The 111,481-nt window shown below is 34.3% G+C and overlaps 12 protein-coding genes and 2 pseudogenes across 13 annotated transcripts in view; 11 read left to right on the forward strand and 3 right to left on the reverse strand.

Annotated features, from left to right (window-relative positions):
• The window catches only part of LOC145601111 (sodium/hydrogen exchanger 8-like), a 21,558-nt gene extending 3,277 nt beyond the window's left edge, over positions 1 to 18,281 (forward strand). Inside the window, exons 5-23 of the mRNA XM_081657052.1 lie at positions 138 to 295; positions 491 to 592; positions 680 to 797; positions 2,032 to 2,084; positions 2,179 to 2,244; positions 3,897 to 3,941; positions 4,670 to 4,725; positions 6,155 to 6,339; positions 7,172 to 7,219; positions 7,347 to 7,454; positions 8,841 to 9,078; positions 10,550 to 10,852; positions 11,649 to 11,746; positions 12,557 to 12,688; positions 12,777 to 12,995; positions 13,073 to 13,279; positions 15,079 to 15,343; positions 15,438 to 15,736; positions 17,671 to 18,281. Of these exons, the coding sequence (XP_081513178.1) occupies positions 138 to 295; positions 491 to 592; positions 680 to 797; positions 2,032 to 2,084; positions 2,179 to 2,244; positions 3,897 to 3,941; positions 4,670 to 4,725; positions 6,155 to 6,339; positions 7,172 to 7,219; positions 7,347 to 7,454; positions 8,841 to 9,078; positions 10,550 to 10,852; positions 11,649 to 11,746; positions 12,557 to 12,688; positions 12,777 to 12,995; positions 13,073 to 13,279; positions 15,079 to 15,343; positions 15,438 to 15,736; positions 17,671 to 17,982 (3,012 nt within the window). The 3' untranslated portion in view covers positions 17,983 to 18,281. The remainder of the gene's footprint in view (positions 1 to 137; positions 296 to 490; positions 593 to 679; positions 798 to 2,031; positions 2,085 to 2,178; positions 2,245 to 3,896; positions 3,942 to 4,669; positions 4,726 to 6,154; positions 6,340 to 7,171; positions 7,220 to 7,346; positions 7,455 to 8,840; positions 9,079 to 10,549; positions 10,853 to 11,648; positions 11,747 to 12,556; positions 12,689 to 12,776; positions 12,996 to 13,072; positions 13,280 to 15,078; positions 15,344 to 15,437; positions 15,737 to 17,670) is intronic.
• A 4,978-nt stretch (positions 18,282 to 23,259) lies between these two features.
• On the forward strand, positions 23,260 to 28,471 carry LOC145602071 (putative potassium transporter 17). The gene is made up of 8 exons (XM_081658205.1): positions 23,260 to 23,419; positions 24,799 to 25,018; positions 25,584 to 25,823; positions 25,914 to 25,964; positions 26,091 to 26,351; positions 26,589 to 26,641; positions 26,820 to 27,189; positions 27,428 to 28,471. Exons 1-8 carry the CDS (start codon positions 23,312 to 23,314, stop codon positions 28,303 to 28,305), a joined length of 2,181 nt encoding a protein of 726 aa, XP_081514331.1. The 5' UTR covers positions 23,260 to 23,311; the 3' UTR covers positions 28,306 to 28,471.
• Positions 28,472 to 32,366: 3,895 nt separating this feature from the next.
• Positions 32,367 to 38,422, forward strand: LOC145601841 (putative potassium transporter 17). Its single transcript, XM_081657919.1, has 8 exons — positions 32,367 to 32,629; positions 33,942 to 34,161; positions 34,778 to 35,014; positions 35,137 to 35,187; positions 35,384 to 35,644; positions 35,870 to 35,922; positions 36,105 to 36,474; positions 37,245 to 38,422. Exons 1-8 carry the CDS (start codon positions 32,519 to 32,521, stop codon positions 38,096 to 38,098), a joined length of 2,157 nt encoding a protein of 718 aa, XP_081514045.1. The 5' UTR covers positions 32,367 to 32,518; the 3' UTR covers positions 38,099 to 38,422.
• Positions 38,423 to 43,211: 4,789 nt separating this feature from the next.
• Positions 43,212 to 46,418, reverse strand: LOC145602496 (uncharacterized). Its single transcript, XM_081658690.1, has 5 exons — positions 46,223 to 46,418; positions 45,877 to 46,124; positions 45,624 to 45,729; positions 45,172 to 45,387; positions 43,212 to 43,673 (listed from the first exon to the last, which is right to left on the reverse strand). The coding sequence occupies exons 1-5, from the start codon at positions 46,314 to 46,316 to the stop codon at positions 43,372 to 43,374; spliced, it is 966 nt and encodes a 321-aa protein (XP_081514816.1). The 5' UTR covers positions 46,317 to 46,418; the 3' UTR covers positions 43,212 to 43,371.
• An 8,591-nt stretch (positions 46,419 to 55,009) lies between these two features.
• Positions 55,010 to 59,740, forward strand: LOC145602017 (GCN5-related N-acetyltransferase 6, chloroplastic-like). Its single transcript, XM_081658127.1, has 9 exons — positions 55,010 to 55,436; positions 56,445 to 56,667; positions 56,762 to 56,814; positions 56,944 to 56,980; positions 57,832 to 57,903; positions 58,705 to 58,809; positions 58,897 to 59,053; positions 59,157 to 59,233; positions 59,416 to 59,740. Exons 1-9 carry the CDS (start codon positions 55,324 to 55,326, stop codon positions 59,476 to 59,478), a joined length of 900 nt encoding a protein of 299 aa, XP_081514253.1. The 5' UTR covers positions 55,010 to 55,323; the 3' UTR covers positions 59,479 to 59,740.
• A 361-nt stretch (positions 59,741 to 60,101) lies between these two features.
• On the reverse strand, positions 60,102 to 62,613 carry LOC145600105 (glutamate decarboxylase 4-like). The gene is made up of 6 exons (XM_081655990.1): positions 62,435 to 62,613; positions 62,128 to 62,332; positions 61,523 to 61,723; positions 61,192 to 61,406; positions 60,740 to 60,993; positions 60,102 to 60,634 (listed from the first exon to the last, which is right to left on the reverse strand). Exons 1-6 carry the CDS (start codon positions 62,518 to 62,520, stop codon positions 60,102 to 60,104), a joined length of 1,494 nt encoding a protein of 497 aa, XP_081512116.1. The 5' UTR covers positions 62,521 to 62,613.
• A 5,478-nt stretch (positions 62,614 to 68,091) lies between these two features.
• On the forward strand, positions 68,092 to 70,262 carry LOC145600955 (uncharacterized). Its single transcript, XM_081656836.1, has 2 exons — positions 68,092 to 68,606; positions 69,626 to 70,262. The coding sequence occupies exons 1-2, from the start codon at positions 68,137 to 68,139 to the stop codon at positions 70,107 to 70,109; spliced, it is 954 nt and encodes a 317-aa protein (XP_081512962.1). The 5' UTR covers positions 68,092 to 68,136; the 3' UTR covers positions 70,110 to 70,262.
• Positions 70,263 to 70,272: 10 nt separating this feature from the next.
• LOC145600954 (glutamate decarboxylase-like) lies at positions 70,273 to 73,220 on the reverse strand. The gene is made up of 7 exons (XM_081656835.1): positions 73,109 to 73,220; positions 72,625 to 72,829; positions 72,324 to 72,530; positions 72,028 to 72,242; positions 71,461 to 71,714; positions 71,312 to 71,364; positions 70,273 to 70,846 (listed from the first exon to the last, which is right to left on the reverse strand). The coding sequence occupies exons 1-7, from the start codon at positions 73,201 to 73,203 to the stop codon at positions 70,349 to 70,351; spliced, it is 1,527 nt and encodes a 508-aa protein (XP_081512961.1). The 5' UTR covers positions 73,204 to 73,220; the 3' UTR covers positions 70,273 to 70,348.
• A 1,790-nt stretch (positions 73,221 to 75,010) lies between these two features.
• Positions 75,011 to 79,472, forward strand: LOC145600953 (protein NRT1/ PTR FAMILY 8.3-like; annotated as a pseudogene). Its single transcript, XR_014104333.1, has 5 exons — positions 75,011 to 75,537; positions 76,528 to 76,630; positions 76,702 to 76,919; positions 77,804 to 78,360; positions 78,506 to 79,472. The product of XR_014104333.1 is annotated as a protein NRT1/ PTR FAMILY 8.3-like (transcript).
• A 922-nt stretch (positions 79,473 to 80,394) lies between these two features.
• Positions 80,395 to 83,988, forward strand: LOC145601169 (protein NRT1/ PTR FAMILY 8.3-like). The gene is made up of 5 exons (XM_081657120.1): positions 80,395 to 80,664; positions 81,646 to 81,748; positions 81,864 to 82,081; positions 82,238 to 82,794; positions 82,931 to 83,988. Exons 1-5 carry the CDS (start codon positions 80,608 to 80,610, stop codon positions 83,751 to 83,753), a joined length of 1,758 nt encoding a protein of 585 aa, XP_081513246.1. The 5' UTR covers positions 80,395 to 80,607; the 3' UTR covers positions 83,754 to 83,988.
• A 651-nt stretch (positions 83,989 to 84,639) lies between these two features.
• On the forward strand, positions 84,640 to 88,336 carry LOC145600881 (protein NRT1/ PTR FAMILY 8.3-like). Its single transcript, XM_081656738.1, has 5 exons — positions 84,640 to 84,798; positions 85,959 to 86,064; positions 86,148 to 86,365; positions 86,585 to 87,141; positions 87,244 to 88,336. The coding sequence occupies exons 1-5, from the start codon at positions 84,748 to 84,750 to the stop codon at positions 88,064 to 88,066; spliced, it is 1,755 nt and encodes a 584-aa protein (XP_081512864.1). The 5' UTR covers positions 84,640 to 84,747; the 3' UTR covers positions 88,067 to 88,336.
• Positions 88,337 to 89,029: 693 nt separating this feature from the next.
• Positions 89,030 to 93,287, forward strand: LOC145600148 (protein NRT1/ PTR FAMILY 8.3-like). The gene is made up of 5 exons (XM_081656046.1): positions 89,030 to 89,248; positions 90,788 to 90,893; positions 91,000 to 91,217; positions 91,620 to 92,176; positions 92,426 to 93,287. Exons 1-5 carry the CDS (start codon positions 89,198 to 89,200, stop codon positions 93,207 to 93,209), a joined length of 1,716 nt encoding a protein of 571 aa, XP_081512172.1. The 5' UTR covers positions 89,030 to 89,197; the 3' UTR covers positions 93,210 to 93,287.
• A 1,140-nt stretch (positions 93,288 to 94,427) lies between these two features.
• Positions 94,428 to 95,730, forward strand: LOC145603065 (fasciclin-like arabinogalactan protein 21). The gene has a single exon (XM_081659187.1). It carries the CDS (start codon positions 94,428 to 94,430, stop codon positions 95,673 to 95,675), a length of 1,248 nt encoding a protein of 415 aa, XP_081515313.1. The 3' UTR covers positions 95,676 to 95,730.
• Positions 95,731 to 97,970: 2,240 nt separating this feature from the next.
• On the forward strand, positions 97,971 to 98,264 carry LOC145602767 (NADH dehydrogenase [ubiquinone] 1 beta subcomplex subunit 7 pseudogene; annotated as a pseudogene).
• Positions 98,265 to 111,481: the final 13,217 nt, after the last annotated feature.

The raw sequence follows: 111,481 nt of genomic DNA on the forward strand, positions 1-111,481 counted from the left end.
TTGACCTTAAGTTGTATGTGTATAAGTAGGTTATAGTTGACAAAGTTGTGTGTCATCCACAATTCAATGCTGCACATTGTGCTGTATGCAAACTTTTGTACTTGAATAACATTTGAGCTGCATGTGGTTTGTTGCAGCTTTCATTTCCTTATGACTGGAGCTGGAAGACATCATTGTTGCTTGGTGGACTTCTAAGTGCAACTGATCCTGTAGCTGTTGTAGCTCTCTTGAAAGAACTTGGGGCAAGCAAAAAATTGAGTACTATAATAGAGGGGGAATCCTTGATGAATGATGGGTGTGATCTCAATTCCTTGATTTTGTATTCTATGTTTCTATTGGCAGAATATATATGCTTTGTTAGAACCATTGTGTGATATCAGTTTAAAGTCAACTATCTTATTTTATTTTATTTTTGTAAATTAGTGGTTGAATGCTTACAGTGATTACAGATATCTGTAAATTAAAAGAACTTCTTGGTATCCATTTTCAGGACTGCAATTGTGGTTTATCAACTGTTCTTAAAAATGATCCTTGGTCGAACCTTCAATTGGGCATCAATTCTTAAATATTTGGTTCAAGTTACATTTGGAGCGTAAGTTGCATTTTTTTAATTACATCTTTTCATAGCTTATGATGAAAGATCATTTTTTACTATCAATGTTTACTTTCTCCGTGACAGTGTGGGATTCGGAATCGCATTTGGAATAGCATCAGTGTTGTGGCTCGGTTTTATTTTCAATGACACTGTAATAGAGATTACTTTGACCCTTGCTGTGAGCTATGTTGCCTATTTTACTGTAAGTTGCTATTTCTGAATGGACTTTAAATCTTTTATGCTATTTGTTAAGTACCTTTCTGTAAGTTGCTGTTATTTTATCAATATTTTGGAAATTATGGGTGCACAGTGTTTAGTTTAATTTGCTGATTTTTCTAGGTGATATGGTTAGTTGGACTCAATAAGTTTTATCAGTATATATTTAGAGGGAAAAATTTATCATAACGCTCCCTATAAAGGCGAGTATTTTTTTTTAAAAATTTATTTAAATTACCCGGAGAAAATTAAGAATCTAACTTTTGATTTTGTATGGAAACTGCCTTCTAATGTAAGAGGATACCGAATCTTTGTTTCCTGTGGGTTGACCTGAACTCTGGCATTGACCAGTCATGTGCTGGTGATGAGATTTTTTTTTCTTGTTTTTTTACTCTCTTATCCCCTTCCCCTTTGATCATCTCTACTTAGTCCCTATATCACCATGAAGCCATCATGTCTACTATATGCAATTGAAAGAATACAAATTATCTGATCCTCCTCACTACCTTCCTTGACCTTTTCTCTCTTGAAAATGGGCACCGTAGATGTCAAGTCATATGTCTCCTCATCCTCCAGTTTAATTCCTTATTATTTCCAATTAGTAGATTTGTATTTGACATTTTTTAGATATTTAAACATGCTACTCTATTTAAGAAATGACGATACTTCACCAAAAGTTAAATTGGCTGGACTTGCCCTGCATAGATGTTGAGTGTTGGATGGTAATGTGATATTTGGCTGATGTGTTCAACTAGGAAGAGAAATGCCAGAGGCGGTGGAGCTGGGTCAGAGGGGACGCAAATAAGAATTAAGAAGAGAGGGATAATGAGGGATAATGAAGAAGATCAAAAAATAAGTAGGATAGTGGTCAGCGCTAAAATATTGGTCAACTTGTCACATCTGAGATTTGGTACCATTCTACAACCAAAAACATACTATGTATTGTAGAGTATAAGGTAGTTACCCTCAGAAGGTACTTATAAAATTTCCTAATCTTTGTAATTCTAGTAGAAGGGGCTCTCAAAACATTAAAGGGTGAAAAACAGTGCCATGGCTGCTATGGTAAAAATTGACCCCCCCTCCCCCTTTTTTTTCAAGTCACCAATTAAATATAATAACAAATCCTGTAATTTCCATGTAGATTTTGTTCTGACTCAGGCTAGCATACTTCCCATCATTTAACCATCTGATGTATCCGTATATGTTTTGTTATGTGATAGGCTCAAGAGGGTGCTGATGTGTCTGGTGTCTTGACCGTGATGACTTTAGGAATGTAAGTGTAGTCTTGATTGAACTGTTTATTTATTTACTTATTTAATTGTTTTGCAGTATAGAAAATATCTATATTATATCCAATTGATTGGCAGGTTTTATGCAGCAGCTGCTAGGACAGCATTTAAAGGTGAAAGTCAACAGAGTTTGCATCATTTTTGGTATGTATTTTACCATCTTATTTTGATGGGATTTTTTGGCGTTTTAGATTAGAGTTTGAAACTTTTTGCGTGGGCTTTATCTAATCTGATCTACTATATGTGCTACTCTCTGTTTAGCACACTCACGCGCCTTCATTCTATATCCATTATCTTTCTTTTTCCTTTGCTCTATTCTTGGTACTATTATTTATTTTTATTATCATTACTTTTTAATGAGTAGTCTTTGCAATTAATTTTGCCTTTGCGTCTACTTATACTCCCTCGATTCTCGAAAGTTGGACTCTTGTTTCTGGAAGAGTTGGTAAAAAGTGAATGGGTGTAAGAAAAAGGTGGATGAAGTAAGAGCAACTGAGTGAAGAGGTGTAGATAGCGGGTTAAGATAGTAAAAGGGGGTTATCAAAAATGAATTTTTATAAAGTGAGTCACACTTTCGGTAATTTAGAAGGAGTACATATCCTCGTTTTTGAACACTTTCTATATTGGGGTGTTAGAAAATATTGGACCTAGTTTTACTTTTCTTCATTTATTTGGAAATCCCTTTTACTACCTCACCCCACACTATTTACACCTTTCCTCCAACTATCTCTTACTTTATCCAGCATTTTCTCTCACCCACCCGCCTTTTACTCCATCAGTCCATCTCTCTCTTGCTTTACATATCTTTTTCTCATGTCTACTCGCTTTTCTCAAACTCTAGAATTAAGAGTCTACAGTAAGTTAATTGAACTTTAGAGAATGGTATATGTATAGTGGTTAATTATCTGTTCATCCTTGCTAAGGTCCTGTACTAGTTGCTGATCTGAAAATTTCTTTTGCTGAAATAAAAGCTTTTTTTATTCATGTTACTGCTTAATCAAGTGTATATGTTATATGCAGCATGTGCTTAATCCTTGTAATGATTATTGTATTTGATGTTTTAGAGAGGAATTGTCACTGATGTACTCCTTTTTCTATGTTGGAGTCATAGGAAAGAATTCTGATAATTTATTTCATTTTTATACTGTTTTGGTGATAAAGTGAGCATTTTCTTATAATTGACATCTATGGAATAATTGATTGCCCTTGGGTAACATAGGGGTCCCCAATCCTCAACAAAATTGGAATTATGAAATTAGGATAAAAGAACAAATTGAGGAAGTTTCAAAAGTAGATCTGATTTTCTTTCTCTCCATTTTTAGGCGAGAATTGGGTTGGGGGAGGGGGGAGGTTCACAGTTTGAATGCTTCTACAGTTGGATCTTTGTTCACTTTTGTTGATGGTGGACAAGGTTGCCAAAGTTTCTGATATTAAACTTCATGCACCATATGTGAAAGAGTTTAATATGCACATACATAAAACAAGCTTCTATATTTACTAATTCTTACTAGGAGATTTTTTGTTTTTGTTTTGAAGTAAACATGCTGGTAGATTAAAATGAGTAACAATTATTAGTTACCAAGTTAGCCATTCGTAAACATATGGAATCTGTGTGTTGACTTGCCTGGCTAAAGAGATTGCCTATAGTCATTGCCGGACTTCTGTTTTCTTTCTTTCTTTTTTTTTTTTTTTTCCTACATTAAGCCAGAAGCTTTGCTTTCTGCTTGTTTGAACTATGTGCTTATCCTGCCTTCCGCATTTATCCTAACATATAAGCGTAATGCTTGTCAATGCAGGGAGATGGTGGCATACATAGCCAATACGCTGATCTTTATCTTGAGGTAATTATTTGCATCTTTGGAAAATCTTATGTTTGGCATGCTTAGTAAAGAGGATAAGGAATGTTGGGATTGCATGCCAAACTCCATTATAATATTCAGATAAGTATGGAGTACAGGAATCAAGTTTAGATTATTAAGAGCATGGGTCATGGGGTGGTCTTTGTGTGTGATACAATAATCTGTGGCATGGTTTTATTTACTGCAGAATGTGTAAATTGGGTGGATGTTTCATTACCTTTTTTTTTTTTTTTAAGTATTTCATAGTTCACCTATTTCCCAGTTGATTGCATTTAGGAAAGTGGGAAAAGAATTTTCTAGCTTTATTTGGTTATCTAGCATTAGGTATTCAGGTAGTATGGAGTCCTATAGATAGGTTTTTTGCCATTGGCTTCTATCAGTCTGAAAGTCAGTTAAATGCGTAAACTAATTATTTGAGCCTTTTCAGGTGCCCTATTTTGAAAGTGTTCGAATAGTGTTGTGTATTACTTTACTGTTGTGGAATTCAAGGGTCTTTCCAGAAGTTCATATGTCTTCTTTATTGCTATGGAACATGTTTCATTATAGATATGGTGGCTGTAGTTTTAAAGAGTTACTCACTTGGGGAGATTCAAAGAAATTGGATTAAATATGTAACTTTTGTCTCTGATTATTTGTACTATTTGTTAATTTTATTTTTATTTTTTACTTGGCATGCTTGTCATCTATTTCGATTTCTTATGGATTTACAGCGGAGCTGTCATAGCACAAGGTGTTCTTAGCAGTGATAACATCTTTGAAAACCATGGTAATGCTTCAGTATCTAAACTTGTATCAAATTATATATCAATGAAAGATGTGAACGGACTAAGAATTTTAATCATAACAAAATGGGTGAAATGCATGTAGGTCAATACACACACATTGCTTGCCCTCTAAGAATTCATTTCCTAGAACTTGTTCCTTCAATCTATAACTTATGGTAAATATTTTTCTCTTTGTGTGTGTGTGGTCGGGGGGGGGGGGGGGGGGGTGGGGGAGGGGGAAGGAGGTGTAATATTGGCCCCCTTTGTTCCATCTATACATCCCCCAAAGGCCACTGTATTTAATTTTACCTCACTGGCTCATCCTTAACTCGTAAGGACTTGATTCCACAGCCTTGCAGATCCGGGGGGGGGGGGGAGTTACTAAACTGCCCCATCTATGCCTCTCATGACTTGTATTAGCTCGTAGACAAGATAAGCTTTGTTTCAGATTGAGTTGTGAGTTGAGAGAATTCTGTTAACATTCTGGCTGACAACCTCATTCATTGTATGTCCCAAATATAATTTTTGATTGAGGGCCACAAAACTTCTTGGTATTTTCATCATAGGAGTAATTTTAATGAGTAGGGAAGTGGGTGAAGCTATAATTTTGCAGTATATATGGAAAATTATCTCTACCATTGACCTTCTAAAAGAATTTAAGAGAGGAATCTATGTGAAAATTTTCTAGTGACCCTTTTGTCAGCAACTCCAATATGCAATACATTCTGTTGTAATAAAGCAACATCAATGATAGATATACCTATAAATTTAGTAGAGCTATATCTCCTACTGATGCAAATTGGACTAGTGGACTTATTCACAATGTTGTGGAGCATCTCCAATAGTTTTGCTGGTTAAGATTGATTGATTAATACTTGAGGCCAGAGAACAATGGTTGTATCTTTGGGACAAACAGGGAATTTGGTACTTTTCTTGTCTTAGATTGTATTACTCATCCCTGATACATTGTGGGTTATATTCATGGGCATTTGCTCATTTGTAAAAGACTGTTTTTTAAAAGTGACAGTTCATTTTCTTCTGTAGGCATATGATCCAAAAAGTTCTTGATGAGTCACTTTTATTGGCATACCTTGGGTGTCTTTTGCAATGCTGTGTGCTTGAAGCCAGGTTCCTGTCTGGTTGTATATTTGGGACCGAAGGGTATTTGGATCCTGTTTGGCCCAGATTAAATTTCTGTTACACAGTGCAGGGGAATTTCTATTTGTGGGTTATTTATTGATATAAAGGTGATATTATGTACCTTTAATCCTAATAGGAAAATGTCGTACACCGAATTCAGGTTGACATTGTAGTAGAAAGTAATAATATAGACCTAGTGGCCCTCAAATTATGAGACATGTATGGTTTTGCCTTGCAACATATTTCTTCTGTCTACCCTATTTTCATTTCTAACAGTTTATTTCTCTTCAGGTACTGCATGGGGCTATCTGATCCTTCTTTATGTATACGTCCTAGTTGCTCGGGGAGTGGTTGTTGGAGTTTTGTACCCATTTCTATGCTATTTTGGCTATGGTATGGAATGGAAAGAAGCTATGATTTTAGTATGGGCAGGGTTGCGGGGAGCTGTAGCATTGTCTCTTTCACTATCTGTAAAGGTAAATTAAGCAGTTTTTACGTTTCTGTTCAGTTTGTTATGCTTGATGTCTGCACTCTGCTTTTTTCAGATCTTTTTGTTTGTAGAAGCTGGCTTTTAGATCTGTGTTTGTTAAGTAAAATGTGTAATGGTAATTCTGCTTGATGTTTGTTTTAAGTAGCTAATATTTGGCATAGAATAGTCAAAAAAATGTGATGCATTTTGTGCGGAAATAAAAGAATACAGTGCCCACCGGAAACTACTTTACTTTATATTGCGGAACCTTGGGTGTTTTGGATCGCATAGAAAGTCTTGTTACATCATTATATTCTGTCACCATGATGCTTTTGAATTTTTTCTATATTGCGTTGATTATGGTTTTTTTTTTTTAAAATTTTTTTTTTTTTTTTTTTTTTTTTTTTTTTTTTTTTTTTTTTTGAGTTGAGGAAAGTTGACTATAGTTGTATTACTTTATATATTTGATTAATTACCTTTATTAAAAGAAATTACTTAAATAATGTAAAAGTAAATATGTGGATTGATCACCTTTATTGAGATTTTTTTTGGGTGCTTTGTGTTCTCTGTACTAGCAATGATTGTAATAAGGTTAACCATAGTGGTGGACTTTATCAATTGCATTACCGTCAGTGTTATTCTGGATGATGATAATGTGAGGTATTTGTTTAGAGTGCACTGCATCGTAATATATTATTGATGTAAAATTCCCATTTTTCCCTCTTCTTTATTTTATCTGTCCTACTCTACCCTTTTTGTGACTGTCTGTGTGTGTTATCTGTGTGCCTGTGCATGAATTTTGCTCTCCTTTACTGATTGCGAATTATTTGATGTTTCAGCGTTCTAGTGGCGACCCAGCTTATCTCAGTACGCAGACTGGAACACTGGTATGAACCTGATAAACCAAGATGATATACATATAATGCAATAGAGGATCCTGTGTATTCTATGGAACAAAGATTTATATGTGTTCTTAGTCTTCTTAGTGCTTATTGTTTTGAAATGTGGATGCAGTTTGTTTTTTTTACTGGCGGAATTGTATTCTTGACGCTAATCATAAATGGATCAACCACACAATTTGTCTTGCGGTTTTTAGGGATGGACAAGTTATCAAAAGCAAAGGTAATCTTACTTAGTTGATTCGGTGCATCAATTATTAAATGGCTTCCATGTCTGATGATCAGAGCGTCAGATAACTGTGAGAAACTCTGTGGTGTGGTAGTGTGATTCAGTCACATTCTTATTGGTCCAAAAAGTCCTTTACTATAGCCTTATAACTGTTACAATTTATGCATCCATAAGCCATGACCGGTTTCTTATTTTTTTAGGGAGTGGTCCTTTCATAAGCATGCAATTTAGTTTCTGGTGATTGTTTCCAATTTAACATACTCCTTTTTGCGCCTAGCTATGAAATTTAAGGAGTTTCTGTCTCATAAGATATAAAAAGTTTGACAAACTAATAAAATTTGTAGAAGAATATAGCAAATACTGATTGCTAAAATACTATGGAAGCACATTGATGCTGTTGAGCCCATGAGCAAACCCTCATGTAAGTGAAAGTGTTGTTCCACATCTAAAGAGTGTAAAAGTGTTGGGAAGTGTATCCCACATTGAAGAAACAAGAAAGTTGTGTCTAATTTATAAGGGTAAAGGGCTACTCCCCTCATTGCCATATGTTTTTGAAGTGGAATCTCCTTGGTCGTATAAAGTGGACACTTGTGACGGGTGTGGCCCAGGCCTGTTTATCAGATGCCAACTGCAACTGCCTCTAGATAGCTTAGTTTTGCACTTTTCCAGACGATTTCCTGTGATTTAGAGTATATAAGTTGGTTTGAATCAATCAAATGTGTATCCTATCTGATGGAAGAATTCGTCTTAATCGAATCATGTCCTCCAGCTAAGAAAGAAAACAAATTAAGCCTCTCAGAATCTGCGTAATTGCTATTGAACTATGTGCTAGCTGCTGTGAATTGGCCAATGCATTCCAGTACCTTCAGAACATAATATGAAATTGGAATAAATGGATCCCTTATTCCTCTCTGTTGTCAGTTCTTTGGTTCTTCCACTTACCTTTTCTGAATACTTTAGTGTATTTTCTTTTTCTCACTACTTTAGAAACCACTTATAAAGCAGTTGAGTTTATTCTTTAACATAATGTCATGCCCATCTTGGAATTTTAGCCTTTTTGATAATCTCTTTGCCATAGAGTTTACCGTACTGTTTTGATATATTTTTGGGCGTTTTGATTTAAGTGGGTAAATAAAAGGATTCAGGATCCCTTAGTATTGAACATTTTTATCTTCTTGAACCTTTATGTCTGTAGAAGATGTTCAGATACCAAATGTAACTTTATTATGCTACTATTTGTGGCTTCTTGTTTCTATATTTATGTATCTATTTTTTTTCCTCGTCCTATTATATTACTGTTAGTGCTATTATGGTACTTTTCACTTTAATGGTGGTATTAATTCCATCATTTATAATGTACTAGTATTATTCTTTTTCAAGAGACGCATATTGGAATTTACAAAATACGAAATGGAAAAGAAAGCATTAGAGGCATTTGGGGATCTTGGTGAAGATGAAGAACTGGGACCTGCTGATTGGCCCACTGTCAAACGATATATTAAGAGCTTAAACAGCATTAGTGGGGATCGCATCCACCCTCATGATGCTTCTGATACTTCCGACAATGGATTTTTGGATCCAATGAACTTGAAAGATATGCGTGTACGGCTCTTAAATGGTACTTAATGTTTCTAAACTCTTTATCTTTTATGATATGGTTTCTGCCAACTTGTATTATTTTACTACCTCTGTTTCACATTTTTTGCAACTTTGAAGAGTGCACGGACTCTTAGGCAAAATTTGTTTGTGAGTGTAAGATAGAGAGAGAAAATTAAGAATGCATGTGATGAGGAGAGAGAAAGAGAGAAATGACAACCTAAAAAGGAAAGAAAAATTAGTTGCAAATAATGTGTAGCATCCATTTTTGGCGAAAGTTGCAAAAAATATGAAACGGAGGTAGTAGCAATTATGCTGGCCTTCATCTCAAATTAAGTCTTACTAGTTAGAAGTTTTATCCTGAAAAAGAAAAGAAATTGTTATGGTGGATTATTAGTATTTGAAATTGATTGTAGTTACTCTACTAAAAGAATATATTATAACTTCCTTTACCATTTTTTTTAAAAATAAAGGCCACAAGTTTTGAAAATCAACATTCAAAACTTGGGATTGTTACTGCTACAAGTGCTACATTTATTCTCTGATGAAACTAAAAACAAATCAAACTAATAAACTGAAACCAACAAATGTTCAAACTATTATCTAAGTGGTCGTAATTGTAAATTTACATTCTAACCCAAATATATGGTTTGAATTTCGGGGGTGTTACATACAGACCAACTAAGGGGGATGAAAAAAATCTAATTCTGACACATTTTATTGAACTGAACCTGTACTGGTGCATCTATTGATGTTTCCCTTATCTAATCTGGTATCTAATCTGGAATGAGAATTTGTCACTGTTATTTTTAAGAGGTTCACTTCTCTGGAGATGACGTGAGTATTGTAATCAAGACTAGGTTAATTTCCTGAATGAAGCTTGACCATTAAATTGGTTAGCTCTTGACTGACAAAGCATGGCTACTTAAGATTCTCCAGTATCTGTGTTATTATGCTGTTTTCTTCATGTTGCTTTAAAATATTGCTCCAATGAGCCCTTTCCGTTATATCTTTGCTATTAGCCACTTAGCCTAAGTAAATCTGCAGGTTGTCTATGTTTATGTCATGATGTGCTACATGAACTTTCTTATATCTTCTGTAATGGTAAATTGGCAATCTTGTACATGACTGTGAAATTTCTACTTACTGATGTTAGTCATGTTGTCCAAGTTGGAAGAATTTTCTTTCTGGCAGTGAATTTATTATCAAATTTAAGAGGGTGCTCTTTGGATGATGGTTTGTTTCTTGAATATTGAGTGTCATTTTAGTCACAGAAATAATAGAAAAAGAGCTCCAGTATAAAGATCTTGATTAGTGCGTAAACCCTGCATGTTGCTAATACAGACTAACACACATTGTGTAGAACAGTAAGATCACCAGACGTGTGATGTATGTATGCATACATCATGATATCTGTTATATCTGACTTTGCTACTTGCTTCCTGTTTGGATATCACCATTTGTGACTAGACTATGACATTTTGCAAAATCAGGTGTTCAATCTGCTTACTGGGTAATGCTTGATGAAGGGAGGATAACACAAAGTACTGCAAATGTATTAATGCAGTCAGTTGATGAAGCACTTGATGCAGTGGATCATGAGCCATTATGTGATTGGAAAGGGTTAAAAAATAGTGTTCACTTTCCTAAATACTACCGGCTTCTTCAAGGAGGCATCTATCCAAAAAAACTGGTTACTTTTTTCACAGTTGAAAGATTAGAATCTGCATGTTACATATGCGCTGCATTTTTACGGGCTCATAGAACTGCTCGTGGCCAGCTGCATGATTTCATTGGTGAGTGTACCTAATAAAAGTAGATCTTTCATCTTCTAAGCCATTCATAGTTTTCTCTTGTTTTCAATAACTTGTATTATATTTTGCAAGAGCTGTATAGATACCTTTACTCTTGCCGTGATGGGTAGCTGAAGTTTATGGCTCTTGGCTGCATATGATCTTTGTAATTATTTTTATTTGATTTATTTTCTGTCCTTCCCAAAGAAAACCATACGTTTTCTATGCCCTCCACCCCCCTCCTCCTCTTCCCATCTTTCTCCGAACCTGTCATGCTAAACAAGGTAGTATATCAGGGATCTTATGGTGAAGTCTTTATGACAGGTCATTATAATGTTACCTTCAGGGAAGTTGAATTTCTGAGAGGAAAACAACTAGACCAACCTAATTAGTAGAAAAGGGCAGATATCACTATAAATAATGCTGCTAGTTTTCTTCTCTTTTAACTTTTTCCTGTTCTCCCAGTGTGATATTGATCTATGGAATGAGATTAGGGAAGGATATGAAGACTAGCAAACCAGTTGTGGTGATATCACATAATTAGTATATAAAGAATAAATCATCTAGCTATTTAGCCATTTCTGTAGATGAATATGGGTGACATGCAGCTTTTTATGTGATTCCCTAATAATTTTGACCTATGTGGGCTCTAAATAATTTATGCTCTTTTGGTGAAAGCACTTGTTGAAATCTATTCTTGAAGTCACAAATCTAGAAAAAGTGCATGTAGAAATTTGTCATTCATGTATTTACAGCCTTCATGGCTACTCTTTTGTCTAATGGTCCAATTCTGATACAGGTGACAGTGAGATATCTTCTGCTGTCATCACTGAAAGTGAGACAGAAGGAGAAGAAGCAAGAAAATTTTTGGAAGATGTCCGCACTACCTTTCCTGAGGTTATGTTGTGCCCTTTTTTTTTGTTATTCGTATATTTATTACTAGCTTCACCCTTTTTTTTTTAATTTTTTTTTTTTTATTATCGATGTCTAGATTGTCTACCTCGTTCATCTAATTGACTAAATTATTTTACTACCTCACAGCTGGTATGGTAGAGAGTACCAATTGTTATGATAATTATTTTACATTAAATATTGGTGGAAAATTCTCTTCACTGTCTGTCATACTGCAACTCTATCCCTAAAGTTCTTCATAAAAATGCATCACCAACCATTACTTCGTTAGTAGTGGTAATAAATTTTAAGAAGTAAAAGAGATATTTAGGATCTATATGTTTTGACTTTTGATGCTTGAAGGGAAAACACAATTGTAAAAATAGTTCTCCTATGTTTGTTACATTACATGAAATAACCTAGAGGAAGAGGAAAATGGGAGTGGAAGGGAGAAGAAGGATTGGAAGAGAAGAAAGGAATGTCAGGAGTAGAGAGGAATATATGGTGTTCCTCAGAGAATGCTTTCCACTCATGGGAAAACCATTTTCTACCTGAAATTTTTATTAAGCCTTTAATCACCATACCATGGAAAAAGGGAACACCGTTTTAATGGAAAAATTTTCTGTCAAAACAAACAGAGGTTTAGGGGTGGACCAGTGTTACCGTGGACATAAACATGAGACATTGTTTGCAAAATTGAAAACTCTTAAATGCATTACCATCATCACCTTTTTATTATTTCCTACCAAACTATTTGTGAAATCTTTTACTCTCTAGCTCAGATAAGGCATTGACAATTGGGTCTGGAAATTTCAGGTTTTACGAGTTGTAAAGACAAGGCAAGTAACATATGCTGTATTGCAACATTTAATTGAATATATTGAGAGTCTAGAGAAGGCAGGAATACTGGAAGAGAAAGAGATGCTTCATCTTCATGATGCTGTTCAGGTATGTTTTATACCTCATTCGGCTCATTGTGTCATTTATAAAAAGATTACAGCTTCTTTGCCATTTGACAAGAACTTCTTTCTTACAGACTGACTTGAAAAGACTTGTACGTAATCCTCCTACTGTTAAGATTCCAAAGATTGGGGAATTAATCAGCATGCATCCTTTCTTAGGAGCCCTTCCTTCAGGTGTTCGTGATCTGCTGGTTGGTTCTACTAAAGAAGAAGTTAAAGTTCGTGGTATGACGCTGTACAAGGAGGGGGGAAAGCCTAATGGGATCTGGCTTATATCAAATGGCGTGGTGAAGGTAATTGAAAAAGTATGTTTTAGATAAGTTTTGGACATTTTTAAGAATCTAAATTTGACGGAGCTTTTGTCTTGTAGTGGGCCAGCAAGGTTAGGAAGAATAAGCATGCCTTGCATCAAACTTTCACCCATGGAAGTACTTTGGGGCTGTATGAAGTGCTGATCGGAAAGCCTTATCTTTGCGATATGATTACAGATTCTGTTGCAGTTTGCTTCTATATCGAAACTGAGAAGATTCTCGCAGCTCTGGGATCAGATCCTGCAGTGGAGCATTTCTTCTGGAAGGTATCTTAATAGGACATTAGTGTGTGTGTGTGTGTGTGTGTGTTTGTTTTTTTCCTAAGTTGTTATTTCTACATCTGTGTGACTTTAGTACATTTTGGTATAATGCTATAAAGTAAGACAAAGATTGAGATTATCTGGATGAGACATTAGATAATTACATCTGAAACCTAAAAGTGTTTTACTTCGGCTCTTTCAAATCAATCTAATACAAACAGATAACCAATGTAAAACAAATCATGTGGCTGCTTCCCTAGAGTGATAAAGTGCACAAGCTCAATTTTCTGTATACAAAACAGGCGGAACAAATATATGTCTTCTTGTCTGCAAAATATTGCTTCGTAATAGGCTACACTTTTATCAATAGTTTGAGACCAAAAATAAATGAAATAAAATTAAAAGACCAAAAAAAAAAAAAAAAAAAAAAAGAGTATGCTGTGAGTTTTATTCTCTCTTAATTGATCTGCTATTCTGCTTGCTGGCATGGGTCACTGTATTGATCATAACCAAAGAAATATGTTGACTGGTTATTGCTCATTCCAATGATGAGTTTGGAGCTCTTTTGGTGGATGAGAGAAGTTGGGATGATATTTTTGCCCCGTTATGCCCCCTTGATTTTTTCTGATTGGCGCCATTTTATCTGTCCCTGGTAGTTTATGTGTATACTAATGCTAGTGTTAAGTGGCTTTTTGATCTCCCTCTGTCCCTTAATGATTTCCTCTATCTTCTCTTTAGTCCATCCCTATAAGTTTGCTCCATACTACCTTTGGTTGTAGGGGGCCTATGGCTTTTCTCTCGCATAAACTAGATTTGATTATTTAGTCTTAACACTTATCTCTCTCATCTATTTCTCCCAACTAAAGATTAAAAAAGTGACCCAACGGGCAAACAAAAAGGGACTGAGGTGGTAGCTTTCACTTTGAAGGATCATGTATACATCTTCAATCCAGTCTGAGTATAATAGTGGTTAAGTGGGTTAAATGTCACAATGTTTGACTTCTCAAATATCCTGGTTCTATAAGAAGCTTCTTTGTATATTGTAAGTCTATCTTGATATAGTTTTAAAAAGTCTATTTAAGTATGATGAAATGTTATAGATATTTGCTTATCAATCTTTCCTATTTGATTGCTATTCAAGACTTGAGAAAGCTTCATGGATATACTCCTTAAGTAATTTGTTCAACATTAGCTAAGAAACTTTCATTACAAACTCACTGACCCTGCAGTTCAACCCATTGGCTTGTGTGGATCCTGCATATGAAGAATTATGTTAGGGAATTTAGTTGTAAGCTATGTTACTCAGACTCTATTTTGCCTTAATTGCATGTGTTGGATCCTAGGCACTCCAATATGAGTAGGACACAACACTTCAATTTGTGCCAAAATTATGAATTTTTTTTACAAAATAGCGAAATTGGACATTTTTACCCAAGCTCGAGTAACATACATTGTAAGCTACATTATCTCAGCAGTAGATCGGCTGGAAAGAAAGAATAATATGCGTAGAGCACCAAAAAGCTATCTAGAAGATTTATCTTCTGAAAATTTCTCAAGTATGGCAACTGAAGTATAGGGATCACTATAGGTAGTTTCTAATTGAATGTTTTCCTTCAACAAAGTCAAGTTTCTCGCTTGTAGAAAATTCCAGAGGATCATCGGTTTCTTGTAGCAATCTACTTTTAAATGGATTTAACTGATTAAAGTTAAGGATCTCTTGTCTTGCTGTATGCTTAAGCCAATGTGGGAGATCAGGATATTCTTTGTACTACTCTTTTGATGACATTCTGGTTACTCATTTTCAGGAAAGTGTTATTGTGCTTGCCAAAGTCCTCCTTCCTCGAGTTTTTGAAAATATGTCAATGCAAGATATGAGGAAGCTCACAGCTGAGAGGTCAACATTGAACACCTACCTGAGGGGTGAAACTATTGAAGTCCCATCACATTCTATAGGGTTTTTACTAGAAGGCTTTATAAAAAGCCATTCTCATGTTGAGGAACTGATTACTTCACCAGCAACTTTATGGCCTGCACAAGGAAATTCGAGCTTCCTCAGCCAAGAGGGTTCTGGTCAGCCCTCTTTTTTTTTTTTTTTTTTTTTTTTTTCGATTTTAACTTTTTCCTCATTTTAATTACACAATGCCTAACTTTTTTCTTTGTTTAGGATACAAATCAACCAGCTTTTTACATCAGGGAGCTTCATACTATGTTGAGACTAGAGCTAGAGTCCTTTTGATTGACATGGTTCCAATACAAGCTGATAATACTCTCCTGAGGCGGAAGTCCTCCTTATTGCTCCATGATCAGTCTTCAAGATCCCTGAATCCTAGGGATCATGCTGGTCTTCTGAGTTGGCCTGAGAATCAATACAAGTCACATCAGCATCTACCAGACGGCCAAGAAATAGGTGATAGTCAAAATTTATCAGCCAAAGCTATGCGGTTGAGCATCTACGGCAGCACGGTAATTTTCTATCTGTTCTGTTAGATTCCAGCCCAACTATTTTCTTAAGCTGCCTTTAGTCAAAAAAGAAATTTGAGCTTCTTAATCCTGGCCTCTTGTTTTAGCTTTTTACTTCATATCATTAATCTACTGAATTCAAATAATCCACTTCAACTCCCTGAATAGTCCCTGAAGTCAAGCAAAATACTCAAATTGACCCTGTGCTTTGCCTTTGCCGAATACATGGTAGTTGTTAGGTTACAATGTCTTTCCAAATTTGACCATAGTGATGATGGAGGGGAAGGCACGCTCATTTTCTTCCCTCCTCTTTCTCTCTATTATTTTTCTGTACAAAGTGATGCCATATCCTCTTTTTTTTTTTTTTTCCTCCTATGTCAATGTTTACAATTAATTTTTTTCAAAATGGGAATTTTCTTTTATTTTTTCCTTTTGTCCTGTTGGATCCCTATTGAAGAATTCCCTTTTTACCCTTGTTAGTTGAGGTTTTTTAAGCATTTAAACTTGCTTTGTAAATGCTGATAAGTTTGTGGTCGTTTTCACCTAAATTCCCCCTTTCCCCACTGCTGCCACTACATTTTGTGGGGACGAAATATCACTTTCTAAATTCCTCATTTGTAAGAGGATCAAGTGTGGGTTTTAACCCAGATATCTGCCTGTCTGCATTGCTAAGTAGAGGTGGATGTTCACGTCCTAAAAATAAGCGTCATCTACTTTTCTTAATCCATCACTCAAAGAAAGTGCTTTCTTTCCACTTGTCTCCATGTTCACTGTGTCATGCCTTATTACATTCTTTTGAATTATTAATCTACCTAATCTGTTCTCTTAACTTCTTAAGTAGTGAATGTTTGTCTTGTCATCGTTTGGTCACTTGGTTTTGTTTTTCTAGTGGTGACCGGTGAGTTTACATGCGAGTTTAGATTAAGATTGTATTTAGAGTGCTTGCAAAAAGAGAAGTATTCAGATTTATATGTTTAAATTGTATGATTTTGAGTGTAGAACTTTGTATGTTGCCTATGGGTATAGTGAAGTTATATATTCCAAAAATGAGGGAGAGGAGGGTGAGTCATTTAAGTGGAGGGAATGTTTGCTTGAGTTGGTTAGGAAAATTGAGGTATCTTTTACTATCAAATTAATTACACGACAAGAAGAAGAGGAGAGGAAAAGCAAGAATGACGCTTCCATCATCAATTCATCATCATCATTGAGGTCATTTGTGAGAAAACATAACCTCATGTTACATCATGTGTCTGCTAAAACAGTTAATTTGAGTATTTTACTAGACCTCAGGGTTGTTGGAAATAAGATAGCAAAATATTGAAATTTACTGAGGAAATATCACTGCATTCATCTTAAATGAAATTAGAAGAAAGTGCTTACTAATGATTGTGGAGTACTTAGTGCTATAAACATAGGAACCATATATCCCACGAACTAAATCATGCTAGTAGTTGTTAATGCCACTAACAATGTTGGCTTACTTACTAAAACTTGAACATAGCAAATAAATCAGATATTAGTAATTAATTTGACCAAAGCATACTTTTTTTTAAAGCATATTTAACAGGGGTTACCTAGAAATTTTCTTTAGTAGCTATTATGCCTTTGTTAACTTCCTCCTGTGTAGTAGTATTGCCATTGAAAAACCTCCCTTCTTTTTCGTCATATGCCCTAAAAGGCTAAAAGTTTGCCTTAGCTTTGGTACTGTTTTAATATGCTTCTTAATATCATTCTTTTCCCCTTTTTTTTTTATTTTATTTTATTTTTTATAATATATATATATGTACGCGGTTTCTTTTGTTTTTACATAGCTCTCTTTGATGTTGCATGTTTTATGTTCTTTGAGACAAACTATTAAGCAATTACTTTTATCTTTCCCTTATGAAAGAGGATTATGTACGGATGCCTTGGTTTTTTTATCCTTCACAATTTTATAGGCAAAAGATGTTCCTGTGCGAGGGCTTAGTTTTCAAGGGTATAGCTTGGGTAATCCTTCACATGTCCGTTCATATCCTCAAGTTCCTATTGGCCAGAAACAACGTCCTCTCACTTCAGTAAAATCAGAAGGATCTAATACCGTTAGGAAGAGACTTGGAGAAGATGTTATGAGAGAAGAGCTTCTTCCTCAAACACATAGTAGGCACCCAAGTCGTGCAGTAGATGATTCAAGCTCTGAATCTGGTGGTGAAGATGAAGTTATTGTGAGAATCGATTCACCAAGCAAGCTCTCTTTCCGCCAAGCACCTTGAGAGCTCTTTTGGCATACTCTTCCACGTCTTTCCCACCTCTGTATCACACTCATTCCCTTCTTATTTATCCTGTAAAATTTATTCTGTAATTTGTGTTTCCTATGTACATGGGTAAGAGAGTGGTAGTTTTCACTCGGTTACAAACTGTTGGATGTTTGTAGTCCGGCGAATGTCTGCCACTGTATCCAAGAGAAATTTCGAGAAAGCCACCATTTTGGCTTGTAAGTTTGTATGTATCTAAACTGTATAAGCCGTGTTATATACAATAACAGTAATTAATAATTACAAATTTACAATAATGTCATAGGCAGGAAGTAATACATTTCATATATCTGCTTCCTCCCCCTTTACTGGAATTGGAGGTTTTTGAAAGATGAGTCCAATCTTGAAGCTAAGACTTTTATATTAGTACTTCACTACTTCGTAATTTATTTCTTTGGTGCGCCACATTATTGTGGTTGCTGACCTATTTCTACGAGTATACTTCGTATGTTTCTGGTTCTTCAACAATCTCTCACTCTTGAAGAGTCTTTTTTCCTTAAGAAAGCGAAATTTTGCTGGTTTACATCCCTGCATATACAAGTAGTATCGAGGATAAATTTCCTTATTCCTTGAAAAACACATGAAATATCTCATCTCTCCTAGCACTTTCATAGTGCATGTTTCATCTAGCTCACTTGTCAACTATGCTATTACTTCTACACCATCCACGCTTATCAAAAGATATTGTACATACACAAGAACTATCCATGACATTTTTTATTTTATTTTATTATTATTATTTTTATTATTATTATTTTTTTTTTGTATAATATGATGTCATATTTTTTATTAAAATTTGCACACTAATTTACGGAGCACATTAAATTTATATCGATATCATGCGGTTATTTCAATTGATTTCACAAAAAGGTCATATCAGATCGATATATCATTTATTCCATCTTCAAACGCGTTCATTCGTAATCTTCATGATTTTGAGTGGAATGCGCATTATTCAATTAAGTGCTTTAGGTATAATATTACGTCATTTTGAAGGGTATGTACGGTGCTCATTGTGCATATACCTCTGCAAATCAATTTATTTTTTTAATAAAATGTAAACTTAAATATTAATAGTATGAAATGTTTATAGGTAAATTTCAATGTATATTAAAGGTCAAATTTGCATGTTACGAGTAGTAATTCTATCAATTCAATTGTTACATTTAACCTTAAACGGAGTAGTATGTTTGATTGTACAATATGCACGAGTAGTAATTATTGTACAATATTAATGGTCAAATTTGCATGTTACGAGTAGTGTTACATTTACATGTGCACGATATTCGCATGTACCAGATTCTACTAGCATTTTTCACCCTTTCATGCGGCCGTCTCGATCGCCCTAAACCTTGTCTCATCCAACTTATTCTCCATTATCATGCATATTAATTAATCGTATAAATAGTATATTATCACTATAAAAATAGTGGAGCATAATTCTTTGTTATCAACAACGATATTATGCTATATTGTGTAATCAAGGCGGATTTCTACGTTCCAATAGCATTATTAATTCACAAAGTAAACATATTTTTTTTTTGAAAGACACAAAGTAAACATATTGTGATTTTATATTCCGTTTGTTTTAAGCTTATTGGTTAGATTCCCCTAAAAAAAAAAAGCTTATTGATTAGCTAGATGTTTTAAATGGGACTAATAGGTTAGGTTTATGACTTGTGACTGAAGATTGAAGAGCATGATTTGATAAGATAGATCAAATTGAAGTTAGTTGTGACTTGTGAGAATACTACTATATTAATTTATCACAAACTTTTAAATAAAACGGATGATCAGTAAATTACTGAACATCCGTTATAAAGTGACGATAAAATACGCAAAAGTTACACTAAAACGCATAAAAGTAACCCTGATATATATGAGTTATTTATGTTCCATTGATAAATTTGACAAAAGTGACACTAAATTTGACAAAAGTATACCCGATGTACGGTAAATTACTGAAAATCGGGTGTATACAAAAGTTTTCCTTAATTTATTTATATGGATACTTTATAATTCGATTGGTTAAATTTTAATCAACTCAAACCAGATCTCCTTGTTTCAAATGAAGATAACAAGGTCATAGCCTAAATCTTGAATGATTAATTTTATGAAGCAATCTTGCCACTAAAGTAAATTATTAACCACAAACAAATATATTAAGTTATTCTGACCCTTTACATGCGTTACATTGAATAATTTATTTTTCCGTACTTTTCTATAAACATTTAGGTAGATTCATATAATAATATTGCAGACCACCTTTTTTCTTGATCAATGATCAAATTTGCCCCATCAAATGAGGAAAGATCGATCAAGTATGCTGTTTTCGTTCATAGAGAAATACATTAATCAAAGTGGTATTCTTTATCAAATACTTTAGTTATTAGTGGTATTAGGGATTCTTTAGTGGTGATCAAATTTGCCCCATGCATGGAGGAGATCAAAATATTAGGTAAAGGTATAACAAAGTCAATGTATATGTGATATAGTACTTAATAGTTAATACAAGTATATTTTATTCATAAAATCACAATGAACTATATTTGCGTCAATGATCAATCAAAAGTAAAGTAATGACCATTAAAAAAAAGGTTATACTTCGTATATGAAAACTTTTTTTTTTTTTTTTTTTGACAATGTATATGAAAACATTATACCAATATACAAACTACATTTTTATTGTATATATATCCGGCCATCAAAATATTAAGTAATGAAATCATATACAAAATATAACAGTAATAGGAAGTGTAACATAACGCTATATATATATATATATATATATTTTTTTTTTTATATGAGTACCTGCTATGTCTTTTTTATTTATTATTTCATCATCTTACCCGGCCATTACCTCATGCGTCATTAATCCATTCATCCTTACCCCAACACATCATCATCGTTGAAACCTTAACCACGTAACAGTACAACAATTTTGTTTGACAATAATTATGACCTTTTGCAATTGCAATAATTAATCATTTTGAACTGACACATTCAAACCAAAATGTAGTAGGACATCTTTATAGAGCTGGAACCTTAATTTTAGAGGCATAATACGGGGGCAGAAACAAAAAAAAAAAAAAAAAAAAAAAAAAAAAAAAAAAAAAAAAAAAAAAATCCTACATGGAGGAGTATTATTTAAAAAATCATGTCATAAAGATTGAGTACAATTGCCCTAGTTTTCAAAAAAAAAAAAAAAAAATTACAATTTGCCCTAAATCCCAATTGCCTTCACCATATACTCACTGGTCAATAGTGACGTACTACTCACAAATGATATTGCCAAATATGGAGAAAAAGAAAAACGTTTCAAAATTGGTCCCCATAAATAGACCATATTGTCAATAAACAATTTAGAAATGAAAATTAAATGAACCCAATATGTGGTTTGTGGTTATTTGTTGGATATTCGACTATGGTGGAGAGCTTTGTGCTCGGATTGGCTTGACGGAAAAAGTTGGCGTTCATGGATATTGACTTTTCGATTTCAAAAGCCTTCTTACTTGATTTGGTTAAGACCACATTCATTTAAGTGAGAAATCATTTCTTTGATCCAAATCTAAGAAGTATGTATACATCGTAAAATGTTTGCTTTAAAGAGAGATACAAAATGTGGTGATGTAGACAACATTTAATCTTATATTTTGCATACCACCTTTGATATAATGATACGAGTAATTTGATTGTATACATACTAGCACCAAATAAGAATATTGTCACATTTAAATGTACCCTGTGTTCTTTTTAAATCAGAAACCAATAAAACTTAAGGTATGTTCATATTTACTTAATTTCAGTTCAGTTCAGTTAAGTTCAACTCTAATCAGTTCAGTTCAGCTCCAATCAGTTCAGTTCAACTTCCAATTTCTCTCTCTCATAAAATATTCATTTCAGCTCATTTCAGTTTAATTCAGCTCCAATCAGTTCAGTTAAGTTCAATTTAGCTCCAAACAGTTCAGTTCACTTCAGTTCCAATCAGTTCAGTTCAGTTCAGCTCAGTTTAGTAAATGTGAACAGCAGACCCTTAGTCAGGTTATCTGAATTTAAAACTACTCTATTTGAGATAAGTGATACTCATTCACGTGTTTGTTGTTTTCCTATGAATCCCATCAATCGCCCAATCGGTCCATCAACTGAATGATATGGATTCATGGATCCAATTCATCAGTTAACAACTCTATTAAAGAACACCCTTTTAACAACTCAAATATATATGAGGAAAAAAAATAATTAAAAATAAACCTAACAAAGATTTGATCCCTTCAAGTAACGGAAGGGGTCATATACTGTTATAAAACTATAATTATATACTTCCTCCTAAAAATGGCATAAATCACAAGTCCACTTACTTCAATCCTACTAGTATTTAAAGTGGAAGATTCAAAGAAAATATTTATAAATATATTTTACATATATTTTGATGCAAGGTCATGCAACAAAGAAGCTAAGCATTTTTTACCACCAGCTTTTTATTTCACTATCTCGTATCTCCCTACTCCCACTTCTAAGTTGTTTGCCTTCTAACCAATTAAAAAAGCACCTTTATTCTCCATTTCTCATGGAGAAAATGCAAACTTATCCTCTTAATAAACAATTAGCAAGTGACAAACTTGTAACTAAATGACATAATTTTGCATTGTTTTAGGTATATCACTAAGGTTGTGTTTAGTTTGATGTTGAATGTTTTTCAATAAAAGTGAATTTTCCATTTTTGTCCATATTTTTATTATTAATTTCTCTAAACTACGTATACAACTTTTTTTTAGGGGTACTACGCATACAACTTCATTCTACTCTTATTATTAATAATTTCTCTATATATATATAACTTTTCTTACGAAAAAACAAAACAAAAGAAATCTAATTTGTAATCATGGTTATACAAAAAATGTAGTTTTACGTCTAAATCAAACAAAGCCAAACATCATAAGTAGTTGTCTTACCTTAAAATCGCTGACACTAAAACGAGTAGCGTACAATGATAGTAATTTTAGGGCAAATAAAAATCGTTACTAGTGTAAAGGTGAGGGATAGCTCATGTGATTATTATTAGAGCTTCCCTTCTGATTCTGGGAGATCATGTGATCAATTAATATTACGAGTACAAATTTGTCATATGATAATTTATCAAGGTGATAAATGTGCGCAAGCTCATCATTCTCCTATATATATGCAGATTTTGCATTATTAGTCTCAACTCAAACTAAACACAAAACACTAGACATTTCTCTCTCCTCTATTCTCTTCTTCTCTCTAACTTTCATTGTTCTTACAAACAATGTCAACTGTTGATGGACAAATTCCATCACCAATGTCCCTTTCTACCACCATTGTTGTTGATTCTGATTCCAATGGTCACCTTCCTATGCCTAACCTCATTGTAAAGGTATGTTTTTCTACATTTTTATGCTCAATTATGCTTCCAATGACTATAATCCAATATCTTTATTTTATGTGTTAGCTAGTGTGTGACCCTTCATGTCATACTATAACTTATCGATAAGTTAATTAGTTAAGGCTATGTTTAGTTCATCTTATTACTTATTTTATATTGGGTAAAAATTAAATAAGATCTGATTGGATTAGATAAAAAAAAAGTTCAATTTATCATTTTATGGGCAATTTTTCATAGCTAAATATAGTAACTGATGATAGTATGTGTGCTTAGCAAATGTTGTTTAAAAAATTTAACCAAAAATTAACAAACGCTACTTGCTTCCTTTACGCTACTATTTTTAATAATTGAGAAAAGCTACCAACGGCTAACTTTACCATTACTAAATTGGATGTTGGTGTAGTGGTGATTGGGATTATACTTGGTAGGGATGAAATGTGTTCAATCCCTCGCAACAACGATTGGGAGGGGATTGGAACCTAAGCTAACCACCAGAACTGATCCTCGAATCCGAATTAACCTAAAGGGTGAACGGGTGGATGAGAAAAAAAAAAAAAGGCTAAGGACCTGTTCACATTTACTGAACTGAGCTGAATTGAATATTTTATGTGAGAGAGAAATTAAGAGCTGAACTGAACTGAACAGAACGGAACTGATTGAACTGAACTGAACTGAACTGAAATTAAGTAAATGTGAACAGGCCCTAACTCTACTACTAATTGCAACCTGAAGCAATGCCTTACTAAAGTACTAAACCGTGCGAGAAAATTAGGAGCTGAATTGAACTGAACTGATTGAAGCGGAGCTAAATTGAACTGAACTAAAATTAAGTAAATGTGAACAGACCCTAAACCTAGCCTAAGTTCTCCCTTAGATGAAAATTTGTCAAACTCGCTCATCTATGGTTGTAGTAGATTATCCATCAAATAGACTAGGTTGGATATAATTAAAAAGTATATTTAGGGTTTTTGTGAAATTGTGGAGGTTGTAATTTTGTAAATGGAACAAATATCATGAGGTCGAATTAATTTTTTTCTTTTCAAAACAATAATAATTAGAGATTGGGAGAAATAAGAATTTGGAAAAATGAGGGAAATAAGCTATGAAGAAATTTTGACAATTTTTCATTTGAGGTATGGAGAATTCAATTGATTAGATTGATGAATAAATTACGGCATAAAAAAATCATCAAATGTCATTAACAAAAGAGGAGGCAGATATAGTGTTTAATAAATTATACATACATACTTAAATATGTTTGCATAAGTTTTAATTTCCAATGTAAATAAAAATAATTATTGTGTTTTGATGCATAGTTTGTGAAGGAGTAGTGATATTCCGAGTTTATGTATGTTGAATTTGATTATCAGTCAAGTCGATGGAATACATTATTTCTTGCATACAAGACACTGGGAGTGGTTTTTGGAGGACTGGTGACATCCCCACTTTATGTGTATCCTTCAATGTCTTTGAAGTCTCCCACTGAAGAAGACTACTTGGGAATTTATTGTATTATGTTTTGGTCTCTTAGCCTCATTGGTGTTATCAAGTATGCTTGCATCGCACTCAAAGCTGATGATCAAGGGGAAGGTAATAACAATCGCCTTTTTTTTTTGATGTAAAAGTTATCTCCAAGTATGAATTTAGGTTGCTGTATGTAGCTCATATTCCTTCGATGTGTATAGCTCTTGGTCTTCTGTAGTTACGGCTTATGAGTAACTCCGTGCCACTTGTGCCTATATATGTCTTCTGTAATAAGAAACCTGTTAGGCCAGTGCAGTGATATGGATGATTGGGTGTATATAGCTTATTATTTTCATGTATCTAGCATCCTATGTACTTCGTATCATACCTTCTAACAATAACAGATTTGTACTCGTATAATTGTCTGTTTGGAGCAGAATAAAATACTGTCTTATCATGTATGTCGCAAAGTAAAACTCTGAAATTAATCTACTGAGAATAAGTATTCTAATTCTCGCGTTCATGATTGTATGAATAAAGCAACTCTCTTGGTTAAATTTTTGTAAGGTTCTGATGTATTGTATTCTTGAGTTGTTAACCTGCTGTTTGCTGTTTGATAATCAATTTGTTGAATTTCAATTTTACATATTATATCTCTATGTTTGTTCTGGTAATATATGATGCATTGCAGGCGGCACATTTGCTCTATATTCATTACTTAGTAGGCACATGAAAATTGGGTTTCTTTCCGCGAAAGATGGGGATTCTTCTGGAGTTACGAATTCTACTCTTTATGAGAGTCAGGAAAAGCAGAGTAAACTTGGCAAGATTTTTAAGGAAAGTGAGGTGGCTAGAAGGGTGTTACTCTTTATCTCAATTCTAGGCATGTGTATGTTGATTGGTGATGGCATCCTTACTCCTGCAATCTCAGGTTTCGTGTCTACCAATATTATATATCTTCTTCTATTATTGCTACCTTATTTTGGATTGCTTCGAATTGATTTTTATGTTTCCTTTGTAGTGCTGTCTGCAATTCAAGGCATTAGAGCTCCTTTTCCTAAAGTAACCAAAAGTAAGTTTGGGTTTTTACATAGGCTTTGTTCTTGTGATTCATTTCGGGTTTCTTTGAATTTGTTCTTATTTAGGATGGATGACATTATCTTCTGTGGTGCCGAACTTTTCTATATCACTCTTGCAGCTGCAGTTGAAGCCCTTTCAGCTGCAATTATCATACTCTTGTTCCTACTACAAAAGTTTGGTACTTCGCGTGTGAGCTTCCTTTTCTCACCTGTAATGGGTCTGTGGACCTTGACTACGCCGCTTGTTGGTATTTACAGCATCATAAGCCACTACCCAAGCATATTTAAGGCTATATCACCACATTACATAGTCATGTTCTTCTTGAAAAATGGGAGGGATGGATGGCTGTCTCTTGGAGGCACAATCCTCTGTATTACAGGTGAGCCTCAATCGGTACAATGACCCATTTGAGAGTGATTATACTGGATTTTATTATTTCAGTTTGTAGATCTACATTTATAATGAACTTGGTTATACATTTAATTGTTAACTTAATATATTAGTCACTATTGATTAGCCTTTTTGATATAATACAGTTTAGTTTTTGGCACTTTGAATAAGAGCAACACGTGTGTGCATGCGCGTTTACATAAACAAACATTACTATTCTGTGCAGGTGCTGAAGCCTTATTTGCTGATTTAGGTCATTTCAGCAGACGTTCCATCCAGGTTTGATAATCTTGCTAACGATCAGCTTTCTTTTTACTGAATGAATGTATATAGTATTGTTGAGTTCTTATAATCTATATACTCGTACCTCTATTTTTTCTAACAATTTTATTGATGTTGGCTTTCTCCTTTATATATTCTGTACTCCATAAATTAATGACTTGTTCTTTCTTTCCAGCTTGCATTTCTGTTCACAATATATCCGTCTCTTGTTTTCACATACGCGGGACAGACAGCTTATCTCATCAGACACCCCCAAGACCATGAAGATGGATTCTACAAATTCATACCAACTCAAGTCTATTGGCCTATGTTTGTCGTTTCTACGCTTGCAGCTGTGGTTGCTAGTCAATCATTGATTTCAGCCACCTTTTCAGTTATCAAACAATCTGTTGTGCTGGATTATTTTCCTCGGGTCAAAGTGGTGCACACCTCTTGTAACAAAGAAGGCGAGGTTTACTCCCCTGAAATCAACTACATACTCATGGTACTCTGTGTTGCTGTCATACTTATCTTTGGAGATGGACAAGATATGGGAAATGCCTTTGGTAAGATAACATACAGACACATTGATATGCTAAAGAACATGCCATGACCTTTCTCTGTGTTTAGGTGTGGTTGATTTGTTTTCTAATTTTGTCCGGTTGGGATTCTTGGGACAATGTGACAACTAATTCAAGACAGTCGGAGTAATTTTCATGCCATACTGACTATTAGCCTATTACCATGGCGGTTTGATTTGTTTGTGCGTGTACTGAATTACTGATCACTAAATTTTGTTGGCAGGTGTTGTTGTCAGTATGGTCATGCTTATAACTACCATACTTCTGACTCTAGTCATGATTGTAATCTGGAGAACCTCACCAATACTAGTGTTCCTTTTCTGCTTGACATTTATTCCAATGGAAAGCGTATATGTCAGTGCTGTACTGATAAAAATTCCAGAAGGCGGATGGATCCCTTTTGCCATTTCCATCATCCTTGCACTAATCATGTTTGGCTGGTACTTTGGCCGGGAAAGAAAGATAGGCTATGAGTTAACACACAAGATAGACGTCGATAGACTCCAGGAACTGTTGTCTGATCCTGGTGTCCACAGGGTACCTGGAATTTGCTTCTTTTACTCCAACATTCAGGATGGTTTAACTCCTGTCCTCGGACATTACATCAAAAACGTAAAATCTCTTCACAAGGTGACAATTTTCACTACCCTTAAATACTTATTAGTCCCAAAAGTTGCACCACATGAGAGGATTATTATCAGCAAATTCGGCCTAAAAGGGATATATGGGTGCGTAATTCAGTATGGTTATGCAGATTCTCTGCATCTTGAAGGTGAAAACCTTGTAAATCAGGTAACAACATGTTTGCAGCATTATATAACACATTGCTCAGGGCCTTTGTCAGCTGATCAAGCGAGTATCCAAGACGAGCTTTCCAACTTGGAGGAAGCCTTGAGTGTTGATGTTGTTCATGTTCTAGGGAAAACAAGGTTTCATGTAGGTCAGAATTGCAGCTGGTTTGACAGGATTATGCTTGCATTTTATGAAGTGATGCATAGTAATTGTCGGTCTTCTCTGCCTACGTTAGAATTGCCACTTCCCCAGCGTATGGAAGTTGGTATGCTTTACGAGGCTTTAAATCAGGGGACCATAGGGTTTTGATACATTTGAGACGCGACAATCTATAACTGAATCGAGTGTACAATATTTATTGTAAATCGATTATGAAGTTATGCTAATGATTTTCCATAAAATGTATATCTTTATAAATAAAAGTTACCTATGCTTTTATTGATGTACATAATATCGTTAAGGGAGTAAAAATCAAATATATAAGTGTATGAAGGTAACTATATGTTCATAAAAATTATTCTATGATCTATTTAATTATAGATTCAAAGTTACCCCTATAGAAGGTTAAAAGTTACCCATAAGTAAATTAAGCTTAAATATTTCAAATTGAGGTAATTCATTGGTGCAGATTATGTTGAATTTAAAGAAAACTCCTTTTTTTTTTTTTTTTTTTTTGAAACGTAAAGAAAACAAAAGCTCCATTCCGAAAAGTTATCAAGTGTGAAGAAGAGGGATTCACACTTGATAACTTTTCGGAATGGAGCAAATGCAACTCAAATAGACTTCCTGCTCACAAGGAGCATAGATAGACAAAGTTGCATAAACTGTAAGGTTATCCCAGGGGAGAGTGTGGTCACCCAACACCGGCTATTGGTAATGACTATTCGTCTGAAAGAGAAGGCGAAGAAAAAAGTTAGACAAGAAGAACCAAGGATAAGATGGTGGACCCTAAGGGATGCAAAAGCTAAGGTTTTTACAGAAAAGGTAATTGAAGAAGCGGATTGGGATGGAGAGGTGGATCCGGACATGACCTGGTTACGAATGAAGAACTGTTTCCTAAGAGTGGCCAAAGAGGTCTTAGGGGAAGTAAGGGGAAGAACTTCGGTACAGAGAGATACTTCGTGGTGGAATGAAGAGGTGAAAGCAGTAATTAAGCAAAAAAGGGAATGCTATCAAGCCTTAGGAAAATGTAGGAGTGATGAAACCTTTGCAGCGTATAAGGAGGCTAAGAGTAAGGCAAAGGCAGCTGTTCGCCAAGCAAAAGAAAAGGCATATCAGGAGGTTTATGAAAAGCTTGATTCCAAGGAGGGAGAAAGGATCATTTATAAGATGGCAAAGAGAAGACAAGAGGCAAGGAAGGATATTGGCATGGTGAAGTGTGTCAAAGATAAGAACCAAATGGTCCTAGTGCAAGAGGAGGGCATCAAGGACAGGTGGAAGGGGTACTTCGATGAATTATTTAATGGAAGTAATGGAGTTGTGATAGGAGATACCTCTATGAGTGATGAAGAAATCAACATGGAGTATGTGCGAAGGATTAGGAGAGTAGAGGTGGAGATTGCACTGAGGAAGATGAAACCTAAGAAGGCGGTTGGCCCTGATGGGGTACCGATAGAGGTGTGGAGGTGTTTGGGTAAGATTGGTATTGATTGGTTAACAAACCTTTTCAACAAGATATGGACGGCTACAAGGATCCCACAAGATTGGAGGAAGAGCACCTTGGTCCCGGTTTATAAAAACAAAGGAGACGCTCAAGATTGTTCTAACTATCGAGGAATTAAGCTTATGAGCCATACTATGAAGTTGTGGGAAAGGGTGATTGAACAAAGGTTGAGGGCATGCACAAGCATTTCAGATAACCAATTTGGTTTTATGCCTGGGAGATCTACTATGGAGGCAATCCATTTGATAAGACAAATGATGGAGTTTTATAGGGTAAAGAAGAAAGATCTTCATATGGTCTTTATTGATTTAGAGAAGGCATATGACAAGGTGCCAAGAGAGATACTTTGGTGGGCAATGTTGAAGAAAGGTATCCCACGAAGGTATGTAGACCTAGTTAAGGATATGTATCGGGATGTGTCAACAAATGTGAGGACATGCGGAGGGTTGACAAAAGATTTCCCTATTACAATCGGATTGCATCAAGGGTCTGCATTAAGCCCTTTTCTTTTTGCAACGGTTCTAGACGAATTAACTAGACCAATTCAAGATGAGGTTCCATGGTGTATGCTGTTCGCAGATGATATCGTTTTGGTGGATGAGACTAAGGATGGGGTTAATGTCAAGTTGGAGCAATGGAGGCAAAGGTTGGAATCTAGAGGGTTTAAGCTAAGTCGGAGTAAGACTGAATATTTGGTATGTCGTTTTGGCACTCAGAGGGGGACAAGCAATGAAGTGGTGAGTTTGGATGGAAAGGATTTGACCATGAGTGAATGTTTTAAGTACCTAGGGTCGATCATCCAGAAGAATGGTGACATTGATCAAGACGTGACCCACAGGATTAAGTCAGGGTGGCTTAAATGGAGAGCGGCCACGGGAGTGTTATGCGACCGCAGCATTCCCTTAAAGTTGAAGGGAAAATTCTACAGGACTGCCATAAGACCAGTGTTGCTCTATGGTACAGAATGTTGGGCTTCTAAGAAAGAGCATATTAAAAAGATGGAGGTTACGGAAATGCGCATGTTAAGGTGGATGTGTGGAAACACTTTAAGAGATAGAATCAGAAATGAGGTTATTCGCAAGAAAGTAGGTGTGGCGGGCATTGTAGATAAATTAAGGGAAAATCGTCTGCGTTGGTTTGGACATGTAAGACGGAGACCCGAGGGTGCACCGGTGCGAAGAGTGGAAGAGTGGGACCATGGAGGGATTAAACGAGGAAGAGGGAGACCAAAGATGACTTGGTTGGAAGGAGTGAGGAAGGATATGAAGTGCATGGATTTACGTGAGGATGAAGTTTTGGATCGTAAGGGATGGAGGAGAAAGATTTATGTTGATGACTACACGGAATAATCAAATTTGGTTCATGTTAGCCGACCCCACTTTTGGGATTAAGGCTTTGATTGATTGATTGATTGATTGATTGCATATAAATCCTAATAAATTACAACAATAACTGAGTGATAATTGTTGCAATTTCATCTAAATCTTAATAATTAATTCAATTGACGAAATCTGTAATTTTTGTTTATCAAGTCCTTTGATATGACATCCACTTGGAAGTTGGAAGTATTTTAAGCCTAGTACTTATGTTGGTTTATAAATTTACCCAAAGCAAGATGCATGCTTGCAACACTGTAATTATAGGAAAATCAATGGAAATTAAGCCAATTTCTAGAATATGACCTCTAATCAGTAATCAATATGGCTTGTCAAAATGATGTTGCTTCAAGAAATTTGTGTTTGCCTTGTATTTTTATTTTATTTTTCATTATTTTTTTTTATTTTTTGTAAGTAAGATAAATAATCCTAACAAATTGGAACCTACAAATTGAGCGAGTTTGCGGGCTAGATATTTTGAGAGTAGAAGGAAAGGGTAAGGGAAATTCTATCCTCAAAGTATCCCTAGTAGGAATTGAAATATGGTACTAAGCATGGTTTAGCAAACTTGAGGATGGTATTCGTTTGTGTGATTCCCTCATTTTAGCTTAATCATTTGTCATTTTTGTTGTTTCTTTCTTAGTAATTAGTCGTCAAATACAAGACTCGAGAAGAAGCAACACATGCACAGGAGGTGACGAAGTCAGACATATTTTTAAGTGAGTTCAAATATTATTAAATGAGTTCATTTTCTTAATTTTTAAACTATTTTCGAGTTAAATTGAATCTACTTGAGCACTGGGCATGTGGCGAATCCAACCGATAGAGCTGAAACCAATTAGTTGTCCAAATCAACATGTACAAGTATGGGCTCAATCTAATTGACTGAACTGAATTGAATTGAACTGTACTGAAATGAACTAAACTGAACTGAATTGAATATTTCATAAGAGGACGATAAAAGAAACTAAATTAAACTAAATATTTTATGAGAGGAGGATTTTGGAAACAGAACTGAACTGAACTTAAGCCGAAGAGAACATGCCCTATATCTTGTATCACATTTTATTTTCTCCGGGGTATAAGATAGACACAAAAGCACCAAAATAATATGGGAGAATTTGGCATTTACGGATTACAAACCATTGCACCATTAGCAAATGAAAAAATATTATTGTGCGACCATTACCCAGTCTGACCTCTGACGTGTTATCTTGTATCAACAATCACCAAAAATCAATTAAAAAAACGTGAAGACAAGTCAATTCATGTGAATCAATGACGAACTTTATCAATTGTAGATTTGTAGTGATATCATTTGTCAAATTCTTCTTAAACTTAAACCCCCTTTTTTCTTATTTTAACACTTTAAGGCGGCGCTTACTCAATTTAAGGATCCACTTCTATTTAACATACTAAAATCCCAATTTTTCTGGGCATTTTACTGTCTTCTACTCTGTTTTTTTCTCTCTAATTTTGAACAATGTCGATTTTTGATACCCAAATTCCGTCATCAATACCTCGTTCTTCCACCATTGTTGTTGATTCTGAATCCAACGGTCACCTTCCTATCTCAACGACCCTCATTGTTAAGGTTTGATTTTCTGCAATTATTATTTGTATGTTTAGTTATGCTTATAAGTTATAACGACTATAATTTTATTTCTGTTTTTGTGTTATGTACTTCATGTCATATTCTCATTGTTCCAATTTACTTGCCCCATTATCATTTGAATTGTAAAAATAGAGAGAAAATAATGAGTTGGATGAATGAGAGACTCAATTAATTTATAATATATTACCTCAAAAATTATTCTTTTTGTTAAGATTGCATCACCGCTTATTAAATTCTGGTCATTCCTCAAAAAAATAAAAAAAAAATAAAAAAACCAGTCAAGATTTTGTGTTGTGGGTCTCAGTTTTTATAATTTTGTTTTTCCTGGCTTGTTATTCACTTACCGAAGTTAAGTTTATGGTTCTGTTTGGTGGTATCGTTTTAAGTAGCAACTAATATTAAAGTTCTATTCGAGGGTAGAGGTTAACCGTTAAAGTAATTGTTGACAAAAGTAGCTATTGAATGTTAATAATACTCGGCCTGTTCAAAGTGAGTTGAGCTGGACTGAACTGAACTGAATTGAACTTAACTTATTGGAGCTGAACTGAACTGAATATTTTATGAGAGGAGGAAATTAAGAACTAAACTGAACAGAACTTATTAGAACTTAACTGAAAATAATCTGAAGAGAATAGGCCCTTAGTCTATTTTTAAATGCAACACTTTGATCCTACTCGAAGCTTTAGGCGATTGAGTTGAACTTGTCAAAACATTGTACAAGTGGAATTTTGCACTGTTTGGTAAATAGTTTATAATTGATCGATATAGCTTGTTTGTCTAACTAGTCATAAATAGTTGTTAATTGTTGGTAATTTATGTGTATTTAATGACCAAAAAGCTCAATAAGCTAATTTTGTAAAGCTCATAAAAAGAGGTCTTTAGCCCAAAATGCTCTTTCAATAAGTTCTTTATCAGATTCCCAAATTAGCTTTTTTTTTTTTTTTATAAATGGTCAAGCCTATATGAGGATGCTCTCCCTTTCTTTTCCTTCATTTCCTATCATAAGTTTATGACACCTAAGTTTGTTAAAAGAACAATATCCCAAATAACCCTCTATTTTCCTCATCTTGTCCTGCTAAAATTTCTTTGACCATGAAATAAAAAACATAAGTTACATCCTTTATGTCATTGTGTTTTCTTTACATTTTATATGCAGCCATGATTTTGAAATATCATGTTTGCATAACTTTTCCATTGTTACACTCATGTAAGCTTAAATAAAATTTGTCTTTTGATGCGTACTTTTTGAAGGACTAGTGACATCCCCATTTTATGTTAATTGAATTATCAGTCAAGTCGATGGCGTACAATATTTCTTGCATACAAGACACTAGGAGTGGTTTTTGGAGGACTTGTGACATCCCCACTTTATGTGTATCCTTCAATGCCCTTGAAGTCTCCCACTGAAGAAGACTACTTGGGAATTTATTGTATTATGTTTTGGACTCTTAGCCTCATCGGGGTTGTCAAGTATGCGTGCATTGCACTCAAAGCTGATGATCAAGGGGAAGGTAATAGCAATCTTTTGTCTATTGGATGCAAAATTTATCTCCTATGAATTTAGGCTGTTGTAGCTCATATACTTTTAATGTGTTTAGCTCTTGGTCTTTTGTAGTTATATCTTATGAGTAGCATCTTCAGTGCCACTTGTGCCTTAGGCCAGTGCAAATGTGGAGAGATTGTTCTTGGCTTCCAGTTTGAGATATGGGTGTATATAGCTTATTTGAACAAGGGAAACCAAAATGTATTGTTGATTTTCTTGGTGCACCTTTTCTTGTCCAGCATCATGTTGATAAGACCTTGATGTTAGCTTAGGATATGAAAACTTGGCACTATGTATATCAGCTTTTTTGGAGCAGAATGTCATACTGCCTCTTCATGTATCTTGCGAAGTAGATATCTGAAATTGATCTGCTGAGAATAAGTATCCTAACTAGCTTGACATCAATGACTAGCGCTGTGCTAATGTGCAATCCAGACTGGTGACGTTTTGTATAATTGTATGAATAAAGCTTCTCTCTTGGTTAAATGTATTGAAGGAACTAGTGTTTGAATACTCAGTGTGCTGAATTTCAATTTTACATATTACTTTCCACAGTTGTTCTGGTAATATTTGACCTGCTGCAGGTGGGACATTTGCTCTATATTCGTTACTTAGTAGGCACATGAGAATTGGATTTCTTTCCGTGAGAGATGTGGATTCTTCTGGAGATACAAATTCTACTCATGAGGGTCAGGAAAAGCAGAGTAGGCTTGGCAAGATTTTTAAGAATAGTGTGGTGGCTAGAAGGGTATTACTCTTTATCTCAATTCTGGGCATGTGTATGTTGATTGGTGATGGCATCCTTACTCCTGCAATCTCAGGTCTCATTTCTAGCAATATTTTTTATATTCTTTTATTGCTATCTTATCGGAGTATTACTTACGTAGTATTATTTTCCTCTTCATATTTATTGTTTCAAATTGATTTTATGTTTCCTTTTTAGTGTTGTCTGCAATTGATGGCATAAGAGCTCCTTTTCCTAAAGTAAGCAAATGTAAGTTTGGGTTTTTACAAAAGCCTTTATTCTTGTTTTGTTGCTTATTCTTTAGCTGGAATTGTTTTCGGGTAATTTCATTTTTGGGAAAGATTATATTACTATGATGATTCATTTCCTTGGATCTTTGAAATTGTTCTTATTCAGGATGATATTATCTTCTGTGGTATTGAACTTTTCTATATCATTAATGCAGCTGCAGTTGAAGCCCTTTCAGCTACAATTATCATACTTTTGTTTCTGCTACAAAAGTTTGGTACTTCACGTGTGAGCTTCCTATTCTCCCCTGTAATGGGTCTGTGGACCTTGACTACGCCTCTGGTTGGAATTTACAGCATCATAAGGCACTACCCAGGCATATTCAAGGCTATATCACCACATTACATTGTCATGTACTTTTTGAAAAATGGGAAAGAAGGTTGGCTGTCTCTTGGAGGCACAATTCTCTGCATTACAGGTGAACCTAAATTCCTATAGCCACCCATGTGATTTTACTGATTTAAAGCTTTTCTATTTTTGTATCTACTTTCATAATGAACTTGATTTGTAGGTATAATATCGTGTTACTATTGATTGATCTTTTTGGCAGAAATGCTTTTTCAGATGGACTAAACTCGACACTTTGTACATAACATAGAGCAACATGCGTGTCTATTTACATAAACATTATTATTTTGTGCAGGTTCTGAAGCCTTATTTGCTGATCTAGGTCATTTTAGCAGAGGTTCCATCCAGGTTTGTTAATCTTGCCAACAATCTATTTCTTTTTACAGAAAGAAAGCATTTATCCTATTGAGTTCTTATAATCTAATGTGCCTGTTCCTTTATTCTTTTTTTTGACATTCTATATTGATGTTGGCTTTCCTCTTTATAAAATCTTTCCTCCATATATCAATGACATGTTTTTTTCTTTCCAGCTTGCATTTCTGTGTACGATATACCCGTCTCTTGTTTTCACATATGCAGGGCAGACAGCTTATCTCATCAGACACCCCAATGATCATGAAGATGGATTCTATAAATTCATACCAAATCAAGTCTATTGGCCTATGTTTGTTGTTGCCACACTTGCAGCTGTGGTTGCTAGTCAATCATTGATTTCAGCCACCTTTTCACTTGTCAAGCAATCTGTTGTGCTGGATTATTTTCCTCGGGTAAAAGTGGTGCACACTTCCTGTAGCAAAGAAGGCGAGGTTTACTCCCCAGAAATCAATTACATACTCATGGTTCTATGTGTTGCTGTCATACTTATCTTTGGAGACGGGAAAGACATTGGAAATGCCTTTGGTAAGATAACTGACACATTGATTAGCTTTTTATGTTGTTCTAGAAGCTGAAATTATTGAAGGCAATTAGGAAATAATATAAAATCTAGGAATCCATTCTAGAGGGATGTTTTCAGTTTGAATTTAAAACATTGCAATTCAACTCAGATACTTGCATAAGAAAAATTTCCTTGTGTGCATATTATTATGACTATATTTCACTATGTAGTCTGCATATTTAGCCCTTGATTGGCTTGTTGAAGCATGTATTAGTCTTTGAAATCGATACACTTTTGCACATGTATTATGTGCATTTTTGTGATCACAATCTGCTGCAATTCACGAGTGTAATATATACTGTAATGTGTGTAATCCAATCTGTGTCCGCAAAGCATTATAGAACTCTGGATACAGATGGTTGTGATTCCAGAGAAAAAATTTTATCTTGGCTGCATCTACTTTGGGATTTCATATAATCTTGAGTCCCAGGTTAGAAAGTAGGGACTGACTAAATTCTGTCTGAGAAGTTTGTGCATCATTGTCTAAAAGAAATGGGGTTTTTAGTTTGAAGTAATATGATTGAATTTTATAAGCATAGGAGCATATATATCTCAGTAAAATAACCAAACTAGCCTAAGCTTTAGCCCATGAGATTGGTGGACTACAATTCTTCGATGGTTAAACTAGCATGTACATACTCCAGAAAAAACTGATCAGGTACACCTCTGTTTTTACCGCGGTGGTTTGATTCATCGCTGCTTGTACTAATAACTAACTATTCATTGCTGACAGGTGTTGTTGTCAGCATGGTCATGCTTATAACTACCATACTTCTGACGCTGGTCATGATTGTAATCTGGAGAACCTCACCAATATTAGTGTTCCTTTTCTGCTCTACATTTATAACGATGGAAGGTGTATATGTCAGTGCTGTATTGACCAAAATTCCGGAAGGCGGATGGATCCCTTTTGCCATTTCTATCATCCTTGCAGTCATTATGTTTGGCTGGTACTATGGGCGGGAAAGAAAGATAGGGTATGAGTTGACGCACAAGATAGACGTTGATAGACTCCGAGTACTATTGTCTGATCCTGGTGTCCAAAGGGTACCTGGAATTTGCTTCTTCTACTCCAACATTCAGGATGGTTTAACTCCTGTCCTTGGACATTACATCAAAAACATGAAATCTCTTCACAAGGTCACAATCTTCACAACCCTTCGATACCTGTTGGTCCCAAAAGTTGCACCACAGGAGAGGATTATTATCAGCAAATTCGGCCTGAAAGGGATATATGGGTGCGTAATCCAGTATGGTTATGCAGATTCTCTACATCTTGAAGGTGGAAACCTTGTGAATCAAGTTACAACATGCTTACAGCAATATATTACACATTACTCGGAGCCTTTGTCATCTGATCAAGCGGGTGTTCAAGAAGAGCTTTCCAACTTGGCAGAAGCCTTGAGTGTCGGTGTGGTGCATGTTCGAGGGAAAACAAGGTTTCATGTTGGTAAGAATTGTAGCTGGTTTGACAGAATTATGCTTGCATTTTATGAAGTCATGCACAGCAATTGTCGGTCCTCTCTGCCTACATTAGGAGTACCACTTCCCCAACGCATGGAAGTTGGTATGCTTTACGAGGCTTGAAATCAGGGGAAGACAATAAGATATTGATACTTTTTCCGCAAATGCAAGGACATTGAGGGCATTTGCATAACTTATGCCAGGAGATAGTTTGAAGATATGGTGAGGTCTTACAGCACACTCTTTATTGCTTTCTCTATTCTGAATGTGAATATATTGATTACTGAGATATAGAAATCACACCGTCTGCTTAGGTTTTAGATTGAACCGATTATAAACCGAAATGCAACATATAGAAAAGGAAACTTGCATAATGATGCATTGTTTGATGATTATTGTATTGTATTATTAACAGTATGGAAATGAAATACCAGAACATGCCTTAGTTCAGAATTCAGATTACTTTATCTTGATCTTAGCTTATGTATGTGTATAGTATCTGTGTTTCAAAATATGGTTCAGGTGAAATTGTAATTGATCTAATCTAGTTACAAAATCCATGATGAATGACCTAAGGCCTGGCAAATTTGGTTAATACAACCCATTTTTGACCCAAAAATGACATAATGCATTTGAACTAACGGCCTGTTTGGTAGCCGGTTATAAATTGCGATAATGAGAATGAAAAAAGTGTAATTTAATATGAAAATCAACTTATAATCTCCATAAGAACATAATTGTGTCCCCCTAAACAACTTATAATCACCATTACCACTCAGGTAAAATTGAGTGGGAATTTTTTTTGACAATTTAGGGGTCATCTTGAGTGTGCATGGGAATGAAGATTGATTTTCTTTCAAATTTAGGTACAATTTTATTTGTGTTACCATTGTTTATGCCTAATAACCAAATGGGCCGGTAAGAGTCCATTTAGTATTGTAGATTTTAGTTTGTTTTAGGATTGTGTATTTGTGTATTATGAGGAGTCAAAAGTGGGATTTGAGCTACTATGTAGTATGGTTTACTTTGATCATTTTCTCTTTTTTTTTTATTTATTTTTTTTATTTATCTTATTATTATTATTATTATTATTATTATTATTATTATTATTATTATTATTATTATTATTGTTATTATTGTTATTATTCTTTTTTTTATATAAACTTCATTTCCCTTAAATAGGGTATATAACTATAGTTATTATAGTGCTATCTTTGTAGTTTGTTCTCTTTTGTTCTACTCACTATGTATGATTAAACTATGAGATTTTTTTACCATTAATTGCTACGTACTTACATACAAAACAAAGTATAATGTTAGATCTTGTTAGAAACATTTTAATCTACGGTATTCAAATATGAATCTTATATACTAAAGCAAAATATTTTTTTGAAGGGAATATTCCATCGTAAACTTTATTATTATTATTTTTAGAATTTTTAATTATTTATTATCATGATTAATTTACGAGTTACATTTTTCTAAAAATTTATATTTGAATTTCAACTACCATTAATTTAACAACTGAACATAGCTCGGGAATTATCTAGTTAGTATACAATTAAAAATATCATTAGAGTTCCACAAAATGCAAGTGATTAGCAAAATTAGAAGTGCTGGTCTATTTAAATATCACTACTTTTAGATGTTTTTGAATTGAAGAATAAAAAAGGCATCGATCTTATCAAACTTTTGTTTCTTAGTTCTTTTTTGCATATCTATAAACACAGGAAAAAAATTAAAGCAAGTTTATGTTGTGCACCTTGCTTATCAAATCTAGTATTTTTCAATGTGTTCAAACAATAAAAAGCATTAGTATATAATACTACTAAATAGCATTAGGCCATTCAATTATACTTTAATGTTTTATGATGCCTTACTTTTTAATTTAAAGGTGTTTTTATTGATATGCTCAAATCTAATTCATTTTATTTTTGACAAATTCATTTTACTGTTTCATTCTTACCACTTATATTTAATCCTTCGTTTTTACCGCTCTCACTTTAACTAATTTTTTTCCAATTTCATCCAACTTTCTTACTTTTTTTTTCACTCACTCAACTCTTGTAAAGACAATAGTCTATCATAATTGGGGGCATCAAAAGAAGATGAAGCGAGTATATCTTTATATGCTTAGACGACTATTAAAACTGACATTATTGTATAGAAAATTATATATGTAGTTTGATTTTGATAATCTTTCAATTTGATTAAAATACATTAACCCTCTACACATCGGGAAAAAAAAAAGGTAAAAGGGATTGGAAAGTATATAAATAACTAAGCATTATTTACACAAATTTGATGCATGTTATCATCATAAATTTTCATGTGTATACCATTTAAGAATTGAATTTAGGGTTTTATATTACATTATATATCCTTCAAATAAAAAAGAAAAAAAAAAAAAAAAAAAGTAAAAAGTAATGAAGAGATGATATGGTCCATTAATTGTGGGAGACAGTGATTAAACAAGGTTTGTCTAATAGAGACAATGATTAGTTTGTGAGTGAATGAAGAAACCTTTATTGACCTTTCTAGGGGAATGCCCTTTGCCTATTGGCGTGTGCCCACCAAATCTTAGTAGGTCTGGTGTGGATACCACTTCCTTACTTCCTCCCATTTTATTTGCTACCTCACCTTTCGATTTTTCAATTCAACTTACCATGCTTTGGCCGATATATAACTATGCAAGAGCACTCTATTAGTTATAGATATAGACTTGCTTGCAATTTTATATAAGTCGTTAGTCACTAGCTTGGCCATTGGTGCTAGAATATGCAATTAGCTTGATTAAACAAATTAGCTTTGTTGGAAAAAACTTGTCAAAAAGAACATGTTAAAAGTAAACTAGTAGTTAAGATCGATGAAAACAATAAATTAATAACGTAGATAGTAAGTTAATAGCTTATGTGCATGATAAGATAATTTGACAATTAACTTTTCATTAGAGTTGCTCAAAGTCATCAACTATTTCACTAACTTGTAAAAAAAAGAGACACTTCTATAACATTAATATAATATAATAATAACCTCTATTATACTGGCAGAGTAACCTCTTATTATATTTATTGAATGAATCATACAACACTCACAGAGTAACCCTTATGTTACTAAGTAATTCCTATGACCATAACATAGCACCCTTGTAACACTAACTGAGTAACTCCTTACTAGTTGGTCATATGATGTGGCTAATGTTAGAAAGTCACTGAATTTAGAATGTAAAATTAAGTTTTTTTTTAAAAAAAAAAAAAGAAAAAACAAATTCATATTCACGCAGTAACTTGTTTGTTAATTTGGCGTCGTAATATATTTTGAATTAAACAGTGCAAAGTTTTTGTTTTTTGTTTTGTTTTTTTTTTTTTTTTTTGATATGACGCCACTGTAATACTGTATATGATCAATTGTTATTCTTTTCCATCTTTTTAAAATTGTATAAAATTCATATTATTCATTGATAAATTCTACTCCTGTTTATGGTTCTCAAGGAACAGAGTAACCTGCAAAAGTGATCTAACAAACCATGATCAGTCACTTAAAAGAAATCCATAGAAATAGAGCCAATGAAATGAAATATAGTACTCCGTACTCATACTCCTTAAGTAGATTATATTGTTGGAATTTTCATGGTCCTTGACGTGAAAGAGTCTCAAATAGCACATAATGTAAATGAATTTTGAATTCAAGTCTTCGATCACTTGTCTTATCATCTTAAAAATATTAACCAACTAACCTAGTTGACTAAAAATTCGAATGCCGTTATTCCAACTCTTCAAACTTGGCCACGTTAGTTAGTGTGTGCGGCTGATTGAAGGGGATTTTCCCCATTTTCATATTTAAGAGATTGAATCTACTTTGATACCTTGAAGTTGTTGGGCCCAATCTTTTGTTCCTAAAGATTAAAGAAACATAAAAAGAACTTCTCAATTATTATGGAACCCTTCAATCTTTAGCTAGGACCTGCAGACTATCCTTATAAAAGTGTTACTGTCCAAAACAAATTGTAAGTTTGCTACATACACTGCTCTTTATTTCTCTTTAAATAAAATCTTATAGGTGTTTTTTCTTTTTAACTTTGAAAGAAATCTTATTAAATAGTTTAGGGCTTGTTTGTGATCGTCTTTTGTTTTCAAGTATTCTTTTTTTTTTTTTTAATTTATTTATTATTATTTTTTTAAAGTAAAAACAAAAAATCAGAAAAAGTTGTTTCCACTTGTTTCCACTTTATGTTGTCACTTTTCAAAATTAATAAGGTAAACTGATTTTTAATTCACTATATATCATATGGTTTTATAAAACAAAAACCAAAAAGCTACAACGATACCGAATGGACCCTTAAATAACAGTTCGTTGTTCGTTGTTACACTTGCAAGTTGCAGTAGTAACTCAATCTTATTAGGATTTTTATTTTTAATGTTAATGAGTCATACAGACATTACAAATTTCAATTGGGGAAGGGATTTGGCCTCACATCGTACATAAGCTCTTTGTCTTTGTCACTAGATAAGACCTCATTAGGCATGAAATAGAAAATATGACAATTAAATTAAGATAAACATAAAAGCAAAGTGTGGCGATTATAATATTAATTTTATAAAGAACGAAAGTATTAGAACTGTCATCAACCTAAAATAAAATAAGGATTAATGTTTGAAATTTCAACCTAAGAAACTTTAATGTTTGGGTTGATATGGACATGCACATGCTAAAAGACAGACAACAACTTCATGGACCATTGGTACCATGCTGAGAAAAACAATATGATAACTAAGTGCATGACTTTATGCTGCTTAAACTATTTGCTTTGCTACTACTTCCTGTTTTTCAAAGTCAGACAACTCTGGACTTCCAAATAAAATCTTCTTGCCAGAAAAGAATGTCATCTGAACAAACCCAACTAATCATAACTATTTTTCAAATTCTATCACTGTATTTTAATTTTGATTTTTTTTTTCATATATTCTAATTATTTTACTTATCTGATGATTAATTAACACTTTGTCGCCTCGATCTACCTTTCAATACGAATTAGGGTTTGAATTTGATCTTATGACACATCGTTTTTTGAGTTTTAACTGAATTGAATAGGTTTATATGTAGTAAAACAAAGTCGTCATCTAGGTTAAAGTCCATTTCATCAACATTAAAAAAAAAAAATGAATGTACTTGATAATTAAAAAAAAAAAAAAAAAAGAGAATTATATTTGTATTTCTTTAGTACTAATAAAGTTGCCCAATTTACTATTTACATATATTAAGATCTAAGTCAAAAGGAAATTGACATTCTAAATAGTACAATGAAAATTATAATACATGGTACATATATCCTACAAATATATCCACATTTCGTTTTCTTTTCTTTTTTTTTTTTTCACCCTCATATTAGATATTCGTCAACCCTTGGTTCTAATGATGGTAATGGTACCCCTACCTTGGGTGTGAATTTTGGTCAAGGCAACCACGGCCTTGCCTGATAACCCGGGGCCGTGGGGCGACACAGCGGGACGACAAGCAAAGTCCCCCACAGGATGTTTGAGGGGTCTAGTAGGAGGCATTAATATCCTTTTGTTTATGTCTTTGAGGGTTATATCCCCCTCTTCTCCCCCTGGCTTCACTAGCCCAAATGGATATACCATCTTCGAAGTCGTGTTCGCCTTCCTCATCTTCTTCTTTTCCCTCTCGTCTGTTGTAACAACTAGTATAACGTACAAAATTTAGTTAGCCATTGATACAAAATATTGAACATGTCACAACATCAAATAATAATAATAATAATGAAATTTGTAATCTATCACATAATAAAAATACTCTATGAACTAGGATAACGGTCTCATGGTTGATATTGTATGATCAATTGTCCTACAATAATTTCATAAAGGTTAATTATGTAGACCTAAAATAGGTAACAGATTTGACATGTTCGCATAAATTTTTCCACTAAAAAAATTTGACTAAGTAGTTGAATTAAGTGACATTTATAGCAACTACTATTTACGTTCGTTGGTAGTGATATCCCTTTATGTTGCATGGGGCCTCTAAGTTTCTTGTCGGCAAATTAAACTTGAAATTGGATGAAACAGCTCAATGTTAGCTAGCTAACCTTGATGCCGTGGATGTTAGTTTAACTATCTACTCCGTACTTGTGTTTCATTTCAAAATTATGCTTTTCTCGTCTCAAATTAATTATTACATTGCTCGACTCAATCATAAAATTCAAACTAATAAAAACTATAAATAATTTCGAACATGCATAATAGGTTTTACGGCTTTTACCCACTAAACTATAAAGTGGTGTTTTTCTTAAAATTTAAAAAAAAAAAAAAAAAAAAAAAAAAAAAAAAAAAAAAATTACATTTTATGTGGTTAGTGGTACATGCATAATTACAAATATATCACTTTTTAATATTTATAGCATGATAATGCTAAAGTAAAGTAGCCTCCTTCCCATGATTAACCACGACTATAGAGTTGCATCACATGAATGGCGATATATTGTCTCATAGTCGGCAAATGTGGTAAAATTTGACCATTGATAAAGTCTCAAATATGTGCATTATTTCTTGTTATTTATGATTTTATTAATTTATTAGGAAGAAAATTTAGTAAGCACAAGTGCACAACGTGGTACGAAAATAATTAGTTGTCACTAGTCAAACTCATGAAAACCTAAATGTCTCTAAAATTCAATCATATGCTAATATTTGTAGAATTATTAATCACTACCTTTGAATTTAGAATTTTGTGTTATGACTTTATGCTGTTATGCGTAGGGAAGTATAGAGCATTTTTTTTTCAATCAAGGGTTCCACCTCTTTTGGCCCTTCACCCGTACCGTTCATAGCACACAAAATAGAGCCCACAAATATTGTAGCATACTGTGTATATACCACTAAATCACTAATGTTAGATTTTATGTCGAGAACCTAGATAATGAGATCGTGTGAGTACAACTGTTGTAGTGTGTCTCACGTTGGAGAATGAGAGAACAATAAATACGACTATTGTAATAGTATTGGTTTTATGTGTAAAGCTTCATTGTTAGATTTTTTAAAATTGTGGTTCATCTCTCGTTCTTATTAGCTATTGGCCTGGACACAACTCAGAAAGCCTTAGATTATGTTGATAGCGCAATTTCTAACTAATTATGTGAATAAAAGCCGGATCGGAGAGGGAGAGAAAGAGAGAAAAAGTACCAGAAATTGATGAAGAATCGGTAGAATTTGTGTCACTGTTGTAAGCAAAAGTTGTAGACTTTGAGTTGAATGAATTATTGTGTTTGGAATAAGAAGACAAGTCCATAACCTTCGGAGAACTTGTGATTGCTTCTTCTAGTAGTAATGTGTTTGTTTCTTCAATTTTAATTAATTCCTCGTACATTTCCTTATTAGCTGGTTTCTCCATTATTTCCCCTGTGCCATCATATCATTGCAACAAAATACACAAATCAATAAAATATTTTCGTAATGAAAGCTAATTTTTTTTTCATATAGTTCATCATTATAGTACAACTTGTGCTCGTTTGGTTGAAGATAAGAAGTACATTATGTAGGCATGGTTGGTACCGAAAACTTTATTTTTATTACCAACTAGGCAGTTGTGTTATTATGTAAGAAATGATTACTTAAAATTAGTATTGTTTAATTACCTAAGGAGTAATTATGCATGTGATCATGATTAAGCAAACTTGCATGGCTTAGTTCTTGATCTTCTGATTGCATGTTGTAGTTGGCAAACAAGTTACTCCAACAACTCTACAAAATAACAGCAACCACATTTTAGTAACATTTACTTCAAAAACATAGTACAACCTCATATAATAATTCCGAGCTATGAATTAGGTGTACACAACCTTATTACGAAATTTACTGAACAATATAACGGAGTAAAAACTAACTTACAAGATCATCAAAAGGATGGCGAGTTGCAAACTGATTATCATGATCATGGTGATCATAATTACCACCAAAACTATAGCTATCATTATTGGAAGATACCATAACACGTCTTCGTTTAAATCGAACACTAAACTCGATCAAAGCATCTTCAAGGTACCCCGTCGAGAGGAGACTATTATTAGAGTAATTATTACCATAATCTGAACTTGGTAACATCAATAATGATCCTGCATTATTGTTCTCCATATCATCTACATTAAGAAGAAAAAATAATCAAAGACCCTTCAAAAAAATAGGAAGTCTTAAACATAAAAAGTAACTAAAAAATAAAAAAGATGAGAAAATGTACAAGATGATATGTCTGCGTTGAGAACTCCAAGGTTGTGTAGATCCCAGCAACCTAGGGAAGAGAAGTTGTTATGGAGGCTGTTAATGTATGCCATTTTATTTTATTTTTTGGCCAAAGTATAAATTAAACTATATAGTATATGATTGTTAAGTTTAATGAGAAAGAAAATGTGACAACGGTCTATTTTAAATATATTATGGTAGAGGAATTTGATTGTGCTGTGTATATATATAGATGAAGAAAAGGGGAAAAGTGAGAGGAATAATGGATGATTTTTAGAAGGGTATGTAATAAATGGTCAGTCAACCATAAGAAAGAAAAAAATTAAAGAAAAAATTACAAAAGAAAAAAGCATGCCATGTTTTTATTGGGATTCGTTAGTGTGTCCTTTTTACATGGATTTTTTTTTTAAAAAAAAAAAAAAAAAAAAAAAAAAAAAAAAAAAAAAAAAAAAAAAAATTATTTTGATTTGGTAGATTTTTGTTATAAGAATGATGTCATAAGACACTACTAAGCAGTAAGTTGTTTTTCAAGTTAGAATCACTATTTAAATTATTAATTAATTTAAAGTATAAAGTTAAGTACTACATTCATTTTTGCAAGTTCTAACTTCTAAACATCTTGCCTTTTATTATTTGTTAATTTATTGACTATTAATATTTATAATTATGAATTATAAAATTATAAAATGTTAATGTTTTAAAATACATAATAAAAATTAATAAGACTCTAGATAAAATTTATTTTTGCTTACGTAAAAATTACAAAAGACGATCAATGTAAAATTTGTAAATAGTATAATTTTTTTGTACTATTAGGAACTTTTAGAAATAAGGAGACCTTATTTTGATTTTTTTTTTTAATATATATATAGATGCATAACCTCGCCGGGTGAAAAAATGATACACAGAAGCTAAATATGAAGGCTATAATACACGAGATCGGAGATATTTAGGAGGTGTCCGGACCCGGTGTGGGAATTTCATGGAACACTAAGGGATGCATCACGGAATCATATGTTTCGACCCATATATGACCATTATTCGGCTATGTAAAGGCCCCGTGAAAGCTTATAGCCAATACAAGAGGCACGTACGAAAATGGTTAAATTGGATGCTTAAAGGCTAATTGAATTGTTCCACCAACCCAAATGGGCTCCCGGAGGATAATAGAGACCATGATAAACATTTGGACAATTTTTAATTCCGGACAAAAAAAAGTCAAAAAAATTCCAAAATTGAAGGCTATTATCCACGCTTTTTGAAGAATTTTGGAGGTTACGGGGCCTGGTGGCGAAAAGTGTTGAGATCCTAGGGGATACATCTCAGGGTCATATAATGTCGTTTGGAATCATATATGACCATTATATGTTGTCATAAATGTCCGTGGTGTAGCTTGATTTTATTAAATCAATGCAAGTTGTAATCGGGTAAATTGACTGTTTAAAGGCATATTGGATGGTTTTATCGACCCAAAAGGGCCTCCGGAGGGTATTAGGGACCATGGTAAATATTTGGGCTATTTTTATTTCCGGGCGAAAAAAGGTCAAAAATTTCAAAATTGAAGCCTGTTATCCACGTTTTTTGAGAAATTTTAATTTGGAGGTTACGGGGCCCGGTGGGGAAAAGTGTTGAGATCCTAGGAGATACATCTCAGGGTCATATAATGTCGTTTGGAACCATATATGACCATTGTATGTTGTCACAAATGTCAGTGGTGTAGCTAGATTTTATGAAATCAATGCAAGTTGTAATAGGGTAAGTTGAATGTTTAAATGCATATTGGAAGGTTTTATCCACCCAAATGGGCCCCCAGAGAGTATTTGGGACCATGGTAAACGTCTAGGCAATTTTTGTTTCCGGGCAAAAATATGTCATAAAATTCCAAAAGTGAAAGCTATTATCCACGCTTTTTGAGGAATTTTGGAGGTTACGGGGCCCGGTGGCGAAAAGTGTTGAGATGCTTGGGGATACATCTCGGGGTCATATAATGTCGTTTGGAATTATATATGACCATTATATGTTGTCATAAATGTCCGTGGTGTAGCTTGAATTTATGAAATCAATGCAAGTTGTAATCGGGTAAATTGATTATTTAAAGGCATTATTGGATGGTTTTATCCACCCAAATGGGCCTCTGGAGGGTGTTACGAACCATGGTAAGCATCTGGACAATTTTTATTTCCGGGCAAAAAAAGGTCAAAAAATCCAAAAATTGAAGGCTATTATCCACGCTTTTTGAAGAATTTCGGAGGTTAAGGGCCCGGTGGCGAAAAGTGTTGAGATCCTAGTGGATACATCTTAGGGTCATATAGTGCCGTTTGGAACCATATATGACCATTATATGTTGTCATAAATGTCCGTGGTGTAGCTTGATTTCATGAAATCAAAGCAAGTTGTAATCGGGTAAATTGACTGTTTAAAAGCATATTAGATGTTTTTATCCACCCAAATGGGCCCCGGAGGATATTTCGAAACATGGTAAACGTCTGGGCAATTTTTATTTCTAGGCGACAAAAGTTAAAAAATTCCAAAATTGAAGGCTATTATCCACGCTTTTTAAGGAATTTTTGAGGTCACGGGGCCCGGTGACAAAAAGTGTTGAGATGCTTGGGGATACATCTTAGGGTTATATAATGCCGTTTGGAACCATATATGACCATTATATGTTGTGATAAATGTTTGTGGTACAACTTGATTTTAAGAAATTAATGCAAGTTGTAATCGGGTAAACTGACTATTTAAAGGCATATTAGATGTTTTTATCCACCCAAATGGGCTCCCGGAGGATATTTCGGAAAATGGTAAACGTGTGGGCAATTTTTATTTCCGGGCGAAAAAAAAGTCTAAAAATTTCAAAATTGAAGGCTAGTAACCACGCTTTTTAAGAAATTTTAGAGGTTACGGGCCCGGTGGCGAAAAATGTTGAGATCCTAGGGGATACATCTCAGGGTCATATAATGCCGTTTAGAACCATATATGACCATTATATGTTGTCATAAATGTCCGTGGTTTAGCTTGATTTTATAATTTTATAAAATCAATCCAAGTTATAATCGGGTAAATTGAATGTTTAAAGGCATATTGGATGGTTTTATCCATCCAAATGGGGCTACGGAGAGTGTTAGGAACCGTGGTAAACATTTGGGTAATTTTTTATTTTCGGACGAAAAAAGGTCAAAAAATTCCAAAATTTAAGGCTACTATCCACGCTTTTGAAGAATTTTGGAGGTTACGGAGTCCGGTAGTGAAAAGTGTTGAGATCCTAGGGGATATATGTCAGGGTCATATAAAGTCGTTTAGAACCATATATAACCATTATATGTTGTCATAAATGTCCCTGGTGTAGCTTGATTATATGAAATCAATATACAGATTGTAATCGGGTAAATTGACTGTTTAAAGGCATATTGGATGGTTTTTATCCACCCAAATGGGCCCACGGAAGGTATTTAGGACCATGGTAAACGTTTGGGAAATATTTATTTCTGGGCGAAAAAAGGTCAAAAAAAATCCAAAATTGAAGGCTATTATCTACGCTTTTTGAGGAATTTTAGAGGTTACGGGGCCCGGTGGCGAAAAGTGTTGAGATCCTAGGGGATGCATCTTAGGGTCATATAATGCCGTTTGTAACCATATATGACCATTATATGTTGTAATAAATGTCCGTGGTAGAGTTCACGAAATCGGTGCAAGTTGCGAACGGTTAAATTGACCGTTCAAAGGCATATTGGATGGTTTCACCCATCCAAATAGAATCCCAGTGCCTCTTAGGAACCTTGGTAAGCATCTCGACAATTTTTATTTTCGGGTCAAAATATGTGGAAAATTGGCCAAAATTGAAGGTTATACACGATTTCGGGTTAGTTTTTAATATTTATTTTCAAAAAATCGAATGTTAGTGTTGGATGACTTCTGGGGTCATATAAGGGGGTTTGAAACTATAAGACACCGATAAAGATATCCATAAAGTACCAAGATTGAGTTTTGACTCTATTTGAAATTCATGAAATATAGAGTAATACTTTACTTTTTATTATTATAGTTTGTACTGCAGTAGTAGACTTGATTGGTCACGTTTATATTACCATTAACATATGTAAAATTTTGGCTGTTTATCCAAATTGCACAACCAGAACTAGTGAACTACCATATACTTTAATACTCGTATATGCTCTTTTAGCTTTAGTTTGGATTTTTATTTTTTTTAGCTTTTATAAAGATCATAAATTAGATGACAAAATTTGAAAATGAACTTGATCTTTAAAGAAGTTCGATCTTATCAACCATTTCTTGAGAATCAAGCTAAGTCTCCTACACTACAAGTGGATGCAACATATTTGCATGCATGGTTTGAAATAACATCAGAGTCGGTCTTGCCCTTTACTCAAAATATAGCACAGTCAATTTTTGGAATGATTACTTGGTATATTCTCTATAGTAATTATTTAATTAGTGTCATTTGAAAAAATGTTTAAAAAAACTCTAACAATTAATACCTTTTTGAAAAATTATGGTAACGTTTGAAATTTATTCGATTAGTGTCAATAAACATAAGCAAACATGCATAATCTCAATAAATTGAAATGATTTCATATATGGCCCTCTCTTAATAGAGTAATCATAGAATTCTTTGATCGACTGTAATAGCTTAATTAAATCTCTGAAAACTATTATCAAGTGGAATTTTGTTATATTCATTGTTTTAATGTCATAATATTAATTATTCATTATTTCTATCAATATAGAACTAAAGATTATGAATTCATGGAGGATGTGCATTTGATAATATCGTATATATGAAAACCGGTTAGAATTTCATGTAACAGAGGTAGTAATATTTATATAGAGAAGGAAGTATTTGAAATTTGTGAAATAGTAGTACTAATAAAGGCAACAATAATAATCAAACATGCATGTCAATAATTAATACTCACTAATTTAATTTCGAAATGATTACATGGCCTACTTTCTTAATTAATTAAGCAAAGCTTATTTGTTTTTTCCCTAATAATAGTGATTCTAGTAGATTTAGTTATGTAGTTTAGTGTGACTCATGAAAGGGATATAATATAAAGTAGGGGACTAAAATAATAATTGACAAAGAAGGTGCTAATAATATCATGTTTTGGTAAGCCAAGGCAAAAGGTAAAAAATGCATCAAAGACAAGAGAACATGCTTTAGGTTCGTTTAGACTAGACACAATTCAAATTTCAGCTTTTACTTTCCATTTAGTGAGTAACTTTTTTCTTTTATTCTTTTTTTTTCTTTTTTTTTCTTTTTTTTAATTTTTTAATTTTTAATCTTTATTTTTTGTTTTATTTGGGATAGATAATTTGGTCACCAACCGAATTTTGCTTTAAATTGTATGTTTGGGTAATTCAGGACCTTTTTTTCTTTCTTTCTTCACAATATATATTATCACTATGATTTTGTGTGTACAAAAAAGGTGACACCATAGTATTGGCATGATGAAGTGGGGACATTTCTATAAACCTCTCATTCAACTTGCGACTCCTTTAGAGTTTTGACTATATGATTCAAGAGTTTTATTACCATTTAATTTAATTTGTACTGTTTTTAGATTTATAGCAATTATTGATTGACCATGCACATATGCGTGTTTGCATAATGACTAATGAGTAATAATGTGCATTGCATGCTCTAAATTTTTACCTTCATTATGAGATCAAATGTATTAGTCCTAGTCTACTTTTGATTTACATGACCATTGATCACCCTACGGCCGATTATATTCATACCTGTAAAGTACTAATAAAACGCGGTTTAAGGAAGAAATGCATTACGTAATGACACCAATCCGGATATTTTTAACTGGAACATATATGTGATATTGATCGATGCTTAGTTAGCAAACATGTCTGAGAGACTTGCTCAATGATGCATATAAGACTTATTATTGCACCTTAGTACTAAGATTATTACTATCAGCTCGTGAGCTATGACGTTGTATATAACTTAAAATAATATGGAATATTTCGTAAATTATAGTGCAAGTATTGTTCTAGGGTACGGTTTATTATGAGTTTAATTTTTTTTGACATCTTCCCCGCATCTGTAACACAATAAGCTTTCTATCTTTTGCACAAATGTCCCACACTTTTAAATTTTATAACTATCGTCACCATATCTATAAATTAAAGTATATCTTTGGAATTTAATATTATATTATTATAGCTAGGTAGAAACATTATTGAATATAACATGAGAAAGTTGAATTCATTATAACTTATTGTAATACATGCAGTAAAATTTAAAAGCCCAAATTATTACTTTAAATTAATACACTTGTTTAATTATAAAAAGTGACATATTATTCAAACATAGAACATAAATTACTGTTGAATATTGTTTTTGTTGTAGAGTAGAGGAATTTGAAAGTGTGAAAAATGACCTTTAATAGTGGATTATGTTGACGTTGGGACCATATGCATATGCTTAAGGACAAAGTAGTTAGGACATCGGCTGGACAACATTTGGATCGGAGAATGCTTTAATTTAGATATGTGATCATTATTATTATACCATATTATTGAGGACCATTATTTGCTCTATTTTGACTCCTTAATGTAGGGTGACCTAGTGGCCCTTCCTATGAATTAAATATCCTTTTTTTTTTTTTTAAATTTCATGATGCTACAGTAAATCAAATAGGGTAATTAATGGAATAGTAGTGTCATTTCACGTCGGGTGTTCCGATCCGTGTATTATTTGGTGTAGGGAAAATCGTAATAGGATAAGATTAGATCTCAAGATTTTTATCACCTTCAAATCTTCAATACTTAACTTGTCATTATTTGATGCTATCAACACAATTTTTATTTGTGAATAGAATGCTTACGTACATTTCCTTGCTAAAAAAACTTAAGCTATGTTACTATATATATAAAGGTTTTTGAACACTAAAGTTATAAGCTATGATAAAATATTTTGATCATTTAGAGAATTTGGAGTATGAGAGTATCATTCTCAAATCATATTTGGATTGAATATGCGTTAAATTATAAGGACTGTTAATGTAATTTCGTGTTAAATGAATTGCATCGAACTTAATTAACTTATTGGAATTTCTCCTAGCCTCCAAAATAGTCGTGGAAAATGACTATTTTCAAAATAGGTTGTTATGAAAGAATCGAGTTTGGTTTACCTATGACATAAATGGTCAACATGCATGAAATCTAGTGCAAAAACTACGCAATATACTGCAAGGTTGTTATTTGTACTTGTTTGGACGTCCACCACGCCTCCGAATTGTTGTTGTTATACGGAGTACTTGTAACCTAATTCAGCGGGTGCACCGTGCACATGCTTCAACGCCTTGCTCATTAAGGTCTCACATGATCATCCATACTACAATTTCCTTAGTGTATGTGGCATAGCTTTCAAAAAGATGCACCATAAACATAGGTCTCAAAAGTGAGGCATCAATATACTGTCAAGTGTCAACCACAGTCTATCCTGCACACTTGACTTGTAACTTGTTTGACGAGTTGATAATACTAGCTTGGAAATTTAAACTTGCGACCTAATAAAGGTAGAAATTCAGTCTTAACCATTAAGTGAGCAAGTCTTTAATATTGTGACTATCTTTTTAAATCCTACCCCTTTTGTTTTTTCTCACTTTTTTTATTCCTTTTTTTTTTTATTGTTATTTCTTTTTTTTTTCCTTCACTTTTACTTTGCTTTAACAAATGCTACCAGTTTCTTTTGCACCTTAGCTTGGTTTTTCCCCAAAAAGCAAAGGGAAGAAAAAAAATTAACAAAAAAAATACGGAGTGCTGTATTTATTTTTTCAATATTTTCATGTTGTGCGCCTGTGCTAAGTTAAGGGATGAATGAATACTCATAGAAAAATTTTCAAAAAAAAAAATAAAATACACATAGAAAACGTTTAAAAATTAATCTCAAATAAACCCTAATTTTGGTATTTAGCTCTACCTTCATAAACTGTTTATCTCTGTCTCTTCGGAGACATCTGATAAAATAAACTGTTTATCTCTTTACATACAACTAAAAGTTATAATGGTAAAAAAAAAAAAAAAAAAAAAAAAAATTAAATAAATAAAAAGGGAACAACCGAACAAGAAATTTTGCACTACGAAACAGACTGAGATGACCCAAATATGAAGTATGAAATGGCCCAAAAAGAAAGGACAATATTGTCAGATAGCCCAGATATAAAAGCCCATTGTGAAGGCCCATATAATCATTTTTGTACCTAGAACGAACTTTAAGTGAGTGGGATGAAGGTTGGAATTGGGTGAATCAAGTTACAATGTACAAACATTGCTCAAGGAGACAAGGAGGGATGCATTAATGATTTCGAAGTCTTCTTCCAATTGAGGCGTTTAATAAGTGATATTGATAGGTGTTATTATTTTCTTCCCAGGCGTAAGCTGTATATTCTAATATGTATCCATGGACACACAATAAAAGTTATATGTTTTTTCCGATATCTTATATCTCTAATAGTTTGACAAATAAAATGAGTTTTTTTTTTTTTTTTTTTTCAATACTTTATAAATCTAAAGTGGTGAAGTGTAAAAAGTTTTCTTAGGGTTCACCATTATCATATTTAAGAAGTAACAATTTCTAACATAATTTGGCAACGAAATTGTCAATAAACATTTGTCTTTTAATTTAACATTCTATGGGCATACATTAAACATTTAGACAAATCATATTATAAAAGTACAAATTGAGGCGAATTCAACAAAATCATATATGACTATATATCAGCCCACTCCAATTGGGGCGGATTTGGTGCGATATATGCAAGATTATAGGCAACTGCCATCCTTATTATTCCTTACTGGATACTGCGGAATACAAGTAACCTACTGACAACATGAAAGAATTAAATTTTACCCAAAACAAGATAAGCCCTTTTGTCATTCTTTCCCTTTATCCAAATGCAAAAAATATGAATCTTAATCAATATATCCATTTTGTTTGCCCATATCATGCTGATGCATACTTTCACCATTATCCATCTCAACTTTAATTATAAATGGGACACAAAATCAGCCAAAGTTGTCTGATTTTTTTAGTCTTAATACTACAATTATTTAGGGAGAGAAATGGAAGTAGAATTTCAAGGTTCAATTTTTCACCAAATTCGAGCGGAAATTCCTCATGTTATCAAACCCAATAATACCCATATTGGCATTCTTAGAATCCCCTCAACTTTTGGGTAAGTTTTATTTTTAGGTAATTTTTGTGGGGTTCGATTTTTAATTTATCTTGTCGAGTAGTTTTGATTGATTATGAATTTGATTTGAGTAATTGCATTTAGTTTTATGATTATAACGAGGAAACTATTGAAATTTGTCAGAATTTTATGATGGGCTTTCTTCAGGTTGTGGTGGGTTTAGCAATAATTGATTTTTTTTTTTTTGCTTAATTTAGATATTTGTATGAATTTATCTGATAGATAGGAAATTATTTAGTGAAAAGGGGAATTGTATCTCCTAATCGAAATTTGGTAAAGTTTTAATTGGATGTTGTGATTGATGAGAAGGTTGAATGCCATTTTTGTGATGATTAATTAGTTGCTGATTAGTGAATATCATTTATTGAGAGTGATGTAATTAGCTCAATAGGGATACTATTTATTACTGTCTGTGTCCTGTTATGTTGATTTCGATGAAGTGCTGCCTGTTCAGTTTGATTCTTGCTGTAATTTACATGTTATGCTGATAACCCCTAAGCCTAATTATACTTGTGGTAGAGCTTTGGAATTGAGACTATTTATATACGTAGTATTGCAAATTGCAATGAGAAAGAAATTGCATAATACTTGAAGACATTAATAGTATCGGTAGACAAATAAGCAAGTGATATTCATCATAGATAATCCACTAGAAGATGTTCCTTATTTTAGTTCATCAGTTGCCTACTGCCCAAGCTCCAACTCATTGCGATTTAGATGCCTAGGTAATCCAAATTCTAAGATGTGTTCGTTGTAATGTGACTTTTGAAGATTGCGATCACAATGTGGATAGTAACTATTTGATCATCAAGGATTTCATTCCCTTTTCAACCTTTTTGTATAGGGAATCGATAGTTTCCATGTTTCTCTGATCCTGGAAAACTGTGAAAATAGAATGCTGACTTTTTCTCGCAGGCTTTTAATCGATCTTTCTTGCGAGTGTTATTGGGGATTGTATATCTGATGTGAATGTGATCTATTTTCTCTCAGAGAAAACTTTCCTAACTCATGTTCAAGATGGAAATTATTAGAAGTACATTGCAATAACAGTCAGAGTTTACAGCAATCTGCTGTGTCGACTAGTGACAGTCAGAGGCTACCTGAGCTTTCTTTCAACAGGTTGCAGCCTTGTGACAAGGAGTGTGATGGATTACATAAGCATAAATTTGGTCGATTTCTGGCTCGTGAAGCTGTTCTTGATGAAGAATACTGGGTATGTTTTGTATTCTTTTCCCCCTCAGAATATCATAAAATGGGCTACTGAGCCTTTAATTTAGACGAGCAATTTTCCTCTATCTGTATGGCAGACAGCAGCATGGTTGCGTGCAGAAGCTCATTGGGAATCTGTATCATACATGCGGTTAGTTTCTACAGCTTTTGATGTACCTCTCTCTTCTCTGTTGCCAAGTTACTGCTTCCGTTTTAACTTTAAAATTTGTTTTTATTATTTTTTTTTGTCTCAGTTTTCGTTATGTTCTTGTTCTTTCAGGCACATAGAAGCATTCAAAAGAAAGTATGCAGAGCAGGTGAATTGTGAATTATAATGTGACTGAATGTAACAAAGTAACTATATATCTTAATTAAGATTGAATTTGAAATTTTGGGATGGGTTATAATCACAAGTTAAAATGCCACTATTTATTTATTTTATTTTTTATTTTTTTTGAAGTTGGCTTATAAATTAAGGAGCCATGGGAGGTTTATATATAATCAAGTGGTTAGTGAATAGGGATCACTCTAGAGGAATGCAAATGGTTTTAACTTTTATGTACCGACATTAATTTGCATTGTTTTTTGGTGCAAACATTAATTTGCATTTGAAATAAAGGATGAGTGATTTTGTAGTCGCTTCATTTTATGGTAAGTGGTTTGTAAATGGTGGTAAACGTATTATTTACTCTATAAGTAAAATCAATGTCCATTCCAATGGTATTGCAAGATTACTCTAAATTATCTCTTTAATCACAAATTTTCATTATAATCCAATACTATTTGGGGTAGTATTTGCTGGTAATGGGACATTAATGAAGAAGGGTACAAGTTTGGAGATGAGATTGCATTACTATAGACATTTGGATGTTACTTTGCTTGTCAAATCACACATAATGTTTTTCCCTAATACATTTAAATTAAGATGGAGTTAGGTTGCATGTATTATTTGAGCCAATGTATGTTTCTTAAGGAGAACTTTGTTGCTGGATAGTCTGCTGCTTGTTCATGCATGTTCGGGGCTCCGACCTTATTTAATTTTCCACAAGTGATGTGCAAAAGCTACACGGTGTTTGAATTGCACACGTTTTGGTGGCAGCATCTTTTAGCATTAATTTTCTTCCATGAATGGAAATGACTCGGTTTTTTTTTTTTCCTCAAATTATAGGAATTCTATGCACTGAAAAGTCGATGCTCTGGACAAGATGGGAACTCTCTAAAGTGCTTCTGTCTAGTCGCAGTACGTAATAAGCTCTTAATTTATTCTATATTAATTATTAGTAGCTTGTCTCTACTAGTATGTTATTATAGCCATTTGAATATTTATGTCATATATGTGTACATTTTACTGAAGCCAACGAGTAATTCATGACTAGGAAGCCTAGTTACACTGGATTGAATAAGTGATTCAAGTGTTAGAATTTAGGTGAGTGGAAGTAGTGGTGGGATTGAATTGTAATGGCTTTATATTATTGCATGGGAATAGCTTTCATTTGCATGGCAAATTGCTAGTATTTATAGAGGTATATGTCGGTTTACATGCTCCACCGACATACTACACTCTACTCCTATTTTACTAGCTTTATCTTTACTTTCTTACATAAACTAGAGTTTTCAAGATACTAGGCTATTCTAGAATTATATAGCTAATTGTAGATATTACTTAGATTTTTCTAGATTACATTTTTTTTTAACATCAAGTCCAACCTTTATGCTGTGAGTCTACCTTTAGACATTTGTATATGTTTTGACTTGTTATATGCAATAATGGTAGCTCCATTATTCCACTCTCTCTCTCTCTCTCTCCCGTCCTGGGGAAGGGGTGTTGAGCCAAGCAAAGATCTATTCCACTATCACTTGCCACTAAGATCTATTCCATTATGCAAATATGGAGTCATTTTTTTACTTGTGATATCAATCATTTTTGGTTCATGTAGCAACCTCTCTTATGGGATTAAGGCTTTGATTGATATTCATTTCTTCTTGCTCAGCACTTATGTTTGGCATTTTTTATTTTATTTTATATTATTATGTGATTTAGGTGAAAAGGGAGGAGAAAAATGTCAGGAGAACTGTGCTTAACAGTGTTGTTGGAACTCTAGATTTAAGTATACGGCAATTTTTGCAAGGAGAAACATATCCAGGGGTAGGTCTTTTTAAGTTCATTAAGGTTTTACGATCTGAACCCCACAGTTCTCCTTCTATTTGTCTCTTATCCACATTTTTATTATAGGAGACAAAGAGGTCATCTGGAATCTTGGCAAGTCAGGTGCCATTTGATGCACACAACTATGCGTATGTTGCTAATGTTTGTGTTTCAAAATTTGTTCGGCGGCAGGGAATTGCTTCAAATTTGCTCCATTTGGCCACCGATGTTGCTATCACATCAGGTAATGCTTATCAATTTCTTCTTAGAGACGCTTGAGCCTGTTTTTTCTACTTTATTGATAATTTAATACTTCGTATTTAATATATTGTTTCTTGTTTTTCTAGGTATGAAGCAACTGTTTGTTCATGTAAATTTAGACAACAAGGCTGCTCAAGAATTATACTCTAAAGCTGGTTTTGAGGTCTGGCATCCAAATCTAGACAAACTTTCATATCTACTCGTACTATAGTTTCTTTGACATTTACTAGTCATTTTACAGGAAAATTTGCATATCTTGATTAATTTATGGTGCTCTATTTTTGTCTGTTAACATTTTTGTGCAGCAAAAGTCTGACCTGTTAATGTATTTCTTGCCCTTGTTAGATTGTGGAGGGTGCTTCATCCATCTCGGAAGTTCAGAGGCTTTTAATGTTAAAGGTGCTATGAGCCTTCTATTTTATACAAATTTATATCCAACACCTGTAAATATTTTTTTTTAGCCTCTATAAAGGTATCTCTCTCGCCCTTGTCTCCTCCATTGTTCCCCCTTCCCGCCTCTTTGCCTGTTTCAGTTGGTAGAAGCTGCCAATTTATTTTAACGTTTGGCATGTACTACTTCTAGCAACCCATGTGTAACTTGTAAATATAATGTCTGGTTTCATTATTTCTGTACATAATGAAATACTTGCTAATGTGAGCTTTTATATCTGTTGTGGTGCCAATCATTTGATGCATTCTTTTCTCTTTTTTCCCAACTGCTTATTTTCCCTGGCTTTGAATGTACCCTATTCATATTATCCCTTTGGTTTGTGCATTTGTTTCCCCTTTCATTGGATGTAATAGACCAGTTCAATGAGTAAAAGAAAGAAATACTCTAATGTTGCTTCTTTTTTTTTTCGATATGAAAATACTACTGTACTTTGCAGAGAAAGGAAATTAAGTCAAATTAATATTAATACCCCTTATCTGGTACATTTCTGTAAAAAAATTATTGTAGTAATAAAAAAACTAAAATACAGAGACTTGAAATCATCTTAATACTTATCTCTGGAAACAGTAAAACAAAATGTCTAGCAGACTCTGCTGGATTTCCTGGCCATGACAAACTTCTTCCATACATCAGTAATCTCCCTTTGTGTCTCAAGTGCACTTTTCTTAGGCACTTTGATAACACCGTTCTTCCCCATATCATGATGGCTTTGACCTTTACTATTCTTGGAAGGGAGGTGATCAAGCTCGTTGAGCACCTTTGTGATGTCAAACACAAGCCTCTCAGCTAGAGTTCGGGAAAAATCTTCCCGAACTACAACGCGGAGCACTGTCACATGCTGTGCATCAGCTGGCATGGTGTATGCTGGAACTATCCACCCAAATCTCCTTAACATCTCTGAAACCTCAAACTCGTTGTGGAGGGTGTTGTCCTTAAGAGAGAAAGCCACTAGAGGGACACCATTGTCTTTAGATGCAATGGTGAATCGCCCTGTCTTTTCTAGGCCAGCCTTTAGAACCATTGCATTTTCTTGGCAATTCTTCATCACATTTTGATACCCCTCAAAGCCAAGGCGAATTAGCTGATAATATTGAGCAATGACTTGACTTGATCCTGCATATTAGTTACCATATCATCTAGTGAGACTTCCCAAAAAATTGAGCTGGTATAAACTGAATGAGAATAGCATGTTTTGGAATCATGATTGGCGAAAATTACCTTTAGAGAAGTTGAGAGTGAATGTAGGCTGGTCTGCTCCTAGGTAGTTGATATGGAAGATGAGCTCTTCAGGCAAGTCTTCCTTGCTCCTCCAGATAGCCCATCCGATGCCAGCGTACACAAGGCCATATTTATGACCACTTACATTTATGCTCTTCACCAGGGGAAGCCTGAAGTCCCATTCTAGCTCTGGGTAGAGGAAGGGTGCAATAAATCCACCACTCGCTGCATCCACATGTATCGGAGTATCCCACCTGCAAACTATATGGTTAGTCCATGTATTACATTTTTTAAGGGTCTGCATATGATACTTGATATTTCACATTCTAAGTCTACTTTGAATTTCGTAGTCATGGATTTCAAAGTGGACTATAAAACTGGGACGGAGGGAGTAGTAGTTATAAACTTATAATGTGAGCATGAAAAAATAGCTAGAAAGTGAAGGTGTATACCCAGTTTTCTTGTTCTTTTCTAGCAAAAGATCATTCAATAGCTTAACATCTTCAAACTCTCCATTGAGAGTAGAGCCGAGAATAGCAGCGACACATATGGTGTTCTCATCCACCATTTCCACAGCCTTCACAGGGTCCATCACATAATATCCTTCACTTAGCTTCACTTCTTTCAGTTCTACTTCAAAGTACCTTGCAAATTTTTCCCAACACACCTATATAAAGTAAAGAGAGAAATAAGGCATTAAACTTAGAATGTACAAAGTGCTTGTAGCTGTGTTTGCTTAAATAGTTCAATGATTCAACTGTGTGACAAGATATGTATATATACTTGAACGTTGGCGCCAGTGACAATGTTGGGCTTGTCATAAGGTAAACCTTGAGCCTTGCGCTTGTTCTGCCACCGCCTCTTGAAGGCAAGCCCGGCTAGCATTATGGCCTCAGACGAGCCTACTGTTCCAACTCCGACAGCCGCCTCTGAATCTTCAAGTGGAGCGTTGAACAGCCTTGCTATCATGTTCACACACCTATTCTGCTTACATTAATGTAAATAATTTTATGTTAATTTCTGTGAACAATTAATACTCCGTACTAGTAAGCTTTCATAATTTTCTAGTCCTTAGACAATTGGATTAGTGATCTATGCAGTCTTTAAGGGAGACAGAAGAAATAATACTTATTTTAATTTTGTGCATTATTTTTTGTTTTTATTTTATTTTTTGGTTGTTGAAAAGGGTCAATCCTCCTATTAGTCCTACATTTTCTATATTTATTTAATTTCTCAAATGCTTTCTGTTTTAAGTTGACCAAGAAAAGTAGGTTTAAGCTAGTCAAACTTAAACCATTGAATTTTCAACCCTTCTAAAACACATTACATAAAACGTGTTCCTAAATTAAAGACAAAAAAAAATAGTTGGTACTAGTTAAAATTATAACCTGAAGCTCAGTTGTGACAGGATACTCATCCATGTCAACATAGTTCTTGTTAATGGCATCCATCATGAGTTTATCACACTCTGGTTCCATCCATGTTGTAACAAATGACGCCAGATTCAGCCTCGGATTCCCGTCTAGCATAAGCTCATCGTTTATTATTTGGTACGCCGCCTCCTTTGGTATCGAATTTTCAGGCATGTTGAACCTGACATGACACGAACATGAAAATACATACAAATTCAAAACCATGTAACTCATAGCTATGTTTGTAACAAACAATAATACATGCTAGTAACACCATACGTACCTAGGAAGTGGAGCTTGGAGATGTCGTGAGGCGAAGGGGGACTGAATATAAGCATCTCCATTCGAAACAGCATGCGAAAGTACCATGGTTGAATAGCTTGTTATTTTGCAAATAGAATTAATTTTGAAGAGAAGGAAGAAATAATGGTAGCTAAATTTTCTTCTGTTACTTTGGTAAGCTTAGTATTTTGATTGAGGAATATGAGGAGGGTGTTTAGGTATTTATATGAAAGTTTAGGTAGGATGGGAATGGTTTGAATAAGTAAATTTTTTTATTATTATTTTATTATTCTATGGAATATAAAAAAAATATTTAAAAATTAAGTTTGCAAATCTCCGCGTCTAAGATTATACTCTTCTTTGTATTATTACTACTAATATAGAATAAAGTCCTAGAATCTAGACAGAGCAAAAAGGAATTAAAAATTAAGTAATTTTATTTAGTGCTTTTTGTACAAGACAAGTATAAGGAGAAGACACATGTAATATGAATTTTGACCATATTATTTATTTTAAAATAATTGTGCTTTGCCCAAATCAACTAAAAGGACATGTACGTTAGTACTTAGTGCTATGTAATTATATAATTGTAATTATATTATGAGATTAGTAATTAGAGAAAAGTTTTGATTTTCTTTTTCTTGATTTCTTCCTTTCCAAGAAGGTATAATTGTTCTCTTTATTGTTCTTCTTTTGATTTGATTTGGTCAGAATTGGAGATGATGGTAACATAAAGTGCAAGTTTATGGTACTAATGAACGTATTATTTATTATTTCAAGGTTTGGTTTTGAGGAATGTTTTGTTATGCAAGCAATTAATAAAAAAAACAAAAATAAACATCCATTCCTTGGTAGACTACCACCAAAAGGACGACTAAATATAATTTGTTGTTAAAAAGTACGGAGTATCTATCACCACGCCATCCTCAATTTCAGTGATAGATATTAGGATGGATAAAAACTAAACGAGTTCATAGTTTAAATGAATGAGATTAATATCTAACCTTAGCTTATTTAGTGGCTTGTTACACTTTTGAAAAAGTAATACCTTGTAAGTCGACGTGTAACATAAATAACCAGTAAGATAAGCAAACACCACAAAACTGAAGTATGACAGTAGTAAATAACATTATTAAGCACATGTTTAAGTTATTTCTCAAAAGAACAAGATACTTCAAAAACAAGTAGTCTATCTCTTCTTGTATAACCCATGAGTCGTTGAATGTGCTCATGTGTTACGTGTGTAGTATTAGAATCTGATTCAACTACTGTTTAATACCAAGAATTTATGCCGAATACATTCCTTTTTTGTAATTTTGGTCCAATTATATAGAATAATTTAAAATGATTGAAGCAGCTGCAAATTTGCAAATGGCATGGAATAATATTATACGTGATTAGATTAGGAATAATAGGGTCAGCATATTCTTTAATCAAAAATACCAGCATGCATGGCTGTATTATACAGTTTACATTTTATGAAAATGCACAATTTACATTATGTGTCATGATAAAGAAGTAATCTATACTTTGAATAAAGACTAAGAAAGAGTTTTATTCTGTAGTTAATAGGAATACCGATTATAAGATGAAATTTAAACCTACAAACTTGGTTAGGGTTTCTAGTAGCACACTGAAAAAGCAGCACATGAAATAATAGCTAGTTGTATTGCTTTTTCACATAGTGAAAAAAATTAATTCAAGGATTTGGTAATTCTATGAATAATGAATGTTCATAATGTAACTTTTTGTTAGATTATTTTGGTTGGTTGAAAGATTTGCTAGGGGAAATTACTAAAGTTCTTTCATGATTACGGAGTATGGAACTATTAAAAATCGACTCCTAACGTTTGGTCTAAAAGTTAGTATGAATAGCTATTATCGTCAATTTTTCGGCCCCTAAATAAATGAATAGTAAAAATAAGAATAGTAGTACTAGAATTTTATATCATTAATTATTTCAACTCCTTTTGCATGCCCCCGGTTTACAGTAATTTTATTGTACATCGAACATTTTTACGAAAAAGTGACCCTTTTTCTTTATAAAAGTGACCCTTTTTCTTTACAAAAGTGACCCTTTTTATTATAAAAGTGATTCATATTTTCACAAAAGTTACCCCTTTTTTACAAAAATGACCCTTTTTTTCCACAAAAGTGACCCTTTTTCTTCACAAAAGTGACCCTTTTTCTTCACAAAAGTGACCCTTTTTTTCACAAAAACAGAGTATTAAAATAAAAAAAATAAACACAAAATACAAAGGTTACCCCAATGGCTCTACTTTCATCCCGTATCTTTATCTCTCCTCAAAACTAAACATTTCCACCATTAACAAACCTTCAAATTCTCTCTCCTCCATCAAAACCTCAACCCCCTTCTCCCTCTCCGTTACCAACTGCAAGCCCTCATATTTTTCCCTTCATAGTTGTCGTCATCGTCACCTCTGCCGCCATAGTCATCACCACCTCCGCCGCTGCCATGTTTGCCACCATCAAAGTAGATGAGGCGAAATGATAAAAACCCACAATAAGGTATATATGCAATTGGGGTCGAGGTATTCGGAGTTGTTGTAATTCCGGACTTCAAACTCGACAAATCGGGGGATGGGGGGAGGTCAGAAGCGCAGGAATCAGGGGATTGGGATGGTTAGCAAGGTCGAAATCGGAGGGGGACGCCGGATTCTTAGGAGAAGCTAAGGGAGTGGCGACAGGAGTGGTGGTTTGGCAGTTGTTGGTTGTCCCAACTTCCGCCATTCACTAATTTACTGAACACCGGCTTTTTTTAAAAATTTGTGTAATTATTTTCACATATATATGTAGAATGGGCGGTAAGAGATGCACATACTAATTGCCACACCAATATAAACTACTTCGTATGAAGTAATTATTGTCCTTCGAAAGTTTTTCAAGATTTGATTTTTGACCACTTACACAAATTGGAGAACCAACTAATTTTAACCAAAAAATAGTGCGGAGTACTAACTAATACCAGATTAATTTTATTGATTAATCCGAAATAAAGGCAATTAAAATTTGTTTCAGTCCAAGTTTGACACAGCCTTTGGTCTCTTGCCTTGGTCAATGGATGTTGTTATAATTTTCTTGTCAATTCAATTCGATTTATGTCAAATTTTGCAACGTCAGACATTTCGTCATTTCCTCATCTTTTGGAGATCTTGATTGTACTAAACAAATTCAACACCCTCTTTAAAAAAATTTATGGATTTTCAAGTAGTATTTTGTAGCATGTTGTTTTTTTTTTTCTTATTGATATTCAATAGGCAAGTTAAACGAAGGAATGTCACGTCTAGCTTTATTCTACCTCATCCCTTGTTTATTTCTTTCATACTACGTAAAATGGAAAATATTCTCATTGATTTAGAACGATCCAACAATACATACTACCTCCGTTAATGATTATCTGCAACTTTGGAATATTTTATATCTCACAAATAATACCCCAAAGTTGCAGATAATTATTAACGGAGGTAGTATAAAAAATCACTTGATTGAGGACTGACATTTTTTTTCTTACAACCAAATACAAAGTACTCGGCATTTTAAGCAAGCTTGGTGAAATCAGAGGGCAATACTCAGTTTTCAAGTTTAAACCCTGTCAACTACATTTGCTTGGGTGTAGGACTGTAGGGAGATCCCCTTACCTTCCCCTCTACTTTCAAGCAAAACATGGATTTGTTCAAGCAAAACATGGATTTAATTGTTTTAATAGGATCCTTCATCTTATAAGCCTAAAATAAAAAGTTCAAAGTACTATTTTACATCCAACTTATTAAGGAAATATAAAATATACATTATTAAGAACTATATGCTTACTTAAAGAATTAAAAGTCAAATTTTGAGGTGATGGAGTAGTGACATTACTCCCACCTCCTATCCCTGAGGTCTAGGGATCAAGCCTCATAAAGTACAAGTTAATTATTAGGTGTATTATATATTAAGGGGCCAAAGATCAATTAATAATTGAATTGACTTGTGTTGTACGAACTTGTTGACAAATAGTCAACAAAGGCGTATATATGTAACTTTTCCTATTTTTCTAATTTATTTTTTGCAAATTATGCCATGGGAGAAGGCCAATAGAAAACCAGCACGCTGTTTAACAAGTGGTTCAGGGCTCCAAATTATTAATTTTCTGTATCATGTTAACAAACTCATATAATTATATTAGTTTAATTAATACAAGCTCCAAATTATTATTTTGAGAAAATACGATTTACTACAAAGTCCAAATTTTAGCCGTGCAACGTACAGTATTACCTTTGATTAACGTGGACCTCTATTTAGAGGATTATATTAGACTTTGTAATGTTGGTTTATGCTAATTAACTACTTTTTTTCAACAAAAAAAAAAAAAAAAAAAAAAAAAAAAAAAAACCGTAGACCTTTGATATATGTATGCATGACATATGCACTTCGTATAGAATGATGTTGTCCATCTATCTTACCTTCACCAATGCAACCTACGTTCCAACCACAACCCCTTAGCTTCTGGATCGATCACCTAAACTTTACATCTTATAAGGGCCAGTTCTATTCACCTTAATTACAGTTCAGTTCAGTAGCTCTAATCAGTTCAGTTCAGTTCAACTCCTAATTTCCTTCTCTCATAAAATATTCATTTCAACTCTATTCAGTTCAGCTTAATTCAGTAAATCTGAACATGCCCATTCAGTAAATCAGATAAGCCCTAAGGCTACAACCATGGTATTATACGTGGTGCAATGGTACGATCAACTAATAAAAAATAAAACCTATTATTCTTCGTCAATTGTGAGAGGGTTGAATTACAACATCAATGTGTGATTCAAAAAAGGAGACATGAGACTCATTCAACGACACCTTAGTCATAACAAAGATGTAAGCATAAGTAAATTAGAATAATTACACACTATAAGCAACTTTTTTTTTCTTCTATTTTGACAAGAAATAGTACAAAATGACGAGTAATATGAGAGATTTAAGGCTTATTTGGTTCACCTTATTTTTGCTTATCTGAACTTATCTGATCTGATCTTATTGTCTGATTTGACCAAACTTTGACCTTAAGTGAACGATAATCTACAAGGAAAAAATATATCAAGTGGGATCTTGTTAAATTCGTAATAATGTGTATTTTATTAACATGTAATTTTCATTATTTTTTCATTACGGAATTAAAGATAATTAGCGATAAAAACCGCATAAAAAACGATAATCTGGTCTGATCTAATCTGAACTTATTTTTTCTGAAATTGAACTAAACATGGCCTTAGAAGGTGCCTCCTATGGGTGGTGTCTTCTAATAATTTTGGCAATTCCAATTCATTAATGACTTTTGTGTATCCGAAACTAGATAATCATATCAAAATAGTAATTGGGCCAAATCCAAATTCTAATGTACGTACATAAAGACTCTTCACTCAAATCTAATATACTTCCTCTGTTACCTCAATGGTCGTCTTTTTTGTCAATTATTATGTGACGGAGCGAGTATGAAACAAAGGAAGTGTAATACCACATTACCACTCGAACGATATCAAAATCTAATCTCGTACTGTGGATGCTACACATTTGGACCACAACATCAAACCCCACCAATATAGCACACTTTGAACCAATGTTCATAATGGGCATGAAACAACCCAAAAGCAAATCATAAGGCCCATATTCTTGACGTAAACAACCCGTTCCTAATTTTCATCATCAATGTCACATTGTCATGCTTTTGCTCATCAATTCTTCATTAACACCCCCTTTTCTTGGAACTCCCAAAAAAACCCATCTTTCATAATTTTATCTAACCAATCCAACAAATCACAATCTTCAAATCAATCAACCCAAAATAAGTTGAATCGAAGATCAAAATTAATGGGGTTGAGAAAATGGGGAGTGGGAATTGTTGCAGTAGTAGCAATAATAGCAGGAAGAGAATTAAACAAGCAATATGGGTGGGATAAAGATGGACTAATGGAGGTTTTTAAGAAATTATCAGATCAATTAGGAATTTGGGCAATTCCAGCTTATGTGGGTGTTCATACTCTTACATTGTCTCTTTGTTTGCCTTCTGCTGTGTTTTTTGAAGCTGGGGCTTCTCTTCTTTTTGGGTTTCTTCCTGCTGTTATTTGTGTTTTTTCTGCTAAGATTCTTGCTGCTTCTCTCTCCTTCTGGATTGGCAGGTACCCATTTCTTAATTTTCTCTAAATTGTTTTATTTAATTTTTGTTATATAATTATGAATTTAGTTTTTCTGCCATTGTTGGGTTTTGTTTATATGTGAAGATTGAATTTTGAGATATTGTACAGTAGTTGTTTAATGTGATAGTGACTGTGGTGGATTGGTGGAGAATGATAATTATTGGCATTGATTATGTAGCATTGGTGTAAAATGTTCAAGTATTGTTGGAAATGTTTTTGTTGGTTGATGAGATGCCTTATTATAGTGTGCTACAGTATATTGTTTGTGATTTCTAGTTTTCTACCATTGGATTTTGTGTGGATGTAGACTAGCTCAGTTGTTAAACTTTAACGTCTTGAGGGTATTTTCCGACTTGAGATTGAATAATCTCGTCTACATTACTACCCTTTGTGGTTCCCCTTTTCCGTTTTCGGTTTTGTGTGCACATTGAGGCTTTTTCATGGTTGTGTTTGGTGACACAGAGATAAACAAATAATAGTCATTCATACTAGTTAATGATGCTCTGGAAACAATATCCAAAGGATTATCAAGAACCCTTTCATGGTAGTGACTCGAGGGCCGAGGATTATCACTCTTCTATATACTGTTTTGTGGATATGTTGATGGGTTTGCTAGATTAAATGTTGCTGCTTTAGCAGTATATCCACTTTAGTTGGAAGCTGGAGTAGAACCTTTCTTTGGTGTGCTTCATCTTCTTCACAGCTGCAATGAATTCAAGCAGTTGAAGTCATAACATATGTAGCTACAGTTGCTGAGCCACTGAAGAAATGCGTTTGTTGTGTCATTGAGTGTACATTTATACATAGGAGATTGTGCTCAGTTATAGAGAACCATCTTTTTATCTTTTGTTACTGCCTCTATGGTCATATTAATGGAAGAAGCCATGTCTAATAATGTTATCGGTCTCTGCTTCATTCTTGATGCTAATAATTTTTAACATCATCTACTATTATCAAAACTTATAGATGTGTAATATTATTTTATTTATTAACGATTGTAGGCTTATTTTCAAGAGTTCAAGTTCTGCAATGCATTGGGTGCAAAGTAACAAGCATTTTCATGTACTCTCCAAAGGCGTAGAACAAGATGGTTGGAAATTTGTTCTTCTTGCCCGTTTTTCTCCTGTCCCGTCTTATGTCATCAATTATGCTCTGGCTGCTACTAAGGTCAGATTTTTTGTGGATTTTCTGCTTCCTACTATTATTGGCTGCATGCCCATGATTTTACAAAATACTTCTATTGGGAGTCTTGCTGGTGCTGCTGTTGCTTCAGCGTCTGGTTCTCAGAAATCTCAGATTTGGTCATACATCTTCCCACTTATTGGGATAATGTCCAGCATTCTTATCTCTCTCAGGATCAGAACATATACTAAAAATATTTCTGTTGAATCTTCTGTAATTGAAAATAGCAATTCTGAAAATAGTGCTGACTCATCTCAAATATTAACCAGTCACAAGACAGATGAAAATGTGAAGAAAAGATGATGATGTCTTTCTTCTCTTATTTTCCTTTTATTTTGGATCTTCTTACATTAGACAGGTTACAGATTTGTAGTATTACAAATTTTCTGTTTGATTAAATATTCTCTTTTAATGGAAAAATCCAATTTTAAGAGAGATGAATGTTCTTTATATTTATTTTTTTAATTTTTTTTTATTTTTATTACAATACATATTAGAGCCATAAATTTACTGCTCATGAATTTACTTGGAACTCAGACATTCTAACAGACACCCTTAGTCTTCCCTCCCGTCACTTTTACGTCCTTATGAACCACTTTATGCTCATCTGTCTTCCAATGGACTGAGGTTTCTGGTATGTGTAAAGAGCCCTCTTCAGCATCGTGACCACCTTCACTTGGTTTGACTTCCAGTGTGAAAGTTATCTTTGGAACAGTATCTGTGAGCTCTGGTAGCGCCTGCTTTATGTGTGAGAGTAGCTTATCCACCATTTGCCTCCCAAAATCCTCCCTGACCACAACTCGTAGGATTGTTATATGCTCAATGTCAGCAGGCATTGTGTATGCTGGTACAATCCATCCATGGTGCCTTAGGGCTTTTGACAGTTCAAATGCAAGGCTTTTGCTCTCATCTTTAAAGGCAAAGGCCACTAGTGGTATTCCTTGGTCTTTTGAGACAATGTCAAACCGCCCCATTTTTTCCAATCCTTTCCGAAGTGTTTTTGCATTTTCTATGCAATTTTCAATGACATGCTTGTACCCCTATTTAAGAGAAAAATCAGGTTGTTAGGAAAATATATCTTCATATTTGTGCGGTAAATAACTATGGTTAGACTCTATGTGCTCATGCAGATTATAATATAAAACTATCAAACAAACATCTCTCATGTAAAAAAGGAGTATCAAATTAGTTAATACTTGTATGTTTTTGGACCTGGCATTACACTGCACTAAAAAAGCTGGCCTGTTTGGGCTATTTTATTCTCAGGTTTACTTTATTCTCACTTTTAGCAGGCTGTGGATTTCCTTGATTTATTTTTGATTTCATATGTTCAAAACGTGTTACATTTTCATAGGAAGTGAGATCTCATGTTAGTCCATTTATGCAATCTGTTTAAGTTCCTGCTGCTGATTGTGGTTAATTTATACAGTTATACTTCGTAGTTATTTCCTGTATATCTTGTTCAGAATTACTACTGTCAGGCTAGAAGGTAAGAAGAAACATACCTCAAATCCCAGCCTTATGAACTGATAATATTGTGCCACTATTTGACTTGCCCCTGCATGTCAGCAATTCAGATTAGTGAAGAATTCTACCCCTCTTCCACCCCCTCTCCCTCGAAAGCAATAGGAGTTGTATAAGTTTTGTGCATTACCTTTGGAGAAGTTGAGGGTGAATGTAGGCTGATCAGTGCCAAGGTAGTTAATGTGGAAGACAAGCTCTTCCGGGAGGTCTGCTTTGCTCCTCCAAATAACCCACCCAACTCCGGCATACACCAGGCCATACTTATGACCACTCACATTTATACTCTTCACCAATGGCAGCCTAAAGTCCCATTTGAGATCTGGGTATGCAAATGGAGCCACAAATCCCCCACTTGCTGCATCAACATGTATCGGAGTGTTCCACCTGCATTTTCAGGAGTTGATTAGCGGATAAGTAAGGAGCTCAGGAGAAAGAATATATTTTCTGGTTCTTAGAATGCACAGAAGGTAGTACAGGGTTGTACATATACAGACTATACAGACCAGAGTTAGTCAGTTCTGGCCGTATCAAATTGTGCTACGATTCAGTTGAAAGAATGCATCCAACCCCCGTATTTAGGCAGAGCCACGTTTGATCGGTCACAGTTTGGCCAGCAATGTGCTGCTTACAGACATACTGTAGGGGCGGGCTGATTTGACTTGGGTGCCTATATTCTTGGTCTAAAATAGGAACTTACCCTGTTTTCTTGTTTTTTTTAGCAAGAAGATCGTTCAAAAGCTTGACATCTTCAAACTCGCCATTAAGTGTAGATCCTAGAATGGCAGCCACACATATTGTGTTCTCATCCACCATTTCTACAGCTTTTGCTGGGTCCATCACGTAGCACTTTTCTGTTAGCTTCACCTCTTTCAGCTCCACATCAAAGTACCTTGCAAATTTTTCCCAGCATACCTGCAAGACAGCAAGGGCGAGATTTAGAGAGTTGGTAACATTTCTGTAGCAACAGGACCGAAAACAGGGGAAATAATCTACCTGAACGTTGGCACCAGTTACGATGTTTGGTCTGTCGTAGGGCTTCCCTTCCGCCTTTCTCTTGTTCTGCCATTTCTTCTTGAAAGCTAATCCAGCCAACATAATTGCTTCGGATGATCCCACCGTTGCCACTCCTACTGCTACCCCATGGTCACCTTTTACTGACGGTGCATGAAACAATCTTGCAATCATATTGACACACCTATTCTGGAAATTCAGGGAAGTTGAATGTTTCTTTATGTTAGATTGACGTAAACTACAGAAGTATTAAACACAAAAAAAAAAAAGACAGTGAGTTAACCTGAAGCTCAGTGCTGATAGGATACTCGTCCATGTCGACGTAGTTCTTGTTGATGGCTTCAGACATAAGCTTATCACATTCAGGCTCCATCCAAGTTGTCACAAAGGATGCCAAGTTCAGTCTTGGATTTCCGTCTAGCATAAGCTCATCATGTATGATTTGGTACGCTGCATCTTTTGGTATAGTCTTCTTTGGCATCCTATACCTTCAATTACCAATCACAACATTTAATAATTAATCACAACCTAACGAACCCCCTTATAAAATATTCTTCCGGAATGAAAACAAGTCACACATTATTCTAACACCCTATATAGTTCAAGACTCTATTGTAACACCACGAGTATGTGACTATAAATTATGTACTCCAGGAGTAATCTCTCTAATCCGGGTGCATATTTATCTTTCTCTATCATTTTTACATCATGCAATATAGGAAAAGTAGTATAAGTAACAAATTCAAATGTAATGTACATGTACTTACTTTGGAAGAGGTTCATGGGCATATCTTGAAGCGAAAACCGGGCTAATTACATGTTCTTCTATTTCCTCTAGGGTTTGGACGTGTGACAAAGCCATCTTTTTGGGTTTTTTTTTTACAATGATGAAATATGACTTATGTTTCAACAGTAGTTATGGAATGAATTTATAATAACAAGTAATTGAGCAAATAAGAGAGATTATGGGAATTAGATTCCTTTGGTTACCCTTGCTTGATGAATTCCTTTTACTTGATGCTATCATGGAATTCCTTGCAATGAACAATTACTAGTAATTAATTAGAGTACTAATTATTGTTTTTTTCTCTAGAATTTGAAATTGTCTTAGAGTTGTAAGAAAATTCCTTGGACCCAGTGGGTGTAATTATAAATATAATCTTTGATTAGTGATAAGAAGTAAGGAATATATGGGAATGAGATTATTGTTGCTAAAGTTGGTTCTAGTCTAATCAATGAATCGATCTATTGTTGATTAACAAATGATTTAACTGTGCAAGCATGATATTGACACATGCTTCTTCCATTTAATTCTTTCTTCAACTGCAACATATTCCTATTCAAGAAGTTGCAAATTGTAACATTGCTTTACTTTCTTGGTCAATGATTCTTTCCTAGTTTCCTTTAATCTGTTTATTACACAAGTTCCAATCTTTTTTTCCTCCATCTCTCTTTGAAAATTGTGAGGGAAGCATTTATAACTTTCGTAGAACAAGTTATTATTGTAGGTAGAGATCCAACATTTTTAGAAAGATCTCCTAAATTCTTACTCCCTCCGTCCCTAAATTACATTCTTCCTTTCTATTTTAAGTAAGGTTTTTTTTAGTAAATCAACTCTCTTTTTCTGTTTTATATTTAATGCTTTCTCACTCATCCTTACCTAATTTCACTCATAATCCTTGTGCCAAATTACAATGAATATGATTGGTTAAAAATTTTCAATTAGGAGCATGTGATTGGTCCTTTTTTTTGCAAAGGATTGATGACATGTCATGAGTAATAACTACTCTATCTTTGTACTTCCCATTGCATTATCCAATTATTGTTATTTGTCTTATTCTTCCCTCCTTAATTCCCGTGTAAATTTCCAAAGAGTAATGTAATTTAGGGACGGAGGGAGTAATAATAACCGTCATTTTAAAGACGTGTTTCATAAAAATTAAGGACTATGTTACATCTTTAGCGAGAACAATTTTTTTTTTCTTTTTTCGGTCGTTAACCTGTAGAAGAAGGGGCAGACCTAACGGAGAGAAAAAGTGAATTGATTTAACGAGATTAAGTTAGAATACCTTAAGCTTGGGGTTCTTTTTAATCAAGCCGGTATTAGAGTACTTAATTAAAAGTGTAATTTATTTTCAACTAGTGGACTTACACCATTTAGATCTCCACGTTTCACAAATTCTCCAAACAACACAATTATGATACACTTTTGTTTTCTTTCATCAAGTTGTCTCTTGACTAAACATGATTCTCCAAACAACACAATTATGTGAATAATTTTTCCTTTCTTACATCAAGATGTTTCTTGCTTACCCACAAATTAAGCATAAAATTGAAAGTTTTCTGCTCGAAAATCTCCCGAAAACATTTCCAAGATCAATATAAGTATAAAACCCTTCCTCATCTATATTTATTGACGGAGTAGTCATCTATCGTAAATTTTCCTCATTTTAAACTTGTCCTTGATTTATCGAGAACCCTTTTTTTCGAGTTTGGCCCCCACATCATATTGTCATTTGGGCCGCTCTTCCCATATTGGTTTAGTTGTTCAAATTCCCTCAACCCAATAATAGCCAACTTAAATAATTACCCACCAAATAAATTTCAATGTTGTCATCAAATTCATTTTCAATGTTAGTCATCAAAATCATTTTCTCACTCCTCTCTCTTTCTCCCCTGTTAAAGTCTTACAACCATGGCCTACAATCACCATCATCAGTACTCTACTCAAAGTTGAATAAGTCAGCACTACTCCGTACTATGTATCATAGATTGTAATAGCCATAACCTACTTTACTAATCGTTTCAATACCCCCAATAGGCTCAATTCCAAACTAAATTCGGCTATTTCGAACCACCAATCTTAAATATACTCAAAACCCAGTTCAAGGTGGTTCGAACCACAGACTTGAAGGTGGTTTGAGGCTGCGGAATTGGTGGGGTCGGTGGCTGATGACGGTTCTTGGTGGGTTGGGGCGGCGGCATTGGTGGGACCGGTTATTATAATTATATATTCTGCAGAAAATTATTATATACTTTAAAAAGTATAATGATACAATATTTCTTTTTAAATTTTATAATTGTACTATAGTTATTATAGTATAGTATAAAAGGAGGAGAGAGAAAGAGAAGGGAAGATCAAAAAATGGATACTGAAGAAGATGAGAGATTGCTCTTGGAACATGGCCTTTTACAGGTTTTTACTTGTTTTGTTTTGTTATTCTGTGCTTAACTAGTAATTTTAGTCTGTTTTTGAAATTGTTTTTCATTCTAGTTGACTTCTTAATTGGTTGCTTGTTTTTTCTAGTTAGTTTAATTACCATTTTTAGTTCGATTTATCTGACACTTTATTAATTATAAAAATTAGGATGATCAATGGTTGAAACCTTCGGTCATTGTTGTATGCGTTCGTCTATGTACCTTAATAGTGTGTAATCGTTGCAAATAATATGATTCGGATTTCGGAGGTAGTATTATAATTTCTAGTACTTGAAGAGGCATGCTTCCATGTAGAAAAACTTTATTGGTAGGCAATACGTGATGCATGGTTTGATAGAGTTCAGTCTTGCTGTAATTTCAACTGCAGTTTGCATATACCCAATGTACCACTATTGATGTTGGGTATCTCTATTAATGAAATCCTTGAGGATATGCATATCTTCCTATTGATGTTGGGTATCTCTATTAATGTGATCTTTGCGGATATGCATATCTTCCTATTGATGTTGGGTAGTTCTATTAGACTATTAATGTGATCTTTGCGGATATGCATATCTTCCTATTGATGTTGGGTAGTTCTATTGATGAGATCTTTGAGGATATGCATATTTTCCTATTGATGTTGGATATCTCTATGAATGTGATCTTTGTGGATATGCTATCTCTATTGATGAGATATTTGAAGATATGCATAGCTATGAGGAAGCCAGGGTTAATCTCTGAGATTAACATCCCAATTTATCTCCTCTCACGACTCACGTTTTTATACATTTATTTCCGTGCCACTTTACTAAAAAAGTTTTTACTCGCATCATTTAAAAAAATATGAGAAAAAAGATTATATTGTGAGAGGAGATATGTTTACAGGTTTATCTCGGAGATAAACATGGATTTTGAGTTTTAATATTTGCTCTTTGTTTTCCCTAGTAATCGTTTTCCTACTTCTGACTTACTGTGTCCTCTGAAGGAAAATGGTGAGCAATATACTGGAGATGGCTCAGTTGATCTAAAAGGGAATCCTGTTCTCAAAAGCAAAACTGGAAACTGGAGAGCCTGCCCATTTATTCTTGGTAAATGATTAATGTTTTGTATGATTAATTTGTGGTGTTAACTTTTTTAACCTTTCTTATTCTCTATACAGGCACAGAATGCTGTGAGCGTCTTGCTTACTACGGTATTGCCATTAATCTTGTTAATTACCTGACCTACAAACTGCATCAAGGAAATGTATCTGCTGCAAGGAATGTAACAACATGGTCAGGAACTTGTTTCCTAACTCCAGTTATTGGAGCTCTCGTAGCAGATGCATACTTGGGAAGATATTGGACTATTGCTGCATTCTCAACGATTTACTTCATTGTAATTTGTGGATTTTCCTTTATTTATGCTCCTTTTCTATTTTGACCTTTTATTATGACCATTGATGCACCTATACCTTCCGGTCCATGTCTAATTAATTTAATTGAATATGTCAATATGCTAACTATTTCTCTTTCGCTTTACAAATCATCCTAGATATATTAACCTTTTGCATTTCTGGTTACCTTTTCAACTATACAGTTGATATGGTTGTCTTTGATAATTTTTATTTAGCCAACTTCTGGTTACACTGACATGTCTTGTAATTTTACCTAACCGAGTTCTTGAATCTTCTAACCTTCCAAACCAAGCAATGAAGATAATTGACTGGTTGAGTTTGTATACTTGGCAATCTTTGGCTGATGAACTGGTGAAATACTCTGTTTCATTTGTTTGCCTGGCCTTTACTTAAGATTTATCAGGATAATTTTAGCAGTTTGCTGTGATTGTGGTCATTTTATTTGCTCCAACTTTAACTAACTAATTCTTTAGTTTGACATGTGCTAGTTCAATAGTTCATCTCTACTATTTATTGCATAGCTCCAGAATCATCTGTGAGCAGTTACTGGTGCTAGAAAATGACATGCATATAGATCCTCTGACATTTTAAATGCTGGTAGCTTGTATTCTGATGAGTGGATTTCATAAATCATGATCAAATGTTAAAATCTTACTGCTTAATGGTATACATTTATAACGTCATGTTGTGCATTGCAATCTTGTAGCATGTTGAAGTTGATGTTCTTATACTCCTAGAAAACGTGTTTTACAGCATGATACTTAAATACTGTAACAGCCTAATCCAATTTGATTGAAAAGTCCATATTGCTCTCCCTGACATCTGTTCTATTCCTGTCATGATATATTTTGGTTATGTTCTGTAGGGAATGTGTACCTTGACTCTATCTGCATCAGTTCCTGCATTAAAGCCTCCTGATTGTACAGATTCATTTTGCCCTTCTGCTACTCCAGCACAGTCCGGAGTATTCTTTTTGGGCCTCTATCTAATTGCATTGGGAACTGGAGGGATTAAGCCATGTGTATCGTCATTTGGTGCTGATCAGTTTGATGACACTGACCCAAATGAGAGGGTGAAGAAGGGATCCTTTTTCAACTGGTTTTATTTCTCTATCAACCTTGGTGCCTTGGTATCGAGTACATTTATTGTTTGGATGCAAGAAAATGTTGGATGGGGCCTAGGCTTTGGCCTTTCAGCAATATTCATGGGAATTGCTATTGCCAGTTTCTTTTCTGGAACCCCACTCTATAGGTTTCAAAGACCCGGGGGAAGCCCATTAACAAGAATGTGCCAGGTTATTATTGCATCATTACGTAAGTGCAGATCAGAGGTCCCCCAAGATAGTAGTCTCCTGTATGAGACTCAAGACAAACATTCAGCTATCGAGGGAAGTCGAAAACTGGAGCATACTGATGAACTGAAGTAATTTTCTTGTCTATATACGAAGTATATCTTTTGCATTGCTTAAATTTTTTTATCACGTTGTCCAGTATGTGATCTGATGAATTAATATAGAGAGAAGAATACTTGTTAGGTTTTTATTGTGGTTGATGAGTTTGTTCTGCAGATGCCTGGATAAAGCAGCTGTGTTGTCAGATGCTGACATGAAAAGTGGGGATTTCTCCAACCCATGGAGATTGTGCACCGTAACACAGGTGGAAGAATTGAAGATTTTGATCCGCATGTTCCCTATATGGGCAACCGGAATTGTTTTTGCTTCTGTCTTTGCCCAGGCAACATTGTTTGTTGAGCAGGGAATGGTGATGGACCGAAGGATTGGATCTTTCATCCTCCCTGCTGCCTCGTTAACTACTTTTGATATCATCAGTGTTTTATTCTGGGTCCCAGTATATGACAGATTGCTAGTCCCTACAGCTAGGAAGTTTACTGGCCGAGAACGAGGGTTTTCAGAACTTCAGAGAATGGGCATTGGCCTCTTCATTTCTATCCTTGGCATGGTAGCTGCTGCTGCAGTGGAGAACAGACGTTTGCATATTGCCAAGGAACTAGGTCTGGTCGATGAAAATGTCGCTGTCCCAATTAGCATACTTTGGCAAGTACCACAATACTTATTGGTGGGGGCTGCAGAGGTATTCACCTTTATAGGGCAATATGAGTTTTTCTATGATCAGTCACCTGATGCCATGCGAAGTTTGTGTAGTGCACTTTCGCTCCTGACGATTTCATTTGGGAATTACTTGAGCTCAGTGATTCTGACAATTTTGAATGTCATTACAACTGCTGGAGGAAACCCGGGGTGGATACCAGATAATCTAAACAAGGGTCACCTCGATAATTACTTCTGGCTCTTGGCTGGACTTAGTTTCTTGAACCTGTTGGTGTATGTTTTCTGTTCTCTGAAGTACAAACAGAAGAAGGCCTCCTAAGGATGATTTTGCTTTAAGCAAAGCGCTGTATTGTAGTTAGATACAAGTATACAACCTGTCTATTCTTATAATACTTCAGAGCTAATTAAACTATTAATGTTTGCTTCTGTTTCATGTGAATAATGTTCATGTGATTAATGTTCTTATAGCTTACATTGATGCAGGGTTTTATGCTTAAACATGTCATAAAATTTCAACCCTATCAGGTTTTCATGGACACTAATTCTGGTAACTCAAAATAGTGACACTTCTTGCTACTAAAGTACTAAAATCGTGTTCTGTTTAAGAGGGTGCTAAAAGTGTGAGGGTCATAGTCATATAATGTCAAGTGGACATTGGTATAGTAGAGTAGTAGACACAATATGTGACATTTGAATGTAAAGCCATTAAACCTTGCAAACAAGTGGTAGTATTAGTTATTCGACTATGTCTTATTTTTGTGTCTTGTAAATATTATTTGTATACTTGCTTATATTCATCTTATACACTTTTTTCCAATTTTCATTATTTTGCTATTTAAATTCCCCCCCCCCCCCCAAATGGTTCTTATTACGGTTCATGTAAGTTGATCATGTCGGATTCACTAAAGTTATTCTATTGAGTTGGGTTGATTTTGGATTGGATCATAAATCTGTCAATTACTGTAGAAGTTTTTCAAAGTCTTTCTGCGATTTTAATTGTAGAGGTTTGTCACTTTATGTGTTTACTTACTCCGTAATGCTTTACAACATTGAAAATATTACATATACTTCCTTCTTTATCGGCATTATTGTTGTATTTCATAATATATTCATTTTAAATTTTAGATATTAAAAAAAATAGTTTATCGCATAGCATCCCCTTTTATCGCCATTATTGTTATTTTTTTTTTTTTTTTTTGAATCCCCATTATTGTTATTTTAAGCAAACAAATTTTATTCAAATCGAATTATCTCATGCATTAACATAGATATACATATACCTACAAATAAAAATCTTAAAACTCTCTATTTTTACCATAAATACCCCCGGGCATTACCCAATAAATCCTTTTCGATGATGCAAGTTTTCATGTTAAGATTCCCTTCAACCGAAATGAATCTTTCTCTATCTACCTCAACTCCTTGAAGTTGACAAAACTTCTCATCTTTGGAAATTTGAGTTATCCAAAAAAAAAAAAAAAAACTAATATAAATAAATAAATAAAAATAAAAAGTCCAAAACTAGTATAAAGAGTGGAGAGAGAAAGAAGAAGGGTGAGAAAAACTGCAGGAAAGAGAAGTCAAGATCAAAATTTCAGAACATGGGTAGTCAAGAAGATGAGAGATTGCTCTTAGAACACGAACATGGCATTTTACAGGTTTTAATTCCTTATTTTCCCTCAATTTTCATAAATTTATCTTCATATATGAGATTGCTGGAGCTAAAAGTTTCAATCTTTTCAGTTGATTTCTTATTTTGAATTAATTAATTGCTTATTTGATTGATTGTTAGATTACCCTTTTCAATTTGATTAAAAGGGATTCATAATCGGGATTTTTTTTTTTTTGGTTACTTTCTAATTTAGGATTATTAGTTGAGATATTGACAATTGCGTGTTCTGTTCTTATAGTAGTGTGGTTTACGTTAGCTATTTGAGATCTTGAAATCATGGGTTTTTGATTGATTAAGAGTGTTATTTTAGGGTTTCAATTGGAATTGGACTTGAAATTTCTTATTTATAAGATTTCAAGGTGATTATGAAATGATTATTTATGCTGATCAAGTGGAAACTGAGGATAAGATATAGTATGAAGTATGATAAACTGTAGGGTTTCTCTTTTGAATTGTTATTGGATACTGGCTTAGTGAGAATCTGACAGTAGTTCATGTTTTACAAGTTGCAACAAGTATTGTGTTGAATAACTTGATCTGCAAATTTGCATCAGTGATTAGTTGCTAATCACTTGAAATAAACTGTCTTGAGTCTTATGACAATTTACTTTAGAATGAATCTAGTTTTTGAGGATATTGCTACTGGTACTATATAATGCTTTGGTGAGAAGGAGGCATGAATTGATGTAGGAAACTTTATAGTCGATGCTTGATGCATTGTTTTGATAGACCCCGGTCTAATTATTCCATGAATTAGACTTCGTTTATGCTCAATGTGTATTTGCAAATTGAACTTTTAGATGCTAGTGATCCATCGTCACTGATGTTTGGGGTGTCATAAATGTTGAGAACGTACATAGCTCTACTGGTCCTTTGATTCACCTTGATTGGTCTTTGTTTCTGAATTGGTTGCTGTGCTATAGAAATCCTTTTGCTACTTCTGACTTTTACTTTGTGCTGTCTGCAGGAGAATGGTGAACAATATACTGGAGATGGCTCAGTTGATCTCAAAGGGAATCCTGTCCTGAAAAGCAAAACTGGAAATTGGAGAGCCTGCCCCTTTATTCTCGGTAAATGAGGATGCTGGCTTTCATTTCTTTGGGAAGCAGGAGGGAGGGGGTGGCTTACATTCCGTGTGATTATTCTGCAGTGTTAACTTTCTAACAATTATTTTTCTCTTTACAGGTACAGAATGCTGTGAGCGTCTTGCTTACTATGGTATTGCCACAAATCTTGTCAGTTATCTGACAAAAAAACTGCATCAGGGAAATGTCTCTGCTGCAAGGAATGTTACAACCTGGTCAGGAACTTGTTACCTAACGCCACTTATTGGAGCTGTCTTAGCTGATGCATATTTGGGAAGATATTGGACGATTGCTGTGTTCTCCACAATATACTTCATTGTAATTCTGCATTCCTTTTCTTCTGCTCTTTCTTTCTACTTTCAGTTTTTAAACTAAACTCAGATGACATCCGTGAGACTATATTTAAACACCCCCCAACCTTAACACCAGGTCTCCCCCACTCTTATTATAATAAAATTTTGTTTACTTTTGTAGGGGATGTGTACCTTGACATTATCTGCATCAGTTTATGCATTAATGCCTCCTGAATGCATAGATTCATATTGCCCTCCAGCTTCTCCTGCACAGTATGGAGTATTCTTTTTGGGCCTCTATCTAATTGCATTGGGGACTGGAGGGATTAAGCCATGTGTATCATCTTTTGGTGCTGATCAGTTTGATGATACCGACCCCAGCGAGAGGGTGAAGAAAGGATCCTTTTTTAATTGGTTTTATTTCTCTATCAACATTGGTGCGTTAGTATCAAGTACACTTATTGTGTGGATGCAAGAGAATGCTGGATGGGGCCTAGGCTTTGGCGTTCCAGCAATATTCATGGGAATTGCTATTGCAAGTTTCTTTTCTGGAACCCCCCTCTACAGGTTTCAAAAACCTGGGGGAAGCCCGTTGACAAGAATGTGTCAGGTTGTTGTTGCATCATTCCGCAAGTGTGAAGTAGAGGCCCCCCAAGATAGTAGTCTCCTGTTTGAAACTCAGGACAAACACTCAGCTATCGAGGGAAGTCGAAAGCTGGAGCATACTGAAGAACTAAAGTAATTTTTCTTGTCTTTTGCTACTTATAGATTCTTGTATGTAAGGTATCATGATTTTTCATTATGATCCAACTAATCTGAGAGGAGAGAAGAATTCTTGTATTGATTTTATTGTCTGTTCTATTGTTTTCTGAAGGTGCCTGGATAAAGCTGCTGTGGTGTCGGATGCTGACATGAAAAGTGGGGATTTTTCTAACCCATGGAGATTGTGCACCGTAACACAGGTGGAAGAATTGAAGATCTTGATCCGTATGTTCCCTATATGGGCAACTGGAATAGTTTTTGCTGCTGTTTATGCCCAGATGTCAACAATGTTTGTTGAGCAGGGAACGGTGATGGACCGGAGAATTGGATCCTTCACCATCCCGGCGGCAACATTATCCACGTTTGATGTCATCAGTGTTATATTCTGGGTCCCAGTATATGATAGTTTTCTCGTTCCTATAGCTAGGAGGTTCACTGGCCAAGAAAGAGGGTTTTCAGAACTACAGAGAATGGGCATTGGCCTCTTCATCTCCATTCTTTCCATGGTAGCTGCTGCTGTAGTGGAGATCAGACGTTTGCAGATTGCCAGGGAACTGGGTTTGGTCAATGAAGATGTTCCAGTCCCAATGAATATCTTTTGGCAAGTACCGCAATACTTCTTGGTAGGGGCTGCGGAGGTGTTTACCTTCGTAGGGCAATTGGAGTTCTTCTATGATCAGTCGCCTGATGCCATGCGAAGTTTGTGTAGTGCACTTTCTCTCCTTACAACATCACTCGGTAATTACTTGAGCTCGTTGATTCTGACGATTGTGACAGCCATTACAACTGCTGGAGGAAAACCAGGATGGATACCGGATAATCTGAACCAGGGTCACCTCGATAATTTCTTCTGGCTCTTGGCTGGACTGAGTTTCTTAAACATGGTGGTATATATCTTCTGCTCTCTAAAGTACAAACAGAAGATGGCTTCCTAGGGAAGCTTGCTAGCCTGCTGCTACTGCTGGTGTTAGTGTACAACATTGAACTTCTGATACTTCAGCTGAAATTGAAGGGCTGTATTATAGTTAGATAGGAATCCCTTTTTTTTTCCTTATAACAAACTTCAGGCAAATCGAAGTACTCGTATGTTTCTTTCTCACAAAAGTATAATTTGTTCTTTTGCTATTGTATTGGATTTATTTAATTAATGAACCACGGTTTCTTACTCTCTGTGATGGAAATTATAAGTCGTTCATGTTTGCCTCCTGTTTGAATGTGGTAAATCCTGCTTTTTTAACCCTGTTGTGAACCCTGTTCTTACATTTATGAAGTGGCCATCACTGCCTGATATGTTGAATTGTTGAACAATACTAATTTAGTACAAGAAATTCAGCTGTAATTATCAAGCTGTGATCTTAGTAGGAAGCTTGAAAAGGAGCAGGATGCCCGTTACTCCATTATACACACTGCATGATTGTATTGTGGTACACCCACACGGCCACACCTAATCTTTTGTTCATTTAGACGCGAATGATGGAAATTAGAATATTGATAACTTTGATTTAAATACCACGAAAGGGCACGTGAATGTATAGCATTTTCCCTTTTTTTAATGAAAACATGTGATTTTTTAACTTCCAAACCTATTACAGTCAACATTCAACTCTATAGGTCATTAACATGACAAATTGACATCATTTGAAAATGAGTAATGTACTAATGTGATTATAGTCCAATACTAATAATGGAATAAAAATGGACAAAATGTCCCAGTATCATTATAAAAAAATATATACCGGCGAACAAATAATTATAACTTTGACGGAAATTGATTTACATTAATAATAAAATAGTTGTTGCTCTCAAAATATTAAAATAAGCGTCCTAGACATAAAAATAAAAAAAATAAAAAAAAATAAATAAATAAAAATTGAAGGGGAGAAGAAAAAGGTGAGAAGGAAGGAGTTGCAGGAAAAGGGAAGAAAGGCGATGAATAGTACAGATGATCATCGATTGCTTCTAGAAGATTCTCTTCTACAGGTCTCTCTCTTCTTAATTTTTAGATTGGTTTTGATCATTATTTGTTTTGTAGCAATATTATCCTGTTACTGGAATTTGTTGAACTTCTAAAATTGCTGGTTTTCTTCGAATTCTGTATTAACTTTGCTCTGTAACTAGAAGATTGTGTTATCTGTGAATCAAACATTTGCTGCTATTGTAGTAATTGGCCCTTTTTTGAAAATTTATTAATTCGTTGCAATTTTGTCTTTTAATTACAAAAATTTGCCAACTTTGACCATAAATTGTCAGAATTTTATGGGGTGCTATATTGTGAAATTAGCTTGATTTATCACAAAAGCTAATTTTTATCAGAATTTATGTGTATAGTTTTACAATGATATAACTGGAGCTGTTAAATCAGGTGTCAAGGTTGGGTTTTGTTGGGTCAGGTGACTCAGGTCATATCAAATTTAGGTCATGTTGGGTCTGTGTGTTATGAATTCGGATTTGGGTCACTTCGGGTTTGTTCGGTTTGTTCTCGGGTTGAGTCAATTTTTTAAAGCTCTAGAACTAGAAAACTATGGTTGAATTTGACAATGCTTAGCAGAAAAAATAATTTTAGGGATTGGTATAGTATTTTGACATGTATACCTATACTTTAGTTTATAGCGTATAATCCACCTTGAATCTTGCATTCCCTTTGATATAGGACTTAATAAAGGTTTCTAATATTCCTATAAGTAGTGTTTTACAAGTTTTTTCTCTGGCTTCATTTAGTTTTGGTAATAAAATTCTGGGAATATGTGTGAATCTGCCAATAGTAAACTATTCACGGATCGCCATTTCAGTATGTACTTTATTATTTGAAGTCTAGGGTTGGTTCTCAAGTGTATCCTCATAAAGAAAGGAGCCTGATTGCATGAAATTTATAAAGTATTAGGCTTTGAAACCAATGTATTAGGCTGTGATGTTTGTACATGTTAACAACCAGAAAGGTTGCTAGTCTTGCAATCGAGACTTATGTCTGTTACCCATTACGCAACTCATGTTTATCAATGTTTTCTGTAATGTTCTAATTACCTCTATTAGTCAAAACCTACATATAAGCAAATCTGTCCTTGATTACTCCGCACTAGTTTCTCTCCTATAGAATTTGAATGGATCCTTGCCTGATTCTGATTTATATGTTATATGCTCAGAAAGAGAACAGCGAACAATATGCTGGAGATGGGTCTGTGGATCTTCAAGGGAATCCTGTATTAAAGAGCAAAACTGGAAACTGGAGAACCTGCCCTTTTATACTTGGTAATTTGGTATGCTAGTTTTTACTTGTTTCAATACAGTATCATGTATGCTAATAAGTCTCAATACCACAATTCTATTTGCAGGTACTGAATGCTGTGAACGTCTTGCTTACTATGGTATCGCAAAAAATCTTGTCAATTATCTAAGTGGAAAATTGCATGAAGGAAATGTCATTGCTGCAAGAAATGTTAACACTTGGGCAGGCACGTGTTACCTTACACCTCTTCTAGGAGCTTTCTTGGCTGATGCATACTGGGGAAGATATTGGACAATTGCTGTCTTCTCCACAATTTACTTTATTGTAATTTCAGAATCCTTTTTTTTTTTTTTTTCCCATCCTCTTACAATTTTAAACAATTGCATCTTGAATACCAGCAATATTTGGTTTTACGTAGTTGAGTATGCTATTTGGGTTGATTTCTCGTTTACTAAGTTTTGATTTTACCCTTTTTCTTCTGTAGATTCTACTGTATTAATATTCTAAGTGATGTGGGGTTGTGTCTTTTTTTACAAATTGTAGGGAATGTGTACATTGGTCCTATCTGCATCAGTTCCTGCCTTTAAGCCCCTTGATTGTGTGGGTTCGATCTGCCCTTCAGCAACTCCAGCACAAAATGGCATATTTTTTGTAGGACTTTATCTGATTGCATTAGGAACAGGAGGGATTAAGCCTTGTGTTTCATCTTTTGGTGCTGATCAGTTTGATGATACTGACCCTAGTGAGAGGGTAAAGAAGGGATCATTTTTCAACTGGTTTTATTTCTTTATCAACATTGGTTCACTTGTATCAAGTACTCTTATTGTATGGATACAAGAAAACGTTGGATGGGACATAGGCTTTGGAATCCCTGCACTATTTATGGGTGTTGCTATTGCAAGTTTCTTCTCTGGAACTCCTCTGTATAGGTTTCAAAGACCCGGGGGAAGTCCGTTGACAAGGATGTGCCAGGTTGTAGTTGCATCACTCCACAAGCGTGAGTTGGAGGTTCCACAAGATAATGCTCTCTTGTATGAAACCCCAGACAAGCTTTCAGCAATTGGAGGAAGTCGAAAGCTGGAGCATACTCAGGACATGAAGTAACTTTCGCTCTTGTTTTCAACTCTTTTTGTCATTTTACTCTCCATTTGGCTCGATGTATATGTGAAGGATAAATACCATATTGGGTGCTATTGCTGCAGATGCCTTGATAAAGCAGCAGTCTTATCAGATTCTGATGTACAAAGTGGGGACTCGTACGATCAATGGAGATTGTGTACTGTCACACAAGTGGAAGAATTGAAACTCTTGATCCGCATGTTCCCTATATGGGCAACAGGAATTGTATTTTCTGCTGTTTATGCGCAGATGGCAACATTGTTTATTGAACAAGGAATGGTTATGGACAGAGGAATTGGAACCTTCACCATTCCAGCAGCTTCCCTTTCTACTTTCGATGTCATCAGCGTCATCTTTTGGGTGCCAGTCTATGATAAGTTTCTCATTCCTGGAGTTAGGAAGCTTACTGGCAACGAAAGAGGGTTTTCAAATCTACAGAGGATGGGTATCGGTCTCTTTATATCTATCCTTGCCATGGTATCCGCAGCCTTGGTGGAGATCAAGCGTTTGCAACTTGCAGAAGAGCTGGGTTTGGTCAATGAGCATGTCCCCGTCCCACTTAGCATCTTCTGGCAAATACCCCAGTTTTTCTTAGTGGGTGCTGCAGAGGTATTTACTTTCATAGGGCAGCTCGAGTTCTTCTATGACCAATCACCCGATGCAATGCGAAGTTTATGTAGTGCCCTCTCTCTCCTAACTACATCGTTGGGAAATTACTTAAGCTCTCTGATTCTAATGATTGTGACAGCCATTACTACTGCTGATGGGAAGCCCGGATGGATTCCTGATAACCTAAACAAGGGTCGTCTATATAACTTTTTCTGGCTGTTGGCTGGTCTTAGCTTCTTGAATCTGTTGGTGTATGTATTCTGTGCCATGAAATACAAACAGAAGAACGCTTCGTAGGAGTCCCACTAAAAGGTATTATCAACAATGATATTATTTCAGCCTTTCCGGCGTTGCTGCCATTGTTACTGAATATATTTTATATCTGATGGCAAATGTTCTGTAATTTAGTTCGGTTGAATCATGTTGTATATACATACCGTGTATGAAATAGTATGATTCTTCTTGACATGTATAGCTAGCGTATCGAATGTGTAGTGAATGACTGACTGTATATATTTCTTTCTGTTACGTGTTTGAGTCACAAGGTTGGTCTCTTGTTATGTGAATGAATTATGCTAAGGATGAATAGAAGTTTGTTAATCAACTTTGGGCGCGCAAGTTCTTGATCATCTAGATAACGTTATCTTTTCATTATTCCACATTTGTTACATATAACAATTATTCGTCCATTTCTCAATTAGGGGTGTGGGGCGGGGTTGTCAAGTTGCTTTCTCACCTCCATGTTAAAACAAATCCAATCAAATTATGTAAAACGTTCGGGTTCCACATACGTAAGTGTTATCATGACTTTTTGATAAACCATTGGGTAATTCCGTAATAAAAATCCTAGCAAAAGAGACACGACTTCTAAAATTATTCACATAAATCACATCGCTTTCGGCCCGGGTACCCTTTTGGGAAGGGAAGAAGAGGATACTTCAACTTGACCCTTAGTTTTCGTCTTTTATTAACCCCTCTTTTCTCTCTTTTGGTAAGAAGATAATACAACATCTTATTCTAAATGAAAGTTACTAAAACTAAACGCAATAAACTGTGCAATTATCATGCCGTTTTAAATCCACACATTTTTTCATCTTTTGGACATTATTCTAGTAGGCCATATTAGATTTTGATGTTTAATATCATGCAAGTCAATGTCACAAATTGCTCCACACGTCATATCATGACTTTATGTTATTTGTTATTTAATGAATTTAAGCTACAATAACTGCCAAATATTAATTATTTTATGTATTATAGTAATGATTTTATATTAATTATACATTAGGATTTGAGAACGTCAATGTTTTTTAAAGTAATTTAAACTCAAGCTATGGTGGATACAACTTTGAAGGCCAAGTGGATTAAGAAAGTAATTACAAGGTTTAGAGAGAGAGAGAAAGAAGAGGTTAGCTGATTGTTCAAGAAATGGGCACTCTTGATGATCAGCTACTTCTTATGGAAGATGCACTTCTTCAGGTATTTTCTCTTTGACTTACCTCTTTCTTTGTTGAATTTCCCTGCTTTTGTTTGATTATGTCTTTAGTTTGTTTGCAAATCGGAGTTTTAGATGTAGCACGGAAACGACTCGGATTTTGGAAACGAGAGACCTCAAGTCCGAGCCAATTTCGAGGTTTTGGGGGGGTGGTTATTGAAATTTTAGTTTAGATATGGGGGTGATATTTTGCTTTAGCTAAGTTATAAAGATTTGATTTTTGTAGTATCCAAGATAATTTATGTTATAAGCATAAAGTATTCATGTTGTTTTCTTTATTCACCATGATTACTACTCCCTTCGTCCTTAATTGTTTGTTCTTAAGCTAGATTTTACTTTGTTATGTAAGATGGTGACTCGAGGGTGCACCGGTTAGAAAAGTGGAAGAGTGGGACCATGGAGGGCTTAAATGAGGGAGAGGGAGACCAAAAGTGACTTGGTTGGAAGGAGTTAGGAAGGATATGAGGTATATTGATTTGCATGAGGATGAAGCATTGGACCTTAAGAGATGGAGGAGGAAGATTTATGTCGATGACTATACGGAATAATCAAATTTGGTTCATGTTAACCGACCCCACTTATGAGATTAAGGCTTTGATTGATATATTTTTTGGTTGAGTGGAGTTGATGGATACGAGGCAAAAGTGGTCGACAAATTGTATTGTATGTATGTGAGAATAAAGTTGTGGACCCCATGGTCAAAAACAGAAATAGGGCAATTTTTAAGGGGACGGTCTTAAAATGGAATAATGAGTTCTGAGTTCTGACTACCTCAAGTTCAAGAAGATGGGTATTCTTGATAATCAGCTACTGTTTTTGGAATATTGATTTAGTTTCCATAGGACTATTGAATTCTGACTGGCTCATGTTCATGCCAGGCAAAATCTTGCATGAGATGGCCTTGTCAACCCAAATCTCATACGCTGCCTGCATCCGATGATAAATTATCTCAGTTGTATGGCTCATGTCTTATGCAAAACCCGCTCTTATACTTCCTTACATCAAGCTAAATGAGTCAGTGATAAATTATCTCAGGTGTATGGCTCATGTCTTATGCAAAACCCGCTCTTATACTTCCTCACATCAAGCTAAATGAGTCAGTGAGGCACTTGACTTGAAAATTCTTGAGTTTTGTGGTTTCAGCAAGAATGATGCTGAAGTATGTATCAATCTTAACTTGCTCTTATAATGATGCTGAAGTATGTATGAATCTTAATCCGGTTAAGTTATTAGTCCTTTGAAAAGGGTCAATCTAGTAGACAACTTGGACGGCCAAATTACTGAACTGGTAATCAGGAATTATTTGTATTTGCTTCTTATGCCTGCTAGCCAATAGCCATTAACAATTGCAGCTGATAAGCTTAGATTTCTTTTAATATCTACTTTGTTCGAGTTGACAGACTTGACACCAGTATCGACTGTGAAATATCCTCTGTTTAGAGTCTTGGACTCTTGGTATTTGGTAATGCTTTGCTGTTTTGAAGGACTGCTTTTCTGCTCCTGATCTATATATATATTTGTAGGAGGAGCATTGTAATTTAACCACTGGAGATGGCTCACTAGATTTTTCAGGGAAGCCAGTCCTCAAGAGCAACACTGGAAATTGGAGAGCCTGCATTTTCATTCTTGGTGTGTTGGACTGCAGAATGCAACATTAAATATTTTTTCACAAATTCCCTAATCACAAGTCTTAACTGTTAACTCTCCCCTGCCTCCTTTCCCCGTCTGTGCACAGGTAATGAGGTCTGTGAACGTCTTGCCTTCTATGGTGTCAATACAAACTTGGTTAGCTATCTCACCAAAAAATTGCATGAAGGAAATGTCTCCGCTGCAAAGATGGTCTCCACCTGGTCAGGCACATGTTACGTAACACCTCTTATTGGAGCTTTCTTGGCTGATGCATATTGGGGAAAATATTGGACGATTGCTGTGTTCTCCGTGATTCATTTCCTTGTAATTTCTTCTTCTCCCACTCTACTTTTTCTGCATATTAGATTAAAACTGATGAGATCATTGAATATTCTTCATCAATTTTATCCTATTGACTGCTATGATGCATCTTAGTGACAGTACCAAACTTCAGTGATACTCCCTTCGTCCCTAAACTAAGCTCAACATCTTTTTGGCAGATATCAAGGAGAAGGGGTCGGTGAGGGGCCCAATCTTAAAGAAAAATATAGAGAGGGAAATCTTAATGAATCGGAATTCTAACTTCTTTGTTGGAATTTCAGAAACTGCAAGATGTTGAACTTCTTTTAGGGATGGAGGAGTAAAAGACATGTCCAACCCCCACCCCCTTCCTTATATCTCTATTAAGTCCCTCTTTCTCATGACATACTGTTCTTACGTTTGTAGGGGATGTCCACTCTGACCCTATCTGCATCAGTTCCGATGTTTAAGCCTGCTGAATGTGAAGGTTCCATTTGCCCTTCAGCTACCCCATCACAGTATGCAATATTATATGCAGGGCTTTATTTAGTTTCACTAGGAATGGGTGGGATTAAGCCATGTATTTCTTCGTTTGGTGCTGATCAGTTTGATGATACGGACCCTAGTGAGAGGGTGCAGAAGGCATCTTTTTTCAATTGGTTTTATTTTGCTATCAGCATTGGTTGCCTTATGGCAAGTACTGTAATTGTTTGGATACAAGAAAATGTTGGATGGGGCATAGGGTTCGGAATTCCTGCCTTATTCATGGTTGTTTCTATTGTATTTTTCTTTTGCGGAACTTCACTCTACCGGTTTCAAAGTCCAGGTGGTAGTCCATTAACAAGGATATGCCAGGTTGTAGTTGCATCAATGCTGAAATTCGAGTTGGAGGTTCCACAAGATAGTAGTCTTCTGTATGAGACTTCAGACACACATTCAGCAATTGAAGGAAGTCGAAAGCTGAAGCACACTGAAGAAATGAAGTAATTTTCTCATCACTTGCATCTTTAAGCTTTCTTATTATTTATGTATCATCAATTTCCATTTACGGTCTAACAAATTTTAAAAGTTAGAGAGAAAATATAGATTAGCTTGAAGGATTGTTTTTATATAATTTAACAAATCTGAATTGTCTGATTCAAAGGTCTTTTTCCCCTCTTGCTCTTGTATATCTGTAGTATGTAGTATGCGGTATGCCTCTGTGTGATTAATCATGCCGTGCATCCCTGCAGGTTCCTGGATAAAGCAGCTTGTTTGTCTGCTACTGAACTGAAAACGGAGGACTTCTCCAACAGTTGGAGATTATGTACAGTAACACAGGTAGAAGAACTAAAGGTCTTGATCCGTATGGTCCCTATATGGGCAACTGCAATTGTCTTTTCAGCAGTGTATGAACAAATGTCGACTACTTTCATCGAGCAAGGAATGGTAATGGACAGAGCAGTAGGATCCTTTACAATCCCAGCAGCCTCCTTGGCAACTTTCAGTATAATGAGCATCATTTTTTGGGTCCCTTTTTACGACAAGATTCTTGTGCCTATAGCCAGGAAGTTTTCAGGCAAACCAAAGGGTTTCTCCGAGCTGCAAAGAATGGGCATTGGCCAAGTTATATCCATTTTCTGCATGCTAGCTGCCGGTCTAGTTGAGATCAGACGTCTAGCAGGCCCAGTTAGCATCTTCTGGCAAATCCCTCAGTACTTCTTGATGGGGGCTGCAGAGATATTCTTCTACATCGGAAAGATGGAGTTCTTCTATGATCAATCACCCGATGCCATGAGAAGTTTGTGCACTGCATTCTCGCTCCTAACATCTTCATTGGGAAGCTACTTGAACTCGCTTGTCCTAACAATCGTGACAGCCATTACAACTGCTGGGGGGAAACCCGGGTGGATACCTGATAATCTAGACAAGGGTCAGCTTTATAATTATTTTTTTCTATGGGCTGTTCTTAGCTTGTTGAACCTGTTGGTGTACTTTTTCTGTGCTATGAGATATAAACAGAAAAAGGCTTCATAGGAGTTCTGCATATAGTGATTGTGAAGCAGTAAATATTCATGTTGCAAATTTGTGGTGCTATCTAAAATTTTCGAATCTCATGGTGGTATTACTGGTAACCCTCAAAGAATATACCTGAGATGATTTTTACAGAATGTGCAAGTATTATTTATATTATCATTACTATATTTGCTCTAACTTGTCCATTTTCCCCTTTCAAAATTTACTTTTTTTTTCTTCAAAATGTTCTTAGGGCCGCTCTACCTATCTTGATAGTACGATTTGTGTTAACAACTTCATGAATGACTAAACTCATATAATGGAGGTATTCAAAATGCGAAATTTTTTGGATACTCGAAAATAGGCTACAAGGATAACCTTAGTTTATGCAATTGTTCTTAGCTTCACAATTGAAATTACAGGGTTTTTTTTTTCGACGTACTATTGAAATCATAGTAAATTTCACAATTTACTACATATATCAAAAACATTTGTATGCGTAAAAAGTGTTACTATATGTACATATTTATGTATACGTTTGTAATATGAATTCTTATTTAAAAAATATTAATTGGGAGAGTATACATAATGTGTTGATATGGAGTATGTTAAATTAGTTTGAAAAATATAATATACGAGTGAGTTCACTTAAAAAGTTATACAGAGTACAACTTTTTTTTATTGACACTCATATGTATTACGTAGTAATAGTCTCGTGTATCTTCACAAATTCAATTACTATAATATTTTTTTTAAGGAATTGATATATTTTTTTTGTACAATGGTAAATCGAAAACAACAATGGATCTGTTCTCTTCAGTTTATTTTCAGCTCGGTTCAATTCAGTTTTTAATTTCCTTCTCTGATAAAATATTCAGTTCAGCTCAATTCAGTTAATCAGAACCGGGCCTACGGAGTAGTATAAAAAACTTAAGAAAATAAATATGGTACTTAGTAATTTCAACCTTGATAATTGGAAATTAGAAAAGAAAAGAAAAAAAAAAAAAAAAAAAAAAAAAAAAAAAAAAAAAAAAGGCCCAAAATCCCAAATGGATAAAACTAGGAAAGAAAGTTCTAGAAAGAGAAAGGACATTTTACTTGAATCCAATTTCGCGCCTATATATACCGCCACCATAACCGTCACCTGAATCCACACTCCCACCATTTCTTCATTCTTACAACTCAAACCCCTCTCTCTCTCTAGAAAACTTTCTCTCTCCTCCTTTGAAGCTCTCAACAATGGCGTCTCTGTTTCAGTTCGTCATCTTCCTCTTCGCAATTCTCACCTCTGTTTCACTCATTTCCGCCATTGATACAACTTCCTCCACCTTCACATTCTCATCATCATCTTCCTCCTCACCTTCACCTTCTTCGCCGCCATTTCCGTATTCCTCCTCCGAAGCTCTGAATCAACCTCAGTTTCTCTCTCCTCTCACCACCATCACCAAAGTCCTCAGCGATCTCGGCTTCCACGAGCTCGCAACAGCGTCGCACTCGCTCTCTCTCTCCTCCGCCTCGCACCTCCCGTGGCTCGGCCCTGTCACAATCTTCGCTCCGGTTGACTCCTCGGTTCGCACCTGTCCTTCGTGCTCGCTCGCTCTGCTTCTGCAAGAGCACACCGTCTCAGGCTTGTACCCTAGCGATTACCTCAATCGCCTCATTTTCGGCACCAAAATCGAGACGATTCTCCCCGGCCGCTGCCTCACCGTCACCTCCGCCGTCAACGCCACCGCAATCTTCATCAGCGGCGCTCAGATCACTCGTCCGAACCTCTACATCGGCGACCACGTCATCATTCACGGCCTCCAAGGCTTCATCTCTCACGTCTCGCCGTACTCCTGCTCAATGGACAAGATGACCTCACTCAACCTTCCTCATCCTAACCCTGCCATGGCGCTCAACCGTGTGATGCTCGCGGAGGCGATGATTCGTCTCCGAGTGAGCGGTTACAGCGTCCTCGCACTTGCGATGCGTGTCAAGTACGCTGAGCTTGTGACTCTTCACAACATGACGATCTTCGCCGTCGACGACTCCACAATCTTCCACGGCGGCCACTCCTACGTTCACAGCGTCCGATTCCACATAATCCCTAACCAAATGCTTAAACTCGCCGACCTCGATTCTCTTCCGGTGTCGACGGTTTTTCCGACGCTTGAATCCGGCGAAACTCTCACAATCACCACCCCTGGCGGCGGCGGTGTGATGTCTCCGGTGAGAATCAACTACATCAAAATCAAGTACCCTAACCTAATCTACAATTCCAGGCTTGTTATTCATGGACTGGCTTCTCCTTTTCCTCACCTCCGTCAATCGATTGCTGTTAGTACTGGACGGTCAGGATTTTATCCGATTACAAGTGGTGAGTATGGATCTGGTGTGGGAGATTCCACTTCTGGTAATGTGCGTCAAACTACTGAGCCTGCTGCTCCTTCTCCTGTGATGAAATCAGTGGTTGAGATGATTGATGATATTCATCAAGGTCTGTGATCTGTTCATCTTCTTAATCCACTAAACTTGATGAATTAGGTCTAATTTCTTTTAACTGCTGTTTTAGCTTAATTTTTAGGGTTACTAATAATCTTTGTTTTTAGTCAGAAATGAGTGTAATCATCGGATGTAAATAGATTTCGAGTTGAAGAAATCTGTAGTTAAATTTTGATAGTAATGAAGTTTTGATTTGGTAGAATAATTTTTGTACTCTGTTCTTATCTTTGCATTTCTGTCAATTACTCTGTTTTTCAGCATTTATCAAATGGTTTAATGAAGTTCGCTTGACTTAGTATGAAAATAATGGAATTATGACATCTACAACAGAATTTGTGTGGTTTGTTAAGTTGTTATGAGTAAAGCAAATGATTGATGGCAAGGATAACAGATTCCCTGCTAACTAAAAAGTAGTTATTGAAAAATCTGAAAATGCATAGTTAGTGGACCTTAATTTCAATACTGTATTAATTTAAGTAGATTTTTTACAGTAAATATTGTCACTATTTGGTGTGCTAAATAAACATCTCAGCTTGTTAATTAATGGGATGACAATTGTCAATTAGTTCAAATTTGTTGCCCAAATGTAAAAGGAGGCAACCAAGGTAGTATAGAAGAACTATAGATGGTACCATTTTGACAAAAAGTAGAGGCAAATTTCTAATGTGAAATATGGAAGAGAGAAAATAATTAGGAGGATTAAAATCAAGGAATTATGATACGGTCGTCTTACTAAAGCTTTTTTAAAAAGTTAATCGTGTTAAAACTAAATGTGATGACTTTAATGATCTCGATCTATATATTCAAAGTGAATAGACCTAGTTAACGTATTTCGTATAATTGTACGTGGCTTATACTCCATATTATGAAATACATTTACAAGTTTTGGGGGTTAATTAATGATTGATCTTCATTCAATGTATTTGACATAAGAATTAATGACATTCATCTTTTTTTTTGAAAACTAATAACATTCATCTTTGGTTTTATCTAATCATCAAGCTAATGTTTCTTGTTCCTTGACGAAAACATGTTATCATCGTCTTCTAGTCTCAATGGTTTGCATTGGCTTTATGAGTCCAAGTTTGGTTAGTGGTTATTCTATGGTGTTGAAACGTCTATAATAATCTCGCACTTATAAATATTGAGCTCTAACAATCTTGATGATTTTGTCAAGCATTATGATTTTATCGCATAAGAACATGTGAGCTCATGTATATCTTAGGCTTTAGGGTTCTACATTATTCATCGGGATTGTTACTGCAAGTTTCTTATATAAGACACCTCTTTCCTATATACATGTCTCAACAAACCTAAGGAAGCATTGCATGATAACAACTCTATGGCCCATTTTTTTATAGCAAGGTTATAACTTAGATAAACTCCCGCCACATATCAAGTGGCAAAATTAATGGACGGTATAATCTTGTGGGCATATGTGTAAATAAATGACAATATAATGTTGATTGACGTGCTTGTATTGGCCATTAACTTGGATAGTAGATTCATGTTGCTTCACGATCTAAGCTAGATCTTGTTAATTTTTTATCATCCGTCCTCATCTTATACTATCCTCTTGTTCTTTCTCTTCCAATAGCCTCTCCATCACTCTCTCTCTCCTAAATTTCATAATTTGAAAACTTAGTTGCCATTCTAGTATGGATAATTCATTGGAGTGCATCATCCATCATCTTTTATCATCAAAACATAAGTACTTTTTCACTATTGAAGGGAGAATTTGTATTGAAATACAGTAGGTCTTTTCTCTTTTGTAAAGCTAATTGTTTTGGAATGATCAATGTCCTAGACAAATGTTAACATTCAATTCACTCCCATTTTCACGTTATTTATTTACTTCATCTCACATAATTAAATATCATCCGTAAATGCCATTTGTCTAAAAAGACAAAACTTGTATTTTATCGTTGCAACGCAAAAACCAAGACATTCAAAATTATACCATTAGATAGACGTCTAATGTTTATACTATGTCATATGTGGACATTCACTTTTAGTTTTTTTTTTTTTAATTATTATTTTTTTTTGAAATAAATCAATTCTATCTTTTTTTTTAAAAAAAAGAATTCAATCACTAGTACTTTTTAACACAAGTAACATTCAAGTCTTTTAGAATTTTTTCCTAAACAAAAACTTAGAATTTTATTTCAAAAAATAATAAAAAAAAAAAAAAATTGATCTATTGGCATTGTTTCTCCGAATTTGCTAACACTGCGTCTGTGGAAACGAAACAAAGAGAGAAGCCGCAAGCTAGAGAGAGAAAGAAAGAGGAGAGAGAAAATGGAGGTTCCAGGTTCATCGAAGAAGATGATTGCAACCCAACAAGAAATGGTCGAAAACAAGGTTCCAATCCCTTACAGAGATCAATGCGCACATCTTCTGATCCCTCTCAACAAATGCAGACAATCTGAGTTTTACCTTCCATGGAAGTGCGAAAATGAGCGCCATGTTTATGAGAAGTGTGAGTATGAACTTGTCATGGAACGTATGCTTCTTGCCCAGAAACTTCGCGAAGGCCAGAAGAATCAGCAGGAACAATCCATCCCTCTTATTCCCAAAACTGCTAATGCTTAGCTTCAATTTCGATTCTTCTTCGTTTTTGATTGGGTATGTTTCTGATCGTCTCTTTTTATTTGATTTTGGTTTTTGGAATTTGATTGTTTTTGCTTAATTAGGGTTTTATTGTTGATTAGATCGATTTGAGTTTTTGGGTGACTTCGGCAATTAGGTTAAATGTCTCTTTTGATGTCAATTTAGGGTTTTGAATGTTATTGTATGAATTATGCTAATTCTAGGGTTTTGTTGTGTTGTTATGATCTGATTAGGTGTTTCGGGTGGCAAGATGATTTACAATGACTGTCGTTTTAGTTATTCTTAATTCTGTATTTTCATTTGGTACAAGATGATCGACTTATTTTCATGAAATATGCATTTGCTTGGATGCTGTTATCCAGCCTCTGTTGATTTTCTTATTTTTGTAATAATTTGAATGATTTGATGGACCTAGAATTTTTTCAGTGTTGTTAACTGAATCGTAATTTGGTTGACTTTGATATTCCCTTTCTACATACCTATTAGTTTTGGATAGTTGAAACCAATTGAATGCATGATATATGGGAGACTATATTACTTGGCCGTTTCAAAAGTTACCCATATGAATTTTCCATATGTGTTGCATTTGGAGAATCATATCAAAGCTCACTTCCAAACTGTCTCGCTCTTGTTTTAAATTGGTAAAAGTGGGTGTGTTGTCAGCCTTGTGTTGGGTAATAGGGGATTGGGGGAGGGAAAGTGAAGAGTGAAGAATGACAAAACTTTTTTGGATATCTGTTCATGAAAATCCAGGCCAATCATGCCTGTGTAAAAATTTTAACTGGTATGTCAACGATCTGAATCCTGTAGCATCAACCGATGAGTGATGAGAAACATTATAGGTATAGTGTTGGGCTTTTGTTCGCTGAGAAGCTAGGAAACTCTACTAATGTATTTATCTACTTCTAGTGTTCAGTCAAAAAGTGCCAGGGGGAAAGACTGAAGAGAGCAGTGATCCATTATGATGTTGAAGTAGCAGAGGAAATTTTAAGTGATAGGGAAGCTATGTTTCCCAGCCCAATGAGATATTTTTAGTTTACGTTTTGATGACATTTACCCTAAGTACCTCTTCTTTAGCATTTTTTAATTTCTTAACCTGTGGAAATTATTAAGTTGCCAAAGGCCAAATTAAGGAGGCAAGTTGAAGGTGATGTGAGCTGAATCCTGCTCTGGTTAAATTTTAAATGTCTATAGAAATAATTTGTTGTGGAAACCCCACAAACAAAAAGGATGATGGAATTTTTGTCAAATTAGAAACAATAAATTTCTGGATGACTCATGTCATTACCAAATTCAAAGTAACAGCTCTTTATCTACCTTTTGTTCATTTAAAGAAGAGGATTTGTGTCCATAATGGGTGTGCCATGTCAAATAGAATAATTGGGGCACCAGAGTGGTGCTATAATTGTCATTTCTGTACAGTACTTCAGTGTTCATCTAGAGAAATCAAGCCATTGTATTTACTGTATAGAGTTGAATATAAAATCCCTTGTTAAGAATAGCTATTATTAAGGTTAGGAGCCTAGGATACTAGATGTTAGACTGTGAGCTACCTGATTTCTTTATTAATGTTAATATTAAGGCTAGGAAGGAAAACTTTTCAGCTTTTTGCCAATATGGACTTGAGATGCCTCGGGTATATTTGTAGTGATATTGTGGGAAAATTACTTTCTTTTTCATGCCAGTTCTTGCTTCATTTTTAAGTAATTACTCTGCTACAATGTGACTTGTTGCGGTGTCTTAGTAACTTGGGTGAACGAGGAAAATTAAACTTTTATTGATTGTGGAATGGAGAATACACTCTCCGCAAATCCCCCCTCCGCAAATTCCCCCCCACAACCTCTCTCTTCTAGTTAGTTTGAAAACTTTAAGCAGTTAAACCTCCAAACTTATATGACTTGCATTGATGCATATATCATCCTTTGGAGTTAAGCCTTTTATTGAGAAGTTGTGTAGTTTGATCAAGAGTTTTTGAAGTTTGTAAAATTAAGTAACTTCAAAACAGCATTTTATATGTTACAAAGCAAAAGTAATGCCTTGGCCACTTATGATATGCATGTGTCATCCCAAGGAGTCATCCTTTTAACAAGCTTTTTTGGTTTAAACAAGAATTTCGAAGTAGCTACTATGGCTAACGAACAGTAAATATCTTGGACCATTGCGTTTGAGGATGCATTTCTATATTCGCTGGTAGTAAACTTTGAGTAGTTGAAGAGTCTGCTTATTGGCATAATTAATGGAGCTGAACTCCTAAATTATTGGCAAAATTCTTTTTGGCAATATGAGTACTCTTGCATTTGTGCACTTGTTTCTCGTAGTCTTTTTTGTTAGATCTTTTCTTCTAACATTTTAACCCGTTTGGTGGACATGGCTGCAAGGAGAAAGCACATTTGTGTTTCTCATGACACACTTGCTTCTTGGTCAGCCCTTTTTTTTTGTTAAAAAAAAAAAAAAAAAAAAAAAAGCTATTACTTACATAGTTACATCGGAGGCTTTACATGAATTTCAGAGAAGTGAATATTTGGCTAATTGGCAATTAATTTTGATTATTGATTTTGTGTCTGATTGAACTAGTGCAACTTTCCTCATTCTGAAAATTCTTACATGCACCTTGGTGCACTTGAGTTATGTGCACTCAAGAGTATCTTTTTTGCTGATTTCATGATTTGATATATTTTTCCATTCCATAATCTTTAATAATATAACATATCAAATGAGTAAAAATTACCCTAGGGAGCACCTACCTCTCTTCACACCTAGGTGCGTAAAAGAATCTTTGCTCAGTTTGTTGACAATCTTGACATATGATATGACTTGATTTAGCCCGAAATTTGGTGTTGTACCGTAGTGAACTCAGTATTATTGATCTGTTCATTTTTTGGGGGTGATTTAGTACTCGGTTGTGAATGGTTTTCTAGGAAATTTGTTCAATTGCTTGACATAGCCTGAAAATTGGTGGAGTACTGCAGTGTATTATTGATCTGTTCATTGGTGATTCAATGTTTAGAGTTGTGAATGGTCTATTAGGAAATTTAATCAATTGCTTCTCTTTGGGATACAGCAGAATTGACATGTGGTGTCATGAGGAGAATGGAGGAAATTGAACATGTCTATTAGCAGAATTGAGGAGTTGAAATTTTGGATATTTTGGTGCTGCCAGTTAACACATTTGGCACTTTTTTTTTTTTGGACAGTAGTATCCCCAACGTTACGGAAATGCGCATGTTAAGGTGGATGTGTGGAAACACTTTAAGAGATAGAATCAGAAATGAGGTTATTCGCAAGAAAGTAGGTGTGGCGGGCATTGTAGATAAATTAAGGGAAAATCGTCTGCGTTGGTTTGGACATGTAAGACGGAGACCCGAGGGTGCACCGGTGCGAAGAGTGGAAGAGTGGGACCATGGAGGGATTAAACGAGGAAGAGGGAGACCAAAGATGACTTGGTTGGAAGGAGTGAGGAAGGATATGAAGTGCATGGATTTACGTGAGGATGAAGTTTTGGATCGTAAGGGATGGAGGAGAAAGATTTATGTTGATGACTACACGGAATAATCAAATTTGGTTCATGTTAGCCGACCCCACTTTTGGGATTAAGGCTTTGATTGATTGATTGATTGATTGAGTAGTATCCCCAACGTTAGCATAGATTGCGTATCTGCATTGTATTAGATGAAGCTAATGAGATGTGAGATGGTTTTGCTTTGAGCTGAGATATTACTTTTCTGATTATGCAACTCCTGTTTGAACCTTACATTTTTCAAACTTAATCCTGCTTGCTGTATATGCCTTTGGAAATGGACGTCGTATAGGATTTTGGATGGTACTTCACCATTTGCTCTTAGACTGCTCCTTGCCACTGGCAAGTAGCAACACTTGTACTCAGAGAAAGAGAGAGGGGGGGGGGGGGGGAGGTTAATTGAAATCTCTTCAAGGACAATATGAATTCATCAAATTCTTTCAAATAGTACATTCATCAAAAAAATGTATCCTCCTTTGCTCTGCTCTGGTTTGGAGTCAATATTAGTTTTGTTTGCTTCATGCCTCTAGAATATCTGTTGATTTTTCTGTAAAGAGTTTGGAATTAACATTAGTTTTAGCAACTTAGTTGTAGTGACATCCTGCTAGATCATTAATTTTGTATCCTTTCTTTCCCTTTTCTCAAATCTTCTTTCAACAGTAGCCTGTGTTGGAAAACTTTTGGATCATTGAAGTTGGCCATTTTATTGATATTAGAGATTATTTATCATTTTTGTGGTTTATTGCTTCAGTTCCATCCGAAGAGCTATAATATGACTGCATGCTGCAGATGCAGCGGTAGCCTTGACCGTAGTTTTCTTTGAAGATACCTATTGAACCACTACTTATGTCTTTGATTTTTTTTTTTTTTTTTTTTTTTTTTTTTAAAAAAAAAAAAAATTACTCGTAGTATTACTATTTTCGCTTAAATAAAGTGATTAATAGAAGATTGAAATAACAAGATTCAGAGTGTTTTTTATATCCTTAATTTATGAGATAAAATGTGTCAATTAAATCTAGATGGAAGAACATAATTTAGTGCACTAGTGATCTGATGCCTTGGTCTTTGCTTCAAGGCAGTAGCCCTTCTGGTTCATATTTTCTGGACAAACTTTTATTGTATCTTGTGTTCCACTACATTCTTAATTGAATACTTGATTTTCTTTGCAGGTTGCTGAGTTCACTTTGATCATCATGCATGGCCTTTTTGGTTTGTTGTACTGCTCGAAATTGTTATCGTATTGGATTTGATAATCATCGTGAAAGTACTTTTATTTCTCTCAATCCATGTTACAATAAGTTCATGTTTGACATGGTTATTCAGAATTTTTTGAGTTGTATTCTTCTCTGGTTATAGTAATCAGTTTCATGGAACAGATTTGCAGACTATTAATCTCTGCTTGACTGTTATTGTGTAGAAAAAAATCATCTAAGCGGTGCTCGGTTGTTTGGGCATAGTAATAAATTTATCTTGACCAATTATAGAAGGCCAAAAATTTCTGTGGTAGTTGCAAGTTTGAAGTTTCTTCTTATCAGATCAGTTCCATGTTGATGATGAGCTGCTAGCTATTAACATCACAGAGCATTCTTTAGTCTGAGGTATTTGTATTCTGTCTTTCATAATCAAAAATGTAGTTGGTTCCACAAAGTGTCCTTCATACGAGCAATAGCTGTCTCTTTCGCTTTCTCACCCCATCCCATTCAAGTAGCGTAGCAGCACGTTTGATGTGTAATCTTAGCTTGCTATCAAGTCAGTTCTCTCAACAGTAGTACTTTTTGATGGAGAGGAAAATTCTCTATTTTCTACTCTTGTAGAATGGATGAACTGGTTTGATATATTTGGCCGTTATTGGTAGCCTAAACTTGTAAGAATGACCTGATCTTTCTCCAAAGTCCAAACAGAGCTGCTTGAGTGTGTAGAGGCCTGTAAGAGGCGTGTTAAATTATCTGTGTATGTCTAGGTGGGTTTATGGCTTCGAGCATATACATCTCTCATATATACCTCAGGTGTCATCATTCGTAGTGTGGCACAATAACTACTTATACTATACCCCGTATTAGTTATAGCCTTATAGGACGTGTGACTTATGCGCGTTTTTTGACTCCCAAGTTTACTCTTTAGCTTAATAAGTACTCCCTCCATTTGAAAACAATTGTTAAGTCTGTATTGACAACTACGTTAATGGGTATCAGATAGACTTAAAAACGTACGTTGTGGGTTAGAGTGTTCGAGTTGTTGCCTATCAGTAGAAGGATAAACGACAAGCTGATGACAGCATCAGCTAAATAGATCCATGAAAAGGAAGCAGATCAAATGAATGGATGGTAAAGTTTGGATTGAAGATGATATTCAGAAATCATGGACATTGCGAAAACATGCAAAATAACATGAGTTTGTGGTAAAGGCAAAACAAGGGGTGGGTCCAAAAATACCTGCACTGGAAAAGAAATTTCAAAATCCATGACTTTCAGAAATCATAACTTACTGGGAGAATTTACATAAAATGTCATAGCCTAGTCACTTTCACTCCCATTATTATCCTTTTCAGGAGCTCTTTTTTTCTCTATGAATTCTACTTGTACTACTATTTGCATTCTATCTTTGCTTACTCATAAGTCATAACTGTAGAAATTTGGATTATTTTGTTTTAAATTAAATTGTAGTACTACTAGTAAAAGTATTACTCCTAATAGTCTACCTCAATAATTAATATTATGTCGCTCGCTTTGAAATTGTACACTACTCTGTATATGTAGTACTCTTGTAAACGAAAAAGGCTATTTTAAGAGAAATTTTGGATAACAATGTTTCGGAATGTCTGCCTGGTTTGCTTACCTAATTATATTAAAATTAATGGTGCATAGTATGTAAAGTTAGTACAAGTGTTTACGCGTACAATGTATATCACAATACTATGATAATTCAAAACTACATCTTATTACGTGCAATATGTTTTAAAGTCATGTTTGACGGAAGTAATTGTTGGTGAAATTCTCTCTGTTAACACTCGTATTATACGGAAAGTCATTAATCAAAGCGATAATTATTACTCCCTCCATTCCACAATGATGTTCTTGTTTTGAATCTTTGACTTTTTTCAAAAAGAGAGAATCTTTTAAATTTCTCTTAATCTATAAGAGCAAATATAGTCATGTGGGATCTAGTTTGATTCGTCTTGATGAGTAGATTATTAATATCTAATTTTTATAATTTTGCTAGTGTGAGATTAAAGATATTTGCGGTCAAAGATGGGTAAAATTTTGCATCGATTTGCGAAACAGGAACATCATTATGAAACGGAGGGAGTACCATGCATTAATGGGCCACAATTATGTTATCTTCCTCACTCTCAAGATATGAAAATAGTTCCCAAGTAGCTAGGGAATTTGGCATAGTAACACATACTCCCTCCGTCCCCAAATGATAGTCCCTTATGGCCTATTTTTAGTCCCAAATTGATAGTCCCATTTGCTTTTTTCAAGTACCATTAATATCAATTTTTTTATCAAAATTTCCTCCAAGTACAACAATATTTGTGCAAGTTTAACTTTCTCATGTAAATTTTGTTTTTCAATGTACTTTTATTACTTTTTCTCTCTACTATTTTACATACCCAATGTAAATGTATATTTTCAATGTAATTTTACTACTTTTATTTAATTTTCTTAATTCCTGTGATTTTTGCCCATAAGGGACTATCATTTGGGGACGGAGGGAGTATAATATTATAATTGGCATTACCTAACACTTAGAAAACTTTTTACAAATCTTCTAGAAGTAAAACATTGTTCATTGAATGGAATTATGGAATTGTGGAATCGTCGAGGTGTTTTTAGTTGTGATGGCTAGTGACGTCATATACTTTACACATAATTGGCAATCAACTAATGTATTCTTTTCGCTTTATAAAATAGGGCTTTCTTATTGTAATGCACACGTTGAGAATTTCATTATTTAGAAAATTAAAATACTTTGTTATAGAGATATATACTTGTATGTAAGACCAGGAGAATGTTTTGTATTAGTTCTTTATTGCTCTCTCTAATCAAAATATATACATTGTTAAACTAAAATATGTAACAATAGATGATACGGAATACTACGTAATAAGCAAATTAAAGGAGGGAGGAAATTTGTACACTAAACTATAGTATAAAACTAATTACTCATAGTATGACTTATATTTCATGTAATACTTGTTAATTATGTTATTATAAGTATAAAACAAGGATGATTGAGAAGTTATTTCGAGTCAATATTGATAGTAGTTTGTTCGTTTGATCAACTTGTATTTTAAGTACCTTGTGTTGGTTGTTTGAATAGTTAGTAATTATACTTAGGGTCTATTCACATCTATTGAACTGAGCTGAGCTGAACTGAACTGAATTGATTGGAGCTTAACTGAACTAAGCTGAAATGAATATTTTATAAGAGAGGGAAATTGGGAGCTAAACTGAACTAATTGGAACATAACTGAATTGAACTGATTGGAACAGAACTGAATTGAACTGATTGGAGCTGAACTGAATAGAACTGAAATTAAGTAAATGTGAACAGACCCTTATACTTATGTATTTGCTTGACGCAATAAAATCAGTTACTAGTATTTTATTTTATTTTATGGTTTTTTTTAAACGAAAATTCAGTTGTTAATTGATAGTTAGTACTTCATCTTTTTCAATAATAAATCAACCAGCCATAAACTTTGTTCTTTTATCCAAAATGCATTATACAAACACAGCTCATAAGAAATTATAGAGAAAAACCACAAGTCAATAAGAATTAATAGGTTAAAAAACAATTACCAAACAAGTTGACTATAGAATATATACATCAAAATACGTAAAATTCATTAGTTGCATGAGCATGTGCAAGTCCCTTAAAACTTGTCTTCATCAAAAATTCTCTTTGGTTGGTAAGAACTTGTTTTATATTTATTTAAAGGCATAATTTGATTTTATTTTCGTATTCATACTTGATCAATTCGTCTTTCATTCAATGCATGCTGATTCTTACACACACGTCAGTTAATTAAATTAGCCAAAGTCATATATTTCAACGTTAAATGATTGATTTATTGATTAAGCCACTAATTTCAATTCATTGGACATGCAAATTGAACGTGTCTAGTTACTATTAAAAAAAAGTCTACGTACAACTACGTAAGTAACGAGTGTTTAAACAAACTTTTTGGCGGCCAATCAAAGAATAATTCATTTCTTAACCGATTTGTCATTTAAATTTAATTAAGCCTTATTATATTCTAATATAAGTTGTTTTCAAAAAAAAATACTCCATATTCTAATATTCTTTATGATTGGAAATTCGGAGTACTATAGGTATAATTACTTCCTCCGATCCACATTTTAAAGTACATACCTTGATCATTACGGAGTATTCTCTCGTCCCTAAATTAGAAGTTTATTTCTCTTTATTATGCGAGTAATAAATATTAGAAATAGACTTCCAATAAAATAACGGAGGGAATAATATTTATAATTACATGTGTTTGCATAAAATAATTATAAAAAAAATGATGATATTTTAAAACATTATATTGTCGATTAATTGATGAATCTTATACAATCGCAACATATGGTTAAGCTTTTTTTTTCAAATCATATTAATTTGAATTTCTAGTCAAAATTAATGAATTTTGACCTTAAAAAGAGATACTCTTTGTATTACAATTACTTTGAAGCAGAAATTTTGATATGTTGATAAAAATTAAGGATATTAATGATGTTTCTAGCAAAATGATATTGTTTTTTTTTTATATTGAAGTGTACATAAGCCAATCAATCAAGGAAAGTGGAAAACTAATAATTGAATGATAGCTGCTTCTTGTGTTTTTTCCCCCTAAGATATACAAGTACAAGTAAAATATATTGTTTGATTTCTTAAACGAATATTGAAAAATAGAAGAGAGAAAAACTTTATGAATGTAGGGAGTAGTTGAATTATTATATACTAACATAAGAAAGACTAATACTTACAAGTCAATAATTTCCACTAATAACGCACTATCGTTTAGTAGAAACTTACTCATTTTTACACTTTTTAAACATTATTAAAAAAAGTTAGATACGACACTTTTAGTGGGGAAGGAATTTTGATCACCTTTTAGGGCAAAACCCTAAATTTGATTTTAATTCATGATGGAGGGACCAACATACAAGGCCTCCTATAATTGATCAATTTTCTCAAGCTTACAAGTTATCAACCGTTCAAGAAAATTCAATACTACCTTCAACGGCTTCAAACATACTTTTGATTTTTTTTTATTTTATTTATTTTTTTTTTTTTTTATAATCACCATGTTATGAGTATATGCATACTTGCTTCTTTAAGCTACTATACTAGCTAGAATAAAGAGTATATAAATTAGTCAAATTAAACATAGTTTTGATCTGATATGAATTAATCTGAAATAAGTATTTGAAATAAGTTGAAGAGAACATATCCTAAAAAAAACGTAATGATTTGACTGAAATTTTCAGACTTGATTTATTAAAACTTAATGGATATATAATTCAAATTGAAATGAACACACGCAACATGCCAATATATCTAAAGATTTTGGATAGAGTCTCTTTATGTTACTATACCTAAAATTAATTAAAAAAAAATAAATAATTAAGACAATGGACCAATATTTTCAATGAATGAGAACGTATATATCAAAAGGTAATTGTCACAATTCCAAAATTCCAAGGACCCATGCAAACATACGTTGTCCTTGTGTTCACCAAATTCTTACTTTTTGGTTAAAAGTCAAGAAAACTTTGGTCCTACTTTCCTTTATAATCGCCCCATTTTATTCTACATTTGCACATGTTTACCCCGCAAACAAAGATATAGAGACTACTGGAAATTAAATGGTCCATCAACTACCTATTCGACAAGTATACATAGTGTACATACCTAGACATAATTAAACTTACTATTGTTTGATGTAATGTCTTACAAAATTAAATAGGGTTGTTGATTATGTCGATTACTTTGCTAGCTCACTTAACGTGGGACGATTTTATAAAAGAAATAAATGTTTGTTTGATAGCTAGGTAATCAACTTATTAGAGATAAATATAAAATACATATTGAAGTAATTGTTCAACATTTCAAAATAGTTTTAATGCTCTATCTTCAATGTATTTAATCCTTGATTACTCAATTCCAATTTGCAAGTAATAAGCCTAGCATATACAATTCAATTACTCCGTAGTTCATAATATTGCCTATATCACATTATCACCGCAATAAATTGAAATATTATTGGAAAATTTTACAACATTGTCTTATCCTACAGTACCTTTTAACACAAGAAAACAATGAAATTCAAATTAAGGTGTAATCTAAAGCTTTGGACCGGCATCTTAATTAATTAGTAATTGTCACTTGTCAATATATTCTATAGTAAATGAATCTTTCTTGCAAGTTTCTTTTTCTTCTTTCCTACTTTATTAATTAATCATTACAGTCCTACTGTAAGTTGTAAAGACAGAAATGTACATAATAATCATTTGTCATGTGATAAAAAGGATTTAATAATTGTCATATATTATATGCCTAGTATTATTATATGTTTAATTAGTGCTGAAATCTTTGACTTATCCATAATTTTTTAGGGTTTTTGCTTAAGACGACCATGCAGATTGAATTGGCTGCTCCTTTTTTAAAAAAATTAATAACAAAAGTTTACATTTTTGTGCTTTTCTATTATTGTATGATTGACTAATTTGAGGAAATTTAACAAGTTAATAGTAAAGTTAATGTTACTTTTGGAATGTTTAGTACGTCTCCGGCCACGTGCATCGAACAATTGTATGTTTGGAACTTTGGCTTACTATTGTCTTATTGACCATAACTAGCCTACAAGTCTACAACTTCTCAATTCTTACGGAGTATGCTCACTTTTATATACATATGTTCCACATTAATATACATATATTCCACCTTGTAACTTTGAGGTCACGAGTTCGAGCCTCGATCACCAACTACAAAATGTTTGGGAGTAGGGGATTCCCTTACCTCCCTCCTCTACTCTCAAGCGATGACGTATAAGTATTTGATTTGGTGAGAATTGTACATTAGGAATAATTTGGGATGTGCCGTATTAGAAAAAGGAATAAAAAAAATGTGTATATCATCACCTTACTATACATATATTTCGTATATATATTACGGCTATCAATACGATCTATCTCGGAAAAAAAAAGAAAAAAAAAAACTTCTATATTTCTTTTATCTACTAAGTAGTTCTTTTTTACTAAATGCAAATTTAATCATCAAATCATGTCCCTATTAAGTTCACCTTTTTACTCCATACATACCAGGCTACCAGCCAATAGTATGTATTCGATTTACTATATTTTACGAAGACTTCATCCGTTTCTTTTTAGTTAATTACCGAATTCCAAAAATTTTAAAAAGTTGATATTATAAAAACATACATCATGACGAATCTAACAAGACCCCACATAACTATATTTTTTATTACATATAAATCACAAAACACGGTCACATGGAGGTGTGTGATGAATCATATTAAAGTCAAAACGTGTCAACTAATTAAAAACAAACAGAGGTAGTATTAAAGAAAAGGTTCAATTTAAATCCATTAATTTGTATCCATTACTTGTAAACACATGCAATGCAAGATAGAATTGGATGAATAATGAGTCCGATAGATTGCAGAAACACAGAAGTAAATTCCTTCCCTTTTTTATCCAATACAAGTATACAACTGCCCCCTGCTCCCGCAACAAGATTAATCATAGCCATTGGCACTGGCGGATCTACATTGGAACCCGGGGGGGCACGTGCTACCCCCGGGAAAAAGAAAAAAAAAACTGTATTAAAAAACTTTCCTTTTTAATACTTAATAATTATTAAATAATGCAACTATGTCATGAATACTGAAGTTGCTTCAGCGGTACAAAGCAGATTATAAAAGCTTCCTTTGAGTGCAGGGGGTCTGAGGTTCGATCCTCTCCCCATACACTTTTTTCTTTTTTTTTTTGACAATAATTTTCCTCTTTCTTGACATTTATAATTAAATAGATAAGATAAAATGGACTTCTAGCAAAATTTTGATTCTTTTTCAAATTACTTTTCACTTTCTTGACATTTATTTTTAAATACAAATGGATAAGATAAAATGGACTTCTAGCAAAATTTTGATTCTTTTCCAAATTACTTTTCACTTTCTTGACATTTATTTTTAAATACATTACATAAAAATAACTTCCATAAAATTTTGTTCAACAATAATAGTATGCAATATATATAAATAATTTAATTCTTTTCGTGAAGAAAATTAATAATATCTAATAAATCGACTAATTTTATTTGATTGTAATACGAAATATATATTTTGATAGCTAGTATGATGTACATGCATAATTTTATCCGCAATAATAACTCATAGCAAAATGTATAGATAGTTAAAATTTGATGGTAACATTTTAGAATTACATTATCCAAAAACTTTAACTTGATGTGTTATTATCATCTTAAATTTAGTTTGAGTTTCAAGTTCATAGGCGTATATTGGTTGTTTCGTCCCTTTAATTTTTCTAGTATGCGTTTAGTGCTACCCCTAGTCCGGAATCCTGGATCCGCCACTGGCCATTGGTACGTAAAAGTTACGAGTAAATCAAATACTATAAAGTTTTTTTTT

The sequence above is a fragment of the Chenopodium album genome, chromosome 21, assembly GCF_948465745.1.
Source record: "Chenopodium album chromosome 21, dcCheAlbu1.1, whole genome shotgun sequence".
Classification (NCBI taxonomy): Eukaryota; Viridiplantae; Streptophyta; class Magnoliopsida; order Caryophyllales; family Amaranthaceae; genus Chenopodium; species Chenopodium album.

Excerpts from the sequence above, each read along its gene's own strand:
- LOC145602071 (XM_081658205.1), top strand. The coding sequence starts at position 23,312 with ATGTCAACTGTTGATGGACAAATTCCATCACCAATGTCCCTTTCTACC. Across the intron at positions 26,352-26,588 it reads CACAATCCTCTGTATTACAG|GTGCTGAAGCCTTATTTGCT; the intron begins GTGAGCCTCAAT and ends TATTCTGTGCAG. Across the intron at positions 26,642-26,819 it reads TCAGCAGACGTTCCATCCAG|CTTGCATTTCTGTTCACAAT; the intron begins GTTTGATAATCT and ends CTTTCTTTCCAG.
- LOC145601841 (XM_081657919.1), top strand. The coding sequence starts at position 32,519 with ATGTCGATTTTTGATACCCAAATTCCGTCATCAATACCTCGTTCTTCC. Across the intron at positions 35,923-36,104 it reads TTAGCAGAGGTTCCATCCAG|CTTGCATTTCTGTGTACGAT; the intron begins GTTTGTTAATCT and ends TTTTCTTTCCAG. Across the intron at positions 36,475-37,244 it reads AGACATTGGAAATGCCTTTG|GTGTTGTTGTCAGCATGGTC; the intron begins GTAAGATAACTG and ends CATTGCTGACAG.
- LOC145602496 (XM_081658690.1), bottom strand. The coding sequence starts at position 46,316 with ATGGCATACATTAACAGCCTCCATAACAACTTCTCTTCCCTAGGTTGC. Across the intron at positions 45,730-45,876 it reads GCCATCCTTTTGATGATCTT|AGTTGTTGGAGTAACTTGTT; the intron begins GTAAGTTAGTTT and ends GTTATTTTGTAG. Across the intron at positions 45,388-45,623 it reads CATGCATAATTACTCCTTAG|GGGAAATAATGGAGAAACCA; the intron begins GTAATTAAACAA and ends ATGATGGCACAG.
- LOC145602017 (XM_081658127.1), top strand. The coding sequence starts at position 55,324 with ATGGAAGTAGAATTTCAAGGTTCAATTTTTCACCAAATTCGAGCGGAA. Across the intron at positions 55,437-56,444 it reads AGAATCCCCTCAACTTTTGG|AGAAAACTTTCCTAACTCAT; the intron begins GTAAGTTTTATT and ends ATTTTCTCTCAG. Across the intron at positions 56,981-57,831 it reads AAAGAAAGTATGCAGAGCAG|GAATTCTATGCACTGAAAAG; the intron begins GTGAATTGTGAA and ends CTCAAATTATAG.
- LOC145600105 (XM_081655990.1), bottom strand. The coding sequence starts at position 62,520 with ATGGTACTTTCGCATGCTGTTTCGAATGGAGATGCTTATATTCAGTCC. Across the intron at positions 61,724-62,127 it reads CTGTCACAACTGAGCTTCAG|AATAGGTGTGTGAACATGAT; the intron begins GTTATAATTTTA and ends TAATGTAAGCAG. Across the intron at positions 60,635-60,739 it reads CACTCTCAACTTCTCTAAAG|GATCAAGTCAAGTCATTGCT; the intron begins GTAATTTTCGCC and ends ACTAATATGCAG.
- LOC145600955 (XM_081656836.1), top strand. The coding sequence starts at position 68,137 with ATGTCACATTGTCATGCTTTTGCTCATCAATTCTTCATTAACACCCCC. Across the intron at positions 68,607-69,625 it reads CTCTCCTTCTGGATTGGCAG|GCTTATTTTCAAGAGTTCAA; the intron begins GTACCCATTTCT and ends TAACGATTGTAG.
- LOC145600954 (XM_081656835.1), bottom strand. The coding sequence starts at position 73,203 with ATGGCTTTGTCACACGTCCAAACCCTAGAGGAAATAGAAGAACATGTA. Across the intron at positions 72,531-72,624 it reads CTATCAGCACTGAGCTTCAG|AATAGGTGTGTCAATATGAT; the intron begins GTTAACTCACTG and ends CTGAATTTCCAG. Across the intron at positions 71,715-72,027 it reads AAAAAAAACAAGAAAACAGG|GTGGAACACTCCGATACATG; the intron begins GTAAGTTCCTAT and ends CTGAAAATGCAG.
- LOC145601169 (XM_081657120.1), top strand. The coding sequence starts at position 80,608 with ATGGGTAGTCAAGAAGATGAGAGATTGCTCTTAGAACACGAACATGGC. Across the intron at positions 82,082-82,237 it reads TCTCCACAATATACTTCATT|GGGATGTGTACCTTGACATT; the intron begins GTAATTCTGCAT and ends TTACTTTTGTAG. Across the intron at positions 82,795-82,930 it reads GAGCATACTGAAGAACTAAA|GTGCCTGGATAAAGCTGCTG; the intron begins GTAATTTTTCTT and ends TGTTTTCTGAAG.
- LOC145600881 (XM_081656738.1), top strand. The coding sequence starts at position 84,748 with ATGAATAGTACAGATGATCATCGATTGCTTCTAGAAGATTCTCTTCTA. Across the intron at positions 84,799-85,958 it reads TAGAAGATTCTCTTCTACAG|AAAGAGAACAGCGAACAATA; the intron begins GTCTCTCTCTTC and ends TTATATGCTCAG. Across the intron at positions 86,065-86,147 it reads AACCTGCCCTTTTATACTTG|GTACTGAATGCTGTGAACGT; the intron begins GTAATTTGGTAT and ends TTCTATTTGCAG.
- LOC145600148 (XM_081656046.1), top strand. The coding sequence starts at position 89,198 with ATGGGCACTCTTGATGATCAGCTACTTCTTATGGAAGATGCACTTCTT. Across the intron at positions 90,894-90,999 it reads AGCCTGCATTTTCATTCTTG|GTAATGAGGTCTGTGAACGT; the intron begins GTGTGTTGGACT and ends GTCTGTGCACAG. Across the intron at positions 91,218-91,619 it reads TCTCCGTGATTCATTTCCTT|GGGATGTCCACTCTGACCCT; the intron begins GTAATTTCTTCT and ends TTACGTTTGTAG.
- LOC145603065 (XM_081659187.1), top strand. The coding sequence starts at position 94,428 with ATGGCGTCTCTGTTTCAGTTCGTCATCTTCCTCTTCGCAATTCTCACC.